Source organism: Melospiza georgiana, chromosome 1 (genome assembly GCF_028018845.1).
Source record: "Melospiza georgiana isolate bMelGeo1 chromosome 1, bMelGeo1.pri, whole genome shotgun sequence".
NCBI classification, from domain to species: domain Eukaryota; kingdom Metazoa; phylum Chordata; class Aves; order Passeriformes; family Passerellidae; genus Melospiza; species Melospiza georgiana.
Window position 1 is genome coordinate 147,732,403 of NC_080430.1, and position 144,179 is coordinate 147,876,581.

Genomic DNA, 144,179 nt, shown 5'->3' on the forward strand with positions numbered 1-144,179 from the left:
GTCAGCTGAAGTTGGAAACACAAACTAATTTGAGTTTGAGCTTCCCCAGGAGACTTTCACTTTCATGAACATTTAATTGAATGATAATTTTTACCTTTGATGCTGCCTCAGGAGATCTTTTTTTTTTTTTTTTTTTTTTTTTTTTTTTTTTTTTTTTTGTGAATTGAGTGTATTGTTGGCAGAGAGGCTATAGATATCTCATCCCTGTAAATCAGCTCATATAAACACTCATCCACTGTAGACCATCTTGGTTTTTCTCAGTGGAACTGGTCATTTAGACATGAAGTATGTTTCCTTCCATTAGCCCTCTAAACCATCCAATTAATTTTTCTTTGAAAAGCAGAATTTTTTGTGCTTTCTTTTGCTGCATAATATTTTATTGATCTAAAACATCACTAATTTTTCTTACCTTTTCCAGTTGTGATAGATCCCAAATACAAAGGGGATACCAGCTCAGTTCTAAAAAATGTTTTTTATTAATGTGTATTTTCATGGACTTTTTTTGGCTGAAAATTACCTTAAGATATTTTTGTTCCCTGATGTTTTTCCTCTCAAGAGGCCTCTTTACCTGCATTGGAAAAAAATGCTGGTGTTTCTGTGCAATAAAGCTTCTTTCTCTGAAGTCACAGCCTCTCTGTCTCAGAGGGTTCTGTGTTATGTCTGGGCTTTTTGTCCAAAGAGTTACCTCTGACATGGGGTGCCAGGGAAGATTTGGTGGTGATTTTTGGAAAGCAAGAGAATAATGAAAAGTAGGCATTTTAGTGCTGTGGTGTAAAGAAATTGACTAGAGAGTTAGAGGGAGAAAATCACATTGTAGGCAGGACCTAGCTCTGAAAAATAAGGGCAAAACAATCTCTAGTTTTTAAAATAGTTTTGTGTGAGGTTTAAGTCATTAGGAATTGATGCTATCTTCTGTCACCATCATATTTTCTGGAAAAACCCTTTGCCAGGATTTTTTCTCCTGGGAAGATGAGAAACTTCAGAGAAAAGTGAAAACAATAATTGTCTGATTTGTTTCTCCTGTGTTTTGCTGTTTTGGCATTTGGTTGGAGATTGTTTATCCAACATGTGAATTGTTTTTACTTAATGACCAATCATGGTTCGGCTGTGTCAGGACTCTGGAAGCAGTCACAAGTTTTTCGTTAGTATCTTCTTAAGCCTTCTGTAAGTATCCTTTCTCTATTCATTAGTATAGCGTTCTTTAATATACTATAATGTCATAAAAAAATAAATAAGCCTTCTAAGAACATGGAGTCAGAGTCATCATTTCCTTCCTGCCATGGAGGACCCTGAAAATACAATCTTCTATGTTGTATTCTTGGTTAGCAGTCGGCACTCACATTTGATTAGAGCAGTGCTTCAGGAGAATAAAAACCAAATTGATGTACCAGATTTCACATTTTAAATGCATTCAGATGCAGAGCTTTGGAAGTAGAAAGCTGGATTTCATGGCGCCAAACAGGGAAGCAGCAGCTGAATTCCTGCATGGATGTACCAACCCACTGGATATCACACCTCAGCACCCAGCTGGGGAGCAGGTTTGGCACATGGAACCATTTCTCTACCATCAAGATACAAAACGAAAAATGAAATTTGCTTTGAAAGGAAAGCAGCTTCCCTTACTTGGAGATGTGACTCTTCCCCTGAGAGTGAAGGTGATTGCTTCAGGGTGGGCACATCATGTGTGTGGCTGCAGCCAAGTGAAATGGATTTTACTTGTTGAGACCATGTAACTCAGAATCCATAAAACACCACAGCAGAATATCTCAGCCATTTTTTTGCAGAGGCACACAGAGCAATGCTGTTTCTTAATTTTCTTCCTTCTGTATGGTTTTGTGGCAGACTATCTTTCTAATCTATCAGTATTTATGAAATGCTCAGTTCTGAGTCCCAAGTAACTCAATTTTCTACAGAATATATAAATTGGAGATTGCTCTTTCTGTATAAATAACACAGGCAGGCATTATTATGTTATCAGAAAGAGCTCAAAGAAATTTACAGGACAGAGTTTTGAAAGCAAGGTAGAGAACATTAGTATATAGCTCACAAACACTTGAAGATTGAAAAGAATCTCTGCCTTAATTGCTTGAAAATAAATTTCCAATTAATTAAGGAAAAAAAAAAGAAGAAGATGAGCTAAATAAGGATTCTCAATTAATAATCCTGAAAACTGAAATTAAATCTCAGTCATTAAACTCATGTAATGTCTCTGCACCTAATTATGATTTCCCCAAAATTCCTCTTAAATTTATATTTCACATTATCTGAACTTAATGGCCCTTTTATAATTGGAGAAGATGTAAACTTGGCCTCAGCCCCGTGCACTGGACCAATCCTCAGTGAGGAAACTACAAATGCATGAGCAGCGTGAGTAATAAAACAACACTGAGCTGAACAGAGTGGGGAGAATGTCAATACCTGGAACACCACTAAAGGTGCAGCTGTGTTTATGTACACATAGGTATGTACAGGACATCCTCTGTAGCTTCCTTTTCAAATACTGTCATTCATGATGGCTACAATACCCTAAGGCAAAAGAAAAAGAAAAAGAAAAAGGAAGGGAAAGAGAAAAGGAAAGAGAAAGCAAGGAATAAAAAGAAAAAGAGGAAAAAGGAGAAAAAAAGAAAAAAAAAAGGAAAAGAAATAGAAAAAGAAAACTAAAAAGAAAAAGAAAAATAAAAAGAAAAAAATTTCTAAGGCTTGTTTTTTTTTTAACTCATTTTATTATTAAAAGAATAGCAGTCTTGCTAATTTTCTCTAACTTTCCCTGACAATTTAATTAAGTAAGCACATTATTCATGAAAATAGGCCTAGAAGGAACCTGTATGTATGTATGCAGCATGCTGGGGACTAAAGTTCTAACCTGCATAAAGCACAGCTGTCAAAGTTTTATCACCTGACCAGCAGAGCTTTTGGATAACCCAAATTCCTGTTTTGTAAGGGGGACCAAATCAGCAGCTAAAGCCAGCACACAGCAATGATTTAATCTCTCATCGGCAAAATTAACTTGGAACTCTGTTCCTTCCTCAGCTCCTCAATGTGTACCTGGTAGGCATTTCGTGGATGTCAGACCCAGTAATATTAAATTTCATTCTCAAACTCATCCTTGAAAATTTATGTCTGACATCCTTCTAGATATATCCATTTAACAATAGCAATTCCTTGGCAAACTTGGGAAACTTGTCATCAGGCTGTATCAGCCTATTAAAAATTTAAAATTACCCTGTGGATTAGGTAAATTCAGGCCCATGTTAATGCCTTGTGTGTCAGTTTAGGGTTGGATGAAAAGGGAGGTCAAGAGACAGAGAGAAACCCCTGGAATATCTAAAGACAGCAAAACAAAGTGCACATGTGAAATCACAAAGGATTTTGTTTACTGTTGAGAGGTTCTAGCAGGATTTGTGGTGCCAATAAGACAGCTGGATGTAGGATAAAGGATCCTAGAGAGACAGCTGGTTTGGGTGAGAAAAAGAAAAAATGGCAGCAAGATAACCACAGTGAAAAAATACACAGCACAGAAAAGCAGAGCCCCAGCTAAGATTTTTAAAGGAGCAAAGTAAAGCAAAAGTTAATTTCCTTTTTGGTTCTGTTGGTGGTGGGACATTAATATGTTAAAAGAGATGCAAAGTAAGAGATAAAAATTATTGTTAGGATCTCTACAAGAGACAGTGAAAATACAATATATACCTATGGGAACAAGCACAGGAAGAGCTTGGTCAAGATGAAAGGACAGGAATCAGTGTCTACAGGGAACTCTGCTGTCCCATTACTGCTGGTGGAGGCTTCAGGCTTCAAACCCTGGTGCTATTTGCCTTCAGTTCAGCTGCTTGGAACTTGAATGGATCATCTAATCTATTGCAGATAGATCCCAGCCCACATTTCATAAACCTTCTTTTCCAGCTCTGGGAGTATTAAATATATGCCCAGATATGTCTGACATCAAGCTAGAGCAAAAAAAAAAAAAAAATTAGAAAAAAAGAAAAGAACTCCACTACTCCCTTTTCTTTCTGATGCAAATGCCCATCATGTAGAATTTTGTTAACAGTGGTAAATTCATATGGAATGATCAATGAGAACAGTTTGTTCTTTCCACATTTCTGAGTCTAAATTTATTGCTACTTGTCCATTTCAGCTGGCTGCTGTGTAGAACTAAAGCAAGAACTAGTACTAGAGAGAAACTGCAAGTTGCATAGAAATGGAAAAGCAGTTTCTGTCTCAACAGAGTGGGAAGATGTTGAGCCATTTAATACATTATTCTGGATTCTAAATATGTTTCTCAAGTGTGGAGCAGTATTTTATGCTTGACAATAACAGAAGTTGCAAAAGGATTTGGGAGGCCTCTAATAAAATCTTTAATCAGCTGACAGAAGAATTTCATTAGCCAGCATTATTAACATGGTTTCTACAATGCCATGCTTTTGCCTGCATCCAGACAAAGCTATGTCTGTATTACTACTTCCACTTTTACTGCTTGGAAAGGCTCAAAGTTGGCCTTTCCATGATTCCCCATGGGTATTCTCACAAGTTTTGGACTTAACACAGCACTTGATTGGTATTACAGCCAATAAATCCAGCACAAGTTACTTCAGTGTTCAGTGGATTGTAATATTTTTGATTGAAGATGGGAAATTATATCCCTCAGGCTGAGGCATGGGTCTGGAATGACATTAGTGGCTCATCATTTTCTTACACAAATCAGGAAGGATGTGGGTGAGACTCACAAATTTGAGATGGAGAAGTTTGTAAGATGTCAAGAGCTCCTCAGTAAATCAGTGGGTGGAGTTTGATGAAGCGTGGTGACGGATGGATGGATGGATGGATGGATGGATGGATGGATGGATGGATGGATGGCTGAAAAGCCTTTGTAGATGCGGGTGATCTTTCCTACAGAACAGGATCCTTTCACAGAGCTCAATTCAATAAACTGAAGATGCAGTTTGGGTTAATTACAGACTTGAAATGTTTAGTTCCAGCATCTTAAGCCTTTCTTTGCAGACATCAGAGTCTACCCACGGCTATTTAATGCACACCATGGCCGGGGAAGGGAATAGGATGAGAGGACATATCAGAAGCAAATGATACTGTACAGTGTTAACTACTCACCAGAATCTTCATTCCAGAACTAAACCACAGGCTCCTGGTTAAAGCCTTTGTCCTGGTTAGAGCAAAATTTGGAATTTGTTTACGTTTTTGCATTTTCAAACAGAGGCCTCTTTCATGGTTTAGGAGCAGAAGAGTTTTGTCAGATGGCTGATCTGATTCTACAACTTTCTGTAGATCTTCAAGGGAGTGCAGAGGGACTGCACTCCTCGTGGAGGTGGCGCAGTCAAACTCTCAGCATAAGACAGGATGATTTAGGGTCACAGTGAATTTGGTAGATCTCACAGCAAGGCTTTCTTTTGACTCTCAGCTGCCTGGCAGAAAGGCTTGCTGATGAAAGCAGAGGTCAGAACTTCACAGATGGATATGAGTGAAGATCAATTCTTCTTCTTTCAAACACTTATCTTTAAACACAAACAGAGTTTTTGAGTGTCATAAGATCAGCTTAACTACAGTCCATATAACCACAGGTAGAGTGCACTGTGTTTCTCACCCTTTTTTCTCATTTCTTTAAATTCCTGCAGTGTAACAGAATATTTATCCTAAAGCAGTTGTAAATTGTTTACTTCTAGATGTGGATTTCTGCAGTTTCTGGCTGTGTTTTAATTTGGAAACCATTTCTAATTGCATGCTTGCAGAGAAAATTCTTGATGAGTAATTTCTTTCTGTTTTACTCAATATAATGCAGTATATTTACATATTGTGAAGCAGAAGATAGCTGTCTGTGGCTTTCTAACTACACTCAAGAAAAATCTCTCAGCAAAATGGGTATAATTTCCTGTGTTTAAAAATTTTGTTTGGTTGCTTGGGTTTTTTTTTTTTTTTTTGTTTGTTTGTTTTGGATTTTGTTTGTTTTGGATTTGTGTTTTGGTTTTTTTCTTTTTTGGCATTTTTTGTTTTGTTTTGTTTTTTGTTTTTTGGTTTTTTTTTTTTTTTTTTTTTTGGTTTTTTTTTTTTTTTTGTTAGCTGGTGGAGCCCTGAGACCTGCTTTTGTAGGTGGGAAGCCTGGAGCATTGATCCTGGAGTACCTGGACAGGGAGAGGGGAAAACAGTAGGTTTGAAAGATTGTGCAGAACATGTGAAATATGCCATACAAAAAACTCTCTTTCTGTTGCATAGTGCAAATTTCTCAACTGGGTTCAGCCACTGTTTGCACTACTGAAGATATCCATTGACAGAAATTCATGTTTCGTACACAGAGATTGACTTGCTATGGTAAAGGAAGCCTGCTGAAATCCATAAAAACACTAGAACCTGTAACAGGGTGCAGAGCTTAGTCTTTTCAACACTCTTGTGCTTTCCAGACTGACTAGATATCAACATCTACTGTAAGAATAAAACCTGTTTTCTCCTTAATTTACCTGCTTCCATCCAACAAAGGATACCATATTTTCAGCAAGAGCCAGAGATAAACTACACTCCCTTTCCCTTTCCAAAACTTCTCATATAATCATAGAATTCTTTGGACTGGAAGGGACCTTAAAGATCATCTGATCATCATTCAAAACCCCCTGCCTTGGGCAGGGACACCTTCCCCCAGACCAGGTTTCTCAGGATCCCATCCAACTTGGCCTTGAGAGTTTACAGGGATGGAGCAGCCCCAGCTTCTCTGGGCAACGTGTATCAGGGCCTCACAGTGAAGAATTCCTTCCTAATATCTAATCTAAAACTATTCTCTTTCAGTTTGAAGCCATTCTCCTTTGTTCTACATTCTCTTGTAAATAGTCTCTCTCCAATCTCAGGGGACTGATTGCTGTTCCAGAAGTCTGACTGCAGCAAAGAGTTGAATCCCTAAATCTGTATCAGTACGTATGTTAGACACAGGGGAAGAGAAAGCTTTATTTTTAATTTTTTTTTTTTTTTTTTTTTTTGCAGTGGCAGCATGTTTGTAACTCATGAATTTTGTTTCATAGAATTGCTTTAATAATTTAACCTTGCCAAAAGTGGCTGCGCCTCTCAGTAGTTTTTCATTATGAAAGATCCTCTGTGTCTCTCCTAGATAGTCTCAGGCCAATAAAAAGAAACTGATTATTACATATTTTTTTTTGTCAAATGGAAGAAAAAATACCCAATGTGCTATAATAATAATGGCAATAATAAAAGATACTGACAATACTTAGAGATGAGTTGAATAAGCCCATGGACTGCACTATTTTTGGGAGTGTATTTTCATGTCCCTTCTCGAAGACACTGTTGGAGTGTAATGTATTCTGCCTTCCAGATGACACACTACTTTTAACTTTCATGTACAATATAAGCTAATAACATCTCATGGCTTCTCAAGTGGAAGTTGTTCTTCGATAAACTGACAGTGATATGAGCACTCCTGCAAGATATTATTTTTGGAACAATGGAGAGAGAATTGAAAATTCTACGATTAGTGACAAATTTTCAGTGGCAATCACTGTATATTGCCAGCACTGAAATCAATAGCAGAATTCTAGAAATAATGTTCTACTCTGTGTGTGAAAAGAATGTGACCTATCATTAACACCTTCAGGCAAATAAGTGATGATTTAGGGCACTTAACAGAAGCTCATTTGTCTCTTAGGGTTTTGAAAATGAGGACAGGAACTGTAATAGCAACAATGGGGAAATTTTTGAGCACATGAGAGATTTGAGATTGAAATTTCCTGTTGGAGTATTTTTTTACTGTACTGTTGCACTTAAGTTGTACTTTGAAGTTACATCAAGGGCATCCAGAGTGTGCAGATAACCAGTCTCTGTTATGTCCTAATACTAAAAAATGAATCACAGAAATATGCTGTTACTTAGAACAGATGTTTTTATATTACCATTATAAACTTATAGAATTAGAGCCACTCAAATTAATAAATGTCAAAAAAATGCCACTGAGATCATGAACTTCAGCATAAAAATGAAATACACAGATAAACACTCTCCAGTTGTATTCTAGCCATTACTCACACTGTTAATCAGAGTGTGAGCCATTTAACATCCTTCCCTTCTGATAAAAATGAGTCCAGTGTCCAAAAAGGAGGAATGACAGATCCAAACATTTAGCCTATCCATTCCTTCCAAGTGGCCAATAAAGTTAATTTAGGACATTTTGGTGTCATAGACATCCAATCCTTCACATCTTCTAACAAAAGGCAAACTTCCATGCCAATATTTTGACCAGATAAATCTCTCCATGTTCCTTCCACCAGTCTCTAAAGAGGGAATGTCCTTGTCAACCAGGTGTCTCCATCAGTTTGGGATGTGTTCCAACAGCACTCTATTTCATGCAGGCTTTTAAATTCTGCTGTGTGGATGTTCAGCACTACAGATATCCTGTCAATACCTCTGAATGAGTTTCTCTGTTTCAACTCCTCCATTTCGTCCCCATAAATTGCATCTCATATTATCCTGTTTTTCTCTTACAAGAGGCTGGATAGAATGTGTATTGAGCCATTAGGTAATTTCCAAGGTACATTAATCATCTTACCAGAGTGTAAGAACAAGCTCACAAGTGCCAATATTCAAAGCTAAGTGTTGTTCTTGGAGGTGTCCCAGTGCTCTTTAGGAAGGACGAATAACATATAATAATGTAAATGACAATTCTTTCACTAAACAATTATTCTCCATAATGTCCCACAAAAGGAACACAGAAATAGATACACTGGGTCCAAAGATGATTTTTGAAGCAGACACACCAATCTCTTCAGCAAATACAAGTGAAGTCCCTTTAGAGTTACCCTTCAAACACTAGCTTTTATAATAAATGGATTTGAAATCAGACTCAAGTCAGAGCTAAGGCTCTCTTCAGAGTCAAGAAAAGAAAATTCCATCAGTTTACACCAAACTCACAGCATGAAGCTTCTGGTGATCTCAGTGGTGGGGCCTTTAAAATTCTTATGTACTAAATCTGGAGTCACATTTCCCCTCTGTGATCTGGTTGCCCCAGTCTGTGCTCTGCCAGCACAGCTGCAGAGGACTCCTTTCTCTCTTGAGGTGCAAACCCCAGTGTTAATCAGGCCAGCACAGGGTGCAAAACATCAGCTCCCCCCAAATACTGCTCAGCAGTGGGAGAATTCCCTTCCTAAGGAAGCTTCTTCGGACTGGGATGCATGTAGGAGCCCTAACTCATCTCTCCTTATTCCCTGGATGAAAAATGCTGCAGGTATCTCTGAAGTTCTCTTCTGGCCAGAATTTTCTCTCATCTAGGGCCCAGTGAAAGTTCTGCACAAAGACACAAACGTTCTTCTTTTTTTTTTTGCCTTCAGGCATATTTCAGCTTTTTTTCTTTTATTTTAAGGGCTCATCCATCAAAACACAGACAATTGTAGACGTGACTATCTTGGCAAGTCTGTGTGATCATTACAAAAGGGGAGTGGGAGATGATGATGACAGCTGTGTTTTTTGGAGAGAGAGGCAGGAATTTTAGGTCTCATTTGATTCCTCACTTTTACTGGCTTTTGCAAATGGCAGGAAGATTGCAACATCTTCATTCCCAGAACAATATCAAATCTGTAAAGCCTCAAATATCACAGAATTACTTTTAAACTCAGATATCATTCCCAGTCACTGTACAAAGGATATTAATGCTGGGATTAAACTACAGAATGACATCAACCAAATTAATTTTCTCCCCTTGTACACCCATGTTCACCACGTCCTGTATCTTGTCTGAAGTATGAATGAAAATTAATTTCCTATGGAGGGGGAATGGCTGTGAGAAATATTGAAGCAATTAATTACTGTAGATTTTGTTCTTCTTGACCAAGGCATTTCTATTTTCTTAGCACTTAATTGATGATGAGTTTTTAAGTAATGGAATAAGGAGAAGGTGAAGTGATTTTATGTAGAATTGGGTTATGCTTCCCTTCTTCCTCCACATCATCTGGGATGCTTGATGACATTTTAAAAGGGAGTTTCACAAGGTTAAAACTTATGGAGTATAATATGTAGGTTCTTGAGAAATAGGTGCTGGTTTTCCTCAAATATCAAGAAAAGATGGAGCATGCTGAAAACAACAAATGCATTTTAAAAGTGCAATAAATAATGGTTGAAAATTATGATTGACTTTTAAATTATAGCCAAAAAATATTAGATCTTCAAAGGGTCATTATGTACTTTCCTTTGTTACCAATTACATATTGAAATTAGAATGTAAGGTTTCAATATATCCTTCCCAACTCTGTCTTCATGTCAAAATAAATTCACCTTATGCAATTTTCTTGCAAAGTTGATTTTCCCTTTTATCACATGACCATCAGAAGAGCAGAGTGAATACTCATTTGTAGGAGTATGTACTTGAATTTGTACATATCTGGATTTTTCATGCTGTAATGAACAGCAACACCTCTGCTCTTATCCAAGCATTACAAACCACTGTGGGGGGCTGTCAGCCAGTGGTGTTATAGCCCTTGGTTTAATGGCTGACTGACCCTTCATGTTTGGTGAAGCAGAAATCTGTATTCAAACCCACCCAAACGTGGGGATGAGCAGCTACTCTCAGTACCTCACTTCACGGGACACCATGGAATTGCTATAAAGGGACCATATCCTCTGCAGAGAGGATAAGCAAACCCATTGTCAGTTCTTTTCTCCCAGCAAGAAAGACTCCCAATTTAGAGCAGCTAATCAATAGTTAACTGTAATCTCTAGAGCTGTGTATTTTGAGGATAATAAACCCTAAGCCTGGATAAATCTCTGTGGGAAGCACAACAAGATCAGCCATCACCTGTATCTTGTCACACAGGTATGAAACCCAAGTCTGGGACTATTCACAACTTGTGGTCCCTTGTTAACCAGTTCTGAACCCACAGAACTGCTCCAGCACTGGTTGGGTGAGTCTGGCTGCAGTGACTGCTCAAAGCAGTGAAAAACCAAGTTTCAGGCAATCATTCCTTTTGAGACACTTTCCAAGTTTCTAATCCCTGATTTTGCTACCAAAAATTTCTTGGTGTTTCTGTTGACACGTACAGGTTGTAGCAAGAAGCAGAGCATCACAGAGCTTCCTTTGCAATCGCATCAGTATTACTAACCATGGTCCACAGGCAGAAAGCTCAATATCAGCTGAGCAAAGCTACATTTTCAAAAAGGGTCCTACATTTTGAGCACTATGTTGAAGCCCCCCAACCATGTTTAGAGCTGGCATCACTCAGGAATGATTGACTGATTGACTGATTGATATGAAAAACTGGCACACAGTAACAGGCACCAAAAAACAAAAATTACTTGCAAAATGTCTACTCAGTAAGACCAGCTTTAAAGTCAGGTAAGAAGTGCTTGGAAGACTTAAAATGCAAGGTTAATATGAGTGCTCATTGCCATGCTTAATGCACAGAGTGCTATTTCCAGTGGTGGTCTTTCCTTTCCCCTAAAGAATTATTGAAAGCGACATTCCAATCTGACAGATGTTTAATTACATATAAAACTTTGCTGAAGTCAAAGGCAGATTGAGTGTTTCTGCAGATAAACAGAAATACACCAATTTAATTCTAACAGCAGCAGCAACATATTTCAATATTGGAAGGGTGCAAAGAGAATACCTAATAAAAAGTTAAGGATTTAGAAGAAAATTCACTGATGGGTTTATACACTATGATTTTTCCTTATCTGAATCATTTATAGAAATTGACACTGCTCTTATAGATGTCTGAAATTTTATCTACATTTACTGCAGGTCTTGCATTCAGTTTCTGTCTATGTAGTTTCAAGCCCAAGATTCCTCTTTGAATTCTGGTGATAAAGTTCAAAGTAATTCCAATCTAACTTTCCAGGTATCAGTTAAACTTATAATGAAGTCATAATTTTTGTTTTGATGAGTTTAAAAATAAATTTTGTGACCACACACTGTCTTCTCAGCTCTCTATTTCCACTGCTGCATAAATGTCTCCTGTCTTGATCTTGCCACACTTAGGTCTTGATCTCATTGCCTGGAGGTGAGATCTCCTGCCGTGGTTCCCAAACCTCCACATGAGGCTGGCAGGTACCACACAGACCTCTGGCAGACCTCGGTGCTTTTAGAACAGGAGCTGGAAGACTTTTCTGATGATGCCTGACTACCCTGTTCAGACAATCAAATTTCACTCTTCTTTGTGAAATGGGGCAGAATAAATAAACTCACCCACACACATAAGATTCACGTCCGAGTACTTAATTTTGGTTAAACCATGAGGGGTTTCTGCCTAGGCACTGCTGGTGAGACATTAGTGAAAGCAAATCACCACAGCCATCATTCAGAATTTATGTTCTGATCCAATAAAAATGAGAGAATTTTGCTGTTGAAGGCTCCTTTTCTCTGGACCCATACTGTGATTTACCAGGTATGATATATAGAAGCTGAACCATTTATACCAGAGCACAGAAATGATGTTACTGCTGCAAATATCTCATTAAACCATGCACACACTCTGATGAAAAATAGCTTTTGCAAAATCACATACACAGGCCACTCGGTCAGGATCATGGATAATCCTTGGAACACTCAATAATCACTGGCAGGACTTTGCTTTATAATATACAAATATCCCCTTGGGAATTTTAGCTCTATCATGCAATGGCTCTACTTCAGGAAGGGTCACAAGGTGTTTGTGACATTGCTCACAATCCTTCTTGCCTCTGTGAATTTAAAAATGAAAGAGCTGAAGAAATAAACCAGATTCAAAGCTAAAACAATCACATGGGACCTTTCCTGAAATCTCCCCTCCCATGGTCCACACCAGAGCTTGTCTAATGTCATTTTTGATATGTAAATGAAGTAGCAACAGCGCATTAAATATATAGATATTGATAATTTTGTGTTTTCCAAGGAAACACCTGGAAGCAGATATTATGTTCAGTCCCAAAAAGGGGTTCCCAACATTTCAGTGAAAGGAAGATCAGCAATCTCCAGGCAATGCCACCAACAGGGCCCAGTTGTTTGTTTGATGTTGGTGTTATAAACATGCATTCACCCTTTTTTTTAAAGGCAATTACTTTTTAGTTTCAAGGGGAGCTTTGGTTTCATTTCCTTATTTGGTACATATGGAAGAGCTGCCTAAAGCACTAGGCAGGAACTTCTGACATTTCTATAAAAACCCAAGTGCAATCAATAGCTAGATATTGAGGTCAGGAAAGTAGCTACTGAAAAAGTTCAGTTAGTTACTGTAGTTTGCACAAAGAAACCACTTTTCATTTAAACCCACAGACTAAGGATAGAAGCTAGTGAAGGGCTATAGGGATGACATGATGTCAAAATAAAAATAAATTGTCAGTATAAATCCAGGGAGATACTGTCACAATATCAGCTTGAAACAAAATGACACCAATGCAAATTTTATAAGAAACAACTTTAAGATGTCAAGACACTGGTAAATTGATGTCAGTTCAGGTCTGCAGGGAGACTGTTAGGATTAAAAAAGAAAACCTAAACAAACTAAAAAGCATTCCCAGAGTAATGGCTATAATAGGCATTTCTAATTTTGTCAGTTGAACTTACTTGTAGCAACACAAACATGCAGATACCATGATTAAAATGTCAGCAAAAAAACCCCAAAATCACACACACAAAACCAAAAGAAAATATTGCTAAAAACATAATACACACTTGTTGCACTGTTTGTATAGTTAGACACAGACATTTCCAGTTTAGACTGCTTCTACATTTAAATCCATAATCTCTGATGCTATTTCAGTTGACTAATAAGAAATCTGGAAGCTTCTCTATGCAATACAAACCTCCTGTAGCTTTTTACCCATGCAGTGTGCAACAGAATTTATGGTGAGTTGAACAGATCAAACAGACAGCAGGAGCAGAGCTTGGCTCTTCCAGTCTCTCATTATCAGGCTTTGCTGGATCTCCTTGTCATCGTTTCACATGTCCTGTATTTCAGTATATCCTGCTAAATCTGAGCCTGACCCCACTAGTGGCCAAGAAGGCTCAGAAACACAAACAGATTTATTTTGAAAGTCTTACAGGATTTTCTAGGAGTGTTTTGAAGCACTGTTTTTGAGCAGTGGGATGCTGGGGGCAGTTGTGAGAACACTTAATGCCTGGCATCTCTTGAAGTCATTTACATGCAGGCAAAAGTGGGTGGAAATTCTGCCATGTGAAAGCGACATTTGCGAATGTGCAAATGCCTGCACAGCGCTTTTGGAGCAGTCAGAGCCAGGGCCCTGCTCAGCACTGTGGTGCTGCCATGTGCAGCATTAACCTTTACCATGTTCTGCTTTCCCTGCACACAACAACAGCAGATCCTTGTCAGGGGGTGGTTGCACAAGATGGTGCATATGCTTCCAGGCTCCCAGTCCCAGATCAAAAATACACGGCATGTAGCACAGAACTATCTATACTCATTCCCCATTCTAAATTGATTTGAAATACTTTAGGGTGTACATCTGCCTCTGAAGACTTTTTGGCATAAATCCTGCATTTTAGGCCCTGGCTACTTTAAAATAGAAACGATTATGCCGCTAGGACCAAAGTGGATCAGGTTCCAACTGCCTGAAGATCTGATCGACCACAGGTGCTCTATTTATCATCAAGTGAGTCCTGTTGAAATTAAACACATTCTGCAACCCCATTTTGGTGTATGTTCAGTCATGCAAACCTGAATAATAACAAAACCCATAGGCAATAATAATAATGACACCTTTGAAATCATTAATTCCTGTGTTTAGAAGCTGACTGAAAATATCACAAGGCCAGATTTCAACACCTTCCATGCTGGAGCTTATCTGAAGTGAAACCACTGACGTCAGTGGAACCATTCCAGATTTATAGCTGCCAAGTTATGCACATCTCTGTGTGTGTCACTTTATGTTAGTTATTTCATGCATTGATTTGCATACCATAAGCAATTTGCATAGAACCAAAATTTGCATAGCACAGCGTGGAGCCACACCAACATGCCTGAAGAGGTGAGGGGAGTAAAGCATCTGGAATGTGGGGTGAAGGTGTCAGAGGCTGTGTGCAGTGAGAGATGAGGGTCTCGGGCTGAATTGGGGGGCTGATGCTGTGAGTACATCCATTAAACTGTGAGATACTGTGCCTTTCACCTGACCTCCTCGGGCACAGCAGTTGTGCCTAAAGGTGCCACTGCATTTCCTACCCAGGGCACAGCTGCTGGGAGTGGGGACTGAAGGCTGATGCAGCAGGAGGAGAGGAGTCAGGAAGGAGGAGGGATGCTGGCCATGTTTTCTGGTGAAAACATCACTTGGTGGCTAACACTCGCACTGCCAAGTTAAATTTGCAGCCAGATGAGAGCAGGCTCGTGTGAAATACACATGTGAAAGATATAATGAAAAATACATGGACTTGCTAAGCCCACAGATGTACTCTAGGGTAAATGGAATGAGAATTTAGCTAAAATTGACATGAATCATTGACATAAAGGAAACTGTCATCAGGAAACTCTGGGATTATCAACAAAATCTTATCTACTCCCTGCTCAAAGCACAAATCTCAGGTACTGATCCTTTGACCACTTTCTAAAAATTGCAAATCTAGTCTGGAGGAACTATAAGAATTTTACTTTGAAGGGTTACCTAGAAACTCAGTTTACATCATTAATATCCCTAGTCTTCCAGGATGAAAGTAATGTTTTCCTCCTCAGAAATCTCCCTGAGATTAATTGCCAACTGGCATTTTCCATGCATACACATCCACTCAGCACCATCTGGGGTCCTTGAAGGGCAAACTGGGGAAAAATGCAACCCTGCCATGTTCTCTGGCTCCCTGGGTGCTCAAGGCCTGCTAATATCTACATCTTTAGCAAGAAATTCCTGCTTCTGTGCAAATCTAAATTGGTGGCTCTTAGCAGCTTGGATTCTACAGCACTCAATCAGACCCATTCTCCCCTCTAAATGTCCTCAGTGGCTTTGAGGATGCTGTTGGAGATGCAGCCCTGCAGCCACATTCATTTCAAGCCCCAGTTAAGGTAGTTTGATCATTGTGAGGAGCAGAAGAGCAGTCCTGGAATCATGCTTCAACCTTGAGAGATTCAATCCCATCTGCTTTTCCATAGACTTTTGGTGTTGCTTTCTTTGCTGGCACCCAGAAGAGTTTTTGTTTTTTTCCCAGAATGCAGAGATGCTGCCTGTTTCAAAGGCTGAGTAACCAGATAATTTCTGTCAGGAGACCTGGGGTTTCTGCAGTACAACCTCACAGAAAAATAAAACCTCACACAAAGAAGTTAGCTTGGTGGAACTGTGGGATCCTAGCTTACTTTTCTCTAAATATATAAAGTTTGTATAATGAAAAGATGGTGTGTCCTTAGACTCTGTCTTCCTTGACAAATGTGTGGTCTTCACTCATTTTAACTAGCAGAAATTAGTTCACTTGCAGCAAAAGCTGGGAAGGCAACAGTTTAATTTGCAGTTTTAACCAAGGCTAAGGGCTCATCCGTGAAGAAGCCCAGTGGCAGAGGTGCAGTCACATCATCCCTGCTGCAGGTCCCCTGCTCAGGCCAGACCTGTCTGCCATTGATTTAGTGGACTGAACTAAATTCAGTAGGCTCCAGATTTTAGCTAGACTTTCTAGTCTTTGCTAGAAACATTTATTACCTTCATTTCTCTTTTGGCCTACTTTTAGACAATCTGCAGTTGTTTGGGGGGACAAAAAAGACACTTTTTCTAGCTGAAGGCAGAGCCTTTCAGAGCAACCCCCTTCCAGCAATGGTTAAAGGGGAAAATCCAGATTTTGCAAACTGCTCCTGGAGCAATATGTTACCCATTATTATTATTCTTCATTATGAATAAACTGAGGTTATTTAGGTTTATAAATAGAAGTGGAGCTCAGCTGTGGCTTTCAGTATCTGTCATGAGAGAATTGTGATGATGATGGACAGATTTCAAATGGTCAGTTCTGTTTCTCCCACTGAGATCTAGATCAGTTAGTCAGCTTGTTAGTGATAATCATTCCTAAGCAAACAAACCTCAAACAAAGCCCACACACAATTTTTGCATCAGAACCTATATTTAACTTTAAATGGGTGGTTGGCTGTATTTTCTGCTCTTTCTCTATTGTTCTGCTTCTCTGTGTTTGTCTCCATCTATCGTGTGTTGTTGCATTTATTAGAATTCCATTCTTATGAAAATGTTTTTAATCACAAAATAACTCCCAGTGTAGCAAATTAAATTAAAGCCACTCACAATACTTCAGGTAGTAAAGTGGTAGTGGTTCTCATAAACCCTCTCTTTTTGGTTTGGTCACAGTTCTGCTCCAGGGCACCTGGAATACCATTTCAATACTTCTAAAGATAAATAGAGTTCTGTCAATAAACTGAAAATTGCTGACCTGGTCTTGTTCATCAATTTAGGCATCGAAAAAATTCTGCCTCTGGGATTGGCAAAGCTTTTCCATCTGAACTGAAAAGTGCTAAGCCTGCCATATTTAATGACAGGCCCAGGAGGGTTAATGAAAGAGCAGAAGTGGCATTTCACCTTGACTTGCAGCTGCCCTATAACATTGCCTAAGGGTCCAGCTAAGTGTTAGCTCCATCTGAGCAGCACAAGGCAGGAGCAAAGACCTACAGAGAATTCTAACAGGATATCCTCAATTGCCCTTCTTCTTGCCCTGCTTGCCTTTGTGTGTGTGTGTTTGTGTGAAACCTGTAACCAATGAAGCCTCAGGGATTTCTGTCTTCGTTGGTAACAAACGCTCTGGAAATGCTGAAAAACTGAGCAAGAAAGAAATGCTGCAATGAATGACTAAATCATCTTCTAGCTTATGCCTGGACTCTGCCAGCATTTCAGAATTTGCTTTTGCTATTGATAGCTTCATTTTTATTAGCTAAACATTAATGATTAGTCTAGACTGGTAATTAGCAGCGATCCTTTTACACAGAGGCTTGGATTAAGAGCTTTTGTGATTTTGGTGGACTCCAGTTTGTGTGAATGTCAATTTGATCCTTTTAACATGTTCATGCTAAGTATCAATAGGCTCCTGGGAATCCTGGAAGTGCAGCGCTGAACCTCTCAGACGCTGAGCAACAGCTGGGGTGCCGCTTCCATTTGAAAGGCTTTCTTCTCTTCTCACTAATGGAGGATCAAAAGTCATCCCTTCAATTAAAAACTAAAGAAAGAATCTCATTCTTCGGCATTTTATGTCTAATTAAGGATTTTAGTGGGAAATGTACAGCAGCGCTCACTGATTAATTTATCAAACGCAAAAAATCCCCCTCTCCTCTACCAGTCCAATTAGCCAGGCATTTTATATGGCTGAGGGATTGAAACACTGTTACTACATGGAAACCAGAGGCTCTTTGCATTTGAAATTGTGTGGTAAAGAGACTGGAAAATTTCTTGTCTAATACCGTGCATACTTAGGGCCTGATCATGTGAATTATTGAAAATCCCTGCTAAAAAATGCATGGTCTTCTGAAGGTCCATTCCAGTATGATATTCAATATCCTGAATACACAGGAGCATCAGGGAAAAGCAGAGGATGCTGAATGCTTTGGAAAATAGAGCATTTACTGTATAAAATGCCCAAAGGGAAGCATAGCTGCTGCTCAGATCATCTCAAGCACTGTGGAGCATAATTCACAGTGTTAGCTGCTGCCTTCTTACCTTGTGCTGAGATCTCTGTGCATTTCAGAGCAAGGGATTGATCTCTCCTTCCACAAGCCACCTGTCAGAAGCAATGTGGAAATATATTATCAATCATTTGTCACTCCCCTCTAACACAAGGATCATGAATCACACTGTTTGTCAGCTCATGTCCCTTGCCTATACATCAGACAGGGGTTATTATCATCTCACTTTCCTCTGCTGCGAGCAGGCATGCGAGCCACAGCATCCAGACCATTCGCCCTGTGGCATGAGTTTCTCCCAGGAATACACTGGGAAGCACATTACCTTTCATGTGTTCTTTATTTGCTTATCATCTCTCTCAGGGTAGTGTTTGGTGAATGGCTTTGTGTTGTTGTATACTTTTTGGGGTTTTTTCTTTTTTTTTCCATTTTAGTCTGATATTTGATGATTTTGTTGTTGTTGCTACTGTCTTGTTTAATTTATTTTGAAGAACTATGTTGCATTTTTGTTATGGAAGGTAAGATTAAGGGAACATGCTTAGTTTTTCAAATTGATTGGAACAGCTCTGGGGCATGGGGATGCTCAATAGACCTAGCCTTGAGTAAGGAATTAGTGCTAAACTGCACAGCCCTGGTCAGAGCAGCTGGGAGGTGCTGTGGCTGCACTTGGGTGGGTGGATGAGGTCATATCCAAACAACTTGGAGTGCAAGATGGAGTGCAAGACCTTAGCAGGTTTACATCAAGGGTGTGTCATTGGAGCAAATCTCCTCATTCTTTCCACTTAGTGCCCTTTGGTTTGCATTGGGCACAGCTCTGAGGCCATGACTTGGGTTCCTTTCAAGAGATATTAAATTGGAGGAAGTGTGTCCTGGTTCTGAGGGTGCTCCCAGGACATGCTGGGCCTGACCTGCCCCACCTGGCTCCTCTCATGTCCCTTCCTGTGGGTGCCAAACCCCATTTTGGTCCAGTCTGAAGAGAACAGTTTGTTCCCCAGGGTTCTTCCCAGCCATCCCAGGCTCTGTCTGACATGATTTCCACTCCCTAGGCCTCATCCTGACCCCTGTGGTAGTTAACCCTGTCTAAGGGGCTAAGGGTTCCCTCAATGCCCTTATCCCTTGGAACAGGACAGGAAAGATGAGGATGAGAAATCTCAGCAAAGATGGGATGGGGGCTGTGCTCAGCCCCTGTCAGCCCCTCTGGGCTGCTCCTCCCTGTGCCCCCAGATTGGCTGAAGGGCTCAGCAGTGCCTTACCTTAGTACCACCCTGCTCTTTGCCTGGCACACACCAGTGCCAGGGACACTCTGCCACAGCATGGCACTGCCTTTCTCTGCCAGGCCCACATCTCAGTAGCACTTGTGTGACCCACAGAAAGGGTCTTGTGGCACCTCTTTAGGTTGGCAGATGAGTCACAGAAAGTGTGATAAAGGTCTGTAAAGCCATGAGTGGCAGGAGAAGATAAATTATGTTCACTGTGCCTTCCAGGGAACAGTGTAGGAAATATTAAAAGGAACTCAAAGATTAAAGAAAGAACATAAAGCAATCTGCATGTTCCTGTAGTTTGGGAGCTCCTCACTGAAGTGTTGATCATAAAAGTTAACAATTTCAGTAAACCATTGAAAAAATTAACAGGAGTGGAAAAGAAACCAACTAAAATCAAGGATTATGAAATGCAAGTAAGCTGGCTCAGGCAGTCTGAGACAAAAGGACTAGAGATGGTGAAATTCTCCTGGGGCATCGTGGTGTGCTGTGCCTGCATGTCCCTGTGTTTCTTGGATGCTGTTGGACAGAGAATTTTGGACCAGACACACCTTTAGTCTGACCTGTTATAGCCATTCCTACACTTTCATTTCATTCTCGCTCTTAACACCATGAAAGGGGAACATCAAACTCTGATCTCTCTGTGTTCAAAGCTCGTGTGCTGCCCTTTGCAGAGAGACTTCCATGGCCTCATCTCTCACTGGGGGAAGTTCAGTTCTTGTCATTGCAGAGTCTGAGCTTTGGATGGAGTGCAGGGTGCCCAGAGAGACCTCAATTGTTCTTTTCCTAATACAGTCACCTGCATATCTCAGGGCAAAAGGGAGCCAAAATTAAGTAGGGGGGGGTTGGGTGATTTTCCAAATATGCTGTGATTCATGAAGAAATACTAAAAATATAAATTTTCTGCCTTGATGAAGATGTTACAAAGAGCTAGAGTGATTTGGATACTGTGAAGAATTTGTTGACAGGAAATACAAGAATTAGATGGGAGAGACTACCAAGGAAGACAAAATTATGTTTCTGGAGGATGAGATCATTGAAGAGGAAGAAGATTAAGGCTTTATGAGGAGAGGAAAACCAGTTCACATTTATTGGCAATTTTATTAACTTCATTACTTGCCCAGACAGTTATGGGGGACGTCTACAGACTGAATTAAAAGCTCTAGATAACCATGCTGGGGTAAAACTGGAAGCCATATCAACACCATTATTCCCCCTCTTCACCTTGCATTCTACCAGCTTGCACTAAGGACATGGCTTTGATAACTGTATGACCCTTTATTTCATAGGTGATGCCTCTGATTTTCCTCTGTTCGTGATCTTTTATACTCTTTACAAGTGGTTGGCACTGAATATCTGAATTACCAAGAAAAAGCAGAATTGCAGTCATGTAGAATTTGTGCAAACACACACAAACATAAGATAAAGTAAGGAACACTTTGATGCCTTGGAGTGACTACCTAGAACAAGGATAGACAAGATTAACAGAATAAATTGGATATTTATTAAAGGCTTTCAATAGATACACCTTGGGCAGTCAAAAGCCTCCAAGAGGGGCTACACCCAAGGTGATGGAGACCATGAGTTTTTCAGACAGATATAAGTTTTGTCTATTAGCATATCAGTTAATCCTCCAATTACAGCTTCAGGTAATGAAGTCAGGTACCCCCAGTTTGCTTCTCCTGCACCAATTTCACTTTCGTTTATGCTTTTCAGGGCCTGAGGCAGACGATGTCCTTGGATCTCAGGCCTGGAGGGATTGTTTTGTCTGACCAAGATGTGAAGACAGGTAACCAACACTTTATATGGAATTTAGAGTTATGCATTAATGGATCACTATGGGATTTGAAAAATATAAGCCATCAGCTTCTACATACAGCTCTGGTACTAGGAAAGCAAATTTGTAACTAATATGGAGATAAATTCAGGCTAGATTTGTGTCTTATTTAGCTGCACTTAATCTCTGACTTCTGGAATTCTAAACTTTAAAGTTCTGGTGACATGGAAGGGAGAAGTGCAAGGATAACTCATCTTGCAGCAGCATTTGGAAAGTTAAGAGTACCTGTGTCCTGCTCCCACAGCAACAGGAAAGAATTCTTGATAAAAATTATTCTGCCTGGTCAGGTAGCAGATGCAAAAAGAGGATCTGTTATCCTTAACCTGGCAAATGTCTCAGTTTTCTGTTGTGGTTTTGTTCATTCTGATATACAGATGAGCTGCTTTGGATGATGCCTTTAGTGCAGAAATATCTTTGCTCTGCAGTAACCACTGAAGGGTACTTTTTCTTGCCTCTGTACATGTGCCAAACATACCTCATTTTCAATGGAAGTCCAACTGGAACATGGGAGAAAGTCTTCATGCTAATAGTTTGCACAGATTAATCTCTTTGTATGACAGGAAAATGATTTTGACAGGTAGAAATAAACATACGGATATAAAAGAAGAAATTTTACACCCTTTGACAGCTAAAGAGCAAGACTGGCTCATCTGGATTTTTTATACAGTCCACACTCTTCAAAACTGTCCACAGCTTTGGAGATTTCTGTTTGCAGTGAGAGAGCCTCAAGCTTCAGCTGAATATTTTCGGGAAACTCGGAGTGTTCCAAAGCACGTACGTGCTCCCTATTTTCAAAGGCTAAACAGGCATGACTGCAAACACTATCACTGCAATAGCAAAAAGGTGCTGAACCACACTATAAGAGACAGTAATCCATGATGGAGAATACTCTGTTATCCATGAGGGAGATTGGTCTTTGTGCAGTGTGAGGGAAAGATAAGCATATTGACATGGCTTCTTTTGAAGTGTCCATCCACTCTGCCGCAGCCTCCTCCTTTCTGCCCGCTTGCTATTGATTATGTCTGCACTAAGGTTCAGCTGACCATTTATATTTCAAGTGAGAAGGAGGGAGAACTGGAGATTTAAAACCATTTAAACACCTCTTGCTAGAGTTAATGCTTTCATGTCACCAGCAGTTGTCAGGACTCAGGCAATGAAATTCCTGAGGGTGGTTCATAATGATTCAATTTGTCAGCATTTCAAGCATTTCAAGCAGAAACATGCAGGTCTGATATTCCAGTCCAGGGGGTATAAGAACAGCCAGAAGAGTGTGGCTCTGTGTTACTCACCAGTAAGCAGATGATAACACAGAGCTGGTGGCACAACTTTAACTGCACTGCAGGATAAATTGGGGGTGCAGGCACAGAGGCTGCTGAAATACCTGTCTGTGAGAGCTTTCTTTATCTGCTGTGTGAGTCCCTCTGGTAAATACACACAAAGGTACAGCAGTGCGTGCACATGAATGAGGGATGCTCTGAAAATCTTGTGTAAAGATGTAGGTGGTCTTTCACATTCATATTTATGTACCTGACCCATGCTTGTCATATATGTATTTTAGGCTTTGAAAGGTCTTCAGTAAAATCTGTAGTGAACTTCTGCAGGTTTTTGTAATCCTATTTTCTTATTCTTTAGCAATGCTTAGAGATCTGCACAGACAAGAGGGGAAATTAAACAGCCAGAAGATACAGGGCACAGCCTATTCATAATTCTGTTTTGCCATTTTTTCTGTTGCCTGCTTTGTCTTTCTAGACCACATACCTGGTATAATTTGTGTTGTACCTGTGCTAAATCTGGGGCAGAATTTATTTTTTTTTCCTTTTCTGTTCAGCACAGTAGGTGATAGATTGGCGACCTGATTTGCCCCCACAGTGCAAACACATGGTGAAGTGTTGTTAAAAGTGCAAAGCAAACAGGATAACAGGAAGGATATCTTGCTTGTCTCCTTGTATAAGGTCAGATTTAAGGGGAAGTCTGGACAGGAGAGCAGGATGAAAAAAAACCCAACAACATTAACAAAAAATCCCAAACAAAAAACCCGTTAAATAATAATAAAAAAAGCCATTACTAACTTTTTTTTCATAAGTGCTAATGGCTTTATTTCAAGCAAATACAAACTACTCTCTGGGTTAGATGAGCCTTTTTATTAGACTATATCTGCACACAGGGTTTAAACTTGTTATCCGAGAAACCTGGTGGTTTGATGGGCTACTCCTAAACAGCTGTCATGAAAGGTGACTGAGAGAAGTCAACACGTGGTTTACAAGTTCAAAGTCCCTCTTAAGGACCTGTTTTCTCCAGTGGGAAGCATGGCTGTTTTCCTGACATGGAAAAAGTTTGAATAGTTACCAGTTAGGAAAACTGAAAGAGTAAGCTGGAAACTAACCACATAAACTGTCTTTATCCCAAACTTACTCTCCTGTTTACACAGCTTTTATGCTGAAAATAATTAAGCATAGATTATACATATGTGAAAAGTAGTATTTTATCTCCATTGGATTTTAATGGAGTATTTTATCTCCCTTTTATTTTAGTTATCCATGAGAATGTTCTATGTCATTTAATGTAATGCGCTTGTCTGTGGTACCTTTTTAGCAAAGATTCAATATGCTGCTTCTGATAGAGGTTATTCAAATAACTGATTAATAAAGCTGCACAAAAAAGTAGGAGCTGATTTTCTTTCACTATGGTAGGATGACTCTCTTAGTGTAGAACCTTTATGCAGCTTCCATTTCCCATACACTTCTCTCTTTTTAATGATTTATTTAAAATGCCCACATTAAAAATAAATTTAACGCAAAACACTCATAAAGCTTGAATTCTCCTGTGACTGTGGAGCTGATTCTAGAGTAATTTCATAGGGCAGTTTCATTAAGGGGCAATTTTGTCAGCTGCTTCAGGCTGGTTTTTCAGCAGGTCTGGAATAAATAGTCCATGAGGAAGGACAAAGTGAACCAGTATTGTTACATCTTTACACGACTGAGGGGAAGGTTAATTGCAATGTAAGAATCTAAAAGACAAAAGATGTGATTAGAAACAGTGAGCTTGAAGTACTGGAAGGAAAAAAATACATCGGACAGAAGGGAAAAAATCAGCAATATTCAAAGGATACAGAATTAATATAAAATAATATTATAAAATAAGTAAAAGTATTTGTCATTGTCTTTAAGCAAAACAGGGCATAATAAAAACAGACAGAATTTAGGCTCTGAAATGGGTAAAAGTAGATATTTATTGTCTAAAAATGTCTATTTATTGTCTAGATGTACAATGGAGTAAAAAGAAGATTTTATAAAAATAGGTTCAAGGCACAAGAAAAAGATTGAAGAATTTTAGTGCCTGATTCTATCAAATACTAAAACACTATGTCATCTTTGATTAAGTTCTTCAAAACCAAATGCTTAAATAAGGCTTTTCCTCTCTGTTTATTTTTCTTTGGAATTCACTGTTAGAAATTCCAGAACTGGATGTTGCCAAGAACCTCTATCACAGAGGTCAATCATCTCAGAAAATAGATATTCCCATCTATTGAACCCAGTAAATTTTAACTTGCTGTCATGGATAGATATTATAATATCTTCTCCTTGTGCTGCAACAATTAAGGAGGAGATGACATTTCCATTAAAAAGATCATATAACTCAGTGGGGAAAAACTAAATGATCCAGCTGAGCTGAAGCTGTGCTTTGGACATATCTGCCTTGAAGAGAATGTTTCCATCAGATTCAGATTTTAAATTGAGACGTGTCTAAATAAAATCATGGAAATATTTTTTAGGCACCAGTGTATCTGTCAAATGCTGTGTAGAGAAAAGCATTCTGAGGCAGTGCCGCCCTTGGCATGGGATTTGCTCTGGAAAGACCAAACTTCTCAGGCTTGGATAGAAATTCTTCTCCTGAACTGGATGAACAATTCCACAGTGAACTTATTGGGAATAAAGCATTTTAATTGAGGTGGTCACTGTTCTCAGTAGTTTTGGGCCTTAAATGGATGAAAAAAATAATTGATATTAGAAAAGGAGATCCTGCACAGCTCTCCAGATAGGCCCTGATGTTCCCAAAATTCCCTCTCCCTGCCTCCCTTCACACTCAAGCCAGGCCATGACTTCCTCAGGAGACTACAGCAACTTCTCCTCTGGCAATGTTTAACCCATTTCCCTCTCTTCCTGACCTCCCCTCTCCCAGCATCCCTCTGCTGGCAGCCTGAGGAGGGGACACAGGAAGGGACTGTTTTTAAGGAGTAGCAAGACTCAGGTAGGTGTAGAGGACAAAGCAGAGAAATTCTTCAGCCCTCCTGGAGCCTCACAGATAAAGCATCCAGCACACCTCTAGAGCAGAGGAAGCCTGAGCCCCAAACACCCAGGTTTCCTTTTGCAATTGTCTCCTAAAGGGGTTGTTTAGGAGCAGGAAAGCAAAATGCAATCAGAATCCATCCAGACACATTCACAGGGGAGAATAAATGTTAGAGTACCTGGGATAACAAGGCCAGGCTTGCAGTGACCCCATCACACCTTCCCTTAAGGGGGATGTAATTTGGCTCTAACTCTGTCCTAAGGATCAGCCTGGGCACATGAGTGTCTGTGATTTGTGACATAAGGGCTGAGACTAAACTGTGTGTCCCTCGGCATCAGGCTGGGACATGGACTCATCATCTTGCTGACTGTTCTCACAACAGCACAAGGTCTTCCATTATCCCAGACCTTCATCTTTTAGCAGACAACTTGTTATACACTATTTACTTGAAGAGCAAAGCAGCCAGAAAGTTTCTCTAATGAGTACAATAGATTCTGATCTCTGCTCAGCTCTCATTTATGTCAAATCCATGTTCCAAAGTCAGTGTTGAGTGCAAGTGAGGGAAGAAAATGAGGCATAAGGGTTAGCTAAGAGAGACCAAACTGCAAAGACAAGAGGCCAATAGCACATATGACAACTACAAATATAGAAAAACAAGGTTAGAACTTATGTGAGAGGATCTAATGTGGTCAAATTAAAGCAATCCAGAGCAATGTTTAGTGCTTTACTCACACCCTGTTTTTATTTGAGTACAAGCTGGATGGAATATCAGTCAGGGCAGTGTGGCCATTCACCAAGCTCTGCCCTGGACACTGGAACAGCTTCAGTGTAGCCTGGCCCTGGTCCTGGTGGCAGGGACAAATTTGTGACCAGTGCCAAGAGCCAAGGGAATGGAATAAAGCTGCATCAGGGGGGATTTAGTTCAGGTATTGGGAAAAGGCTCTTCACTCAGAGGGTGTTTGGTCACTGGAACAGGATCCCTAAAGAAGTCATCACAGCTCCAAGCCTGAGAGAGCTCAGGAGGTGTCTGGACAATGCTCTCAGGCACAGGATGATATTCTTGGGGTGTCCTAGGCCAGGAGCTGGGTTCTATAGTTCTTGTGGATCCATTTTAACTTAGTATATTCTATAACTGTGCATATCTAAAGTACTTTATAAATTCAAGCCTTGTCTGAGCTTTGTATGGTTTTTGTCCTCTTAAATGTTTCAGTATCTATATAGAAAGAACCTTTTCACATCATGACTTTTACTTTAATTCAGAATTATCAGTGCAACCTAGAAAACTTTTCCTTTTGATACAGAAACTCAGCTGTTGCTTTGTGGCTGTCTCATAACAGTCTAAAATTTTCCTTCCCAGCTCAGCATAGAATTAGCCCTAATGGATATCTACTTTAGAACACATTTCTTCATTTGGCATTTTTTTTTCTTTTCACATATTTCTTTGTACTTTCTTCCTCCAATATTTCTCCCTGAATCATTACCCAATCACAGTATATTGTCAAGCTTCTCAGATAAAAGTGCAGAAGTGGAGATTAAATGTCACTTGTTCTGTTTGCACAATTCTCTGTTTTCCTCTGAGCCCATCAGGATGGGACCTGAGTGGTTTCTGTCTGAAATGCAGGCATGCTCACTGGATGAGAGCACCAGGACAGACTGTCAGGAGGGTGTTTGAGGCAGATCAAGGCAGCTCTGCCACAGCAGAGACCCCTGGAACACAGCCCTGTGCAGCACCATGTGGAAGGAGGGACGTTCTACTTGGACTGTTACCATCTGTGCTGGGTTTGAATGGGGTAAAGTTAATTTTATCCATAGTATTCAGTATTAGGCTGTGTTGCTGCTGAACACCTGGCTACCCATGGGAAGCAGTGAATGAATATTTTGGTTCTTCTTCTATGCATGGTTTTTACTTTCCCTATTAAATTGTTGGTATCCCAGCCCACAGATTTGCTCATTTTTACCTTCCTGATTCTCTTCCCTATCCCTCCCAGTGGGGAGTGAGTGAGCTGTTTTGTGGGGCTTAGTTCCCAGCTGGATTTAAATCACACCATCAGATGCAGAAACTTCTCCTGCTTTTTTTTTTTTTTTTTTTTTTCCTGTGGCATTTAACAGTAAGAAAATCCCTTTGCTGTTGCAGAGTTAACATGATAACCAATCTGGGGAAATGTAGATCCTCTCCTAAAATGTTATATGGGTCTGGATCTTCTCCTGCCCCTCAGAAGTTATCAGGACCTTTAGGCATCTTTGGCTGGAATGGGGCCCAGGAACTCAGTATTTCAGACCAGTTGCTGTGAAGCAGTAAGTGTGCTGGCAGCCTGGGGAAGAGAAACGTGTGCTTTGCCTCCCTCTCCTGCACTAATGTTTTTTATTATATCTACACTCATCCCAGCTTTTAGCTGCAGCCAGAACTCTCATTAATCACCACCTGGGAACACCATCCCAGAGCTTTTGTGAGGAAAAGCAGAGAGAGGAAAGCTGTGTGTTGTGTGGAGGTGTGAGTGATGATTTTGGGGTGCAGAGCGAGAGACTGAAGTGAGGCAGAAGTAGAGCAAGGAAGGAAGAGGAAAGGACACTGCAAGAGCTGTTTGGGGAGATAGAAAGAAAGGGAAAACACAGAGGGGGAAAAAAAGACAACCTTATTTCAAATAAATTGGGCAAAAGGGAGAAGAATGCACTACTACAATATTCCATTTAGACTGCTCTTTGCCACAATTGCTACGAGAAAAAAAATGTAATTAGGTCAAGACCATTTGCCTATAGCAAAGATGAGGCCAGGAGGAACCCTCCCCCTCCAGTTTCTGGTATAGTTCTTCCCTCCCTGTGAAGACTTTCATCTAGATCTCATTAGGAACAATTTTCTTTTTGGTCATAATTTGTGCTAAGAATGGCACAGAAAGTACCCCAGGGCCAGTAGCTCTCCCATTTCCTGTAAGGTTTTACTCTGATCTTTGGTAATTGGTGGACTGCTAAAAAGGTTATTATTATTTATTATGTTTATTACAGTCTTGCCTAATAGCCAATAAATGATATGGTTTCCTTATGTTAAGCACTCTACAAACATGCAGTGGTAGGAGATCTTTGCCCTACAGAACTTAAAGTTCAAACAGAGACATGGGTGAGGCTAAGAGCTTTATGCAGAGGAATGAGGGGAGTGCTGGCAGCACAGGCAGCCCTGCAGCACGTGGCAATAGCTCCATGCTTTTATTTCATTGACATGATGAGAGGAGTAACTACAGAAAAGAAAACCTGGAGTATGGAGAGAAGAAAATCAAGACACATGATGTGCTGTCAAGGAGTTCTAAGAGTACAAAACTGGCCCACTGGGAGCTCCAGATATGTCTGATATTCAATAATGCCCTGGTTTGGACTGTTCTGTAACCCATTGCTTGGTGTCTTTTAATGATGCTTCTCCACAGGTTATTTCCTTTTTCTTTTCTTCTTTTCTTTTTCTTTTCTTGGGGAAAAACAGTTGCTCACAATACAGAAGACATAGTCCAGCACCATTTTAGGCACAAGATGTTCAACTTATGTGCTGCAGATGAAAAACAATGCTCTTACAAAGCCATTTTTCACTGCTCAGTCATTTTGTCACTGTTTTCCAAAGAACATATAGCAATGTCACTGGAACAATACACAAGGAATGGAAAAGTCTCTAGTTTTTTTACTGATTTGCAGATAAGAAATATTTTCTTCTGAAAATATAGGGAATTTTTGTTTTCTCTAAATTGAAAACACTGGGCACAAAGTTTCCTTAATTCAGAGATATTGTCTGAGACATTCAAGGCCTGTGATATGGCCCTGCACAACATCCTTCACTTTGTGTTGTGGAAATTTGGTGGGTGGGCTGTTTGGTGGGGAGGGACAGAGGTTTGGTGGGTGGACTGTTTGGGGGCTCATGAACTGGTTGGGGGTCACATCCAGAGGGTGGTGGTCAGTGGCTCACTGTCCAGATGGAGGCTGGTGACAAGTGGTGTCCCTCAGGGGTCCCCACTGGGACCAGTGCTAATTAATGTTTTCATCAATGACAGACAAGGTGATTGAGTGCACCCTCAGCAAATCTGCCGACAACATTAGGCTGAGTGGTGCTGTTGACACACCTGAAGGACAGGATGCCATCCAGAAGGATCTGGACGAGCTTGAGAAGTGGCCCACAAGAATCTCATGAGGTTCAACAAGACTAAGGGCAAGGTGCTGCACCTGGATTGAAGAAATTCATTTTCTGTCCAGGCTGGGGGATGAAGGGATTGGGAGCAGCCCTTCCCAGAAGGACCTGGTGGATGAGAGGCTGGACATGTCCCAGCAATGAGCTCTCACACCCCAGAAATCCCCCCTGTCCTGGGCAGCAGGTGAGTGAGGAGATTCTGCTCTGGTGAGACCTCACCTGCAGTGCCACATCCAGCTCTGGGATCCCCAACACAAGAGAGACTTGAATCTCTTGGAGCAAGTCCAGATGAGGGGAACAAAAATGATCAGAGAACAACTTGTCCTATGGAAAAAAGCTGAGCTAGTTGGGCTTGTTCAGCCTGGAGAAGAGGAGGCTCTGGGGACACCTCACTGCAGTCCTTCAATACTAAAGGAGGCCAACAAGAGACAGGGTGTGCTGCCGTAGGACAAGAGGCAGATTATTTCAAACTAAAAGAGGGTACATTTAAATTAAAGATAAGGAACAAATTTGTATGCTGAGGGTGGAGAAACACTGAAAGAGGTGGCCCAGAGAGGTGGTGGATGCCCTGTCCCTGGAAACATGTAGATACCATTGAATTGTGATACAGAACCATGTGTGCAATTCCTCTCTCTATGGACAGAAAGGCTACACATGTACTGATAGAGAAGGGCTTGTTTTTTGGCTGAGTGGGCAGACAGCATGGCACAGGTCATACCTGTCTGGGTAAAGCCCTTCTCTTTCTTCCCTCAAATAGGATGACTGTACTGAGTAACAAGAAGAGACCATGACTGATGCTAATACCAAGCTGAACAGGGAAAATCTGCCAGCTGGCACAGGAATACTACAACATTAAAAAGTGTGGATGAGCATGGACCAGCTTTGTTTCCATGTCTCTGCCATGGGTAGTCTATAGTATAGACAAAACTGAAAGAACCAACACTGTAAACCTCTCATGATGAAGCCAGACAATTTCTTTTCAGTGCAGTGCTTTTATTTCAGACTCTCTTTGGTGACTGTGCCATGACAGAATAGATTTTTTTTTTCAAAGGTGATGAATTTGTAACTTATTTTAGAGTTTCATTTTTGGGACCTTTGCCTGAACCAAGGCATGCAAGATGAATGGCCTTTGCTGAGAATAGTAGCTCCACAATCTGGTGCTGGAACACTTTGATCCTAGATCCTTCTCCTTTTCTTCTATTTTGATCCAAACGACAAAATCAGTCTAAATCATTTCTGTGCCTGAAGCTGCTCAGATGCTTGCTGGATCAGTATGCAAGCTGCATTCTTTGACAACAGGGAATGTCAGACGAGTGTGACATGTTGTGTTTCCTTTTAGGTAAAGCTGGCAGTGTCTCAGCTTTGGTGATTGTGGCAGTTTCTGTCTGATTCCTTCAGCAGATGGCTTCGATATGCTGGAGCTCAGTCCTTTCCTTTGAAAGACAAAATCCTTGGCTAATTTTATGATGCAGAGCAACACTGTGGGACACAAAAATTATATACCTTTTATAACAAGTGGCATTACACATTTGATGATATGATGCCAATTATGCATTTCAGGATGTCTTAAAAAATCAGCATGTGACAAAGTTTTAATTTGAAGGGAAAACTTAGAGATAAATTATTACCTTCTCACTTTCAGATGTTTCTATGTTGAATGTTCCATACCAGTAATGAGATTTGTGCATATATATCATCATTTTCTTTTGAGTTTCACTGTCTAATTTCATTGCTCATTAAGATTTCTTATACATAGCAGTGCTTTTTTTTATAATTGGAGATCATCTTTAGTTAGCCTTAGGGCCATCCTAATCAGTGTGATATCTTAAAGGTAGCATATTTTCTTATGCTTTTAACTGTTCTAATATCTACATCATCTGCAGCTAATTCTACTTGTCAGATTTTCACCATCTATATTCAGGAATCAAATGTTGCCATTCAGTTGTTTTTTGGGGTGGAAGAACCGACACAAATTCTGAAAAAATAGATTTAAGATTTGTTTTTCTGTACATACAGTCTTTAATGCACACTTTTCAGCGTCTTTAATACTGTGCTAAAATGTCAAAGAAAGTTTTACAGCAAAGAGAAATTGCTGGTTTATGCTGCTGAATAATTCTTCTTAAAGCAATGATGTAGATATGGAAATGAAAGAGAGAAGAAAACAATGTAGGAGATACAGAAACTCAGTCGTGACTTGAAACCACGAGCCAATTATTGCCCTGTAATTTGGAAAACAGAGTAGGACTGTTCTATACAATGCTCATTTTGAGTCTGACAAGGAAAATTCACAATTGCTTTAATCACAAAGTTGTGAGGTACATGTGAATCACTTGTAGTGGTATTTCCTAAGTCAGAAATTATATCTGTTTAATGCTTATGAACTTAAAAAGACCCATAATTAAAATTCAGGAGGGAGAGTGCCAGATGTTTATCAGGGAAACGGTAGAAATGAAAGATCTTTGCATTTTTCCAAGTAGGATGGTTAGTTTCACCTTTCCTTGTAGGCACCTAGAAGAAGCATGTAGGAGCATAAATCTAGATAATGGTCCCTGCAGAAAACATCTCTTGGTGATTTGGTTTTAGATCCCAAAAGAAAGCTTCCACTGTGAAAGGCAGAAAGAAAGCAAATACCTGACTTTCATATTATCTTCACCTAAGGAGGAAGTAGGGCATCCAGGACTGCAGATGTAATTGGACGGGGATTTTGCTTGAAATGATAAATATGGGAAAATAATGGTAAAAACATTAGAGGAAAAATAATGCTTAAAACAGAAGACATATTTGTAAAGTTTGTGCCCCAAAGTAAAAATATATAGGGAAAGTATTTGCCATTTATATATAAGCATTTATCTTTCATAATATTTTATTTTAGTACCTCTTTGTGAGTAAATAATCTTATTGTGACAGAATGAGAAATATTCATCCACTGCTAAATCCAATAAAATAATATTTGATTTTCTCCCAACCCTTTATAGGCAAACTTGTTAAAATTTAGTGCAAGATTTGTGTATGGGAGGACCTGAGAATTTAGCTTATTTCAGAGACTAATTCATTTAGTAACATGTTCATTTGGCCTTTCATCCTCTAAGCAGATTCTTTGGTCCTTTACATATGAAATATATAAAATTAATTTGATTTCTGCATGCATTATGCGCAAGTATGGTGCAAAAATTCTGAAACTCTGTATTTCATTATTTGTTGCTCCTAAATTTTGCATGGGGATAGGGGGACCTGAAATAAGTCAGAGCTTTGAGGTGGACTTGGAGCACACCACAAACACCAAGCATGCTCTCCATCATCTCAGATATGCTTATGGAAACATAAGAAAGAAGTAACTTTGAAAGTGAAATTGTAAAATGATACTTCAGATTTGAGATCCTTCAGGTAAAAATAGAAATTAAAGGATTTGAAATCAGATTCCTCTGTTATTCTTTCTTAAAATGTTGGCCTCAGCCCAGTAGTTTTCAGAACCTTTCTGGGCTGTAACAAACTCTACATGAGTAAGTTGAATTTGGTTCTTGGAAATATTTTCACTCGTTCTCTACAAGTTTACCAGTCTCAGTCTTTGTTACAGATTTACTGCTGCCCTCTCCATTCTCTGCGCTTTAACTGCTTCACTCAGGCTGTGCTCAGGAAGGGCACAAATTACAAACTCCCCTCAACCCAGAGAGCAGCACTTCATGCAGGCAATATCTGTCAGCCTGGGCAGCTGAGCAGCTTTCCTCCCTGCACCCCTTCTCAGCAGAACAGTACATGCAACAAAATAGATCAGACTGCAAGGAAGGAGATTAAGGAGTAGTTCAATCCACCACTATGTCCTTCCTTAACACTGTCTCCCTAGTCAGACCTCTTGGAATTCCCTGCCACAATTTCTTATATTTATTTCTTTGCTTTGCTGGAAATGAGATTTTGAATTTTTATGAGAGTAGACCTTATTTTCTGGCAAGTCAGAACAACTCCTTTCAGAATGGGCACCAGTTTTCTTTCACTCCCTTGACCACTATCATAACAGAATATAAATTATAATGTTGATATGCCTGGGTGGAATACCGAAATATTCCTTCAACAGTGCTTCCATCTCTTTCCTGCTTTGTGTTTCTGAGAGCTGCTTGGTTATGGCTTGAAGCAGATTGTGCTGTGTTTATGTTAAAGTGCAAACAGAGGGGAGATAAAAGAATTCTTGTTGAAAAACTGGCCACTGTACTCATGGGTCAATGTGCAATATTCATTTGCTAAATTTTCAATTTCCAGTAAGCTGCCCAATACATCTCTGTTTCAGTGCCTATTGTATGTGTGTCATCATCTACTGTCAAACTAATAAGAGTAATTTCATTAGTCTGGACATTCAGAAAAGCAAAACTTTTGTCTGAAATTAATAACTCCCACAGATTAATCAAAGGTAATTATATTAGGAGAAGTTATGTCTTCTTGTATCCTGAGTCATAAAATGAAATTCTCATTAAAATTGTATTACATTCATTACCCAGATTCCCAGAGATATACATTATATAAGAATCTCCATTTCAATATTGCTTGCAAACCTCATTTTGATTCAGGGCCAGGGTTTCAGCACAAGAGTGTTAGGTCTAAGGAAATCATACAATTCCTCCACACACAACTTAGATTGTTCTGCTGTGAATAAAAGATGTTGCATTCAACTTAGCAAAGACCATTTATGGTCACTTTGCCCAGTTGTGAGCTCCAACGGATTTGTGACTATAACTATCAATCCTAAACCTAAAATCACTGAGGTTTTATTACATGTTGTTTTTTGTGCCATGAGGCAGCACAACAATTTGGGCAGAACCCAAGCTTAAAGCTCATGTGATGAGCACTCTCTAGCATTTGTTTTGAATGCACTCCCATTCTGTCCTCTAACTTTTATCACTGCTTTCTTCTGAGCTTTGAGCAGCAGCTTGCTCCTTCCATGAATCTGTGTAATGCAGCCTTGACCTTGGCTGGGACACTGCAGTGCTGTGAACAAGAAAAATGTTAATTAACTGCTATGTCACGGCCAAAATATTTGTCCTTCAAAGGTGCATAAGGGTTTTGCTCTTCCTATTGGTTGCAATAAGGACTGCCAACTATGTGCTTTTGTGGTGAAAAGCTCCAGAGATATACAGTGTTAGCTTTTTTCAAGGCAAGATATCTACTAGCAAGGTTGCTCTGAGTGAGAGATAAGGTTGTGCAATTCTTTTTTGAGGCCAATAATATATTAATTACTTGGACAGTGAAAAAATCCTCAAGGAGGGGTATTCCTTTTTTAACTTCTCTCACCATCACTTAATGATGTATTTTTCTACCTTATCTCAGAAAATCCTGTAGCTGCTGCTTTCTTTTGACTCACTTGAGCTCCTGCAACTTTCTCCTGAAGTCCATTTTGTCATTTGAAATATCATGATAAAGGCTAAGGAAATTGTCTGATTGAGAGCAGTATGGAAATAACTCGTAAAAATGAATCTGGGGTTTGGAAATATCATCTGATTCCTAAAATCACCCTGGTTAATCTTGAGAACTGCCATTATCACACAGCACTGCTGCCTTTCTGGCATCACCTCTAGGATGAAGTAAATCGAAGAGCAGAGTTTTTGTTATCAAAATTTTGCTAATGAAATTAGTACCAGGTTAAAAATAAGGCAAAAAAACCCAAAGCTAAAACAATGTTTGGGAAAACATCAGAACCACATATTAAATGGGATTTGTAGTGCTTTATGGAAAATGAAACGGTCATTTGAATTTCCGCTTGACCCTTTTTGATCAGATTTATGGCTTGGACCATACCTAAGCACACTCTCTATCCTTCATGAGGCAGATCTGGCTCTGGAGCTCTGGTTTTGGTGCATTAGATGAGGCACCTTACCTGGGAGCCCTGGCACAGGGGTTTATCAGGGCAAAGGAGCTGCCAGAAATGTTCTTTACACACTAGAGGAAGCATGATAGGAAACACAAGCCTAGAGGTAAGTCACAAATAGCAAGCTACTGAAAGAACCTGAAACCAAACAAGAACAAGCCAACCTGTTCTTATGATACAGATAGGGAGAGTTTTCATAAAATGAATTTTGGTGGATTTTGTCTACAGATGCAAGGAAACTTATGAAATGGAGCTAGGAGGAAGAGAATGGGAGATGAGGCCATGTTGGGTGCCTGATTACATCACGGCCATCCCAGCAATAACACTTGCAATTCCAAGGTGAGGTAGCAGGAAAACTGCTCCTGGGATGGAGTTAAAGGTAATTGTGTGCTTCTGACTTGGGTACCATGTGATCTGTTTCTCTGGAATGCAATGAGGGTATATTGACATGCTTTCAAGTTACTACCATGCCAGGATGCAGGGTCCTCTGCACAGATTAAAGGAGACAGGAAATAGAGCACTTTAACCTTAATAGCCATTCCTTTCTTGGCAGGTCACCCCATGGAGTAACTCCCAGAGAAGAGAAATTTATGAATGACAGCTGCTTTTGTGCTCTAAGACCTAATATGGTCAATGGAACCTGGTTGTCATAGAGGTCTTCAAATGGAGTAGAAACATTTAATTTCAGTGCTTGGCACAGGACACTTGCAGAAACCTTTCTGACACAAGCACAGGGAAGGAGCAGCTTTGTAAGGAGCTCCTGAGCAGCAGCGGTGGCAGCACACCCGTGACTGACCTGTAACACATCATGCAGGGAAACTTTCCAGGATGCCTCCTGTGGAAACAGGCAAGAACTGCACAGAATCCACAAAACCTGCAGCCTGCAAACACCTCAGCAGCAGCAGGTGTGAGGCCGTCATGTGAACAAGTGAGTATTTCTGGACTGGCCACCAGGCAGAGTTATACAACAGAGCCCTTCTAGGGGCAGAGTTTTGTTCTCATCAGCATGAGACACGTTGGTGACAAGTCTGGTCACACCTCTCTCACTTACACCCTCCTTCTTTCTGGTGACCTTGAGATGATTTCTCTCAGCTCCTCATGTGTTGGAACTCATCCCAAGTAAATTCTGCAGAATTTGGCAAAAGTAGCTCATGCAAATTATGGCTTGATGTCAACTGGGCTTATTTTTATTCATAGGGAAGCTCAAGGAAGGTGTTCTCAAAAAAGGTGTGGACAGAAGGATCACTTCTATAAATCTGAGAAACTGAAAATGTGACAAAACTAGATAAAAATGGAGATTACAAAACTGGGCACAAGTCAGTATTATTGCTAGAAGACCTTTACAAAACACCAGTTGACAACAGCAAAAAATCAAGGGATAATGAAATGGGAATCTTCCTCCTTTTTAAAGTAACTCCAGTATATCAAGACCTTGTGGGAACTATCTGTTACACTTCTAATTTGTTCCCCAAAACATTATCATGTGTCAAGAAAAGTCCTTTTCTTTAATTCACTTCTGCCTCCTGAGAACAGATTAATTCCATCTAGGAGTAACTTCAGCTGTGTAACAGAGAAGATGAAACTTAGCTAAGTTCAACTGTGCTGTGAAAACTATGTCTGCCTTAATGGATATATATATATATATAGTCCAATTCTAATCTACTCTAAATTTATTTAATACTTGTATTTAACCAAAACAGCAGATCATCTAATAACTTTCTTTAAAGGAGAGTGGCATTTCTACTAAGGTAGGCTTATTTTTTACCCCCAAGACCCATAAATCAACTTTTCAGAGAGCATGGCCCCTTATGTGAGCCAGTTCAATTTTCAACCACAAGACCATTTCACACTAAAGCAAATGATACCTATCTGGCATATCTTAGTCTACAATCTTTCACTTCTTTTCCCTGGCTTACACCTAGAATACATTGCTGGAAACTGCTTTAACCTTTTTGTAAAGCCCATAAACCCCTGACTTTTTGTCTCATTTAGTTTGGCAGCACTTGTTCTTCTAAGGAAACATTTGCATGATAGTACCAAAGAAAAAATTGTAATTAAGCAAGGATTCTTCCAGCAATTTTATGTGCTAGATGGAATAATTTTCCAGTAATAAAAGCTTTATTTGCTCTCTGTAGCTTGATTTAATCATGTTACTAAAAGGACAATGTAATCTAGACAGCCTTATGTTCACTCTCAAGTATCTAGTCTGTAACACTATGAAGTTTTCAGGCTTTGTAGCCTTGAAAATAAAAGCATGCTATCACATATGAATTAGTCGTTGATTTTTTTTGCCTAATCATCAGCTTGGTGTTTACTTTCTTTCCATTTCATTGGTTGATAGCAAATAGAATTTTTTCCAAAACTCATTTCATTTCCAGAATTTTTTGTTGTTGACAATTTCATGCTGCTGCCTAAATCAAAATAATTTTCCCTGATAGAGCATTATGATAATTATTAACAGTAGCAGTAATTGTCAACTGCAACAATAATTATTATTTTCTTGCTTAATTGCCAGGAAAGCAGAAATCTCCAGAATGAGCATTTCACCCAAATGCAGCTTTGGCTTAGTGGAAGAATTCATTAAAGAATTAGGATACTAAAAAATATGTTTGTCATCTGTTTTCTACTCTGGATTAAAAAGCGTGGGTTAATATGTTTCCATCTGAAAAAAAATTTTGTAAATCAAGTATGGTCCTTATTCTAATTTGTATCATCTTTTAATTATGTAGAAATAATTCAAGTTCACAAAAAATGTCTTTGCCATTTTTCCTGATATTTTGAAAACCTCTGACAGGCAATTGATGTGCTGGAGAGGAGCACAGTGCACACTACAGGAGCACACCATGTCCTCAGCCCATATTCTGCTTTCTTGCTCCTGATTGCTCACCACAAGTGGCTCAGGAGTACATCAAGTGACCTGACCAGCTCCTGACATTCAGAGTTTGCCCTTTCTGCTCTCCCCAGCAGTGAGTGAGGGGCCTTTTTGAGAAGCCCTTGTTCATTGTTTCAGTGCCCCTGTTCTGTGTGCTTGTGCTAGTGATAGTGTGGACATGGCAGCTCCAGCAAGAGCAGGAGTGAGATTTGGGAGGGTTTTTTCTCAAGACCATTGTCCCTACAAGGTCATTTCTATGAATCTCTGTGGTTGAGATGACCCTGAGGTGTTAGAAAGTCTCTTTTTCCCGGCCCTGAGATTGAAGAAGGAGTCAGGATTCCTCAGCTGTGGTTTTCAAGGTTGTTTATTTTCTGTTATCTGTTGTCAGGACACATCCCTCTGACTGTCCTGAGCAGCCAAGACCCCTGCCAGGGGGCTCAGAGACCCTGGCACAGAGCCCAAAATGCCTGTGGTTTTGATTATGACCTGTGGAGAAAGTTACCAACCTTAGATGAAGATCTGCAAGCCATGACAAATTAAGCAGAATGACAATGAATTTATAACAAGGTGAAAAAGTAGATTTTTGGGGTTTTTAGAATGGGGATTCAATGGGGTAAGATGGAGGGATCTGGGCGTTTCCAGCCTTCCTTCTTCTTCTTCTTGGGCTGCATCTTCTGCTGTGATGTTGGCATTTTTGGATTGGTTTAGAGTAGAAGCTCACTCTCTAACATAGGTGATAGGTATCGGAAATTAATTGTAAACATTGTATAGGTAATTTTTAGTATAAAGACATAACACTGCCCTGGGGGCAGGCACAGTGCCTGGAACTGTCCTGCTGGATGGACCTCGGCAGGACAGGAGAAAGAATTTTACAGATAAGATACAATAAACAACCTTGAGACCGAGAAACTAAGAGCTCTGACTCCTTCTTCAAGCATCTGGCTGGGAAAAGAGACTTTTGACATCTCTTGGGGTCACTCTGACCAGCAGAGATCCCAACAATCTGTAACATTCTTTTTCTGACCTGCTGAGATCTGTCCAGCAGGTCGGTTTGTGGCACACTGACCGCCCTCAGGGCAGCGTTATCTTTTTATACTAAAAATTATGTGTACTTTATTTACAATAATTTTACAATACTTATCACCTGTGTTAGACAGTTTCTACACTAAAGCAATCCAAAAGTGCCAACATCACTGCAGAAGATGGAGGCTAAGAAGAAGAAAGAAGGACAAGGCATGCCCAAATCCCTTTATCTTGGCTTCTGAACCCACATTCTAAAAACCCCCAAAATTCTACTTTTCCATCCTGTGACATACTAACTATCATTCTACTTAAACTCTCATGGCTTGTAAATCTTCACATAAGGTTGGTAATTTTCTCCATGGGTTAAAATCAAAAGCACAAGTGTCTTTGGCTTCGTGCCAAGGTCTGTGAGGCCCCTGGCAGGGGCTGGAGCCATCCAGGGCAGCCAGAGGGATGTCCTGGGTTCCAACAGCCCTTTAGACACGAAGTTAATCCCATTTAACTCCCTGAGTAATGCTGGGCTCTGTTGGGTGCTGGGACCAGCTGGGAGTCCACACACCAGTTGTGTTCATCCTGTCTGGTGCAGTAAAAGATGAGTTTGACCAAGAGCCCTGTGATATGTCTGTCCTTCCTGAGAATCCAGGTGGCATCCTTGGTGGCACTAGCCAACAGGCTACGGTTCAATAACAGTGTGTCAGCATTGCAGTACAGACTAAATAATCTGAAACAAATGCTCAAAAATCAAATATTATTTGGTTTGTTAAGATGGTAATGCAGAGAGAGTTTTGATATTGACAGTGTGGAAAGGGTTAAACTGATAATATTCTCATATGATCAGCTGTCCTCAGTGGCAAAGACCAGCTTGAGAACTCTGCCAGCTGTTGATGATTTTCTGCCCACACTTTTTATATTGATTGGCATTAGTTTTGTCTCTTATTGATCAGGGACACCTGTTTCTATCCCATGCCTGGTGGATCTGGGTATCGTGCAAGTATTTAATGTCTGTTGTGAGAGATCTGAATTGCCCTTAGTCCATTTATTTTCCATTTTAATTTTCAACAGCCACAGACAGCTCTCTGCCATGCTGCTTGGTGCTTGATTTTGTTATTTCTTTGTTGTTGTGTTATCCCTTTGTTCCAATAAAGAGGTTATTTAAAATATTTTAATTAAATTACATCTTGTAAATTCATATAATTAGCATCTTTATGCTTGGTGACACTAATAAGACCATAACAGACCTAAGAAATTATAAGAAAGCAAATCTAGACAGAGGTTCCTTTCTCTTGTTTCAGGGGCTAAAGTATTCTGATGAGGTCCAGCTAAGGAAGCTGAATTTGAAAACTTTACAACAGTTTCCCTTGACCAAGATCCTTCCATGACTCCTCCTAAATTACTGTAGTTGCATCAGGGTAGAATTCAGATCTTTATGTGGAATAGAGCACAATTTGTGTCATGAAAAAACAAGAGTTTACAACATCCCTTCCTACAAGAAGAAAAGGTGTGGAGGTCATGGTGATGATATGACTGTCTCTGCTGCACAGCAGTCACTGCCCCTTGCAAACACCCATGCAGTTGAATAATTCTCCCCAGATGGTTCTGTTGCAGTGCATGTCATCCATGCAGCAGAGTAAGAGGCAGAGGACCCAGCCCTCAGTCTTGCTTATCAGGGCTGACCAGCTAAACTCCTCCAAGGGAGCTTCATCTGAACACTTTCTGTGCCCAAGGAGCCAAGTCAGAACATGAGATTTCAGTGCAGGCTGCTTCCAGAATGACACCATTTCCTCATTAACAAAATGACAGATTATACAGGATCTTCACCATGCCAGCAGCAGGTAGTTACAGAAGTGAAATGAGAACAATGTGGCATGGTACCCTTTTCATATGTACAGCTTTAATTAAGTTAGTGGCACAACTCATGCTACTAAAGAAGAGTAAAGAAAAGATTAATAGAAGCAATATCTAGATCACAGGCAATTATAATGGCTCCAGTCATCTAATTAAGAAATTCAGCTCTTGAAGTGGCTTTGTTTTTTGTATGCCAGCCACATGGTTTTATAATTGAAACACCCACAGTGCATAAAACTCTTGTGAAGAGCATGTGGATACACAGCTGTTTTGGAAATGACAATAAATAAATTAGTGTCTTAATTCTTTCTACCTGTAAATATGCAAAGAGGTCAGAGCTGCAGTGACAATTTATAGAACAACAAGGAACATATCTGAAATTAATAAGAGTGAGAGTCCATTTTCTTAGGCTCAGGAAAAAGTCATAGAAACTTACCAGTCAATATATTCTTTTACTGCGCTGAGTAAACAGTAAAAAGAAAATGTAATTTGCTCACAGGCTATTTCATTGTGGAGAAAATTGTGGGAATGGCATCTTTTTATTAACTTATAAATATATGTGCATATATAGGACAATTTAAAAACTGGTTTCAAATACTGATGGATGCCATATATATATTACAATGAAATGAATAAATTTTGGAGAGGATGAAAAGTTAACTTACACAATTCTAACAGCTGCAGCCCAACTTTTAATATAAATACAGGATTAATGAGAAAGGGCATTAGGCAGTTGGTGCTAAGGGTGCCAGGTAGCAAATGTGAAACGTGTAATTTTTAAGGAGAGAAGTGTCTTTCACCCAGACCCAGGTTTACGCCCTGTGTGGATGTTCCTGCAAAGTGATGGAGATTTCAGATGTTTAGAAGTCCAGTCTCCAGATATTGCTGGAAAGCCCTGTCCTCTCAACCTAGATCCATTTCACGGGGCTTTTGCTGACTCATTGGAAGTTTTGAAAAAGGTCCATGGTATCCTGGATCATTGGTAATGCTTGTCTCCTGAAAGTCATGTGCACAACCTTAGCTTTTGATAAGCTAGTGATGAACACTGAATTGTGTTCACAGCATTTCTGTATTGGAGTTTCACTTTAGGGCATGGAGAAAAGTATGGGTGAACAGGGAGACGTAGGGCTCTCCTTGGGCAAAATAAAGTCTAATAGTAGAGGAATCAATGCTGGTTCACCTAGAGCAGCTGGCTGAACAGGTTCATCTGTACTGGTGGGTAGCTCCTTGTCAGCAGTGCCAGAGCTGCCAAGCACCTTCCCCAGCTGTAACACTGCACAGAACTCTTCTGCCTCACTGGATGCCTCCTTGTGTGAAATCACAGAGCTACCCAATTGTAAGACTGTGAAGAGAACAGGAGGGACAAATATTCTGATGTTAAATATTGCAACACCTGACTTTCAGGGTGGCCAATCATGGGAACAACCAGCATTCAGGTGAGGAGAATGCATTAGGAGAACTACATATTTCCTGGGAAGACTCAGACACCTAATGGGAGAAAAAGGCGGCGTTGTACTCTTTCCTCATCCAATAACTCAAGAGTTGGGGAGGACATTTAGCTAAAGTGAGATTTGACACCACCTGAAGGGACTTGGAGACACATTCTCTATTATATAAAGCAGACACCTATACAGGACATTTAAATCGTACAACACAAAACAGGGTAAATTTAGGGCCAGACAGGTGATCATAGCTCAGAATTTGTGAGAAAAATGGCATTTCTATAGAGGGATAAATATTATTGTTTTCTGCCCTACTCGCTGCTGAAATGTCTTAACTTTTTATTTACTTGAAGGCATGATCTGAGTATGGTAAACCTAGCCATCTCTTTTTTCTACTTTCAAAACCACTGTCCCAGTTTCCATCCACCATAAATATAAATAACTTGGTTAGGAAAGGTGGCAAGGATGAGGAGAGGAACTTATTATCCTCTTCCCCACCAGCAATTTTCAATACCAGCTGCCACAGTGACATTGACACAGTGGGATCAAATATGATGAACCACAAGGTGCCACTTTAACTGTCACTTCAAATTCCTGGAGTCTTCATATATTTAGTCATGTTTATTTATAAGATAAATTTCCTGTTTCTATATTGGCACTGATTTTAAACTGTCTGAAACTAAACATTTGCCTGACAGAATGTGTCTCTGTCTTACTAAGTATGTATCATGGTGAATATCATATTCATAACCCAGAAAATTATTTGTTCCAGTCTATGGAACTAAACATCTATTGTAGTCTCATTTACTCTCCAGCCCAATCAACACACCATATTTTTGTCTCCTTTCAATCTAGCAAATATTCCTTCATGTTGCTGTGAGCTAATTTTGAGATTTCCTTGAGTGATTTTCAAATCACCTGACCATCTGTTTTAAATTTAAGCATCCCCAGATGCAGTCAATCCAAATATGGGAGTTATGTTGTAAATTACATTACGAGCTACCCTTTAAATTATCTGGAGTTCTGTTTGTTGATATTAACTGTTCCATGTGTAGGGCTATAATTGACTTTAAAACTTGTAAGCACTTTATTATCAAGAAGAAAGAACTCAGTGTTGAAATAATGTTGATGAAGGCAACAAACAAATCAATGCCTGAATCAGACTCCCAAACAGAGCAAGTTCAGAGGGATCAATTAATAGCAGCTCACTTGGAATGGGTGAGGTTGGTAACTGTGAAAACCCTGCTAGAGCTGTCCCAGGGTAGATGACAACAAATCATTTCCATCAGTTCAAAAGAATGAATAAATCTTGAGCTGGGCTTTGTGAGTAGGTTTCTGATAGGCATGCTATATGGGAATTAGGATTGGTGAGATGATTGTACATCTCTTCTAGAATTCCCTGTCTCAGAAATTGTAGATCTAGGACACTAAGGTCCTCGATTATCAGCAGCCATTATTTTCTAATGAATATTGAGTTGTTTTCATATAAAATGCACAAATTAATCTTGGATTTAAATTATCAAGTTTCAACACAACAAAAATCAGAGCAAGTGTTCCTTCTGCCACAGAAGGGCAGTGTGGATGGACTGGGCCACAGAAAGTAGGAGAAAAAGACAAACTTTCACTGCAGAAGAAACTATTGCAAGAAAATTTGTTTTGCTGACTCAATAGTCCTCTGTCAGGAGGATGAAGACACATCTGTTAAAGAATGAACATCACAGCTGTTAATATGGGGCCTTGCACCAAATCTAAAATTCACTTCCTATAGCTAAGAGAACATCAGATCTATTTAAGGCTACTGCTGAATGTCTCTTGGCTACAGAGAGGACTTAGCTAATGAAGTGTCAGACCAAAGTAGGACGATTTCAAATTATTTTTATTTTTCTTTGAAGACTGAGTTCTGCTGCATAGAACTGTTTGTGTGGAGGTCTGATGAATAATAGTTGCAGTTATGGATCCATGGGGATCCAAGGAAAGTCAATTCAGCAGAGGAAAATTTGAGGAGTGTATTTACTCTGTAACCACAATTGAGAAAATACAGCTGGGTGAGGTGCCAATCAAAACCAGAAATTACTTCCTCTAACAATTTGGAAGATGGTTTTAAGATGAATGAAATAACAGAATCATAGAATGGCTTGAGATGATCTTGTTCCAACACCCCTGCCATGGGCAGGGACATTTTCCACTAGACCAGGTTGCTCCAAGCCCCCATCCAACCTGGCCTTGAACACTTCCAGGGATGGGGCAACCACAACTGTTCTGGGCAACATGTTCCAGTGCCTCACCACCCTCACAGTATAGAATTTCTTCCTAATAACTAACCTAAACCTACTCTTCCAGTTTGAAGCCACTCCCCCTAGTCCTGTCACCACTTGTTAAAGTCCCTCTCCAGCTCTTCAATAACTCATCTGGGTCCTGGAAGATGCTCTAAGGTCATCCTGGAGCCTTCTTTTCCTAAGGCCAAACTATTCCAACACTCTCAGCCTGTATTCACAGGAGAGACATTCCAACCCTCTGATTATCTTTGTGACCTCCTCTGGACTCATCCCAACAGGTCCAGTTCTTCCTTTGCTGTGGACCCCAGAGCTGGATGCAGCACTGCAGGTGGGATCTCACCAGAGCAGAGCAGAGCAGAGCAGAGGGGCAGAATCCCCTCCCTCACCTGCTCCCAGGGGCTTTGGATGCAGCCCAGGACAGGTTTGGCTTTCTGGGCTGCAAGGGCACCTCGCTGGGACATGGTGAGCTTCTTATCCGTCAGCACCCTCAAGTCTTTCAATGCCTCTATCCCCCAGCCTGTATTTGTGCTTGGGATTGTCCCAACCCAGGTGCAGGACATTGTTATTTCTAGTAGAGAAGAAGGAACTTTAGACAGACAGCTGGATAGACAGAGATCAAGAAATTGTGATCCTTGGGCAAGGGAACAAAAAAAAATTAGATTAGTTTTACTGTTTATAAAATGTCCCTTAGCAAGAATTGTATTTTTTGATGTTTTTCATTTGTTAATAGTAATACCAGCCAGGAAGACATTCCAGGAGTTCATGGATGGATGGAGATTTCAATATACTCTGCATGGGCTGAATGAAGCAGAACAGAAATTGGCAAAACAGGGTTATTATCTTTGTTATTTAATATTCATAATAGAGTGATCCTCAGACAAGTCTAACCAACTTTATACTGCAGTAGTTTTTCTGCTTAGTCTTTTTCAGCAAATTTAAGCTCTGCAGTCCTGATCTTACTGTCTAAACAACGTGCTGAAAAGTCTGATTTAAAAAAAGTTTAAGGCAAGAAATGAAGACTAAATAAGGTACACAGCCTTCAGCAAGTCTGGGTTTCATTCTGAGCTTTCCAGGTGTGAGGACACAGACAAATCATCACATGAATGAACACAACTTTGACATTGGTGGGAGGACACTGACAGTAAGTTCAAAACCAGTCTTCCAAGGGTCTTAGAGAGGAGCAGAAGGAGACAAATACGCAGGAAATATTTTTGGGAATATTTCCAGTTCTCTAAAGCAAGAGAAGAGAGAAGGTGACACATTGTGGGAGTTGGTTACATGCCAGAGGAGAATGGTTCTGTTCTGTAGGACACCCAGTGTCTGCTTTGAGTAGCTGCCCTGGATCTACCTATGCTGGGATGCCAAGTTAGTTTTAATAGCTAAAACAGCTTTAAATATCCCATAAAGGGTACACTTCCCTGCAAACTGTCATGCAAGGAGTATAATTTCAGTTTTTTTATAATATTTAGGAACTTAAAGAGAAATAGAGGCTTATACAGGTCATTGGAGAGCAAGTCCAAGCCAGCAATCTTTGTTACTTTTTCTCTAATCCCATTGCTTGAAGATCTCTTCCAAAAAAATCAAATTTTCTAGCACAAGGATTTTTAAGATACGTCTTCGTTAGGCACCTTCCTAATTACAACTGCTTGACCATATTGATGCTTCCTGAAAAATTTATGTATAATTTTTACAAGTGGTGTAGCCTTGATTCTGGCATATTTCTGAAGACACTTCTGTTCTGAAAAGTTTCAGAGTTGAGTTACAGTTTAGAGGAGGAATGTTCTGCAGCAAGAAAAACAGCAACTTCAAAGTAATGTTTTGTTTATATTCAGTCCTTTCTTCATGAGATTCACTTGAGCTTGTTTAACTTTCATGTAGATTCAGTTTCAAAGAACAACGCTGGCTTCAAAATTAGAGCAAATTCAAAAGGGTGGTGGAGAGGTGGAGAAGAGATTTGGGCTGAGGAAAAAGTTTTGCCTTCTTGACTTTTTAACTCAGTAAATTGATCTTCTATTGTTTTTTGTCATCTTTCAAATGAAATGGGAGCTGCTGAGTATTTATTTCAGCCAAGGAATAAACCACACAGCATTGATGCTTAAAAATGTTTCTGCTCTACTTTGAAGCACTTGTTGCTTTTTATTTTCCTACAGGAGAGCAGATGAAACACTTGGTGCTGACATTCCATGTGTGCATTCTGTTTTGAACGTCTGCCATTCCATTTGGATGATCCATAATATTTTAAGCATACACAGACTTTTCTTTCTAGACTAGACTCCTTTCTACACAGTACACTCCATTGTCTCATTTTTTTAAACTTTATGCAAGAGCTGTTCCATATGAGAAGTTGTTTTGGGAAATGCTTAAAAAGGACACACAGAGCTGTCAGAGTGACATTTTCTCATCTTAATTGTAATATTTTCAAGACTTATTTATTTATTTATTTATTCATTTATTTATTTATTTTTAAATTCATGTCCTCTGCATAAAATTTGACAGCCAGGATAGACTGAGGTCAGAATACAGTTGCTAAGATTAATGCATCTGCAATCAATCTCCATTAAAAGCAAATGGAACTACTTTCTGGTATTCTGGCCTGCTGCAGATTTTGTTAATTTGGTTCTTTCTTGTGAAATTTAGCTTGAGGTGTAAAGACCCTACTGACTACTCTCCCAAGTAGGTGTGGTTCTGTTAACACTGCCATTTTTGTTAGCACTGCCTCCCATCTTTGGGCAGGAGTAAATCTCTGTCAAGGATGAAATTTTTCTCAGTTACAGCGTTTGAGGAGTTCCACCATCCCCTACTTGTAGTATGCATTTATTTCCACCAGCATGTCTTGCATCCCAGTAAGGCCAAATGAGCTTTAGTCTCAAATATCCATTAAAGGAGTGCTCCTTTTGACCACTTTTTTATTTTTTTATTTTTTTTTTAAATACCCATTTCTAAAAGCTTTACAGCTCAGGCTACTTGAAATTGAAATAGCAACAAAAATATTCTCAGAAATTAAAATGAGAAATTAGGTTTTTAAGACCTACTAGTATGCCCAGTTTTTATTTTATGATGAGAATGTTCTTCTTTTTTTTATTTCATCTATGAAATTGGCTTTGATAGTGTGTCAGCTTTTGATACTTGAAGTTATACTAAAATACTTTCATTCATTCAAAACCAGGAACTTTCAAATTAAAAAAATAAAACATGTTGGCATAAAAATAAAAGTCGATTTTCTTTGGAAAGTCACATTTATTATTAGACAGCTTGAAAGGGAAAAATAAGCCATCAGTTATTCTTAAATTAATCTCTTCAGAAACACAAATATCAGATTGTCTATTCCTGTCCTCATCAGTTTGTAGTTGTTCATGTAAAAACTAAGACCATGTATTAAAACATTGCAGTATGTAGCGCACCAAACCTAAATCATTCCTTAAAGGTGCAAGAGGGATTTCAGGAATGAGGAAAAGGGTGTGCAGAGGGTCAAACAACCCACCCAGAGGCACACAGGAGCTCTCTGTCACTGCCCTCCACCAGGCCTGGTTCTGAATGTCGATTGTGTCCTTCCCTCACAGTGCTTTGAGTCTGCATTTACACCAGCCATTCCACATTCAAATAAATGCAATGTGGAGTCAGATATATATTTATATATATATATATATATATATATATATATATATATATATATATTTGGTTCTCACATTGCAAATTCAGAGGAACACACGTTTATTATTAATGTTGATAATGAGATAATGAGCTGTCACTGGGGATTGTGATGAGCAGCATCAAGGCAAGTCTATTGCTAGCATCCACAGTGGAATTTCTGCCAAGGAAATGTAATGAGGAAGACTGGGGGGGCGGGGGGGGGGAAAGAAGCAACAGCACCTGGTAGTGTGAGGGGTGTGTGGGCTGGAAACACTATCTTGGGAGATCTGCAGTTCTGCTTGTAGAGATGCAGTTTAGCCTGTCATTTAGCTTTTTCTGGTAGTTTTCCTTTTGAAATGAATATTATGCTCATTACAGGTGCCAAACTGACAGCCCTTAAGCTTGAAGCTTCTTCTTACAAAATCAAGTGTAGTAAGCAGCAGTAAGAGAAGCTTTTTCAGAAATGCCTGTCAATAAGTCTCCACCTTGGCCAGGCAAAACTGAAAATAGCTAAAATTCATCTTTGGTCTTTGTACTTTACCTGGTAGCAAAGGGATTTTTAATGCTGCTTGTGCTGTTTCCACTTTCACTTTGGAAATTAATTGGTATCAACATATTTGTCTTTTGTCCTTAACAAACCCTAAAGAGGAGTACCCTTTGATTGCCTTTATCTCACCTTGTTATTGATAAGTGATCCCAGCTTTAACACTGATTATGTACCACCATCATTAAGTTGGTAGTAATTAAGTTTTGAAGGGTCTTAAATGACACTTAAGAAAACATCTAATGGAAAAAGCTGAAAAACTTATTATAGGCCAAGACAGCAGTGGTTATATCACAATGTGTGTAGCTTTGTGATCCCCTAATGCTCTTGTTTACTCTTCTTAAAATATTGGCTTCCACAAATTCCACAATGCTCTCTGCTAAGGTCCTGCTGGTTTGCCTTTCTTTGGAGCAGCTGAGTTGTCTGATTTTCAGGTATGGTTTGTTGAGTTCATAATAAAAAACAAGACAGAAGGAAAACCTCCAGAATGCACCTATTTATTCCCTCTGCTCTGTGGAAGTATCAATTCTGTCTAGTCCACTCCTGAGGGGCATTTTTCAAAAATGACCTCAAAACATTTCAAAGAATGGAGTGTCTTTATAGCAAGAATGACCTTCTGAAAACACTGTAATATTTACTTTGGTGTGAGTACTATCAAATAATTTCCTGACTTGTCTATACAGGGTTATTTAAAATAGCTCCTCCCTTTTCAGTGACCCTGGGATTGTCAGTCCCCTAGGAAAATTACGTCCCAACTTTCAGTTATGTTTTATTGGGCTTTTATGTCTATGAGTATATAGACATAGTATATGGACATGATATAAGTGTATCTACCTATACACTCATTTAAGTCTTTACTTGTCTGACACAGACCCAGAGACACAGCAGCGTGTGATGACAGAGGCTGAGATTAAGTTTGGGTCAGACCCAGCAAAGAAGCAGGAAGGAGCATGGTGATGACCTTCTTAATAATCCAGTTAACAGCTGTAAAATGGGAGCAAGATATTGATGTTCATAAACTCTGCCTCATCCATCAAGTGTGTTGTGACCTATGAAGAAACTTAGATGCACCAAACTTAGCACTGAAAGGAACTTCTGGGCACAGTGGGGCTCAAACCCCTCTGTTTCATTGGAACTGGAGATCATTGGATGTATTGAAAGCAGTTGTGAAAGGCCAGATGAAATCTGATTTACCTGACCACTGTTCTTTACCCTGTGCTAGTGGATCTTCAATTTTGTGTCCACCTAGAGGAGAAATCCCAAAGGAAGAACAGCACATAGGCTTTCATCAATCATTAATCTCTTTGAAGACACAGTCTCTTCCACTGCTTCAATAAATTAAAGCAACAACCTCTGTTACCAGTTCTTATCCGGAAACCAACACTAACAGAAATTGGAATTTCATTAAGAAATCCACAGAATACAAATCTGGGGAACAAGAACATTCCTGAAAGGGGGCCAGACCACAGTGCAATAAACACCAAAAATCAGAGCTGGCTGTCTCTGTAGAAAATCTATTTCTTCATACAAGTTTTACCCCAAAGTGGATGAAGTCACTGACAGTCTCTTGATGGCCACCAAAGAGAACCTCTGTCAGGTAATGGATGGTGGAAGGAGAGGGTCAGAGCTGAGGGGCTCTGTGGGCAATGTTAAATATTCCTTCTGATCATGACACTGTAAATGTGATCAAATTGGAACTGGTAGTTAGTATGGGAACAGGTACTCAACAGCCACTCTGCCCTTCAGTTCTTTAGGCTATTTTTTTTAGAGAAAATGCCCAATTTATGTTTTGAAATGTACACAGAGATTTCTCTGGAATAAATATTATGGACTTTTAGGTTACATTTTCAAGTAAAACAAAAAGGAAGTAAAACACAAAATTGTCAACCTCAAAAACTCTGCCTAAACTCTCATTGTGATGTATTGCCCTGAGAAAGCCTGCCAGGCTGTTTAACACCTTTATTGCTTGATCCTGGGAGCTCAATTTATTATTTACTGATCCTTCTCCTGTCATTGGTCATGACTACATATCTGGTTATATTATTCCTAGCAGGTTTTTCAGCACACATTGGTTCAAAAATCAATCACTTCCTAGATCCATCATTTCTGTCCCTCTTTTGGGCTACATGTCTCAAGTGCTAATCTGCCAGTGGCAGTCTAATACTGTTTACAGCAGCACCTGCTTTTGCCACATGAGGAAAGAAACACTTGCCTCTTGTTTCTTCAGCCAAAGCTCTGTAATAAATAGATGGCATGGACAAATAAATACATTTATCTCTCTAACAGTACAGGAGTTCCCTGTTGTACATTTATTTATGTTCGGCAAATTTTCACATGTTTTCACCATTCCTCTGGGAAGATGGTTCTTCAAAATATCAAATCATCAGTATTTGTTTGAATTACTGTCATTTTATACTACCTTGAGCTTACTTTCATCCTATTACTTATCCTCTTAAGTGATATTCTAAATCATTCTCATCCTCTTGTTGCTTATTCCTCTCTGTATTGCATCCCAATATATGAATTTCTAATTTTATTCATCATTCTTACTGTTCATTTATTACTTAAGGATTTTAACATATGCTTTTGGATAAATCTTTTGATGGCATTTTTTTCACACTTAAATGCAAGGTATGGAGAAGGATGTTTATGATAACACTGGCTTATTTTTCTGCCATATCTCTTTGCAAGCAACCACACAATTTCTGTTGTCTTTTTTAGAATTGGCCTTTCTGAGTTGTTTTTCTCTCATGCAGTACTGATAGTTATCTTATTGATTTTGTGAATTTGCAGATCCTATTTTGTTCTCTTTTGATAGAATCATAGAATCATTACGCTGAAAAAAAGCCCCTAAGATCATCAAATCTGAGCATTTACCCAGCACTTCAGCCCAACTGAGCAACCCCACGTTCACCATTAAACCATGTTCCTTTAGCACTACAATTACACCTCTTTTAAATATCTCCAGCAATGGGGACTCCACCACTTCCCTAAGAAGCCTGTTCCAATGCTTTACAACCCTTTTGATGAATAAATGTTTTTCTAAATATCCAATTTTTTGGCCAATTCCTCTTGTCCTGTCACTTGTTACTTGGGAAAAGGGATTGACCCCCACCTGTCTGCTGCCTCTTTTCAGGGAGTTGTAGAGGGTGATAAGGTTCTTCCTGAGCCTTCTTTTTTCCAGACTGAACATCCCCAGCTCCTCCTCATCAGCCCTGTGCTCCAGACCCTTCCCCAGCTCCATTTCCCTTCCCTGGACAGGTTCCAGCCCCTCAATGTCTTTATTGGAGCGAGTGGCACAGAACTGGACTCAGCACTTGAGGCATGGTCTCACCAGTATCCAATCCTATCCTTGTTTTCAAAGTCTCATAAGTTATTATAATCCATTTTCACATTTTCTCTGATGTTCTCATCTTATTTACTGCTTTGCCAGGCTACCACTGTGCTAAGTTTTGCACAAGGGCCTTTCCTTAAAGAAGATACATTGTGGATTCATCACAAATGTGGTTGGTTTACCTTGGCTGGATACAAGATGTGCAGCAAAGCTGCTCTGTCACTCCTCTCCCCAACTGGACAGGTGAGAGAAAACATAAAGGCTCGTGGAGTGAGATAAGGACAGGAGATCACTCACCAGTTATGGACTTCACTCGCGGAAATTACCTTAATTTATTACCAAACAAAGCAGAGCAGGATAACAACAAATACAACCCAAATCTAACTACACTTTTCCTCTAGCCCTCACTTCTTCCCAGGCTCAACTCCACTCTCAAATTCTCTCCCTTCTCCCCATCAGAGGTACTGGGGGACTGGGAATGGAGGCAACAGTTCATTGTATGTTGCCTTTGTTCCTCCTCCCTCCTTGGGAACAGGACTCCTCACTCTTCTGCTCCAGTGGTGTCCCTCTCATGGGAGATCATCCCCTGCAGCAGGCTGACCCTGTCTGGACACCAGGCACCCACCAAAGACTCTCTATCATTCCCTTCCACAGTTGGACAGGGGAGAGAAAGTAAAATGAACAGTTCATGGGTTGAGATAAGGGCCAGGACAGATCACTCTCCAAACACCATCACCCGAAAAACAGGCTCATCTTAAGGATGTTAACTGTATTTATTGCTAACAAAATCAGAGCAAAAACACCTTCTCCCCACCCCTCACTTCTTCCCAGCCCTTCCTCCTCCCCAGCATGCAGGGAGACAGGAATGAAGGTTATGGTCAGTTCATCACACGTTGTTCCTACCCCTGCTCAGGGAGAGGAGTCATTCCCCTGCTGCACAGTGGGGTCCCTCCCACAGGAGACAGCGCTCCAAGAAATATTCCAAATGGAGTCCATTTCATGGGAAATCACTCCTCCCCAAACTGCTGCAATGTGGTTTGTAGCCTGCCCTGCCGTCACAGGAGCTGGACGAATGCCGGCTAGCTGGTCCCGGTGTGTGGCCGGAGGAGACCACGAGGTCTGCCACTCCCAAGCTCTTCGCAAGAACCCCGGGTAGCGGTGCTGTCTGCGGCATGGTGGCGCAGGGGAGAGCATGGCTAAAAAGTTCTGGGGTGAAGGAAGGAGAGCAGACACTCGCATGGATGCCAAGGAGCTTTATTGTATGCGGCCAAACCAGGGATGGTGTCAGGGAAAGACCCTTGGGAAGGCACTGATAAAGGCAATGAGCATGACATGAGGAGACACGAGGGAACCAATAAACGAAGCCCAGAGGTGGAGCGAGAGGCACAACTGAACCAATAAGGATTGCACAGGGGAGGGAAAAGGCTCAGGGGGCAAATCATGTCTCAAATAAGGGATAACTGACACAGAAAGTTCTCGAAATAAGGGGGAGGGGGTGGTTACAATGACAGGGGAACTGGGCAGCAGCAGGAGGGAGGAGATAAACTTACAAGGACATAAAAGGAAGGACTAGGGGATCAGTCACCTTGATGGACAGGCCACTGGCGGGAAAACAAGGGACAAACAGCTCCAGGACAAACCATTGTGAGGGAGGAACATGGGGGGAACCGAGGATCAAACCATAATTTCAACTTATAAAATATAACCAACTTTACAACAAAACTTATATCTTAAAACACGCAGTGCCACAGAGAGTATAACACCATCTCCACAGGCTCTGTCTTAGGCTGCTCCAGCCTGGGCTCTTCTCTCCACTGGTCCCTGCCAGGACTGTGCTCTAGCACAGGCCCACATCCTCCCACAGGATCACAGCCTCAGTAGGCATCTCCGTGCTCTGGTGTTGCAGCGGGATCACTGCTCCCCATGGACCCCCAGGGGCTGCAGGGGGATCTCTGCTCCTCAGGGACCCGCAGGGGCTGCAGGGGGATCTCTGCTCCCCATGGACCCCCAGGGGCTGCAGGGGGATCTCTGCTCCCCAGGGACCCCAAGGGGCTGCAGGGGCACAGCTGCCTCACCAAGGGCTGCCCCAGGGGCTGCAGGGCAATCTCTGCTGCAGTGCCTTGAGCATCTCCTGCCCCACCTTCCCCACTGATGTTGGTGCCTGCAGAGATGCTCCTCTCACATGTTCTCACTCTGCTCTTCCCTAGCTGTAGTTGCAAACTGTACAATAACTTTTTTTCCTTTTTAGACATGTTATCACAGAGGCATTATGATCATTCCTGATGGGCTCGCCCTTGGCCAGGGCCAGATCCATCTTGAAGACATTTGACATTGGTTCTGTTGGACATGGGGGAAAACTTCTGGCAGCTTCTCACCCTGTGCCTCCCATGAAATCTTGTCGCACAAACCAAATGCAACGAGATAAATAATTCAGAAGATAAATACTCAAAGAGAGAAAGAAAAATTGTCAGTGAAGACAGTTGTGTGTAGATCATACATCTTGCTATTTAGATGTATTCCTGATATCACATTCTCGTTTTTAGAGCTTTCTGTTTAGAGACACAAAGGTGTGTGATGCATTAGACTGTAAGGTTGGCTGCACACTATTTTAGATACTCCACAGGAATATTCAGTTCTTAAGAGATATAAATTTTCATGTTGTCTCATTGAGGACCCTCTGATGTGATCAAAATCACAGCATAGGCTGTGACTATAGGAGGTTGTGAGGCCTTAAAATGGGGAATGGGGCTCACAGAGAACTTCAGGGAAGAGTTAAAATATCATGAGCAGCCAAGAAAGCCAAAAGAAGGGCGAAAGGGAAGAAGAAAACTTTCCTTGTCTAAAACAACCTTCTGGGACTGTTTAAACTTAATTTAAACCTCTCTAATTTTTCTATAAACCCAGATCAGGAATATTGAAATGGATTAATAATGTTTTCTGTTCACTTTTACAGCAACTAAACTTTTTTAAGGACTTGAAAAAATAGTAGCTAACATTTTGAGGATAAGTGTCTTTATTTCTTTTTAAGGAATGCTTATATTTGAATCTGTTAAACACAACATAAAGTCTGCTATTTTTCTTTCAAAGTTACACTCTATGCCAGAGCATATCTTTCAACAAAATAGAAGTTTTCCTTAACTGACCTCTGCTGGAGCAGTTTTGTTTTTGTCCTAAAAGAGATTCTGGCAAGGACACTGAAGGTTCCAGATTTGCTCTGTGACTCTTGCTCATTCTGTGGCTCTCAATGGGCTATGCATTATTTACTGAAGCACAACATGTGCCTTGATGACCCTGAAAAATGGGCAGTCTACAAAGCAAAGCAGGATCTCTGCTCGGAGGATTTTACAGTCTTCTGAAGTATTTTTGGAAGCTATAGAAAGCAGCAGAGTTCTCACCATTACCACTGCACTGAGTCCAGCAGCTCTTGGGGTAAGGTGTATTTTTCAGAGCTGCTGCACTCCCAGAACAGTTTCTCTGGATGACGAGCCACATTCTACAGGAAAACTGGAAAACAGCTACTACAGTCTTTGCTACTTTGGTATCACACAGTTGCTGATGTTGGAAGTGACCTCTAGCCTATATCCTGCTCAAATCAGGGTTAGCTAAACCAGGTTGTTCAGGGATATGCCCAGTTGGGTTTTGAATATATCCAGGGACTGAGACTCCACATCTCTGGGCATAACAGTTTCAGTTATGCCCAGAGATGTGGAGTCTCAGTCCCTGGATATTCAGTTCTTAGTCATCCTCACACTTAAAATGTTTGTTTCTTCCCTGTGTGTCAACATGTGCCTATTGGCTCTTGTGCTTTCAGTGAGTAGTAGAGCTGAGGAGAGCCTGACTCCCTCTTCACTGCAGCCCCACACTCCCCAGCCAACTCCTTGTACACATGGATAAGATTCCCTCTGAATCTCCTCTTCTCTGGTTCCCTCTGAGCCATCCCTTCTCTTACAACTTCTTCTTATCTGTCAGATGCTACAGTCCCTTTAAACATCTTTGTAATCCCCCACTGGACTTGCTTCAGGACAAACAAAATTCTCTTGCCTGGGGAGCTCAGCACTGGACACAGCACTCTCAATTTGCAGCATCAATACTGAGCAGAGTGGAAGGATCCTGCATCCATCCCTTAAAACTGTACCTAAAAAAAAGTGGAAAGCTTTCTTGGGAGCACAGTGAAGGCCACATCAAAGTTTTGAGCTGCCTGGAGGGGTATCCAACTTTTGTCTCTATGCTGCATTGCCTCCTGTGCTGCTTTCAGAGTATACAAGGGCTCATGTATCAGTAAGAAGGCTCTGTCTTTGTGTGTTGTTTACTCCTGATCTAGATCAGTCTTGAGGAAGACTGCGTGTGATTGAAATTGGATGCCCAGGGACTCTTTGCCCCAGAGAGGTTTCTGAGCATTTTAAGTGCAGCATTGGGGTGTGCCCTGGTATGCAATGAAGCGACGAAGGCTATGTGATATGCTTCCTTTGAAAGACAGCTCTTATGAAAAATTCAAGAGGAAATGCTTTCCTTTTGTTCACTGCCAGTTCATCTAGCTTGCAGCTACAGAAGGAGAGATTATTATTTTGGGGTACTTTAATGTGTGGGAGCTTTTAAGTGGATATAGATTTGTTCTGTTTGTTGTCAAGGTGCCAGAAGTTTTTGAAGCCTGATAATGCTCTTTCTATGTTTTATTCAGGTTGTCATCACTAATGAAATATAATTTAATTTTACCTTCCTATTATGTTTTTCTCATCTCACTATCAAAAAAGAAAGTGTGCAGAATAGTTTTTATCACTGCTTACAAATAAGGGAGCTTTACAAACAAATGTATGCAAAAAATTAATGGTTTTGTAGAAAGGCTTTAATTTATTATTTAGCTCTATTTCTCCAGTGATAGTAAAAACATGCTTTTTATGAACATCACAGTACCCTTAATTCTTGAAGACAATTTACACATTAAAAATAAATTGCAAAATCCCAGTAGGTTTCAGCATGTTGACACATTTTAGATTAAGGATGGTAATTTTGATGGTTGCTAACTTTTAAATAAGTAAGTTAGATGGCTAAAAATGATTAGTGAGTGCTGGGGTTTTTTTAAAAAAAGGAGGAAAGCCCACATTCCTGAAGACTAGACTGATTGCCTTTCTTCTTCAAGATGGAATCTCAACACTTTTTCCTTTCGTCTAAGAGTTCAAAAAGAAAAATGAACAAATAACCTAACGATGGCAGGCTGCAGTCTGGGGAGGACCTGGAACTGCATCTTCTGAGAGATCCCCAGGGTATGGATGTTTGTTCCTGCCCTCATTCCAGTGGGAGCTGCTCAATCTCTCATTGCCTAGTCAGGGATTGTTTCTACTCTTTAATGCAGCCTTTGTGTCAACTCAATGTCCATCCAGGAAGGCAAAGGGGGAATTGCTGAAGTGGTTCCTTGTGGTCACAACTGGTAAAATTACCAGACAGAGATTTTAAACTTCCTTAAACCCACGTCCTGTCCTACTCACCGTGAGCATTGACTCCATCATCACCTCACTGCTGTCCTCAGTGTGGAGGATCCTCCCTTCTGCCCACCCTATCTCATGGATTTATTTTGTGTTCTCACTGCTTCTGCAGCATCGCCTCCTGCAGCCCTGGCACCCATTTCCTGACAAAAATCTCACTCATTCATTTCCCCTTAATCTTCCTCATCACACTCCCATAAATCCTCTTGTGGTCCCAGAATTGCACTTGCTTGAAACACATCTTAAAGAGAAGCAGCCCTTTGGCTACCAGGTATATTTTCTGTCCTTTTGCAGATTTTTATTTAAATCCTATTTCTTTTTGCATTCCTTCATTAGGTTGCTGTCAAACCTCTGTGCATATTTGCCTCAGGATAATAGACTACATATGCATAATACATAGTTTGGATGCCAATAGATTTTATTACAGTTTAGGATAGTGGTTCTGCTTAATTTCTTGCTATCCACAAACTAGGTGGTAAATTGTTGTCTCTGACAGGAAGGTTATACGACAGGCTAAATTTTACCCTGAGTTACATTCAAGCATCTTTCTATCAAATTCGAATTTGGTCTATAATGCATTTGGAATTGAAACAGAGAAGTTCTGGCCTCCTTATCAGACCTGACATACAATCCTGTTACATTACAGATGCACTTCCTTGATATAAAGAAAGTGAAAAATCCCCAGTTCATGGTGAATTTTTGTGGTTAATAGTATCTGATAAAATACAAGTGAATGAACAGCACCTTGAGGGAAGGTTGGATGGGTGAGGGAGACAAGGCATCCAGGCAAGCATTGTTACATTTCTAGCAGAAGGGCAAAAGCAAAGATAAATGTAGGTCACTGGAAAAGCCAGAAGCAACAGTAAAATACCAGAGAAAATTCCAGAAGGAGCAAGACAAAGTGACTGCAACAGTGCTTAATCCTCATCACCTCTCAGGACATACTCAAAGCAGATGTAAAAGCCAGAAATCAGCAAAGCTACATCAGTCCTTTCCCCCTCCTTCAGTAGGGCATGAGAAACAAAATTGTCATTTTGCAAACTCACTTCTTTATGTCCGCAAGGTCTCAAGTTTCTGAAAAAAATCCTCATTTTGGAATTTCACTAACAGTTCACTGAAGAACAAACCCAAGCAAGACACTGCTCTGGCCTCACTGTGTGAATGGAAAGTGTTCCAGAAACAGCTGGATGTGACACTTGGTGCTATGGTTTGGCTGATGTGGTGTTTGCCAAAGGCTGGATTTGATGATCTTGGAGGTTTTTCCAACCTCAGTGATTCCATGGTTCTGTGATTCCATGGAATGCCCTTGCACACCCCTACAGAAGGATGGCAAGTCCCTCACCTGCCTTCCCATGCTTGGCTGTTGTTTCCTGGACCCCAGAGTTCAGCAGTACCAAACTCTCCCATGCAAGGAGGGTGATGGCACAGCTTGTGTGTACCCTGGGTCAAAACCAGGCTCCAGTTTGCTCCAGCTTGTCAGCTGCCCTTTCCCTTTCCCATGTTTGTAATCTGGATACAAAGCAGTTGTGCTTTTGGCATGTGCAATAAATAAAACAAGGAGTGGGAAAAGGTATACAAGCATTAGGACCACATGCAAAATTAGAATATTCTGAAAAAATATTAAAATCTGGCTGGCCTCCTGCATCTCTCTCCCTCCCAGATTGCTTTTCTCCCTTCCCAGATTTATTTTCTAATAATCTGTCCCATCTGTCAGACACAAGATCACTGGGGCATTTTCAGGGTTGATTCATCCAAACATAAGAGATCCCACCCACAAGGATGCATCTTTTCTGTACAGAACTGACTATATGGAAGATAATTGGAAGCAATTAATCACACCAAAGACAAACAAACTTGGACATAAATCATTAAGCTAACAAGAACATGATCTGCTTCGCTACCCCCTTCCATCTCCTCATCTGCCTTCACACAGCTTGGAAGAAAGGCCTTGGCTTGCAGAAGAGATGTTGCCAGTGCATTTTATGGCTTATAAAGATAGCAGGAGGGCTTGCTTTATTTTTCGCTTTGTATTTTTTTTCCCTTGTATGACTGTAATGTGAGTAAGTGTCTGTAGATCTTCCATACTGAGACCTCCAACCATGGATAAAGAGAGCACAGTCTATCCAACCACCATTAAGCATCTTTTTTCAGCCTTGTACTATTTCACCAGTGCACTGTCCATTCAGCAAGTTTTCATGCCTGAAATATCCACACTGACCCTTGAGATGTGTCAGCTAGTTTGTGTAACAAACTCTTTCTGATAACACTGTGGCTTTTATGGCCACTGTCTGCAGCCTCTCAGCTCTCATTCACATTCATCCTGCTGCACAGGAGCCTTGCATCTCTGACCTTATTCCCCACGACCTACTTGTAATACTTTAGATTTAATGGTCTTATTGTTGAGCTGCCCTTGGAGGGATCCTTATGCTTTTCCTACCAAAGTCTCCTTCAGAGAGGTGTCTTATCAGAGCATTTGCACTTCAAAGTGCTCCAGGAGGGCCCGAGTCAGCAGCCATCTCACCAAACACAGCTTCTAGCTGGAAGAGAAGCTGGATTGTGTCCTTCACAAAGGGCAGGTGCTTTAGGAAATGAGAATCAACTACAAAAGGACAGCTAACCGATCCTGATCTCTGCTTTGCTACTACATATTCTTTTAGCAGACATGTCCAGAAAAGCCCCTAAACCAGCGGGTGCAGGAAACACCCTCCAGTTGCCAGGTGATGTGAATCCTTGAAATGGAGAAGTCACACAGCTGATTATATTCTTATCATTTGTAATGTGAAATAATGACAGTTGTGATACAGACAATACCCAGAAAAGACTAACTGGAGAAACCAGCTAGCCAAAACAGAAGCCTTGGAATTTGACTGGTGTAGACTTGAAGACGCAGGGGCAGAAGTGAGCACAGGTACATGTATGACAAGAGAACCTTAAGTGTGCAAATGAAATATCCAACTGCAAGAAAAGAATATTCAGCCAAAGAGGAGACAAGAACTAATAATGTGTAAATTTTGTCTACACAAATGGCTATCTAGGCTACTGGATGCCTCAGCCCCCTGGAAAGGTATTCAGTCAGACACATGCAGTTCTCTCCCACAGGGTGCAATCTCTGTATAAAAGAAAACTTGAATTGTTTCTGTTTATGTTTAACTAGAGAGGAAGATCTAAGCTTCCTTTTCATAGCTGATATATTAGATTATATATATATATATATAAAATAGATTAGATTAGGCAAATATATTAGATTTATAAGTAAGCTACATGACCCAAATGATGACAGTCTACCCACAACTCAGGAAACATATCTAAAATATAGCTAATGTGCCAGTGATAAGAGCCAAGTCCACCCCTATTTAAAATCCTTTTGGGGACACCACTTTCACCCACCTTTATGCATTGCCATGATTGTACACCTCTGTCTGAACTAGCTCCAAGCACAGTCATGGAAGGAAAATAAGTGCAGGGGGGACTGAATCATCTGGTCTATTTTAGCTCTCTACCTTAGGGGATGAATCACCTCTTGCCTGCTTCTCTCTGGCTACACAGGAAGTCTGATTGCTTGTTCAAATGCAGATTATTATCTTGTAGATGTTTCTGTTGGAAAAGATGAGCATTATCTTTCAGAACTCTTTGATATATTGAATTGTTGTGTGAAGAACTGAACCTATGTTTAGTTTGTGAGAGTGAAGAGGATTAACTGAGTAATGACAAGAAATTGCTGCAATGGTTGGTGAAAGAAAGATTAATCCATCCTCAGTTCCCTTGTAGAGCCCAAAATGTGAAGAAGGAGTCTCTCCATGCCTGGCAAAATGAATGTCACTTGCTGTGTCACCTGCCATTCCTGTGTGGGAGGGCAAGCACAAGGTAAGTGAGGTGATGCCACCCACTGTACTCTGCATTTTCACTTCTCCTATGCCAAAACTGTTCCTGCTTATTGTGAAGACTTGCCTAGGGGCTTGGGGCTGATGAATGAGCAGAATGAAGCAGTCAGCCTCTTCCTCAGGGTATTTTACAGCTCTCTGTAATAGGTCACCAGTGTAAGTCCTGTCTGTGGTGGGGAAAAGGGCTTAGAGGAGAGGAAATTTTTGTGAATAAGATCAATATCATTTAGAATAAATGGGCTGCTTGGTATATCCTGGCAAAAAAAAAACAAAAAAACCCCAAAACCAAAACAAAAAAAAACACACATAAAAATCCAAACACACACAAAACCTCAAACAAACAAACAAACCCACAACCAAAACCCAAGAACTATTACTAGCATTTTGAAAACAAAATTTGAAGTAAAAAGTGAATCACAGAGAAAGGACTTAATTATGTGTGCAAAACCTATTCAGTATTCAAACAATCCTGAACATCAAAAAGAGCCACCTCTCCATGGTCTAAAAGGAAAAAAGAGGGAAAATAATTAATATCAAAAATATTGTGCATGAGCAAGGGAATCTGTTGTTTAAAAACAAAACAAAACAACCAACTAATCAAACCAAAAGCAATAATGGTAATCTACAAAGAGAGGACTGATAATTTCAAAAGGTTCCCAAATGCCTACCAGATAAATACAGCACCATGGCAATTTACTCACTATCTGAGGAGTATCCCCCAAATATATTAGACACTCCATGGAAGACCAAGAGGAGTGATAATTTGACAAAAGACAGATGAGAAAAACTGCTGTTCCTGGAGAACAGACCTGATCCTTCTATCTGATCCACAAAACAAAAATTGATAAATTCCATGGACATGAACTTATCTACTCTGAAGTGTGGAAGGAGCAATCCAGGACACAGACATGTGATGCCTTGGGCTGAGGCATTCCAAAATGTGCACATCTGGCAGCCTCCCCAAAGATGCAAGGTAAGAGAAATTAGGATAACATATATCACTTCACCTCTGAGGCTTTATCAATGTCCTAGGCCTACTTTTCTGATAATCAGTTACCGGGCTTGCTTTTGTTTTCATTAAAGTGCTTATCTCAAAAAGTAACAAAAATGAAGTGATTAGACTTTTAAGAATAGTTAATATCCAAACCTAGGTCTCTTTTTCTTCTCTTTGCATTGATTTACAAAGACAAAAGAGCAGATATTTCTTGCAGTTGCTACTAAGATCCATAAGTGTCTGAGGGGTTTTTCATGGAATTAGTTAAAAAGGCAAGAAGTCACCTTCAGTAAAATAAATATTGTAACAAAATTTTGCAAAGTTGACAAGAATGTTGGCTCCTGCCCCTGCCCCCCATGTTATCTGTCTCTGAAGACACAGCACAAAGGAAATACAGTCAAAAAGATCAATGACCTTTGAAGAAGAAAGTCTCTGAGAACAAAGTTGTGTTGTTTTCCTGTCAGTAAATTTAGCATTCCCTTCGTGAAACACAATTTAGTCAAACTATTAAATGCAACCATAGATCTTATTAATGAAAAACTGCTAATTTAGTTTTTATCCAATTATAGTGTAAGGTTTGGTGTAGAAGGAAAAAAAAAAAGCTTCTGATTTCTCCAGTCTTTCCATTGTCTGTAGTGGAAAAACAAAATGAAAAAGTTTTCTTCAGGCAAGAGAACAAGAAAACAATTATCTCCTTCTTCCCTTTTTAAATTCCCTTTTCCCTGTCTACCTTGCCATCTCCCTTAACAGAGGGATTATTATCAGAAATAATAAAATCTATTCCCTAAGGATAAAGGATGAGTAAACCTTATGGAAGGTGAGATTTCCTGAACCATTCATTTGAAAAGTCATTTAGTATTCATAACCCTTTCATTCTAATTTAAATCTGTATGGTTTGAGCCAGTTTTCTCTTGGACCAGTTTTACACCTGAACAACTGTGGGAAGTTTCTCCCCTGCATTGCATTTTGCACAGTGAATTATTCCTGAAAGAAATGAGTGCTAGATGCTACAGCCCTGCTCTGGGACAATTCTTCATGCACCTTGCAGGGTAGGAGATGATTATCTGCAAGACATAAAGCAGCAGAGATCCTGGGCCCTTTGCCATTTGTGGGGTTACTTCAGACTTTCAGTAGCAGCAAAACCAAGGAACTTTGTAGGGATTATTCAGATGTGCAATAGAAGAATCTCCTATGAAAGAGGAAAGAATGCATATGAGCTCTACTCCTTTGTCCTCTCCTCTCCCTCGAGGCAGCCACACACAATACCTGGGGCAATCCTGTGTTCTACCCAGTCAAATATCTCCTGCTTTGAGAAGACAAAGTCTTTCAGCAGGACATGGTGCTTGGCCATAGCATCACACTACAGGGGCTGACTGGGTCCTCAAACTATCCTTCTTCAGAGAACATTTTAATTTTTTGTCTAATAAGGAGTGAAGCCTCAAGTTGAAAGGGCTTCTTGCAGCCCATGTACACATGAGAAGGCTGCCAATTCTCCTAGAACAAATACCCCAGTTTACTGTTTCCTTGTGTTGAAGGGAAGATACTGGGAAAAGGACATAATTGCCTCTGAATTCTGAAAAAGAAAAGAAAAAAAGTAAGCAAAGTGTCCACTGATTATAAATTTTTCTGGGAAACTATTTCTGAATGCAGAGGTCTGAAATCAGAGTGAGAATATTCTAAGACTGTTCCATGTATCATCCACCCAGGAGTCAGGAATACATCATGGCCTGTGAGACTGCAGGTTTGGGAACAGCCTGTTCACCATGGGCATGCTCAGAGGCCTCTTAGCCTGGTCACTGGTGGCTTGATGTGCAACACAACATCAGTTCCTCAGTCACTGTGGGCCTGAAAATTTAATGTGTTAATCTTCACAAGCCCTTTGGATCATAGATAAAAGTTATATCCATTACCCAGGGAAAGAGCCTGCAGCAATGAGGGAACTGCAGGAAAACTACAATAAAGTGGCCTAAGATAATGTCAGCTTTGTGCCTCAATGTTGTTTCCGAGTTTCTACCCCCCAAGACAGGCAAGCTGGCCTGTTGAGTGATGGGTTCTCCTCCCTGTTTGATCAATTAATTCCAAATTCTTCCCCTTCCCTAACAGAAGACCTGGTCACTTCTTCCTCCACCTCCTTGGTGCCTTTTGCACTAAGTGCTGGCAATCAGCAATGGAATTGTGAGTGACTGGTCTTCAACCTTTGTGGAATTTCCCATTCACTCCTGTGGATTGGGGCTTTTCTGGCCCAAATCTAGATGCAAAATGTCCATAATGTAAAATTTCACAAGCAGATGCAGAACCTCGGGAGCAGTGTCTAATTTTAAAGTAGTCAAGACAGTTTATTTGGATTCTGTTTGTCATGTAAGGAAAGGGGAATGTTTCAGGGCCAGATTCCAAGTATTTAGTAAAGGAAAATTATTCCAGACTCAACAGGAAATATACTTGCCTGACACCTTCTAGGATATTCATTCTTGGCACCATGTGAGATACATGAGAACCTAAATCTTTGAATTTTTTTCCCTTGTAATTTTAGCTGCTTGGCATACTTATTCACACATTCCCCAGCTGGACTGCACTTAACCCAATTAAAAACACAGAATGGAAGAAATTTTGACCTTGTGTTCATTCCCATATTGACAGTGTAATACCTCATTATGTAAAAAAGCACCATTGAGAAGTTTTACACAGTGTAATATTAGAAATTGTGTTTATGAGCACTTTGCTTCAATGTGAATATAACCCAAGTAGAGTGTGTGCTGCTTGCCTCCTGCACAGCCCTTAACCCTCCTATAGTCTTCTGGTGAGCAGGGGCACAGAAAATCCAAACCCCACAATCAATAAGCAAAACAATTACAGGAGGTGCCTTGATAGACAGCCAAAGCACTTGTCAAACCTGGTGCCTGTAATTACCTAAACAAGGAAATGGAAGTGGAAATACATCTCGCAAAGGAGAATTAGCACAGTGAAAACTTCCAAAAGATAAAGCAGCACTTCCAAGAAGCTTTTTGACAGTTCTGCTGGAGAGGAACTGCAGGAGAAAAGTGTAAGGCTGCCATTGTGGCCAGAAGTTGCTGATAAGATTGAACACCCTTGTTCTTGGAGGGCTGCTCACACCAGCAGGAAGGCTCAGGTCAGCTGAGGTGCTGTGTTCAGCCAGTCAGCTGGCAGCCTCACAGATAAGGCTGGCTGAAAGCAAGAACAAAATTTTGTGAAAATGATCAGCTTTTGACATTTCTCTTTTGCATTCTAGAGAAGGCTTCCCAGAGTTTTTTAGTAAAAATATACACCAAGAGAATTACCAAGTGCCTAGAACTGGAGGGGACTAACAGGGTTAAATGGCCCTGATGGGTGGTTTTAAGAATCCACAGCAAGAATAATGGCTCAAATGCCTTCTCTGAATGACTTGGATTTGATCTCCCAGATGACAGCTCATCTCCAAGCTTTGTTGTCTGGGAGGCAAGCAGGCAATGTCCTGGTTTGAGTTGTCTCACATTATATAAAAATGAAATATCAAAGCAGGACCACAAAGGGGCTAATTATGTTTCCTGGAGAACATCTTCTTCCAGATAGATGTCCCTGAAACAAACTCCTGCCTGGTCTAAGGGATTTTTATACTGTCTTTGTTGTCCTGAGTCACTCTCTAACTTTGATCATGAATTGTGTCCTATACCTGTTCATGCCTCCTGATGGTTACAGAGAGTGAAGGCTCAATTTCCACAAACCAATGACTGAATCAGATGATGACAAACACAAGGAGTATTTATTGAGTTACATGATCGTTTACTACATAGAACAATGTTCCAGCCATTATCTGTAATCTCATTATGACTTATTATATAACCTTGTAACAACATAAATAGTATCCCACAAAACGTGCATACCATGAGAACGTGCACAGCTCCAGCACAAGCCCTGCTGGCACACCTGCACACCAGCTGCTCTGCGATGACAGAAACACCACTATCCCTCAGCCTCCTGGTGTGGCAACACACGGGAAGTCATGTTCCCAGCAACTAGAGAGGTTATCTGGGCTGATGCTCTTCCCTTCTGTCTTGGTTTGGAAAGACAGGTGTCTGCTAAGGAAGGCAGGAGCCTCCCCCTTAAACCCTTCCCAACCCTCTGAATTGCTATACATTTTAAATTAAAGGGCTCTCAGGCAAAAAAATATGGGAACAGGAAATAACAGTTCTTTAATAGAGAATAAAATAGAAGGATAAAATAAACAATGGAGTTCACTAGAACAACACTGATAGAGTTAGAACTCAACCTGGCACCCTGTGGGTCAGGGTGTTGGTAGCAGTCCAATTGGAATTGTGGCTGCAGCCCTCCTGGAGGGACAGGCGTGGTTCTGCTGGAGCAGGGATCCTGTAGAAGGATGTATTCTTCCTCTGAAGATCCAGGGGAAGAAGAGGCAGCTCCTGTTCCTCTGGGAAATCCAGTGGAGAAGCTGTGCTGGTATTCCTAAATCTCCAGATTATATCCAGGTAGCAATGCTTGACTCCTCCCTCTGGGCAGAGCATCTCACAGTGGGATGTTATAGTTCTTATCAGTCATGCAGTGACGTTCAATGGCCTGTTATCAGCAAATGTCCCCTCCAGAGGGAGGAGTGATTGTGGAAGAGATGAGGAAAATTTCCCACTTGACAAAAGACAACTGCCATACAGATGGCAAATAGAATACACCTTCCCTTCCCTTCCCTTCCCTTCCCTTCCCTTCCCTTCCCTTCCCTTCCCTTCCCTTCCCTTCCCTTCCCTTCCCTTCCCTTCCCTTCCCTTCCCTTCCCTTCCCTTCCCTTCCCTTCCCTTCCCTTCCCTTCCCTTCCCTTCCCTTCCCTTCCCTTCCCTTCCCTTCCCTTCCCTTCCCTTCCCTTCCCTTCCCTTCCCCCAAGTGTCTTGCTGGGTTGCCTTGGGGTTTTGTCCCATATTTCTTTTTGTCCAGAAAAACTGATCAACTGTCATTCCTGTTTATGGCAATGATTTCCTGCCTCGGTGTCACATGGATCACCAGGCAGGTATTTGCATGTTCATCTTCCCACAATGTTATCTAAGTTGACATCAGTCTAAAGCAAGCTATTTAATTTTTTCTGTTAGTTTCAACCAAGCTCTATTAAGCTTCAGGTGATTTCTCTTTTGTGTATCTGCTGACTTGCAGTTACAGTTTACATGTTATTCCATGTTTGGCAGATTTCAAGCAATAAGGGAAGGTCTTGCATACTCCTTCAAGCTGATGAACTAATATATTTCTGACCAAAAATAAAAATTAAAAAATAAAAAAGTTGTTGAACATTTCCCAGTAAACATTTTTGTGGCATTTCTATTACAACTGGAATATAAGACTCCTCATAATTTCTTGTATAAGTACACTCAGTACCAAATCAATCCCAGCTGGTTTCAGGATTTCAAGACAGACACTGCACTACCTAGGCCTCATAGAAGGTTTTCCACTTTCTTACACCATGGTCACTGTCGTAAGGTCCACTATGGACAAAGCCAAGCAAGGCTTAGCAGCACAACCTTCCCAGCTCTGCCACCAATCAGCAGAGCTTGAAGGCTCAGTATTTGACTACCATTATCCAGACACCCTCCAGCTTCCACCTGAGGACAGTCTGAATGAATCAAAGGGCCAAAGTAAAAGCCAGATGAGCAATGAACTAAAATCAGTGCATCCCGGGGCAGGATCTCAGGTGGTTGCAGTCAGCTGGGCTTCCCTGACAGAAGCCAAAGCTTTGAGAGGCTGGAGTTAACATCCTATTTAAACCTCTCAGCAGGGACAGGGACAGAACTCATGATCAACCTAGTTGGCTCAGAGTGAGTAATGACTCTACCATTTATCTTGCTCACTGAATTTCTCCTCCACTGTCCCCTCTTTATCCACATTTCTTAGTCCTATTAAGCTTCTCACATACCTTCTGTTACATTATTTGAGCCAAACATTCCAGATAGTTTCCCCTCGTGTCTTGCCTGACAAAACCTTGGAAATGAAACTTTCATAAATCTATGAAGCATAAGCATGGATTCAGTGTGGAGGTATTTTTCCTCCTATAGCAGAAGTGGACTATCTGGGCATGTAATAGATGTATTTTAAATGTTTGTGCTACTGTTAAGTGCAGCTTTTTCCCAAAAAAGACAAATCAGATGTCTCCTTCAAAATTGCCATGGTACTTCTAAGGTATTTCCCAAAAAGCTTTTGATAATTTAATGGGATTTTTAAAAACATCTAGCTATTTTCAATAGTATTCATCAAATAAAAGATAGATATGTTTATCTGATTAAGTACATTTGTAACCAGTATGATCAATTTCTTACCAGCATACATACCTACTTTACATCTTGATACTTCAAAAGGTGAGCAGTCAGCTCCACTGATCAAACATGAGGATGAACCCCAGCCTTTTTACTTATCTTGTTTTCTTACTCAACCAGGCACAGCATAAGAGCTTCTGATCATTGCCCTGCTCTCATCTCCCAGTTCAGGCTGCTGATGTGACAGACAGATGTTTGGACTGCTCAGTTTGGATGCAGAAGTTGAAAGCAAAGATTCAGACAGGAGCTGTTAGTCCAAGGGATTTACATCTCAGTGAGATGTGAAGAACCATCTGCTTTTGGAGCAGAGATTTGCATGATATCTCCAGCTGCTCCCCAACATCTGAGCTCTTCCCTGGCACTGTGTGCTGCTGCCTTTGTAAGCAGGTCAGTCCTTAGAATCCATGTGCACTGCCATGAAGTTACACTGGCCAAAGCACAGAATAATGGCAGCTTTGAAAAGTAAGACACCTGTGTATAGGGCATAAAGAAATAATTACATATGTGTGGTATTTTTGGGGTCCCAGGTGACAGGAAGGAGGAAGGAAGGAATCTGACTCCATGTTCTTAGAAGGCTATTATATTATATTATATTATATTATATTATATTATATTATATTATATTATATTATATTATGCCACACTAAACTATACTAAAGAATAGAGAAAGGGTACAGACAGAAGGCTAAAAGATAACACTGAAAAACTTGTGATTCTCTCTTCAGAGTCTGACGCAGCTTGACAGTGATTGGTCTTTAAGCTAAAACAATTCACATGTTGGATAAACAATCTCCAACCACATTCCAAAGCAGCAAAACACAGGAGAAGCAAATGAGAGAATATTGTTTTCCTTTTTCTCTGAGGCTTCTAAGCTTCCCAGGAGAAGAAATCCTGGCAAAGGGATTTTTCAGAAAATACGATGGCGACACATAGGCAAGAGGTAGAAAGAAAAAAATATAAGAAATTGATTTAGAGACAATTTTTAGATTTAAAAACATCAGGCAAATGCTCAAAGATAGGAGCTGTATCCACAACATAGTCTCCAACTTCTTCACAGGAGCTAGACTATGTACTTCCTCTCTAAAAGTCTTTGGGAACTTCCTGGTTTTAGATCTACTTTTCCACAATGAAATCAGATTAAATCACCTTACAAAAAAATACAGAATGGTTAATTTCTGAGAAGGTTGTGAAATGCCAAAAGGTTTTGTGCTATAGGTAGCGTGGATTTTCATGTTCTTTCTCTAGTTGTCTAGGTGAATTTCATTTTGCTTTTTCCTGTGGAGCTGGATTGTGACGTCCTTTAGGTCTAATAGGAGGTTTTTGATAGAAGTATCTTTGTCAGATTTCTTTGTCCAGACCATTTGCTTTGTTATTCAGCTGGATTTTCTTTTCTTTTTTTCCCTGCCCCGTTTTAATTAATATGAAGCCCACTGCAACAAGAAAAGAAAACTGATCTATTTTTCCTCCCCAACTGACACAGATCCAACAGGATTATTCCCTTGCAAATCCTCCTTCCATACCATGTTTTATTCACAATTTTACCAGTTCTCATTCCTTAATAGGCCCAGTTCTGTGTTTTTCTATTTGATCATATTGTGATGAAAACCAAAAAACCCTCCAGCATCTGTTTCCTCTTGCTTCCTCATCATCTTCCTTCATCAGCTACTTCATCCCATAGCGTAGTTTTCCTACCACCATTTTTTCCTGCCTTTTAGGTTTTTTCTTTGTCTCACTTAATGTGTTGATTTGGACCTGCTGACAGGTAATGGTGTGGTTGCTATGCCACTGTGTCTTATAACTATGGCTGATTAACTGAACATTTCCCAGCTTGCTCCTGCATGGCCTTTCTGTAAATGGAAATTAAATTATTCTTTAATTATGACCAGCATTTCATGCTACAAAGCACCAGGCACCCTTTCTCTCTCTTTGCAACAATCCAAATTACATGCCACTGTTGAGGTACTGGGATCCTGAGTGCACAGGGACACACTGTTTAGGTATTTCCAGTTTGGAGTGAAGAGTCCTGCTTGCTAATGTTAAGTACATGCCATGAGCAGTATATGAAACAACACAAACATGAGCCGATGAGGAAATAATGCTTTAATGTGACTGATCATTAAGTACAAAAAAAGCACTGAAAATGGCTCACAGTACAGGACACAAAATGAAAACCTACAGCAGTGAAGCTTCTCAGAGTTTTGCCCACTCCCCTGCTCCTCCATTCTTCTATGAAAGTGCTGCCATTGAAAATGTTTCCACCCAGGCAATTGCTCTTGGTTTTAGAGGTTGTACTGCATGGTGTCAGAGCAGTCAGAGACCTGGACTCAGAGTGTCAGAATTTGATTCTACACTCTTTTAGTTTAAAACCATTACCCCTTGTCCTACTGCTACAAGTCCCAAGTGCTGCTAAAGCAATCCTTGGGAAGGGGATGGAGAAAATCCTCCTGGTAATTATATCCAAACATATGAAGCACATCGTCATCGTGAGTAGTCAGCATGGATTTTTGAAGTCATGTATAATCAAGTTAATGTCTTTCTCTAATGAGATGGCTGGTTCAGTGAATGAGGGGAGAGCAGTGGATGTTGTTTACTTTGATTTTAGCAAATGCTGTCTTTTGTAATATCCTCATAGACAAAACTGATCAAGTAAGGAGGAGATAAATAGGGAAGGTGACTGAACTCTGGCTGGACTGCTGTGTGCAAAGTGCTGTGGCCAGTGGCACAAAAAGAAGCTGGAGGCCAGACACTACTGAAGTAGTCTGAGGAACTTATACAGAGGCCAGTAGAGTTCAACATCTTTATTAATTACCTGGATGATGGGACAGAATGCACCCTTCGCAAATCTGGAGCTGGTACAAATCTGGGAAGAGAGGATGATAGCCCAGAGGGCTTCATTGCCTTCAGATGCATCCAGTGAGGGTGAAGATACAGCCAGGAACCTCATCAAGTACAACAAAGGGAAATATGAAGTGTTTCAATCCAAGCAAGGCAAGGGGGGTGATTCTTCCCCTCTACTCAGCCCATCAGGAATGCTGTGTGCAGTGCTAGGCTGCCTAGCAGAGGACAGATATGGAAACACTGGAGCAGGTCCAGAGGATGTCCATCAGGATGGTTTTAGGAGCATATGACATACAAGGAGAGGCTGGGAAAGAAGGCTCAGGGGGGGAAATTATCCATGTGTGTAAATATGTGCAATCCAGATCCTTTTCAGTAGTGCCCAGTGATGAGGCAAGAGGCAATGGGCACAAACTGAAATGTGTGGTTATTAATTGTTGTGGTGTTGTTGTGGGTCCCAGGACCAGGTGAGAGATGAGAATTGAGTCCAAGTTTTCAGAAGGCTTATATTATATTATATTATATTATATTATATTATATTATATTATATTATATTATATTATATTATATTATATTAATCATATTATATCAATAATATCTATAATGTCATATTATATTAAAATGATATACTAAAACTATACTAAAGAAAGATAAAAGGAGACATTAGAGGGCTAGAAAAGAATGATAATAAAAAACCCATGACTGACCAGAGTCTCAACACAGCTGGACTGGGATTGGTCATTAAGTAAAAACAATTCACATGGAACCAATCAAAGATGCACCTGTTGGTAAGCAACCTCCAAACCACATTCCAAGCAATTAGATAATTATTGTTTACATTTAGTTTTTGAGGTTTCACAGTTTCTCAGGAGAAAAATCCTGGCAAAGGGATTTTTCATAAAATATGACAGTAACATTAATGAAATACAGGAAATATCATTTAAACATGAAAAAGAAAACATTTTTTCATTGTGAGGGTGATCACACACTGCAACAGGTTTCCCAGAGTGGTTATGGAGCCTGCACCCTTGGAGACACTTGAAGCACTTCTGGACATAGGCCCAAGCCAGCCTGTGAGTACTGACTCTGGTTAGAGAAAGGTGAGGTTGAGCTACATGATGTTTACAGGTCCCTTTCAATCTCAGCAATTCTGTGGAAATTCCCTCTCTTATCCTATGCTATAAAGCATTTTCTTTACAGAGTGTGAAGGAGTTATGACTTCCTTAAAAACCTCTCTAAGCCATTGTCTCTGTAAGAAAAGTAAGTTCCAGTCTAACTACCTTCAGGCAGCCCAGCCTACAGACAGGAGCAAGTATCCAGGTGCCTGCTGTTTTCTGGGCAAAGAGTCAGAATAAGGGTCTGCTACCTTAGGAATAAAACAGAGAAAAAAACTACACTGACTAATATCTCTTAGTGGAGAAGGCCTTAGGGCTGTTGTTTGCTGGCCTGTGAGGCTATTAAACTTTGTTGATTTCTTGAGGCTTGCACTGGAATGGTCATGATTGTAAATGTCCAAAGCTACCATGAAGGTGAGATTATCTGCCTGCTTGTCTTCTGGCTTTTTTTTAAAAAAGCCATGTCTTCATGGCTAGGTTTCAGACAAGAGTGCCAACACAGAGAACATGGTATGAGATCTTCTCCAAGATCCCTGGAGAAGGTGCTCCTGCTCTCTTTTGAGGTTCCTCTCTTATGGTTTGTGTGGACACTTTTAATTTGTTTCCCTCTCTGCCAGTTCTCTGCACTCAGCTCCTGAATCTTTTGACTTTTTCCACTTAAATTAGAAAGAATGGGAGTGTTCCTCCCGGGAGGAAAAAGCTGAAAACTCTTGAGAATCCCCTTTTCTGTCTTTATTAAGTTGTAGTGAAAGCTTTTAAACACAACTTGTGAAAAACTTTTTTTTTTATTATTTTTTTCTTTTTTGTCAATTGCTTCATACTGAAGGGATTTCTCTATTAAAGAAGAGGCTGGGGAACTAAACCCTGTGAGGAAGCCACAGACCACTCACTGCTGCTCCAAAGCAACAGATGCTAGGAGAGGGGAGCATCCTCCAGCACCTGGTCTCACTATGATAAGGTAAAAATGTTTGAGGAAACACTCAATGTGAGCTTTAGCAAGGAAAATTTCAGGAGAAGGAGAGGAGATAAATTAAAAATGTATAAAACCTGTGAACCCAAAATATTTGGGTTACGGTTTACTGTCATTAAGATGTGTACTATTTACAGCCTATATTCTCACATCCAGGCATTTGTTTGATTACACTTACAGCCTTAACAATTTTTCTGTGCAGAAATTGTTCAGGCTATTCTATAATAATGATTTCATAATGCTACTGATTTTAAATTATCTCAAAGAATCTTGTTCATGCTTTTCTGTAAGGTAGACCCAGTAAGAGCCATAAACATTTTACTGACTCAAAAAAGCAGGGAGAGTGAAATGCAACAGTAAATTCAAGGTGATGGAACATGTTTGCAGCAGAGTAAGTAATTTGACTTTTCTGTTTACTCTGTGAGGATGTATGTACTTCCAAAACTCAAATTATAGCTAGAAAAAGTCTATGAGATTTATTGTATTGCACCTGACCAGGGTTCATCCAGCTGCATGTGGTGCCTTCTAATTTGATGTATGAAATTAATGAAACAGAAACAAGGTCATTTCAAATCAAACAGACTCATCTTCTCTGCACAGAAAAGAATGCTACATCTAATCTAAAAAGCAGAATTGCTAGTAAGGGGCTGGAGCCTGAGAGTATGTGTAGGCAAGGAAGAGACTTCAATTAGCTGAAGGGGAAAGCAGTAATAAAAAAATAAAAAGGCAAACCCAACTTTTTTAATGCTTTCAAATGATTACTATAACAATCTGGAAATGATCAGCATGATGTTTGCACCATTAACAAAACACATAATTCCAGTTCTGTAACATTAAACATAGTGCCAAGAAGAAAATTTTGTGCCAAACTTTCTATAACACCTGGTGTTAGGAAAATATGCTTTCTATTTCTCTGCTCTTTTATTAAAAGAAGATATTGCTGGTCTCATTCTCCTGAAAGTATGCCATCCTTTCAGCTCTGCATGGGCATTGCATCCCTTTAGGAAGAAATGCTCAGTACATATCGCCAAACTCCATCACTAATCATGTGCTTCCTCTAAACTAGAGATGACCTCAAGGTGATTCCCATTCCACTGGCTGTGAAAATCAGCTCACTCGTGTCAGGATGTGTGACCTTGGGTCCTGCTGAGGTGTAATTACTCATGCACAGTTAGTTTGGTTTGGTTCAACTCGTCTCACTGGACAAGGGCATTGACACCCATGTGAAACAGGCCCTGATCTAACTGCTGGCCTAAATTTAGCACTCAGAAACAGGAAAGCTCAGAACAACACCTCTTCATTTATTCATGTATCCTCATCATTCTGCTCTCAGCCAGAACCAAAACCTGTGCTCTTAAGGAGCTAATATCCTTAGTATCCTATTTTTACATAACCATTTCCAGCAGCATACCTTCAAACACTACCTAAAGTAGTTCAGGTCTACCAGGACCTCTTCTACATGCAGAAATACAGATCTGTGGGCAGGAAATTATGTGCATAAAATCTCACAGTTACAGAATCTTGTGCAAGCCACTACTCTCTAAGCAGAGATCTCTATAATACTATACCATAACACAGTTGTGGTAGGCTGCTGCCAGCTGCCCACCCAGACACTCTCTCACTCCCCCTCCTCAACAGACCAGATGAAGAAAATAGGATGGAAAAAGTCTTGGGTGGAGATAAAGACAGGGATATCCCTCAGCAGTTACAATCATGGGCAGAACAGACATGACTTGGGGAAAACAAATTTATTCTACAGCAAATTAAAATAATGTTTGACAGTGAGAAACACAAGCCCCTGCTCAATTTTAATTCTTCACTCCTGACTCCTCTCCTGTGAAGGGGAGACAGACCTGTACTTTATGTTACTGTTGTCCGACACTCACTGTGTTTTGGCTGAGGAAGCCCTGAGGCACAAACAGCCCTGTCTGCTTCAGGGTCAGACCCAGACGTCTTAACACAGGCTCTTCCCTACTGAAAACTACTTTTGAAATAAAGGCTGATGGTATTACTTCTTGTTGGGGTAACAGCAACCTTTGCACTCTGGATTTGTCTTGTGATGGGAATGCCACAGCTGTTGGACTGAGGGATCCAGGGATCTCTGACTTGGCCATCCATAGGTGAGGCTGCTGCCATTGCAGCCTGTAGGTCCAGGAAGTAACAAGGATGAGCAGGGGCCAAAGATGTCAACCTACACTGAGCAGATAAGAAGTAAAGCATGATAACAGAGAGCAGGATTTTAGCCTATGTCCACACAGAAACCAACACCACTCACACAGGCATGGGAAACACAGAAGTCTCTATTCTGCTTCCCCTTTTCAGATGACCAAGTCTGTGACAGTGTTCACAAGGGTTCTTGGATGAGGGAAGAGACGAGGATCTGACTCCATGTTTCAGAAGGCTTGATTTATTATTTTATGATATATATTACATTAAAACTATACTAAAAGAATGGAAGAAAAGGTTTCATCAGAAGGCTAGCTAAGCTAAGATTAGAAAGGAATGATAACAAAGGCATGTAGCTCGGGCTCTGTGTCCAAGCCAGCTGGGATGTGATTGGCCGTTAATTACAAACAACTCTATGAGACCAACCAAAGATCCACCTGCTGCATTCCACAGCAGCAGATAATCATTGTTTACATTTTGTTCCTGAGGCCTCTCAGCTTCTCAGAAGGAAAAATCCTAAGGAAAGGATTTTTCATAAAAAGATGTCTGTGACACAAGCCTGAGGTTCACTAACAGACACACGCGCATTTAAATCTCTAGTACCTCATTGCAAACCCCAGGTTCCTTGCTCAGCCACCAGCTGTACCCTTGGGTCCTTTCAGCTGTGAGCTGCCCAGTTCAGCTTGAAGTTCATGTGTGAGTCACACGGAAAGTGAGTTCACACCTCAGTAAATTTGAAGATGCCACCAAGCTGTCAGGTGCCATTGACACACCTGAGGGATAGGATGCCATCCAGAGGGACCTGGACAAGCTGGAATGTCGCCCTGTTCTAAGTTCTTCAAAGCCTTCTGGTGTCTGCATTTTTGTAATGGAGTTTCTCACGCACTTTTCATGTAAATAATGATTGTTTTGCATTCCTTTCTGAAGGAGGAGAGAATTGATAGACTGTTAGTTTTACCAATGTAGTTAGAGAGGTAGCAATTTCATCCTCCAATCCATGGTCACTTTTAAAAGTCTGTAAATATTAGAGTTCAGAAATAAACTACCCTCTTTTTACCTTAGACATTTCAGTGTGTATGTGTCATACATTTCATGTCCTATTGCAACAATTAGAAGAAATTTTTTACAAAGAGGTTGTTAAAACACTAGATCAGGTTGCCAAGAGACTTATCCCTAGAAACATTCAGGGCCAGGTCTAACAGGGATTTTAGCAGCACTATTGGAAAGTGTGCCAGTCTGTGGCAGTAGGGTTGGACTAGCTGATTTTTACAGGTCTCTTCCAACCCAAACTATTCTGTGACTGTATGAAAATGGGAATAGGATTTAATGAGAAGAAAGCACAGACTGCAGTTCTCAATTTGCCATGCTGATTTCACCCCAATCTACTTTGATCCTTCCCTTTCTCACATTTAGCCCTTCCTCTAAATATGCCATAATAATTTTCATGTGTCCTCAAGATTCCCTCAAAGCATTCTATAAGCAGCTTTACACAGCCCTACAAGTTTCACCAGCTATCCCATAATCAGTTTTATTTTTCCTCCCTTCTTGATCTGCCACAAAATTCTGGTTGAGCCCTCTAAAGGCTTTAGTCATCTGCTCAGTGGCCCCTCAGCTGAAGACCTGGAGGCTCAGGATTTTGCTGGTGTCCATTATCTTGTTTTCCTTAGGGCTTGTGTATCTAGGTGTTTAATTTATTCTTTTTCCTGTCTCTTATCTGTGTCTGTTATCTTTGTCTCTTATGCTGATAACTGTTAACCAGATGTCCTTAGATTCTATGTATCTTTGCATCAGTCAGGGCTTGGATTAAAGAGTTGGAATTAAAAACGCAGAAAGGGCAGAGCAGACCTGAGCATGCTAAAGGCTTCTGCTCCAGGGGCTCGGTTCAACATCTGAATCCCAAATTTCAGTTTACAAGAGGTGTCAAACCTCCTTCCTATCTGTGCTTACCAGTTATTTATAAACATCACGGCAAAGACCAAGGCTATGTGGAAATGAATGTGCTGTGAATTTGGTCTGCTATGAGCTGTAGAAATTTTAGTAAGAGCTAGTCCTGATCTCATGGCATTGACAACAAAATTACACAATAACAAAATAATAGTGTTTCTGCTTTATGGCTAAGGGTCTGGGACACAGATCCTAAATGGGTAATCCTAAATCACACAGGAATTCTATGACAGATTGAGAATTGGACCTTTCTTCTTTCCTCAAGTCTCAATCTATTAATGGAGACACATCAAAAAATCACAAAATTCACCTTTGGAACTTTTAGCAAATACATAGGTACCAAGCTAAAAGATGAAATCAGCGCTCTTTCCAAGATGCTCATCAGCTTCCCTTAAGGCTTACCAAGATTTTGTTATTCTTAGAGTCCAAAACGGTCTTCAAAACTTCCACTCATGGGCAAATCCTTCTCCTTGTTCCTACAACAGATTTAGGAGCACTTTTGCATGACTTTATGCTCCAGTGAGAAGGTCTCACCCAACCCTAATTCAGTAAAACAGACAGAAAACGTCAGAGGAAAGAAATAAAGAGCACAACTGGAAAAATCCTAATGTAGATTGCACAGCACAATTGTGTGTTCCTGTGTCCTTAGATTCAGCTCACAGCAATACAAAAACTGTGTGTAAGAAACCAAATTCTAGTGGAAAAACAAACTGCTTGGGAAGTCACTGCTAATAGTTGTGATGCAATCCACACAATCCAAGGTGATTTTTTCAGAGATTTCCATCCTATCAATGATTCCACATGAACTTTGTGTGAAATAGAAATGTTGCTGCTAATCTGTATTTTTGTTTTGTTGATTGTAAAACATTAAAAAAACCACAACAAAAATTGGTTACAGCACATTAAAAAAGATGTTGAAAAATGTCGGAACAGTGTTGCTCTGTTGCCAAGTTATTATTCCTGAACAGATGTTGGCAAAGCCAATGCAAGCAGCAACCCCAGAGTTGGTCTGAGTTTCTAAAATCCTCACTTCTTTACAAAAAGTGATTTTCTTGTTGAAGAACATTTGTATAGAAACTTTTAATTTTAATGGTGCCTGGACTGTAGGTTTCTGAATTAGAAGTTGTTTTACCTGAAGAAGGGGAAGTGAGTCAGAAGAAAGGAGCAGCAGAGATAATTTGTGATGAACAGACTGTAACCTCCATTCCCTGTTGCCCTGCTCTTCTTAGGGTGAAGAAGAAATCTTTGGGAATCTATTTTACGCAAACACCAGAAATACTGGAACACTAGAGATATTCTTATGCTCTGACAATGTAGTCATTTTCATCTCTCTTTTAAATTTTTTTTTTGTATTATCCTATTTTTTAAATTATCCATATATCCACACTTTTTTTGGTGATGTTTCTAAAATCTGTATAATCATAATATTTGGCACAATATATTTAAAGACAGGTGCATGCTCACTTATATGTGCAGGAAGTTTTCCCTTTCAAAGTCCACAATAAAAATCCAAAATTTAACTGTAGTTTATCAGGAAAAAAACATTTAAATTGGAAATAACCTTTCCACAAAATTTAAAAAATAATAAAAATATAATTTCTTAAGTTAATCAGTTGATCCTAAAATTTCAGTATGATACTCTTGAACAAAGTAAAAACCACACAAAAAATGAAAAAAATTAGTTTGTAATGAAGGAATAGACATCTTGGTGGAAATATTTGATTATTGTTTCATGCCCTAACTGCTGTTCTCATTTTTTGCAGGTGCAGGTGCTGCTGTTATCAGTTAGTAGTTGGTTTATGGCTAAAATGCTTTAGTTTATCCCATTAGGCATGGATAAGAACTGTCATCAACTCAGAGGCAAACCCTAACTCAAATTTCAGGCATCTACCTGTAGTTATCTGTAGTGGGTGACTAAGCTGCAGGCATCAAAAAATGAAAATGGAATCAATACCTCTAGAATGAAACCAGCTGGGAGATACTTTAACCTGGTTTGATCAATGTGTGTTCCAAAACCAGCCTTGTTTTTTGAATGAAATGTTCCTTTTTGACTGTAAAGGAAGCTGAATCGAGTCTCCCATTCTGTTTCTAGACCAGAGCAGAGACCCTTCTCTTCAGACAGATCTTCTGAGTGCATTTAGAGATCTGCAACAGAGTGGGGTGATTGCACTTGATTACATTTCCATACTTTAAAATCAAACTTGGAGCGTGCCCTGGTTTGAGACATCACTCCTTCAAAATAATTGTATCCAGGACATTTATATACTGCCCTGAGAATGTAAGTTATTCCCTTTCCTGTCCTTTTTATTTCTCCTAGTGACAAATGACAAGGAACCAGGGCCAACACCTGCTTTTGCAGAATTTAGGACATGCTCATCCTTTCTGCTCTGTTCCTCTCTGTTGTGGTGCAAACAAACCATGAGCAGCACCAGCTTTCATCCAGGAAAAGCTTTCATCCTTTTACTCATTAACCCTGGGGTAAATAAATGTATTCATGCTGACAAGGGTAGGGAAAAATGAGGTCTTTCTTCATATTAAATCTTTAGTTTTCAGCTTGAAAATGTTTTCTTTACCTGTTGACACCTCATAGTTTTTCAGTTACTCAAGGTAAAAGTAAAATAAAGAATAAAAAATGCCATTTTTTGTTGCTTGGGGAAATTTAAAACCCAGCTTAATTCTGGAGCTGTGGTTCATGTCCAGAGCTCTTTGATAATAGAGTCTATAACCGAGGGAATTGCTTAATTCTGTTCAGTTTGCTCATCTCCACTCACACTCATAATGAGTTCCTGAATAAATTAAATGATAATTAATTGTGTGACATTTCAGACCACGTGTTGTGGATTTTAGAGTTGAGATTTCCTGATGGAATCCAATCCATGGGTTTAGTTTCTCCTTGTTTACTATAACAGTTTTCCAAGCTTTTTCATACTGAAGAGCTTGCACTGTGGTTTCATGCATAATAATCAGATCAGGGTAAGGTTACATAACAAGAAAGAACTTCACTTTCATCCTCTCTTGGTAATAGATGAGCAAGTCAGACAGGAAATCAGTCTGCTTTCAAACAGGGTATATTAAAAAATTTATGATGCAATGATATCTTGTACTCCCTGGGTTTAGAGGAAAAAACATGGTTTGATAAAGAGGCATCCTATACCCAAAGCAAAATGGTAACACAATTGCAAGTGTACAACATGAAAAAGAACCAGTGACAATAGCAACACTGCCATTAATCATTCTGTTGAGGACAGCTATTTATCAAGAGATGAATCTCTCAGCAGCTATGGCTCACATAGCTTGAACTTAAAGAACCCTGGATGATCCTTGAAGGATGAAGGAAATGTTAAATTTTCACACAAGTAACACAGCCTTTGCTTTCCTGGGTCAGGAGAAAAATATGTAATCACCATTCAGGCCAAACCACAGAAGAAGCAGCAGGACAATAAAGAAGAAAGGTCTCTCTCAGCTTCCCTTCCAATTCTCTAAAATACAAATGTCCCAAGGAGGAATGACCCTTCATGGAGAAGAGGACCTGACTGCAGCCCTTCTAACAGTGATCTTGTGCTGGTTTTTTCAGGGATAGAGATTGTTTTCTGTGACAACCCAGACCATAGGGCACCATGTTCAGCACATAAAGCTGGGGGAAGAAGGAAAGGGGGATGTTCACAGTGATGGTGTTTGTCTTCCCCAGCCCTGGTTGGGTGTAATGGATCCCTGCTGAACAACTGCCTGCCCTTGGAAGGGATGAATTCATTCCTTGTGTTGCTTTGTTTGTGTGCACAGACTTTAGTTTACCTTTTGAACTTAGCCCATTAATTTTCTCACTTTTATTCCTCTGATTCTCTCCCTATCCCTCTCCAGGCAGGGAGTGTCTGTGTAGGGCTGGGCTGCACTGGAGTTAAACCACAGTGGGCATTCTTCACACAGGGCCCTTGCAGAGCAGTTCTAAGGCAAAGAAGAGACATTCCCAGGACATTCACCCCTTCCCAGGTGGGCAGGAGTTGGATTAACAGGCATGGAGCCCAACTCGTCTCAGAACCAGCCCTAATTTCCTACAAATCAGGAGCATCAAAGGAGAGCTACAGAGGTTGCTGCCTGAGAAAACCTTCCTGGCAGAGGTGGCAGCTCAAAGTCAGCACCAGCCCTGAGGGCTGGAGCTTCCTCTGCTGCTGATATTACTGAGGGGAGACTCTCCTGTGTGGGTAATTGTGTGGGCACAGTTTCCCACTGAGGAGGGGCAGTAGGGAAATGTTTGTGGTGCCAGCATATCCATTTCTGCATCTGGTATTCAGGACACTGATTCCCCTGGCTTCAGTGAGGGAAAGAAGACACACTGTGTGCTGAGGGAAGTTTGCCCTGCTGGCATTGTAGCTTTCCATCTGTTCAGCAGGCAGACTGAAAACTTCGATGTCAAGAGCAGTGACATTAACAAAAAAGTGTACTTTTTCCTCTCTTTTTTTCAGAAAAAAACCCCATAAAATTAAGAGAATCAGAAAGAAGTGGATAAAAGTGCATAACTTTCCACAGGCACTTCTCCTCTGAAGAGAGAAAACAGTCTGGGAGGATGCTGAGTTGAAAGAATTCAAGAGTGAACATGTCAGTTAACAGTGATTTGGCTTGAATGATGCCTTCCCAGAGGAAGGAGGTAACTCATGAAACTTTCCTTCTGGAAGCTCTCAGATTCCAGCTAATTAATTGCACTGAGGTATCTTTTAAACTAGAGGTGTGCCAAGGCAGATCCAGTTGCTTCTGAATCACTGTTGCCAAGACTTTTTATTATTACTTTAAAGACCATCTCCAACATATATCAATGCAAAAATCCTTGGCAGTATAAAGATAACACAGAAATGCAGCAGTTTATTTATAAGAAATGGTATCTCAATAAAGATAAAATGGGGGGGAAGTACAGAAAACCACAGCTTGTTATGAAGCTTTTGAACTTGACCACCTTGGATAAAGGTTTGTGGTGCCCTGCAGGCTCAGGGGCTGGTGAGCACTGCAGCTGCTTTGCCAGGTGAACAGTTTGGGGAGAATTTTTGGTGAACACATCCTTCCCCTCTTTAAATCTATCCCTGTACACTGTTCAGGGCCGTCCTCCCTACCACCACACTGACCTGGCTAGGAGAATGTTGTTTTTTCCTGCACCTTATTTCCCTGACATGACACCCCACGTGCTGGGATTTGTCCTCTAGTGAATGTTCTTGCTTTTTTTGTGCACTTCTGGGGTTTGCAATGCAGCCTGGGCACAAGAGTGCATTGACTGAGCAGGAGGGAGCTCTGTGGGCTCCAGGAGTCACACTGGGGCTGGGAGATGCTGCTCCAAAGATCATTGGAGTCTCTTTCCATGCAAAATGCAAACTGATGTGTTTGACTTTGCTCTCTCATGGCAATTCCTCCAAATGCCCCAGCTGACTTGTGCTTATTGCAAAGTAAATAAATAAATTCTCCACAATAACCTTCAGCTTTATTCCTGGTCACAAACCTGGCAGAGGTGGGACACACTGTTATCCTAAACTAATAAAAAAGATAATCTCATTACAGTTTATTAATGCCAGTTAAGAAAGGTGCATAGACAAGGACATTCCCTTTTTAACTAGCAATAGCATGGGATGACAAAACCCTCACAGACAATCCTGCCAAAGCAAACAAAAGTCCATATTGCTGTTTGTTTCTTTTTGTTTCTCATTGCTATTTTAACCTGTGATAAGACCGCAGCTTTTCTCATGACCTAGATTAACCCTTTCCAGATTTCTGGATCATATAGAGGATGTTCAAATACAAGACTGACAGCTAACCTCAGAAAAACCTCGATGAACACCTTGTTATTCATCTGCAATACTGAGAGATGAACAGGAAAGACTGAGGTCTGTGGCAAACAATTTTGTTTTGACACTGTATTCCTCTCCAAAACAAGGAAAACTAAGGGGGAAAAACAAGTGCACAATGACCTAAATAAGCTGTATTTTGTTATGCTTAAACATGAAAAGTAAAGTGGAATGTCCATGTTTATATCTCTGAGCCCCACAGTGCCACAGATGGAGGTTGCCACTTTGAATTTTTAAATGAACCTTGTTCCCGAAAAAGTGCAGAGGAATAATAGGTAGCAGAAAACTTGCTCAACTATTAATGGTGCCACTCTGTTAGAAAGATGTAGAAAAAAAGAGATAATAATGATTATCACAAAGTGGGAGAATGAGGTGGAAAAATAAACTACAATTTCAAAGCCATAAAAGCACTTGGGAGGCAGTTTTTCATCCACCTTTTCCTGTGTCTGACTTTTGCACATAAGAGCAGACAGCTCTCAATAGAAAGACAGTTTGAAAAGATTGATGAGAGCTAACAGGGCCTGAATCTTCTTTTACAAATGACTGTGCATTTTGATTTAATATTCAGGCTTATTAAATGCAAAAAGTGTAAAACTCACAGTTCTGATTCAAGACAGAGACCAGAAAAATGGCACTGCAAGGGGTCTGAGGCAGGGACTGTACAGCTGGGGGTGGTTACTCACCATGACCTTCCACACTCACACTCTTTCCTGAGGTAGGTGCCTTCTTGGGGGACAGCTAAAGGGGCTGCCTCACCTGCTTAATTTCCAGAGTTCACAGAGTAATCAGAGTCCTGATTTACATTAAAACACCAATGTATAATCTGCAGAGGTTTGGCAGCTGTTGCAAGAGCAGACGATGCAATTCTGCAGATTTATTTTAAAAAGGGAATCAAAATGACAACTGGGGTAAGGAAATACCACTAGTGTCCAGAGTTAAGCTGAATTCGTTCATAAAAAAAGGACAGAAATTTGCCCTTGTTCAAGGCACCTAAATGAGTGCTTGCATTAAAGATGTGCTTAAACTCCATTGATTATAATAGTGTTTAAAAGTATATTTAAATATTAGCATAAGTGTATGTGACTTCACAGAAATTTGCAGTCTTGACTCAGAGTCCAAGCTAACTCAGATAATCAGCTCATCCTGATTTCACAGAAGTCAAAAATACATTTTTATTGTTACTAATAAAGAGAACCAAATTTGTATGATGTAAATGCTGCATAAGCTGTCCCAAAAGTTCATTCCTCCTATGGGATATGCATTTTTTGATAAAGGATGAAGTCTGATATCTTGCATGATCTGTCTACAATCATGATAACACGATGCTTTTCAAATGAACCAAGTGCTTAAGATTTTACTTAATTAGCAAGTTCTGAGTTTGAATCTTGTCTCAGGGATCCCATGATCAGTGAATTATATTGTGGTGGTAAATTTACAGTAGATCTTTAGAGGTTTAAGCCACAGCACATGACAACAGCAAGTTCAGGCCCTGACCAGGTGTGTCTGTGCACAGCTGGGCCCACAGGCACATTTGTAAACAGAACCAGATCCAGCCAGCTCCTGTTCAACATTCTGGAACTTCAGGGCAAAGGAGAGCCCTAAGCCCTCAAGCACCAGCCCAAGTGACTTCTTTTTGCAACATGTTCAATAAATATGCAGCATCACCTTGCAGAACTACTGCACAAAGGCTTTCAACAGGAGACTCTGCAGAATGTTGTGACAGCAGCATCTGTTTACTGGGGCTGCTTAAGTGAGAGTAGCATAGCTGTGTGCTTCTCTTTCTTCCACCTTGGGGCATGTCCAGTTTGTTATCTGAATGAATTTAGACCCATTTTCTGACAAATCCATGGAGTTTTAGCTAGTCCCTAAATTTTCCAATCATTTCTATTTGCTTCTTATTTTTACATCTCAGTGATTCCTTGGTTCCCTCTGACTCTGAAGTGCTCATACTGAGCTCTCTCCTTTAATCTATTTTCCTGGGAGTTATTTATATCTATATTAGGGTTTATAACCCTGCAGGCAGTCTCTTCAGTCTGCCTAGTAGAATTGCCATAGCAAATCTTGAGAGCATCTCACCAATATCGATAGCAAATTCTCTTTGTGAGTCTTCTGAAATCAAAGCTCTAGCTGAGGGTCAAAAGGAGGTGTGCTTTCTGATCTTTGCTCAAATTCCCGCTAGGCTCAGGAATCTGAGGGTGGTCATCCACAGTGTGGCACTTATAAACTGAAAATCTTATGAGATTTGCTCTTTAGGCACAACTGACCAGAGATTGTATTTTAATTTACAAAGCTGAGAATTTTTAGCACATTTACTAAGCCTTGGCTTCAGGCCTTGATCATCTGCATGATGCCAGTGAAGTTCTATCCTTGTCAGAGGGATGTGTGCCTTGAAGGCTGATCTGAGTGGGGTGGGAGTTCTTGACCGGTTTAAGAGTTAGATCTGATCATCCAGGCTTTGACTTTGTACAGACTGAAAGTAATAAGGAAGTTACCCCTGAGAATGACTTTCTTGTGGATACCTAAACTACAGGAAGACAAATGGTTGCATTCTTATACCAGTGAGAAATGGTCCTTCTATTTTCCCTCCAGAAAGTGAAGGCAGTCATAGTAACAAGCACTTGGATCAGGGCTGCCAGCAATCTCCTTGTCCTTTCCAGGTCCACGTGCCTGGCCTGATGGGCTGGGCTTTGTACACAGTCATCATCCTATTATGCATGAAAGCAGGTGTGGATTTTGCAGTGCTAAAGGGTTTGAGGTCCAGAGCTCATCTGTTAGATCAGGAAAAATCGCGGTGTAGTCTCTGAGTCCCCAGCAGACATGGGGCTGCAGTGTTTGACAAGCATCTTTTGTGCACCACAGCGATTTCCTCGTGATTTTCTCACTTGAATTCCCAGCCTATTGTAACAGCTGCCTTAGAGGAGGAATGGCTCGGCCCTGAGGTCTCCTGTGACCACTCCTCCTCACATTGCACTTCTGCTCCCCCGCTTTGGGAAGGGAGTTACACTGGCTGCAGCTTTTATCTTCATTCCTATTCAGGCTTTAGCAGCTCCCCTTTGATGCTCCCTGCCATCTCTCTCTTTCTTGCTGTGCTTTGACGGCTCTCTACTGCAGGCACAAGTGAGATCATGCTGTGATGATCTCCCTCAAAGCAGAGCCTTGCTGGTGGCAGGTGCCTGTGCAGTGGAGGCTGGCGGGGTTCTGCTGCAGGGAGACAAAAGCTCCTCTCTGCCTTTTCACATTCATCCCCTCCTGGGACTCACAAGGGCACCCCTCTTGACCAGAAATGTCAAACCACAGTTTGAAGCTGGCAGCAGATAAACTCTGACAGGGTTCAAATCTACAAGCCCTAAGAGCAGTGGCTTGCATTGATGTGCTTCCTAAAGGTCTGCATCTGCATCAGGAGTGCTGCTGATCTTTTGCTTAAAGGTTTGGTTTTTAAAAAGGTACCATGGTGAAACACAGGGAGGGAGCATTATCCCATTTCTGAGATCCTGAAATTCTTAATGCCTAAATGGATTATCTCTTTTCCTAAGAGATGAAACATTTTTTAAAAATAATGGAGCTTCTACAATTATATGCAGAAAAACAAAATAATTGAGAAGAAATGTATATCACTTAAAAAAATTAAGATTGATGAGCTGAAATGGTTTCAAGTGCAAGACGCGACTGGGTCTCAGAGTGAACAGAAAGAACAACACTCAAAATACACTAGATATGAGAAAAAATTCTGCTTACTCTCAGGAAAATGTAGTTCCACATTTAAACTCAGCAAACACCATGAGCTGTGAAAGAATGAAGCATTATTCTGCTCTCTGTGGCTGAGCAATGTCAAAATAAAATGGCTACAGGGTTGAGGAATAGCCAGAAAAGGTCCATTGTCAGCTCATGAACTTGAGGGCACTCCTGAGTTACATCTTTAGCCCAGGCTTGAGGAGGAAAAAAATGAGTAACATCCCTCTTTCACTGTATACAAAGTAAATGGATGAAGTAAAGAAACTCCCTCCTCCATGCCCCAGGCTTTACCAATCAAAAAAAAAAAAAATCCCCAAAAAAATAAAAAGAAGAAAGAGCAGAACAATCAACTAAATACAAGCAGCACAGTGGGACAGCTGAGCATCTCACAGTCTTTGTACATGTATAAAACTGAAAAGACAACTGCTTTAGAGGTTGGGCTTAAAAATTTTGGGAGTTTCTGAGTAGACTGAATCAACAAAAGTCTTAAAGTTTGTTCTGGTGGTTATCTTTCAGCCAGGCTTCTGCCCAGACTGCCAAGGAAGGTGTAGAACCCTTATCCTGGCTTTGAAGAACAAAATACAGAGAGCTGTCTGTTGGAAAAGGCACAGGTAGGGTCAGTGATTTTTATTTCATTAAGAGAGTAGGACATAGGAGGATGGATTTTATTTTTGCCACAATATATTAATTTCGAGAGAAAAGTGGCTATCAGAGGAAGAACTGGAGTAGGCCTGAGTCAAATGCAAATCCAAATTCATTAGTGTTTAATATTTTTAAACATCCTCTATGGGTAGAGGCTACATCCTGGCATCCTTTTGGTGAAGATGCTTGCACATGAGTGCTTGCCCATCTCACCTGGAGAGCCAGGATCCAACCTTCAGTGCCTCATAATAAGAAAGTTATAGTGAAAAATGATTTCAACATAGAATTCTGCCTCTGTTTAAGAAACTAGAGGAAGTATGCATGAAGCATTTATCTGACAATGTAAGCTGTACAAAGGAACATATCAGAGAATGAAAACTCCTGAGAAGAAGTAAAAAAGAAAAACCCACCCCACCCCCTGAACTTTAGACAACGAAGAGTTTTGAGATTGTTTTGGCTGCTTCTTGTTAAATTATGCCTACATACATATGATCAGAGCTAAAAAAATAAAATTGTTCTGCTCTGACACCTACCAAGTCTCACTTTCAGTAATCAGTTCACGATATTGGCATCCATACGGCTGCGGGAGGGACTGGGGGAGAATATTTCACTTCAGCCCAGCCTGCTGCTGTGAGATCCCTTTAAAAACACCTTCCTGAAGAGCAGAGAGCTGCTACTTGAGACCAAACCACACCACTGCTAAAATGATACGTGCATTGTAATTAGATGTCCTTGCAGACAAGATTGCTTTTTAGTGTATAAGTTTTTAACATAGAAATTCTTTGTTTCATGTCCTTAAATCTTCCTTAAGTTCCTTTGCAAAGGAGTATTTTAAACTCAAGTGGAGCCAGGAGCTGCTTGCACTCCAGCAACCTATTGCAGCAGATACAGATAATTTTCCTTTGCACTCTGAACTACCACAATTTTGCTGTAACTATTCAAGTCCCTTACAAAAGAATTATATTTCATGCAAAACAAAGAAAATACTCAAAGAGCTAGTGCAGCATCCTTCTGCTTCCTTTCCACATCTCTCTTTCCTTTAAGCTGTTTTTTGTTTCTAGTTTTTAAGTCTGGCTGAAGAACAGACAGTGCAGTAAAGGTGTGTCCTTTCTTTCTACACAAAATAATGAGCTTGATGTGCTACTTTATATAAAAGTTCCAGATGTAACCTGTTCTTAATATTTATAAGAATTTTAAACCTGATGCTAATACAGCTCTGCTTTCCTTAAGGATGTAACAAAGCACAGTCCTCGAGGCAAAAACTATGAAATAAATATTTTTTGAGATAGCACTCTTCTTCACTTAGCATAAATTTAACACCCTGCTCTCTGTACAATATGTGTTCTTTTTCCTAACTCCCCACAGACAGAAATAGCTCTGGTGAGATGTCATGAAAGTAGCAGAAGCTTTGGAAAACACCACACATTAAGGATGCTGAATTTAATTTTCTGCCTTTGTTTTGGATGGCCTACTTACTCTTCAAAAGCCTTGCCATGTCATGATGCAGACTGGGGATGAAGGAACTATTAGACTAAATTTAGCCACATACTAAACCTCAGCTATAAACATCCAACAGAAAATATTCATGTGAGCCTTGAGCTGTCTATAAACAAAAATAATGGGATGGAGCAGTCACCTCTATTCAGAAGAAGAGTTTGTACCAGTGGTCCTGCCTGCAGGTTATTGGGCTGAGATTGCTGTTTTACAGGCTGGTAAGTACAGAGGAAAGAGGTGCCTGCAGAGACCTGCCTGGAACAGCTGTTCTGCAGAGGTCACCTCGTGCACTTACCTGAAACTCTCCTTTGTTTTTTGAGGGCGTTACATATTTCTAATGTAAAATGCATTCATAAATTGGGCACATGATAAATGTTTTATCCAGATGGAAATGCAAAATGTACAGGAGTAATAATCCTGGGCAAAATTTTAAAATTACACATTATTGGCCAAATTTTTTTTGAAGTTCATGCTCTCAGTGTGGGTTACCAACCATTCCTGATAGTCTCCCTTTCTTCACTTTGCATCTCTAAATGATATTCTGCCACAGATTCATGAGTCATAGAGGATTCACCTCTCAGAGTTCAGTGTCTTCCCACATTACCTTGGATTATTCTCTTAGCTGGTCACTTGCTGACCTATCCCTAAAGCAACTAAAATTTGGGAGTCCTTTGGACTGGCAGAGTGGGCCCAGCCATTGCAGCAGTTCAGGTGCTCTGTGGAACCACCAAACCTCTTCCAGTGACTGCAGTCCAGGTTTCTGCTCCTTCCATGGCTGTTGGGTCTCATTTGGAAACTGAAGGCTTTCCTTGCCTTTCCATGGCTGGGCTCAATGTACTATGCGTCCAAACTCAGTGAAGGAGAGGAGATTCCCAACATATTATTTGTTAATCCATGATCTCTCCTTGATTCAATCATCTGCACATTTTTTCAGCCCTTTTCCCAAATCCTGCAACTTTCTTGTCATTCTCTTTCCCTTCATGAGAAAGGAGCACAAAAGCAGCATCCTCTGCTGCTCCCACAAACAGCTATTTTTCTCTAATTTCTAGTTAACAATGCATTGCTAATGATTAGCAATATTTTATTTAGACTAGATAAGAACAAAGAATGTTCTCATCTCTCAGAAAACTAAGGAAACTGCGGAAACTCTAAAGGTTTGAGGGTTTAACAGTGAACATAGAGCAGCAGGACAATGTGTTCTCTCCATTTCAGTTTGTGTCCACATTGCTAAAGGCCTTAAGAATGATTGCAATGTTCTTTTAGATAAACAGTTTGTCATTTAGTATGACAAATTATTGCTCCCAAATCTCACTATCCCTTCATTGAACCATAAAGAGTCTGTACAGATGCAGGTGCATCTGTAGCTCCAGGGTAGGAAACATGAAAATGATCAGAGGCTGAATTCTTGACTTGTAGGTAAGAAAAGCTGTACCAATGTCACAGTTTGAGCCACTGTCCCTAAACTGACTGATCCATAAATCTGGTGTCTGATTGCATGGCCTTAGTTCATAATTGGTCTACATTTTGATAAAATTAAACTGAAATATACTATTATTCAATGCCATTAATACATTGGGGATGATTTGAGACAGATGTTTATGTGACATCCAGTTTCACTTTGCCTGGTGAAAGTTTGGCATTCAGATTTCAGTTCCCTGACTTCAGTGGTCACATCACCCTTCACTGTGGATGGGTAAATTTCCCAGTGAAGCTCATTTCCCAGTGTTTCCCTGGGCATGATGCTTCAAACAAACTTCTGGGAATGCAGGAAGAGAGAGGGAAATGTTACAGTTAGTGAGAAATGTCACAACACAGACGTCCTAACTTTAGTATCACTGATAAATTTCTGGATTATGAAGCTTGTAACTTTAAATAGACCATTCCAGACTGTATAATCAAGTTACATTTGATTAAATATTTTCTACTTTGAATCAGCCTTATCATCAGTTTTCTTAGTTCACAAAAAAGTGGAGATTCAACTCACCTGTACGGAAGGAAACTGAATTTGGGCTGTTAGAATGAAACTTCTTGATTTGATTTCTCTTAAAAATAACAGAAATGCTCAAGAAAAAATCCAGACTTCATAGGCTGATGATCCAGGGTTACTAAGTGTAGCTGGCAAAAGTGACTTAAGACATTTTTGAAAACTTTCCCTTGATGAATTAAGCAAAAAACCTTATTAATCCTGAAAATTCCTGCTGAAATATGACATGAAACCACTCAAGTTTCTCAGCATAGAACTGCACAGATCTAAATTATTTGAGACCAGATACTAATGAGCAAAGCCAGCAGTATTCCTCTGTATTGAAAATTTTTTAATCATCTGGTCTGGAAAAATAGGCTGTGGGGGAGAATTGTCATTTGTGGAATAAATATAACTTTTTAGAGTTTATTTAATGAAATTTACATAAAAGAAATATTTTTCCTTATTTTGGCATATCATTTTTTTAATGGTAACACATCTGTATAGATTTTTTAATTCCTTGTCTTTTTTATTTGGCTAAAACTGTTAAAAAATTGCACTACAAGTTTAGAAATAAGTACTCTTAAATCCAGTTTTCAGTGATTTATGAATTAATAACAGAGTTGAAACAGTAGGTATGGAGCTGGATGAAGTATATTATTTATAGTTTGATGTTGAATTTAATAATTGTAAAAAGTAATTTGAGTCAAAATGAAAAATAAATGTGATCATCTTGGGTCTTGGAAAAACAAAAGTGGTATAAAAATAATTTTCTTTAAATTTAAAACTATATATATACCAGTTATTATATGCTGCACAATGTTTTTTTTCTAGATGTACTATTTGGTAAAACAAAAGATTTATTCTTTATAAGATTTTACTGCTTATCTCCTTAAATCATTATTGCTAGAAAAAATATGGAAGGGAAAGAAAACTTAGCAGTTTACAATGTAGCACACTTTAAAAGAAACCAGTATGAAATTCAACAAGCATTTGTGAATTATTTTATCTCTCTCTGTCACCAAAACCTCAATTTTCCAGCAAATTGCTGCTTCTTTTCTCTGTTCATCAGCATTAACAAGTGCAAATCTTCATGCTCCAGTGAGAGATGCACTTCTGGCTGTGCTCAAGGAGAATTTCCCCCAGTGCAGGAGCCACTGTTGGCGCTGCCAGGATCCAGCATCCCTCCCACTCCTCCTGAGCCTGCTGCTTCCCACCAGGGCCCACAGAAACACCTCCCAGCTCCCATCCTTTCAGGCAGATTATAATTACAGCCTGAGTAAACTGACTTTACAAGTCATGACAACATTTAATTCAGCCCATTAATCCACCCCTAACTGTTTCACAGTTCTACAGAAAAGCTCACAGATGTCTCCAATGTTTGCAGCAGGATCAGTTGGAAGGTGACTGCATCCAATTCCCGGGAGAAGTTTCTTCTCAAAATCCTTCACATTAGAGAGGTGCAAAGCTACTCTCATTCTCACATATTCCTGGGCAAGCAACAGGTAAATCTGTCTGCTCAGCCCTTCACACATTAATGGGATTTTCAGCATTAAAAAGATTCTAAGAAACTCTTGCCAAAGGCACAAAATCATCCAGTTCCACTGAAAACAGCAGTCAACACAAGGTGGATAAATCCTGCATAAGCTACCTCTGTGGACCAGAGGTTTCCTTCAAATTATCCCAATCAAATAAAAGTGGGGTTTATGCATATTTTTGAACACAAGAGTTCTTGGTGGCAGAAAGTGCCAGCCTGAGATATAAGAGGGTTTGATGTAAACTTCACAGATTATTGCTTGGAGCCCTCACCATGACACAGGGCCAAAAAATCCCCGCTCCACATTCCCTGCTTCCTGATTCCCTTCCCATGGGTACATTTCTCAATAACACAAGGAGAATTTTTAGTTTTAGAGAGAGGGCAGCAGATAGTGATTCTGGGGACAAAGAACTAAGGTTGAATAACAGTACATGCATAGAAAGCCTAAGAAAAATATTTCTCCCCACAATGTCACCCATGGCAGCTACATGTCCCCAATTCGTCATCACTCTGGGATCCTTGAGTGAGAAAATGTCCTCTTACATTCTGCTTTCAGTTATCTACTCTCCTCACAGAGTTTGTTAACTCTGCTTTTAAAGTGATTTCAGCCCCTGCACATCCCATGGAAAGGGAATTCCTTCTGTCTCACAGCCTTAATGCAACCTACACATATTTTCTCTCATTATAGTCTCACTTCCCAATGTGCTTCTGGGTCTTGGACCATCCCACTGCATCTCTGTGACCCCAAAAAGAGCTGATGAACCACCCTGCAAGCTTGGGTTTGGCATCTTGTTCCTCAGTTTTCCTCTTAACATGAAGGATATGAGATCAGGATATCTGGAATATGCCAGGACCCATCATTACAGAACCTGGCTGGAAAGATCTGTGAAGCCCTCTCACAGCTGGGATTTACCTCAAGAGAGGTAAATCTGCTGTGTGCAGTCCCAAGCGAGTCAATTTGCAGTTCTGCACACTTGGGTGTGTGGCATCTTTGGCCACTGAGAGAAACTTGCATGGAGGTACTTTGCACGTTGAAAAACTCAAAATGAAAAACCATTATGTTCATAAAATTCCTGCCAATTAACAGCCAGTTTTCTCTGCAAGGGGTTTACCTGATTGTACAGAGACAAGAGATGAAATCATAAAGTTAAATGTTAAATTTTTGATTTTTTTAATGTAATATCACTTATCTTCACCTATCTTTCAGACAAGCTGCTGTTCTGCTAAGAAGAACATAGAGACACATCAGGGAATCTGGGAATCCAGAATTTATTAGTCCAGACTATATTTTCCAGACCATATTTATTATTTGTATTTTGTCTGTGTATGTGCATGTATATAGGCTTCAATGTCCATAACTCTGTGGTCCTTAGATTAGGAACAAGCCTTCATCTCCCCTGTGAGCCTTTGCTGGCACTGCTTAGGTATAGAAAAGGCTCCCCCTTCAAGGACCTTCCTCTCCAGCCTCGTGGGCTATCACAGCTGTGAAGAAGAAAAGAGCATTGTGTTGGTCCAGTTTGTGCTGAAGGAGTTGCAGCCTGTGTCAAATTACAGAGAATTCTCTTCCTTCAAGAGAGGCTCTGCTGAGCCACAGTTCTGGCAGGTGGCCTCAAGGATCACAATCCTTTAGAGAAAAAGACAGTTTCACTTTTTAGGGCTTGGAAGTTTTTTTTTTCCTTTTTTCTGCAATGATGTATAAAAATTTTAATGAAGGGAGGAGAACAAAAGAGTAACTAAAACAAATAAGGAACTCCAAGGAGGCTTTTCAACAAGCTAAAAATTCTGTTGCCTTTATCAGAACTCCCCATATTGACTAATATGTTTGCATCCTGGTTGCAAAGATTTCACACAGACCTGTAGTATTAGAAAATGGCAATCATTCTTTATCAGCACATTAATTGCTGCTGGACATTTACATGCAGATCATTCAGTGCAATTCATCACAGACCAGAGAGGGCCAACATATGGAGAGAGACTATTTACAAGAGCATGTACTGACAGGACAAGGGGGAATGGCTTTAAACAGAAAGAGAATAGGTTTAAATTAGGTATTAGGAAGAAATGTTTTACTATGAGGGTGGTGAGGCCCTGGTACAGAGAAGTTGTGGATGCCCCATCCCTGGCAGTGTTCAAGACCAGGCTGGATGGGGCTTGGAGCAACCTGGGATAGTGGAAAATGTCCCTGACCATGGCAGGGAGTTGGGATGGGATGATCTTCAAGGTCCCTTTGAACCCAAACCATTCTGTGATTCTACATGGGGAAGAATGAGTTAAACAAAATCAGGATTTTAAGCAGCAGACTGCCACGGGGCTGACTAGCAAAAGCTTGCAGTCATTTCTACCAGGACAAGACTGATAAAGTAGATTTTTATTGGATCAACAATTACTGTAAAAGGCATTAAAGGTCAAAATGGATAAATATCAGGTCATACAAAGCCCATCTTTAGCTAACAGCAATTTGGAAGGTTGTGCTGTTTTAATAACAATTCATTGTACAAAAGCAGCTGAAAATGTATCACTGAGTTCCTATGGAAATCCTGTGTTGAAACTGCATCTTCCTAGCTATTAATAATACTACAACAAGCATCATCCTGTATCATATCAGTGGTTTTAAACTGTTCTTCATAAATATTTCTGGAGCTGGTTGAATTAGACTTCAATGATTTCTCCATTAAATGTGGTCTGATCAATTTTTATGGCATCGCCTGAGGAATGAAATCAAACAAATGTCATGCTGGACTCACATTTCCTCTATGGATTTTTGAGGCATTCCTTTAAAATTATATTTTTGTTTGACAGCAGAGACATCGATTTGACAACTTGCTTTATAAAATTAGAGTAGCTTTCAAGTAAGGTAGTTATGCTGGGTGATCTGAGTGCTGCTTCTGTGTTGTTTGAGGCTTCAGCTCACATCCCAGTCACACGGGGCAATTTGTCATTATCTCTGCTAATGACTGTGTGAATCTGGATCAAACAGAGGAGCTGGTAAGTAAACATGTTGATTTCTGGAATCAAAGAGCTTGGTTTTAATATTTGTCATTAAAAAAGTGACACAGCTTCCTAAATGCTACATGGCACTGTGAAAGATGAGACATATCACTTATCAAAGGTATAATTTTAAAGCTAATTTGAGAGCAAAGGACTTGTGAGCTACCATGAGACAGGCTAAAGGGCTTCAGTCCAGTATTGTGATCCTTAACCTGGCAAGCTGCTCCTGCTTAGAGAAGGGCAACAGCCACTGCTGAAGCTGATTGGAATAGCTGAATATTATACATTCAACTATTAACGAGATATCAAGGGTCATTCTAGCTGAAAAATGAAGGGACTTTTTAAGCTATATTGTAAAAAATTCAGGAAATGTAGGGCTGAGATGAAGAGGAAAAATACATTGAACTTAGCTAAAAGCACCTCATTAAACCCCTGTTTCATTAGCACAGCTTGTTAAGTCACTCAAGGCTTAACGAAGGTCTATCCACTGCAGCAGCTGTGGTCCTGCAGGGTTCTAGGTGGAACATCAATTGAATTATCCTGACAAACAGCTGAGAAGGGCCTGACAGCTTCCTCTTTCAGTAACAGGTACTTTTGCTGGTACAGCTGAACAGAGAGCTGGGTGTGCAGGAAACCTTTTTCAAATCTTGCAAAACCACTGAAAATGGTCAGCTTTCAGAACACCTGAACAATAGCTGTGATTAATTATGATCTATTTTGAAATAAAACTAATGGGTTAACTACCTCGTAATGGGAGCCTGTGGTGAGCCTGCAGAAGATTTATCCTTTCCTCTCTTTTGAAATAGGTTTCCTTGTGTTCAATAAAATATATTAAACCCCCTTTTGATTTTATATTATCGTCGGGAGTAAGGCTGAGTAATATCAGTTTTCTGTAGATTCATGGAATAAGAAGTTAGAGGAGATAATTTAAAACTTTGTATCTTATCCCACCTGAGCTCTTGAACTACTCCCCAAACTTTCTGTTGGTTGAAATCATATTGCTAAAGAATAATTTATGTTTTATTTTAAGGGCAGTAAAGATGAAAAGTCAGTGATATCAGCTGTGTGTTTCGTAGCACAACTATGTGATACTTGAGCACTTTTAAAAAGGGGTAAATTCTTTGTAAAAAAAAAATAAATAAAGTGTGGCCCATTGAAGAACATGGACTGCATCTATTTGTAAGCTTGTGAAACACAATATTTTATTACCACCAGCTTTAAACACGATTACTTCAGTGTAAGAGAAGTGTGACTTCAGTGACTGAACCATTTGACACAGAGGTAGAACTAACCCCAAACTGGTACAACATGAGGCTGTAGAAAATGTGTCCAAAGTGAGACAGCTTTAACACTGCACCTGGAACTGACATTGCTTTCACCAGGCAAGGAGCCAATTGTTTGAAAGGATCCAAAGAGTTGTGAACTGAGCCCTGTCCCCCACCATCCTCCTGTATGTACCAAAAATCGTGAGGAAAGGGTTAGAGTGAGCCATGCCACCCGCACTAAACACACAATTAACTCCAGGCTTTAGGGAACTGCACACCTGAACCAGACTGTCCTGAGAAACTCAGAGTCACCTTCTTCTTCTCCATGGCTAAACAATCCCCAGCCTCACAGATGATCCAGCCTCACGTGCCTATTCCATCTGTGGACATTCATTCCCTTGTTTGCCATAAAATCCCATGATTTGTGAGAAAGCACCTGAAGGGGAGCCCTGGAGCCTGGAGGAAGAAAGCTGTAAAGTTTTCCCATTTAAGCTTTTCCACTTTGGCCAGATTCCCTGAATATTCATTAGACCACCAAGAGATAAAACTCATGAGAAGTATTCTGCAAACACAGAGGCTGAGTCACCAGTCAGGAAGAGAAAGACACTGAATACTAATGGTTGCTGAAATTAATAGATACTGTTACTACTACTACTACTACTACTCAACTATTACTTAACTTTTCCTTAAAAAGGGAATGAGCTCCAGCAGAATATATGGAAATTGTAAAGATTTCCTCCAAATACAATTTCTTCCTGTTGTGGTCCACATTCTTTCCTAAGAGTTAGAGATCTCAGGCAGAGGGCAGAGGTGACACTAAAATCTTGCAAGTCTGGAATTTATTCTAATCAATAGACTACAGGGTAAAATGTTCTGTACAAATCTCCTTGTCCTCTAAAATGTCTTTGCAGATGGGCCTCAGGGGTAACAGGGTGGATGGTATAACAATGTCCTCATTGTGAATTTAAACAAGGAACAATGGTGAGATAGAGACTGATTGTTCACAGTGGATACATGATGGTTGACCTTGGGCACTACTGAAAATGTCAAAAAAAAATGGTATTTTCTGTTCCTTCTGAATTTGGTTACCAACTGAGGAGCTGCTTAGCCTAAGATCTATGATTGCAATTTTGGAGCAGTTAGGCCTCTAATCCTTTCCATGGAATGAGCTCTAAAGTGCTAAAAAATCATAACAAAAAAAGCCCCAAAAAACTACCAAACAAAAAACTACACACAATCAAGAAACCCAAACAATCAATCAAACAAACAAACTAAAACCACCAGAAAAAAACCACACCTCAAGAAAGCCCCAAAGAACCCCAAAGAAACCAACAGGTGAGACCTCTCACTCACTTGGATGTCACTGAGATTTTTATCCCTGAAATTTGAGTTCAGTGAGCCCTAATCTCAGAGAATTTCATGTGCTATGTGCACTCTCGTTTATTCTCAAGATTTTCCTGTATTGCTAGAATAAATGACCAAACCTCACCATTAGTCTACATTTGTTCCAAGGTCTGACGTTTCCCACATTCTATTGTTATAAATCTGATTTTTCACAAATATACACAATCCTGGACTCCACTGTGCTTTGTTACAGACCTAAACTGGAGTTACCTGCAGTGACAGGCATAGAAATAAGTTACAAAACCTCCTCAAAACCAAACAACAAACCAGTCCCAACAGTGGCATGAAGAGTTAAATTATTTAACACGAGATTCACTCAGCTCAAAAAGTCAGCATTCCCAAATCTCTGCCATTCTTTTACATACTTCATAGCCAGACTGGGTCTCCATATGTTTGGAATAATCCAACTCATGGTGAGACTAATCTCCTGAAAACGAACTAATTAAATTAATGTCAGTGATTTTACATGCCTGACTTGTGCAAACAACTCATGGGAGAATGGCAGGTCCTGTGTGCTGTAGTGCCCTACCACCACTGCCATTGAACTGACCCTCATGGATAGTTTGAACTCCAGTGCTGAATATTGGGGGACTTAATTTCAGGTTTACTGGAATCTGAGAGCAATGTGCATGTATCTGCCCTGTCAGGACAGCTTTTGCGGATGCTCATTGGCAGAGGATGCTGTCAGAAGAGAAATCTTTTGGCCAGGCTTCTATTTCCACAAGCTATCTTATCATTAGAGTATTCAGCAGTCAAATAGATCATCCCTCAAATAAGTGATTGCAACAGCAGAAGCATTTGGAGGTTGGAAAGGATGTGATATCAAACACAGGCCAATCCTGCAAGGCTGCCACAAAAACAAAATCCTGCATCAGGTTGAACTAATGGATGAGCAAAATATTAAAGATGTTAAGTGTTTTTATCACTGTCCTTAGCTTGGACTAAGGTTCAGTGGCAGTGGTTTACTGCTTTTAGTTCTGGTGTTACTGATTAAATTAGTTGCTGGTGTTATGACATTGATTTACTATTTGCAGTGTTTTAGAAATAGGCGCCACTCTCATGATCCATGTCCCTCTTGTTCCACAGGCTTTGCCACCAGGAGGCAAAGTTGTGTTTGGTGCTGGGAGAGCTCCCAGTGGGAAGCAAGGGATGCAGACAGATGGGAGAGCAGGAGGAGCCAGAGCATGGACACCAGGCTCTGCACAACTGCAGCCCAGCAGCACCGAGCTTGTCATGCACACCAGAGGAATTTAAGGTGGGATTTGAAGGAGGGAAATGAAGTGGCTTTGGGAATTTTTAGAGGGAGACACTCCAAAATAAACAGTGGGCTTGGACAGCTCAGATCCAGGCTCAAATCAAGAACTGTCATCTTGATATAGCATGGTCAAAGTCTGGGCTCTGAAGGAGCTTGGAAGTACAGACAGAAGCAGTACTTGATGCCATGGAGAGGGGGGAGCTCAAATGTGGAGGGAAATCAGAAGGGCCACAAAAGGAAATTAATTTTTACAGCGGTGTTTTGAATTGGTACAGGAGAAGGTGAACAGGCAAGAGCACAGACATGACAAAAATGTATGGGAATGCCATGTAAAGAATATTTCTGGCAATACAGAAAGGAAAAAATGGGCAGTTCCTCTCTTTTGTTCAGTTTTGGCTGTCATAGAGGAGTTTTTCTCCAATATTAGGTAAAACTCTTTATCTGACTATAACTCAGCTCCTTCCCTATAGATGGGTAATAATGTTTGTTCTTGTTGTTAGGAGATATTCCCTTTTGGCAGAGAATTTTCTGGCCACAAGTTTGGCCTTTTACCAAACCTAGATTTAAACTGAAGTAATAAAAAAATAATAACTTTTAAAAGCTATTGACAAATGTAAAGCAGTTTGAAAAAAACAGAAGATGTGAAGCAGAGAAAACAGGAAGAAAACACATTGAGAATAGAACTTTATCCCCAAGTTTTTGTGTGAGAAAGACTGCATTGGCACAACCCCAGTACCAGCACAGTATTGCCATCACATGAGGGCAATACATCACTTTATTTTTAATGTGGCTGTTTGAGCAGCAAAACACAAGGACCCACGTGGATGCTGTCTGCTAGGACTTCTCCAATGCCTGAAATGCATCCTTAATCTTTACTTGGTTTATCAGTGTGAGGTTTTTTTGATTTTCACAATGCATTCAGGAGGAAAGGGTTTGCTGAATTCCCTCCTGGCAGGATAACACAGACAATGTACTAATGGCAAGCCAAAATGGCCAAGGAGGGAAAATTCAGAGAACTAGACATGTTTATGAATATAATAAAAAATATTCTATTTCATTATCTCTTTCTTCTCTTTGATTCATTAACTTACATTGTTTAGTTAAGAAAAATACACCTTCTGCTGGTCTGAACTAGCATACAGAGATCCACACTGTTTCCAGCAGATTTTTTGGGATTTTTTGATTTTTGATTTTTTTTTTTTTCAATTCCTATTAAGTATTTTGTTTGGGTTTATGGAAAAGTTGTAATTAGCCTTGTTGAAACACTCCCTTTGCCAAATGCATAGTATCTAGGTAAATTTGACTTAAATTGTTAGCACGTGCCCTCTGGTAGAGGGCAGCTCTGGCCTTTCTTTGGGAGGTGAAGTATTGAACTTGATCCACACAAAAGTAAAATCTGTGCTAGCCACAACAAACCTAAAAGACCTTTAGGTGTACATACTTAAGGATTTAAAAACTCTTACTGGAACAGGACATTCTCTTCCTTCTTTTCTCCTTCAATGAAAGTATCAGTGTAATGAGGGGAGAGAGAACACATTGGTACCTTGAAAACCGAGGCTTCATGTAAGAAAAAAATCAATCTCTCTGTAAAAGTACTTCTAAAAACTCCATGCAGGGAGACATTCTGGTAACAAACTAAAGGAAAAAAATCAATCTGGAAACAAAGCTTGTTTTTATTACTGTGATGAGAACAAGATTTGTGTTGAGAAATTAAATTCCAGTGAAGAGTCCATGTTACATCTTCTCACTCCGGTGTAAGCATTGAGAAACAGAATGTACAGCCAAGTCACAAGAGACAGCCACTTCAAGAAAAGATGCCCAGGAAGATAATAATACAATTTTTGAAAATAATTATGAATATTTGTATATGTTTCAGCTGTAGCACATCCTATTGTTGTCTCAGAGGAAATCTTCACAAATTAAATTACCACAGCAAAGGCTGTGGGTAACGTTTGCATAGTATAAAGCCCATTTTTTTCTGAAGGTATGTGATTAATGTGCTTTATGTCATAAATCTGGTCAGCTGGTAGGATGATTAATCGGACTCTTTGGTCCCCTCTCTCAGATCATTGCTGGTTTATCGATTATCGCACGGCATTTTCTCTTCCCTACAGTTAGAGCTCACTAGTTTTCACTTAAAATGATCAGATTAGACCTGAAATGTTTGCTGTGCGTGAGCTAATTCCAGTCACTTGAAACTTCACCTAGCATATATTCTGTGTAAATCTGATTAGAATGGACAATTGGCTTCTGATCTGTGCTCACTGCAAGGGACAGCGCAGCAGCCCCAGTGCGCAATTAGAGCGAGCACACGGCGTGCCCTGCACGGGGGAGGCAGCAGCTCCTGGCCACTCTGCCACTTACCATTACCCAAACCAACAGAGGATGTCACTGAAACAGGAGCTGAAGTCAAAAGGCAGAGAGAGACTGAAAGTGCCCGGTCTCTGCTGCAAATGACCTTGAGATATCTCCTGTAAACGCTGGGGAGTCTGGCTCTATTGTCAGGCAAGAACCCACAGTGATGCTTTTCTCAGTCATGAAATACTGGTTTTGAAATGCCATTCTTGTACTTTAAGACTCCACAGGATAAATAAAATGTGTGGTAGGCAGATCTATTTGTGTTTACAGGAGGCGTTGAGCTCTCTCTGGATTCTAGACAGTTTACAGTTGTCCATGGCTCCTTCTTTCTGCTCTGCTGTTTTAGGACTGCAGAGCTGTTAGTCACAATAAACCCCAAGTGTTTATTTTCTACTCATCTGCCACGACCCCTCAGACACTTCACACAGGAACTTTATTTCTTAAAATCAGGCTTTTTCTGCTCTCTGTAAACAAGTATCCTGTAACCCCAGTTTCGTCTTTCCCCTTTTCTACTCACGCTTTTATTCTTTTCATTTCTTAAATTCTACAATTTTGCTTTACTATCTTCTCACTTCTGTGAAGTCCTCAGAAGCTCAGCCTCTGCACTGTCCATTATTTTACTCAACCACTTTTGACTAGATCCTGAAAACACACTTCTCAACCCTGGGCATGTCCCTTCCACCAACCTTTGTCTGTGGTGCTTCTCCCCGTGCTAACAGCTAAATGTAGCTGCCACAAAATGGGTCACTTTGGCCTCTTATCCAAGCCATCCTTCCCACATGCAATGCAGAAAGAATGATTGGATTTCACCCCTGGCTTCCTGATTGCTGCCCTGCTCTTAAATCTGTTCTCTGATATGCTATTAGCTTTTTATAGGCACTACACCTATTTTCTTGAGTCCCTTCACAATTCCTCTGTGAGTCACTGACATCAGATGGAGGTTACCTCTGCATCTTTACCTGTACAAAAATAGTTGCACTTGCCCTTGTACATTTTCATGACCTCCCTCTTCCCAGGTCTCTCCTGTTCACACAACTCTTTTATAGCATCCCTTATGTGCTTTTCAACAAGATTCTTTAAGTCTAACCTACAACGCAGGAATAAATTCTAAGGTCCATCCCTCTTTAAAGTCCCTCTTTAAAGTCCCTTCAAGAATGCCCTCCCACCTGTGCTTCCTGTGACAAATTACCAGGCCTGGCCAGAACACCAAGACCTTCAGCTATTTGTGGGTGCCTCATTGTATGCATCTGACGTTAATTTACATCTCTACAAAGTGTAAAGATGTTCAGTCTGAACATGCAGCCTTCCTCCTGCTCCAGTGTTGACCTTTTACCTGGGCTTTTCTAATGCCTGGGACACCAGGTTGTATTTTTCATAGATAAGGCATAGCTAATGAGGAAAATGTACTGCACCTTTCACTGAGAAATGATCCTCACTGGAGGGTCTCAGCTCTCTTGCAACATAACCAGTAGTAAAAAACATAATAAATGCACTATGAATAAAAAGTCTTTTTTAAAAAACAAAGCAAAAAACCCCTGGCTTTATGGATACATCCCTATACATGCGAGCCCTGAAAAGAGCTGATATTCACATTACAAAAGACAGATAAGGATTTAACAGAGCTAACTCACAACAGCAGGATCAGACAAAAGAAAATATTTCAGAAAGACAAAAAGACGGAGGAAGTGACCACTTCTATCAATGTAAGGAAATGAACTGACCTTGCAGTTTCACCAAGAAGAGATTATTTTTATTATTTCTTTTGTGACAGAACTGAATTCCTTTTCTCTTGCTTTTATCAAACAGTAGGAATACAATATCTCCTTTCACAAGAGAACTAGAGTCTATTTTCTAGCCTCAAAATAACAACAAATCTTGAAAGTGCTTTAAAAATGGATCAGTACATAGAGGCGAGAATAGATGTAAATTTCTAATTTAGGGCAGCATTTTCTTACACCATTTCAGAGTAATTTTGGTGTTTTATGTAGTATTTAAAGTCCTACAACTATAACTTTTAAGGGGAAAAAAAGAATCCAGTAAACCCTACAACAATTCTTTGCCCTATCAGCTGTGATTATTTTTAGGCCTGCTATTAGGTTTTCAAGGAAAAAAATAAGATCATGAAGTAAATTTAATCAAAATAATTGCAAGAAACAAAAGTGAGAAAGCTAGAGAGAAACAATCAAGACAAAAATAAGTTTCTTAACTATAATATGAAACCTCCTATCACCGTGCCTCTCTTCTAACTTGTAGAGGTAATAATCAGAAAATGGCCTGGTTATTTTGTCATTAAAATTCTTTTTAAATTGGGTAGTCAGCAGCAAGAATGAAGCTCAAAGAAGAGCTCTACATCAATGGTCAGGACACATCAATTGTGTCCTCTCCTTCATTGCTCCTTCCCTGCCACACACACATTTGGTTCACAAAGAACTGAGACCTGCAGTCCACAGGCACAAGGGCGGCTCATTGGTGATCCTAAAGAAATGGGGAACCAATTCTTCATCCATGGCTTCCAGCACTGAGGAGTGTGTTTGGGAGGGAGAAAAAAGAGAGAGGAGAAAAAAAACCACTAAGCGCCTCAAACCGACATGGAAATACCATGTCTCATTTGGGTATAGACATACCTTACCCAGATGTGTCCATATGCACAACTCACCAGGGGCTCCCATACTAATCAAAGAAGGTTAGACCATAGTCTGTTGGCTTTTATAACTGGTGTTGACATTTGGTTGATTGAATCATGCTCTAAATGTCACTGACTATCCAATGGGTCTCCACTGAACAGGCAACAAGCTTCAGCATGGATGTTGGCATCACTGACACCTGAACCCAGGGAGGTGCATCCCACTGGAGGAATGGGATTCTGTTGCTGAAACAAAGGTGCTGATAGAACTTTGAGAAGTGTGAGACCCTCTCAGACACCTCACTCAGGTACCAGGTATAGGAAAGGACTCCTGGGAAATCCAGGTCTTTTGGATTGTCAGACAGAGGTCAGGCACAATGTCCTAGAGGACTGAAAATCCTCAATAACTGGAGTCCAACACATGGACTGTATTTTGTATCCTGGTATTGGAAACTCAATATATTTAAATATGTGAGGAGATACAGAACTTCTAGGAATTTTAAAGAGCATAAATACAAATACAAATACAATTTTTCACAGCAGTCATTTTTACATGTGTGAAAGAACTTGAGGATGTTTAAGATCACAGGTTGTTCTGAATGCAAAGGCGATACAGATGCCCTAAACACCAGGACTAGCACATGGCTCTGACACTAGAGGGATGTCATGGTGTAACCCCAGCCAGCAGCCAAGCCCCAGGCAGCCTCTTGCTCACCCTCCACCAGCAGGATCAGGGACAGAATGAGAAGAGTAAAAGCTGGAATACTCATGGGTGGACATGTAGACAGTTGAATAGGAAAGTAAAAGCTGTTTTCAGAAGCAAAACAAAGCAAGGAATTAAGTCCCTGCTTCCCATGGGCAGGCAGGAGTTCTGCCATCTCCAGGAGAGCAGGGCCCCATCACAGGTAATGGTCACTTGGGAAGACAAACACCATCACTGCAAACGTCCCTCCCTTCCTTCCCTCACTTTGTACACTGAGCTTGATGTCACGTGGTCTGGAATTCCCCTTTGGTCAGTCTGGGTCTCCTGTTCTGGCTGTGTGTCTTCCCAACACCCAAATTTCCTCCCCAACGTGGCTGTACAAAAAGCAGAAAATGCCTTGGCTCTGTGTGGGCCCTGCTCAGCAATAACAAAAACATCTCTGTATTATCAGCACAAATCCAAAACAGACCCCCATTCCAGCCACCATGAAGAAAATTAACCCCATCCCAGCCAAAACCAGCACAGGGGTGAGAAAGTAGAAACAGCACATTTATAGGAAGTGCTAATATTTTGCAGCAATTGTTCATATTTTTTGCTTGCTATTGACCTCTGGTGATTTTTCTCTGCTTTGAGACTTTTGTGCCTAGCTCTAAGTGTTCATTTTATGGTTGTTTGTGGATTAAGTGCTTTTTATTTGCTTGTTTATAAGCCAAATACCCTGTTTTAAAGAGCAATATTTTGTTTTGCTTACATATAGAAGACATTTTCTCAGTGAAATTTCCCTGAAAATCGATGGGCTTTATATGAAGGAAAATAACAGTTCTATGGTGCTTTAACCAAGATTGTATATTATGATTCTGTAAGAGAAAACAGAAATTATAGAACTTATAATAAAGATATCATATGATTTTTCCTTTATAATGAAAAGTTCATCTCTTTCTTTGTTGCCATGGTAATCTTTTGTGACTTTATTTATAAGAGCTTTATGTAGAATTCATGGTCTTTTTCTTAGATTGGATTTTTTTTCAGTCCCTGTGTATTGCCAGAGTCTCCTCCTGTACACAAATTCCAAGTTCAGGCATCATTGAAAAAACTCACATTGGAGATTTTTGGAATTATCTATAGTAAGTAGCAACTCATGTTTTATAAAAAAAAATTCTTTCTTCAGCTGTTGCATGTAGCATAGGCCTTTTAAACTCTCCAGAAAGTCAGTGAAAGATCTTATTGGATTCCTCAAGAGGAAGATACCAAAGTTCTCCATATAGTATCCAGGCATTTTTCTGTCTTTCATCTTTTTTGACTTACCAAAAAAGCCAAAGCTTTCATGGCCCAGGAAAAAAAAAAAATCCCCTATCTTCATACAAATAAATAGATTACTAAACTGCACTCTAAAAATACTCATTCCACAAAGTTTGAGATGACACCAAAACAAAAGATATGAAATTAGCACCAAAGCACTGAGTGGCCTTGCCTGGAGCAGGGGTTCAAAAACTTCTGAAGAATGAAAGGCTGAATGCACACCTCCTGCATGATAAATCAGAGCCATGCCCACACTAGAAAGGAGGCACTGGCTGGGCTCCAGGTGCTTCTCCTGTAATATCTCAGCTGTGCCCAGAAGAAAAAACATTTGAAAATCCTACTTTAGGTTTCCCTCTGCAGCTAAGGACCTGGGATGTGAATATCAAAATGCAGAACTGGAGGCCTTGGGGATTACACAAGAACTGAACTTGCTTCTGGATGCTTGAAAAGGTGGGCAGGTGCTCCAAGGCCACCAAGGCTCTGTGGTTGGTAGGGCTGGCATGGTTTAGTGTGGGGAAACCAGCAAAGGAATGGTGAGATTAACAATGATTCCAGGAAAAATTGAAAAATTGCTTCCCTGGAGGGACTCACAGGCAGTGGCAGGCTGAAACCAAGGAGAGGCTTCTGCTTTTTGAGTTTGCAGTTGTGTGAGGGCATCAGAGGAGCTTGCTATTGCATCTATGGCTGCAGAGAAAGCTCCAAGGATCTGCTCTTCCTCAGCTGCCAGGAGACAGAAAGTGTCAGGAACATACAGGATCTTACTCCTCAAGGTGATCCATTTAGGGTTTGCAGCAGATTGTCTGAAAACTGTAAATCTGAAGTTGGTGACTGTTGTGACCAGCTGTGGCAAAGCCTCAGGGTGTAAGTAAAGGGACATTCCACCCTCCTCCTCCCAGGCAGCCTCTCCTACCAGATGTCAGAGTTCAGCAAAGCTCACTGTAGTCTGCAGACAGTCTGTTACCAAGATTCAGGTAAGATCCTCACACAGGCTTTTACAGGCTGGAGCCATCCGTTTTCCTTGATTTGAGGGTGGCTATAGCAGTTTTGTGTGGTGATCACAACTATCACTTGTGTGGCCATGGACACTGTCTCCATGAGACACCCACCAGCCCTCGAGCAGCACTTTGCACTTTCACTCCCTGTTTGCTCAGCCACAGCAAGGTTTGAATTGTGAGTCTCCTTTCCTTCCTGCACAGCCCGTGCTGCTAAATTTGTGATGTCTTTTTCTGGGATGCTGAAAGAACACTCTGCCTTTCTCTAACTGTTCCTGTTATGTTTTGATTCTTTCTTCGAACAGAGATGCTCTCAGGTATTACTGTTCTCTGCTTGGCAAAGAAAGGAAACACAGCAGGTTCTGAGTGCTGCTTTCACATGTTTATAAGGGACATTGTACAAATCTTTCTAGCTGGCTTAACTGCTCCTGTGATCTTGTAGGATTGTTGTCATACCTCTTGCTTTTCTCCAGAGTAATTCACACTGAAGCTACAATTCATCTTGTCTTCTTGTATGCTAAGGACATCATCCATGGCAGAATCTTTGTCACTGTGTCTCTGCTGAGAAAACCACTAATTTATCTGCTTTATTATTGTTTTTCAACTTTTTTTTGTTAAACAGATGCAATAATCATACTGACAGTGCAGTGACAGGATTACACAAGTTTGATTAGTACATAATGAAAATTGCCTGTAACGTAAGTATTTTGCAATTATGTAAAAAGCACAATGCCATCTGCCTCCTGCTCGTATTTCTCTTTTTTTCCTAATAAATGACAACTAACAATAAAATTTTACTCTGTAGTAAAATGTGAATTGCAGCAACAAGAAATTATTAAAAACGTTTTGTGTTTTCTTCTTAGCATTTTAAGGCTTAGAAATGAGACCAGCAAGTGTTTTGCCTGCTGAGTAGTCTTTACTCACAAAGAAAGCCATTGACTTTAATAGTGTGACCTATCTGGTTAAAGATTATTTTCAAGAGCCAAATGTTTCCAGGTTTCCTAGAGAATGGGGAGAGATTGATTCAGGCTCCTGCAGAGTAATCATTTCCCATCTTTCTTTCATTCACCTGACCCATGAAAGCATAGCAAATTGCAGTGCTCCAGCCCACAGTGTGTACATCACTTCTATTATTGCTGTTATTCAGTGCATGTGTCCACCCAGGGTTTCTGGACAGTGCATCCCACAGTGGCCATAAGCTGGCAACAAGGACCTGGCATCCTCTTGGTTTTTTGACCTCATAGTAACATTTCTTTGGAGCACTCAAATTGAGTCCTTCAGATTGAGACATTCAGAAACCAGTGTAAGCAACTGGCCTGTCAAAGACCCTTTAAAAGGCTGAGATAAATAACCTGGGAAGAATCCCAGCATAAGCCAATGAGGGAACTGGGATTACCAGACAGGGTTAACTGCATCTCAAACTTTTGCTGCATCCCCTGCAAGAAAAAGAAGTTTATCCAACTCCTTGTTAAAACAGTGGTGGGTAAGAAGAGGAAGGTAATTATCCTTCTATAAATGTTGAAAATTAGATAAGAACTTCTGGTACAAGGGTCTGCTGGATTTGGGCTTTTATCTCTGCAGAACAGTATTCCTTAGGCACCAAAATACATAGCTAGGAAAGTTCTTGCAAGATTCATGATTCCATGCATGTATAATGAATTCAAACAAGAATTATATAAACCTCCACAAACTACTTTCATCTAAGTCTGGGAAGTCCTCTGTGTTTTTGCAGTCAAAATGCTGTTTGAGATTACTTTAGCTGGATGTAAAGAATGGCCTGTTTACATAAAGAAAAATAGCTCAGCGTTCCTCTACAGTGGCAGGGAGAGCTGTAAAGAACTTCCACTCCTGGTAAACACCAGATAAAGCATTTCTCTGAGGTGCTCATGGCTCTTGGGAATGGAATGTCTTCATTTTCTGCTGGGAAGATGGCACCAAGCACAGGGTAAAGGGATGATGAGAGGTAGTGGAAAAGGAAAGTTCCATGTTTGATGAAAGGAGTAAAATGGACAGGCTGGGCTGTCCTCTTCTCAGACTCCATAAGTTCTGTCAGGTGAATGTGCTAAATGACAAAGAAGAGTTTATCTCAGTGTACCTGAGAACAGTTTAAGTGAGGGAGAAAGGAAATTATTGGAATAAAATACAGTCCCAAAGCTTTGGCTTCAACACTCAATGGGTTTAAAAAAAATTTTAAAAAGAGGAATGTTAGTTATGTGAGGTAAACAGAAATGAGATAAAATGCTAAATAGTTCACCAAGATCAGATAATGCTCAAATAATCATATATCTCCCTTTGATAGCAGAACTGATTACACAGACAAAGGAAATGCAGCAGATGAAATCTGTCTGCATTTAGCTAGGGCATTAGACATGGTATCACATGGGGAGACACCAGAGAGGAGAAAAATGGAGAATCAGTGTAACATCTGTAAAGTGGGGAGGGATTTAGATAAGGTCTGATAGCTACTGCACTCAGCAGGGAGGTGTCACTCTGAAGAGAAGCTGTTAGGGAAGTCCTCCAGAGTTCCTCCAGACTTACCTCTAATATTTCAATTACTGAACATGGCATGAAATATCTATTGAAATTCTCCATTGAACTGAAGTTGTGAGAAGCACAGATCAAAACTCTGTGGATCCAGAGGAGCTGTGGTTTGTCTGAGTCCTGCCACACTAGAAATGGGCGACACTCACAGGACTGAACACAGGGTTGTGTGCTGCTGATTAAGAACAATCAGATGGACATCCTGGGAAGATGTGAATGCAAAGTTTTTTCAGCTGTTCTACTCATCAGATCCTCTTGGAGAAATGCTCTCAGGATGTAAATGAAAGGAGGAGTAGGAAGACATGTAGGTATTTCCTCCTTAGGCTTTTCCAATGAGGGCAGAGTTGGAAGTCAAGGAATGGAACTCAGGTTATCTGCAACTTCCATTGCTGCTGTCAGCAGCGGCATCATGGAGAGGAGAGAAATGAATTCTGTAAATGGGGGCAACAGACACCAGCAGAAAACTCTTCCAGCCTTCAAGATTCCCTTTTCCCTGTACTGGGAGAGGTTCTTTGCCATCATTTGCTCTCCAGTGGGACTCCTCTGCAGCACTTGCAGCTGCTGGTGCCCATCTTCCAGTTTGATCCCTTAGTGAGAATCCCTGGTTTGATGTCTCAGACCCTCACTGCCACTTGAACTGCTTTGAAAAGCAAAGGCAGAACATTTGCTCATTTTCCAACTGCATCAAAATGGCTTTTGGGCTGCTTTTTGATGAAAACCTTTACTGAAAGACACAAAGAAATCTTTCATTTAAATACTTGTGAGACAAGAGTTGTGTTTATGAAAAAAGACATAGTCACACAAAGTGATGTTAAAAGCAGCACTAGCTATTGCCAAAACAAATTGCAGAAGTTACAAAACCCCCCTACATTTGTCTCTTGTTGAATTTCAGGGGACATTTTAATAATAAATTAAGATGTGTAACCTGTTCTTCTTAATTAATCTGAACTGACTCAATGAATTATGTAATTCTGGGACTATTTCCAGTCTGAAAATTGTTTTAAGTCCATAGTAGTTTATGATAATTCTTGTGTATGAAATGTATTAATCCTGTGGAAAACAAAATGCTAGCATTTGTTTAATGAAATCATTATCACTAAACACTTATCATCTGTTTAATGAAATTCAGAAATTCACAGATGGTTGTTCTCTTATACAGCAAATGCATGCTTAACAGAAACAATGTTGAGAAGTAAACACAGTAATCAGTATTACAAATGTCCCTCTTCTGCAATAAAACTGAAACAATTTTTTTCAAACATGGATATGGACTATCAGCCCACAGTAAGATTACTGATCTCTTCTGAAGAGTCCTCTTTGAAATTAAAATAGGAAATAATCTGCTTTTTGTAACAGTAGATTAAAACAAACCAAAAAATGCAAAATGCTACCCTGATCCAGAGGCTCACAACTCTCCAGACTTTTCAAATCCCCAGCCACCACATGCATAATAAACTTTAGTGAGGTTGATAATTATACTGAGGAATTATCCAGGATTACAATGGCAATAATTGTTATCTCCTACCTAAAGCTGGTATAAGTTTAGCCAGCACTCATCACAAGCACATTTCTTTTGTTATGCAGAATATACAGCTCTGCAATTTCCTTTCTTCCGTAGATTTGGCCTGCCTGTAGGCATTTACCCCTCACTGCCTGATTTTGTTCTCTCTGCTTTAGATGTTCTCAGTTATTTAACTGCTCCCATATGAAATTCTGGGTCTGCCTCAAGTCATGTCATGTTGAACTGCAGCTGAGATGTTAAAGTATGTGATTTAGCCATACAGCACAGCCTCACTCCTCTCCCACATCCACAGAGGTTCTGGGGATAGAGCTTGACAAAGTGTCTACAAAATCAAATTGCTTCTCAACATTTTGTCCTTGGATTTGTTCTTCCCATATACAAGGACAGCAGGCAGGAGAATAACTAATACAGGGAAGGAAGCTGTAAGGGAGCATTTACTTATGGGGATTAACATGATACAGCACAGTGACTTTGCAATCTGCACTGTAAAGTACCAGATGTCCCATCACAGTAAGTCCCATAACTTAAAAGGAGTACATGTACAATTTCTCTTTCCTCTAAATAAATTCTGTGCTGCTGTCCCACTGAAAAGACCAAACTTTCCTGTCTGTTTTCAGTTTGCTGACAATCTCAGCACGAAAACACATAGATCTCAAGCACAGCTTTATTCAAGAGATAAATGTCAGGTGAAAGCAACTCTTTCATTGAAAACTTGACAAGAGCTGGTTGCATTAGATACAGAATTGCTTACAGTGGGTGAAATTTTAATTCATTAAATATAGATTTCATCTTTTTCCACCTCACCACTTTGTGAAACGGCTAGAAGGGTCACATGTCAGAATAATCTTCCAAGCAAGCTACATGTGAATAATTTCATAAACACATTTAATGCATCCAGGTTGGAAATTGGCCAGACTCCAGAGATAACAGCCTGGAATTGCTCCCACCTTTCCCAATCAGGTGGAAGAGCAGGTTTCTGGTTTTCTATTGCCACTCTTTCATGGTTCAGGTCTATGGCTAAATCTGCTCTCAGTTCAAGGCAAGGCTCATGGGATGAAAAAGGAAATCTGAGCAGAGAGGAGAGAGGGGAGATGATCTCCAAAGGAGCCATCAGCCCTCAGCCCTGGGGAAAATGGGGGATATTATTAGAGCAGCCAGATTTTCTATTGCTTCACTGTGGTGACTGTCAGTGTCTGTGGAGACCTGATGGAGCATAATTCCAGCTGCAGGACTGCCAGAGAGCAGGTGGGAGAAGTGAGAAGCCCTGGGGTCCAGACAAAAACCTGACACCGAATAGCACCTGACACTGCCCTTTTCCTGCAGAGGTGCTGAGGGAAATAGGGCAGGAGCATGGACCACTTCTTCCACTCTACAGGGCAAACCCACTCTCTGAAAAGAAAAAAAAAAAAGTTACTGAAGCTGTCAGAAATACTGTGATCAGTGGAAAAATAATTTGATCCCTTTGGATTTCCCTTCTTTGGGACTTTCTTCAGGAGAAATCCAAGCCAAGGCAGTGTCAGGGATAGTTTCTCTATCTGGTTAAGTGTAGCATAATTAAGAAATCACAGACAATAGTGGCTGACACACTGGGATCTCTAATATTTAGGGATAATTTTCACAAGAGTGAAACTGGAGAATTTGGCCCTGCAAAAAATTCCCCATGGAACCTCAAAGCCAAGGTAATTACTGTGCATTTTCTTTCCAACTGCTTCTCTGCCACTTTGTGTTTCTCAGACTTGTATTATTGAAAAGAAAAAACTGAAGGGCATTTTCTTGCCTCTACCGCATGGTTAAATCTTTGAAAGCTTTCTATTTTCATCCAGCACAGATCCTTCCCTGACTTATTGCTGCCCACCCTCCAAGCAACAGCAAATCCAGATTATGTGTTAAAAACAAAAAGCATTCAGAGCATATGCACACTATATTTTAAAAAACCTACAAAAAAACCAAAACCAAACAACTCTTTCCTAATTTCTTCCTTCAAATTTTGTCTTATTTTCCCCCTCTGGGAAACCAGTCTATACATTTCCCCTTTTTTTTTTCCATGTTCTGAAGGCCCTTAACTCTGCCCTCCTAGCACTGTCATGCATTTAATTTAGTTAAGCAAATTTAGTTTGTATCAGTGTGTTTGCTGTTCCTGCCAGTGCTCTGAGCCTTCTGTGTTAGCACAGGGGCTGCAGGAGCAGTCAGAGGTTTCCATCTGAGGGACAGTCAATAGAGGAATTTAGAGCACTGGCAGACCCCTGTGTTTGTGCTGGACTGGGAGCCATCAATCATTTACAGAGGCTCTGCCAAGAAGGTGAATGGCCAGATGTCTTATTCTGGTGAGTTTATAATTCTTTCTAAACAGGGAAATAAGGTTTCTGCAGCAGACATGAATCTCCTCCAGGAGCACCACCTCCACTCATGAAGCCCCACATAAGACAGAGCATTGGCTTTCAAAATACCCACTGAGCTCAAGTGTCCCACATTCAGCAGACTCCAAATGCAAGATTTAGCTAATGAGCACATTTATAGACTGACATTTACTCTTTTTTTTCTCTCTTAATTTTGATTTGAATCAAAAGTCCAAGTGTTTCCTTATGGAAATGTCTGCATTTTGCAGTAGATTTACATCAAAAATCCCAATAGCTTCAATTTCCAAAGCATCAGTTAGTTTCACTGCAACAGAAAAATGGAAACACTTCTTCTGTTCAATATCTTTCAGTAAGTCTTGGGTCCACTGAAGATTTCATAACCCCACCACCACCCCAGGAAAGTAGCTTAGTCAATTCTAAGCCACTAGCATAAGTGTGGTTGGGGTTTTTTCCTCTCATTTATTTTAAAATAACAACACAATAAAGACAACACAATCCCCCCCATAATAAAATTGAAAATTTCAAACTTATTTCTCAAAGTAGTTTTCTCAAAATTAAAATCACAATATTGTAATTCCAATATATTTTCCCTATGAGTTCTTTTTTTGACACAATTTCAGAAAAACTCCTTCAACCTCTTTTGCAACAACAATAAGGGGGGAAGAAAAAGAACCTTTTCCAATCACTTTATCCTGCAACAAAATATGCATTGAGCTTCCTCACTGGTCTTATTACATCTGTCTGAATGAATGGAACAATTTGATTCAGACACATGTTCCAGCAGAAGAAAAAGACAACTTCACTGCCCCTAAATCTTGTAATCTTTATACTGATTATTCTTACATGTTTTCACAAGTAGCTACCGTTGTCCACAAGCAAAGCAATTTGTTCAACAGAGCTGAGCTGAGCCTTTAGGCTCGTTTGAATTTGCTCTCACACACCCCTGAATGGAAAAGAGATGGAAACCCATCTGCTGTAACTGGGAGCAAGATGATGCAGCAAAAGGAGTAAATATTTTCCCCCACTTTGTGGGTGAAGTTCTGACATCTCATAAATGCCAGGAGGAAAAAATGGTAGTCAAGGGATGAGAAATAATATAAAAAGCAGTTCTGCTGAAAAAACAGTCTCAAACCTGTGGTCTGGATTCAAAGAAAAAATTAGTGCTAATTTTTCTCATGTATTTTTCTCATTATATAAAAGTCAAGTAATAACACAGTATTGGCATCATTTGGTGAGTGATTTGATCAAGGATCAGTGAGGCAATGAAGACTGGAATTCATTCCTTGAGCTGTTCTGTAGATTTACTGACAAATCCAGCAGCAACACCAAAATCCTAATGAAAGAGGAGAAGAAATGGTTAACTATTGTGCATTCTTGAGGTAGAGTTTAGATAGAGAGAAATTAAAGTCCTTGAAGATTTTTGACAGTTTCCACTGAACAACAAACCTCTGGATGTAGAGCTTCTAAATTCCCACTCATGTCACAGTTACTGGCTCACACCATCTTTTATAACAACAACTCTATGTTAGAAAAAAGATTTTGAGGATTTCTGCATCCTGTGTACTCCACAGAACAGCTTGAAAGGAAGATGATTCATAGGCAACCAGTTGGCACCTTAGTCTCCTGTTTACTGAAGTGCATAGTTGAAAAGGGAAAATGCAACAAATATAAGATATAAAATTAGTATAATCCTTTAATAACTGGAACTGCAAAACATCCGGAGTGTGAAGTTTTAACAAAGCATGTTTTTTGGTCAATTGCCATTCTCTTCATTGAGTAAAACCAAAATGATGATTGAGGAACACTCATTGGGCACTGATGAAGCTTCTGGACACAAAGTTCCAAAATAATGGATCCCTTTTCATGGATGCAAAAGCTGTTAATAGTTTGTCAGCCATTTCAAACAGGAACAAAACCCTACAAAATTATGTTGTGTGTTCAGGGCTGGGTTCATCAGTTTGTACAGGCATGCCCACTCTTACAATTTGCTGTATATACAATTATATCACTGTACACTCCCAAGTGGTTTCACATTTAGGTACCAATGGTGGATGGTATTGGATCACACTCAAATCTTTCTTTGTTTCTCTTCTAATTAGCAAATTGGGCTGTGCCATAAAAACTGTGGAAGGAAAATACTGTTCTACTAAAAATCTAAATTCCCTATGCTTATTCTTTAGCATGTCTTGTATAAGTTTCCTTTCCCTTCCTCAACAATATTGAAATCCAAATGAAATGAATCTTCCAAATGAAATCTGAGGCATGATAGGGTTTGGTCTTATGTTCTGGCCTTATTTGATGAGAGTTTTACCAGGATTCCTGTGATAGGAATTACATGGCCTTTGTATAGTGTAAAAGTCACAAGAAGGGAGGAATTGTGAAAATAACAAAGAGCTTTTAACTGCAAGCTGAAAATAGAAACCACAGCACTTGACAATCTTTTGAGCAGAAGGGCTTTTTGAAAAAGAGCAGTTTGTAAAGGGAGAAACAGAGGTCAAGCGACAAAGAACAGGTCTGTGTTACAGGGAAAGAGCTGAAAAGTGAAGGTACTAAACTGCACAGCAAACAGCAAAGGAATTTACTGACTTTACAAATCATGCAGAAGCCCTGCAGAGAAGTTACACTATTTTCCTTTTTTCTTTAGGTTTTTTTGGTTTTTTTTTTTTTTTTGTTTTATTTTGAGGGGGGAAAGGAGCATATACATTTCACAGCAGTGCATTATGCTGGTAGCCACATTCCACTATTTAAAATTATTCTTTATACCCCTCACTTATTTAACTTATCATGATTCAAGAGGGTGCTTAAATATGCAATGAATCCTTTCCCAATCAACTGAATGACATGCTTAAATTTTGGCAACTATTAAAGCACCTAAGTGAAATGAGGCCTTAAATGAGATTTTGTATGTGACTGAGATAGGCCTTACATAGATATGCAGAAATGATATGTAATGGTCACATCAATTTCTGAAATATTAATGTACCTCCAGGGATTTCAAAGTCACAGTGATTTATGCTGCTAAAGACTTGTCTCACTGTATATATCATATATAAAACTGTGGGTTTGGGTTGTTAAATAAATATCACTTTTCAGATGAATGAAACACTATGTCAGACAGTATAAAAGCAAAACTCTTCAAAGAATATTCTATGACAAGGTCCAGAACAGAAGTTTTGGAGTAAGCTAATTTTTAAATTATTAATAAGGAAATTTACACTTTCCCTTGATTTTTGAAGGGCTAGACACCATCCTTGTCACATGCTGTTGAAACTGAAACATGTCATAATTGAGAAATTCAATATTCCATCAAAGTATAAGAGAAACTGAATAGGGTCAGGAAATAAAGTCAATCAAAGTAACTGTCTACAATGCTGAATTTGTGTTGTTTTCTGCTTAGCACAGATCCATTCTTAATTGGTCTTATCACTAAAATGTATGAATAATAATTACTTAAAATTTTAGAAACGTGAGTAAAGACCTTGGGATGCCTCCAGCCCAGTTTCCAGCAGTGTCAGTTATGTGGTCAGTCCAGGTTGCTTTGGGATTTATCCAATTGTGTCCTAAAAGCCTCCAAGGATGGAGATGGCAAAGCCTCTCTGACTGGGCAGAAGCTCCAGATGGATCATCCCAGTGGCCAATGCCTCCTGCCTTGCTGCCCTTCTTGCACTGGACTGTGGAAAACTGGACATGCACTGTCCTAAACTCTTCACAGCTGCCTCTGGTATCTAACTTATAAAAGCTGAATATTTGTCGTAGACATCTTTTTTTTTTTGAAAATCCTTTCTTAGGATTTTTTTCCCTTCTGAGAAGCTGAGGCCTCAGAAACAAAATGTAAACAATGGTTATCTGCTGCTGTGGAATGCATCAGGTGGATCTGTGATTGGCCCATCTTGGATGTTTATAATTAATGACCAATCAAGGCCGAGCTATCTCAGACAGAGTCCAAGAGAGCTGCCTTTTGTTATCATTCTTTTCTATTCTATTCTTAACTAGCCTTCTGAGATGAACCTTTTCCTTCTATTTCTTTTTAGTATAGTTATAAATATATATATCATAAAATAATAGATCAAGCCTTCTGAACATGGATTCAACATTCTCATCTCTTCCCTCATCCAAGAACCCCTGTGACCACTGTCACAAATATTGGGGTTTTTTTTAACCACTGACAGTTAAGGTGCCATGGGGTGACAGGTTCACCCAAGCAGCAGGGACCAGCGTGGGCTGCCCCACAGGAAGGGCAGGGCAGGGCCTCACAAGGCAGATCCTGCCCCACAGCCCCAGGCAAGAGCATCAGAGGTGTCTGTGGGGCTGGGGATGGGGATGGGGAAGTGTGACGGTGTTCACAGGGGTCTTAGGATGAGGGAAGAGATGAAGATCTGACTCCATGTTTCAGAAGGCTTGATTTATTATTTTATAATATATATTACATTAAAACTATAATAAAAGAGTAGAAGAAAGGATTTCATTAGAAGGCTAGCTAAGAATAGAATAGGAAAGAATGATAACAAAGGCTTGTGTCTTGGCCTCTCTGTATGAGCCAGCTGACTGTGATTGGCCATTAATTACAAACAACCAACATGGGCCAATCACAGACCCGCCTGTTGCATTCCACAGCAGCAGATAATCATTGTTTACATTTTGTTCCTGAGGCCTCTCAGATTCTCAGGAGGAAAAATCCTAAGGAAAGGTTTTTCCATAAAAGATGTCTGTGACAGGGAAGGACAAGGCCAGGCCAGGCCAGGCCATTCCCTGGGCTCAGGGACGGAGCCTGCCCCAGCAGCAGCCTCAGCCAGGCCATGCAGGGCCTCAGTGCAGAACAACCCCAGCTGGGCAGGGGCTGAGGAGCAGAGCTGTGGGGCGCAGCCACTCCCTGGGCCAGAAGTCAGCCCAAAACCAGCTCTGCCCATGGTGATCCCAGCAGGTTCTCCCCAGGGTCACCCAAGGGAAGGGGCTGCCAAGGGAAAGGGCCACTCTTGGCTCCTCTGGTGCTGAACTGGTCCCAGTCCTGGCACTTAAGGACTCATAGGTTGGGTTTTATCAAAAAAGAAACTAATTTTCCTGCTTAGAAGGATGTCTTTGAAATAAAATCTACATAAAACAAGGTATTGATTTCTTTCAAGTAGGAATCCTCAGACACGAGAGACAAGGTCCCATGAGAAGGTGAAACAGACTTCTACTCATTCAGTTCTCCAATCTGGTGGAGAGACTACACCCAGAGAAAGACATTTCAGCTTTATGAAACCCAAGGCATCATGCTTACTCTGGACTCTGTACTACTGACCACTTGTGAAATGGTGAAGCTCAGAGCATACACCATCACTATTTTGGTTGTTTTTCCAGCAGAATGAGATCATTCTTTCTTATTCTTGAAGTGTAGGATCTGTCCATATCAACATACCACTACAGTATTTTTCACATGACGATGCCACTCCACAGATGATGACTCTCCACAGTGCACCCCTTGATATTTTTATCTGCAGGTAGTGAGATAGTGACATAAGTCCAGTGATACAATTGTAGAAAAAACAAGTGTAGAAGCAATAACAAACCCTCTAGGTCACTCCTCCTGGGAAAGACACACCAGTAAGTCTGGCTTCCATCTCTCACAAGATGGTTGAAGCTTTAACAGAGTGAGATCACTTTGTTCATGGATAAACACAATGTGTTGGATAAAAGTTGTCAAGGGAAATCCTGTTTTACCAATCCAGTCACAGTTTCAAGGAGATTCAGTAAGTGTGTGGCTAATGGATGTGCAGAATACACTTCTAAAAGATTTTTCATAAGATACCATAACATTATTCAGGAAACCAAGTTGTCAAGTGGCACTAATTCAAGTTTTTGGACTGAAGCTGCTGAAATGGTAAGAAGTCACACATTGCAGGACTTAGCAGCAGGGGGCTGTTGGATCCTTAAGTCAGTAATTCTTAAAAATAAACAGAACATTTTGGGGGTGAAATAAGACAGAAAGAGACAGTAAATAACTAAACTTGGAAAAGTGTATTGATACACAATAATTAAGACAATTCCATTTTTCCTTGCCAGGTATGAGGAACTATCATGACCCTTACAGCTGTGAAGATATTATGAGTTAACTGACCACTTCTCCCTCCTGTACCCCTTCTCACAGTTGGTTGTTCAGGTTTGGAGACAGCATTTTGGACACATCTCTCTGCTTCTCTTCAGAAAATTGCAGCTGAAGTGTTCTATGTCCTTCAGGTTTGGTCATAAACAGGCCCCACAGTGGACTCCTTCAATTAGGCTGCAAGTGTCAAAACTCGAGTAATCTGAGGCCCTTTCCACTCACGGGGAAATACCCTCCTCACTGTCTCAGCTTCCCAGAAAAAAATCAATGTTTTAAAGAATCACATTGATGTTTTGTCCACAAATAAGCCCTTGGAGCAGAAAAATGCTTGTTTCTAGCTAAACTAGACAAATTGGTGTTCAAGGTTACTCACCTCCTCCCCAGACCCTGAATCCCCAGATGTGATTCATTTGCCATTTCCTCTCTAGACTGCAATAACAGCTTCTTTACTATTAAACACAAATATCTCAAAATTAACAACACAGTCACAGACCATCAGTAAGTTTCTCTTGTCCCACAAATGTTTCCTTTTGCTTGAGTTATTGGATTATTATCTGGATTTCTCATAAGCATTTCTATTCATCTACCAATTCCCCCTTAATTCTCTGAAGATTTAAACTCCACATTTCTCACCTCACAACTTCAGGTAAATTTTGAGGGAAAATGCAATCTGCACAGCACAGTCTGGATGTGTAAATGTTACAAATCAATATGAAATAGTCATATTTAAATAAACAGAATTAAAAGCTCAAATGAAACTACACCATCACAATCAGTAACACATTTAGATTAGAATTTATATTATGTTCAATATGAAATATGGGTATCATAACAGCTGAGCCATCTCCAGATGTCTTTCAGGCTGATAAGTAATAACATGCTATTCAGAGACACAGATTCAACCCCTTCAGCCCTCCTAACAATGTGAGAACAAATTTTTCTTTGTTCAGCATCTCATTATACCTATTTTGCTGTAGATAATTTTAGCCCTAAAAATTCTCTGTGATTGCTGTTTATGTTGTGCTCCTGCACCTCAAAGTAACTGTGGAGCTCCATAAGCATTGCATGCCACTGATGTTCATATCAAAGAAGCTCAGTTTAAAATGAGTTTTTTTTCTTTCACTACTTCCAGCTGTACAAAGCCAAGCCAGAGCCCATCCTGTGATAACCAGAGCTGGGGTTTTCCACAGTTAGAGCCACACAGATGAGCCCACCAAGGGTCTGGAGGATGTGTGTCAGGGCAGTGTTTCCTCCAGTGTTTGCTTAAACACCCAGTGTTTCTGACTCCCAGAATCATCTCCCCAAGAGCCAGCTCTCCCATCTGAACCCACTGTACACACACAGCTCAGGTGTTTGGGTTTTTTTTCCTGTGTCACTATTGGCAATAAAGGTGATGTCCCATTTTTATCCATATTGTCTTCCGGTTATGTTCCAGCATCTCCACATGATGTCAATCTTCACCCCTACAAGGACATTTTCTGTAGAGAAGTTTTTCCTTGGTATAACTTCGGGGATGAGCAAATGGCAATAGGGTTATGGAGGTGTTATTGAATTGTTACTGCTGGCAATAAAGTGCCAGCAGAGCACAGCACAGTGTGACTGCCATATCCCAAACTGAGTTACCAGCACTGACAGCTATGAGCACAAAGCTTTTTTGCTGATAAAGTGATCACACTTGACTCAAAGGCCCTGGAACACTGTGTGTTTGGGATGATGTGTTACAGCCTTTATAGCCACTAATCACAGGAGAAACGTGATTTGCTGTAACTTCTTTTAATGCAGACATCTGGATGATACAAGCTAACTGCACCCAGAAAATCTTACAGAAACTTAAATTCTGATCCAAAGTTTTGCAATAACCATGCATACCTACAGTAATAGCTCCAGCTCCCTAATCTTTGTTGCATGTGTAGTGCACCACTGTGCTAGAATAGTATACTTTATACTCATTTGTTTTTCAGCACTGAAAATTTAAATAATGTTAATCTCCCTTTAGATTTGATGTAAATTTAACTTGCTTATATAGCAAACTCCAATCTTCCCCTGGATAGATTCTGCATTCCTCTTTTGTCTTGACCTTTGAAAATCTTTCCCATGACTACCAGTCAAAACACTCTAAACATCAGAAATTCCTTCAGATCTCACTGGAAGATTAATCATTCTGTATTCCAAAATATTCAGTTGAGAGCCTTTTAGTTAGTTAATTTCCTCAAATCTCACTCGAATAGAATCTAACTACTAAAAAATTGACAGGAATGATTAGTGGCAGTACCCTGCAATTGCCATTGAAATGGATGTGAATACTTCCTAACAATAGATGTTAATTCTCTGAAGTGTATTTTTGCTTCCTAAGCTAGCTCTAATATGAGACTCCTATGCCTGGAAGCCAATATATGTATGATATTTAGAATCTGATTCTCCCTTAGCAAAATACAGAGTTCTTCTCTGTGTGTCTGAACTCTGGGTATGAGACACAGAGAATCACAAGCTACAGAATGAGACCAGGGGCAGCAACTGCGCTGAGCAGAAAGCTGACAGGAGCATTTATGCCTCCCCCCAAAAAAGGGATAACTCTGGATATAGCTTTAAAACAATTTAAAACACCTCTGCTCTGGTTCCCTACACAGACTAGTTTAATTTGAGCAATACTGAGATGTACAGATAATCCAAGTATAGGAGCAGACAGGTTTAAGAAAGAGCTGTCAAGCTGCATCCAGCAGCTCTCCCAAAGCACACTGGCAATTACACAGACACTCTCCAAACAACTTGCCAAAGACAAGACTTGCCATACCCACAAATATGGGATGAGAGTGTGTGTGTGTTTGCAGGGAGCGTTCATGCTGACATTAATCCCTGTTCCTTCATCTGTTTGATGGAAGGTAGAAAAGTAATTAGATAAGAAATACCCAAAAAGGGGGAATACTCTGGGATTTGCTGTGCCAACATGACACACCCACTCACACAGGGGCACACAGTCCCAAGAGGTCACTATTCCCACAGCTCTAATTTCTCATTTCTACTGCACTGGAAACACACATGTCCAAGGGTAAGCTCTGAATTTAGAGCACAGGGAGACAAGTCTTCAACTGCAGGTTCATGTAAGTGTTCATCCCCCCCAACACTGAACTTTTCCCTAGAAATTTATTTTATTTTTAACTCCCTTGAATATCATAAAATCACGTCTGTTATAATTCCTCCTTGGAAAGTACCTGCAGGGTCATTCAAGATGAGAGACACTTTAGAAAAACATTAATTATCATGGTGATATCAGAATTTATCTTTTGCAAAGTGTATAAGTAATGTCTTAGTAGCTTTCCCTAACTTTATGTTTTTGCTTCCAGTAATTGATATCTCTCTTGGGATTCGTCACCACCAGATGGGTGACCATATGGATAGGGACACTTGTTTATAAACCCCGTTATTTATGCACCCACAAGGCTACCTAGGGAAAATAAACTTCCTCTAGATTTTATTAGGAAGACAGACATTAAAGTATTGTCATTCCATAGTGGTAGAAATTACATTTTTCTTGTCCCTTTTCAATAGGAGTTAGAGAAAAACTCAGGCTTTGGTTGGTTTTTGGTGTTGGTTTTTTTTTTCTTTTTTCAAATAACTTCTGAAAGAAAGTGAGGATTTAAATTAAGATAAAAAGTTACCTGTGCAACTGCATCACTTTTTCTTCTCCAAAGAAAGAGCACACAGAATGGTGAAAGGAAAAAAATAGTGTTTTACAAGAAGGCTGAGTCTAATAAAGAACAATGTGTTTGACTATAAGTGAGTGCACCAGAAATGCCAGCTGGAAAACCAGCAAAGGAAACCTGCCTTTGAAATCCCACCAAGAAGAAAAAGGGGGATCTATTCCATTAGAAAATGTTAAGAAAAAGTTTAGTAGCTCTAGGTGAACAGCTCTCTGCATTCACACCAGTGTAATGGAGATCAGTCCCTGCCCTGGAAACTAGTAAAACTAATAATGTTAGAATAACATTTTAGGCTAATGATAATTTACATTACTTAATTTGCCATTTACCTAAAGCTGTTTAATCCACCAGAAAAAATTAATTTGCTGTTAAAAGACCTCTTATATCCCATTGACTTCAATGGACATTGGATGAACCTTTGTAAGTTCACAGCAGTTTTCAAAAGGCAATGATGAGAGGTGGTAGGACAGTTTAACACTGGTGAACTGAGATAGTACAAACATTGGAACAGGCTGACCAGGGCAGCTGTGGAGCCACCATCCCTGGAGGTATTTCAGAGATGTGTAGATGTGGCACCTGGGGACAGGGTTTAGTCTGAACTTGATGATCTCAGAGGTCTTTTCCAACCTGCATGAGTCTAAGTGAGGAACACTATGAATTATTTTACACAAAATAATTTTTATATAATTCCTGTGAGCCAACAGACTTTTCTCCAACATAAATACTTAAATACATAATACTTAAATACATAAATAATTACATTACTAACACATACAACAAACGCTATTGCACAGGGCCATACACTGAAAAGAAATGTAACAAATGCTGTGTGTGACATTGACTCTGTATGGACACACCAGACGAGGAAACCTTGTAAAACCACCAACCCAAGTAACAAAACATCTATTTATATTTTTCCTGCAAGCACTAAACAGTCTGATGCCATGGCTGGACTGAAGGACTGAAACATGGCCATGTGGCATATGCAATAAAAGGCAGAGTTATCCCTGCCCTTTCCTAGCAGACCTCCTTTGTTCATCCCCAGGCTTCACTAACAAACCTCAAAGGTCTCATCCAGCTTCTATTGGCCCAGGCCTTCCAGGCTGAACACCTCACTGGGCCCTGCTGGGAACCTGTTTCTCTTCCCAGTTAATAGGTAAAGGGAAAAAAGCCTGTTTCTCTTCCCAGTTAAAAGGTAAAGGGTTTCTGTGCCTCCTCAGTTTTTGTGGCTCTCAATTTTGGACATGAAGTGAAATGTGAGCAGAGCCTGAAAGTTAATACAGAAGTTGGGAACACACAACTCAGATTGTTGAGGTTTTTGTTTAGCTTTGTTTTGTGTTTTCAGATAGAGCTCAAGAAACTGCTTGATTTGTGTTTAGCCTCCACAGCCACTTGAAAGTGAGGTTACAGCAAAGCTGAGCTAACATTTTCAGATTGTTGGTTTCAGCAACACAGCACTGCAGGGAGTTTTCACAAAGCAGCTCACCTTCAAAGCTCAGTGTGCAGGAATGCCTGATTTCCCCTTTGAAGCCCTGGAAAGGAAATAACTAGTTGGTGTGAGACGGGGGAGGAATTCTTATGCACTGCGATTCTCCACTTTATTTGTCTGAAATTCTGCTTTGCTTTGATATCAGTTGAGTTAACTCAGCTGTGAGGTTAAATTTAGGTAGAAGGTTTGCATTGGCACTCCTCCCTCTTTGGATAATCCTCCAGTAATGCTCACAGCAAACGAGCAGCAGGCTGGGTACCCAAGTACTGATTTCTCACAACTGTCTGAAAGAGACACACTTTCAATGACAGAGCAGCTCACAAAGTGTTTTCTAGGTCAAAGGTTTCTTCCTGTTTACCTAATAGCCACATTAATGTAGCTTTCCTGTAGAATTTATGGCTGTGTCTACACAGTACATTAAACATTGCCAGGAAACATCCCCAGACATAGATATTAGATTACGCTGTTAAATCACTCAGATGGTCCTTGGTGCTGCTCTGGTCCATGCCAGCAGTCCCCAAAATGTTTTGGGAGTTAGCACAGGCCAGGGATCACTCCTAAGAGGAATTCTGGATGTAGTCACTCTGGTTTGGAAGCCACAGAGTTTCAGCAAGCTAATTGCTTTAGGGGCAGACAATGGTCTTGGTTCCTTTTGACTTTTTAGTACAGCAGTAGTCTTTGATTTTGTTGTATGAAAATGTTCATGCCAAGAAAGATGCTTAGAAAAGGGTGAAATTTATAGCCATCACAGACCATAAAAATCACATTCCTGTTGTAGCAGGCAGCAGTGCATGTTATTAAGGCAGTTTATAAAAATAATGATAGGATATAGGGGATGAATTCCAGGCAAGATGAATCCAAAAGGAAAAATATACTGTGAGGGTGACCGAGCACTGGCACAGGTTGCTGAGGGAGGTTTCCTCCATCCTTGGAGATATTCAAAACACATCTGGATGTGGTCCTGGGCAAATGACTCTAGATGGCCCTGCTTGACCTTCAGAGGCCCCTTCCAGCCTCAACCATTCACTGATTCTGTGATTCAAATGAAGAAAAATAATTTTAATTTCTTCTAATCTAATTATGTCAATGGCCACAAAGAAGATGAAGGAAAATATCCCTTTTTTTCTGGACTATATGGCAGTAGAATTGGATGTTTTACTGTGACTGCATGAGGCTTGGGCAGCAGTGAGTTTGACTCATGGAAATCCTCTCCTCCTGGGTGTGCTATGTTATATTGTGCAGGAAAAGGGGAAAAGAGACTGGTGGCCAGGTGAGCTAAGAGAGTAGAACAGAGGAAAAACAGCTTTGCCACTTTTCCCTTCTATTGATAAAACATCAAACATCAGTACTGACTAACTCCAGCTGGAATGTGACATTTCCCTTTAAAGGCAGAATGTATTACATTACAAAAGGGTAATGAATTGTTCAGCTTCTGCCTGGAATGGGAAAAGAACAAGAAACGAAAAAAGAAAACTTCTTTGTCATGAATTGACAAGCATGTTATTAAAGCTATTTATTCTGCAAACATGCCTGCAGAAGTAAGCTGTCATGCTGTCATCTGCAAGGACTGCAGGGGCCAATGAGCAGGGTGGACATCTGACCACTAGAAACAGGGCTGAGATCACTGCACTCACTTCTGACCACAGGTTGTAGTATAAAAGCTCTCACATCAAATAATTCATCAGGTTTATAAAGCCAGAAACATCTGGCCACATTTGTGGTCCTATTTACTGAATATACTTGAGCATCAAAGTACCGCTAAATCAACTTTTAGCAAAATCTGCAAGAGAAACATTTCAGATGTGTCTTAATATTTCACAGCTGGAAGAGGATTATTTGCCTCTTACCTCTCATATCTCAGAGGGCTAAGAGTTTGAAAGACATGTCTATACCACCTTCTTCTCATATCAACTGCATCACATGTTATTCCCTCTAAATAACCTACATTTTGGACCAGATACATCAAATTTTTTTTGTTGAAATATATTGACCTTGGACAATGCAGCAATTGAAGGTACTAGGGAGAGAAACAGCTTGTGAAATGACTGGTGTCAGAGAAATTTGAGCCAGATCATGGTGGAGGGGGGGGGAAAGGTGTTGGCAAGTGAAACAGAAGTGGAAGGAGTAAATCCAAATAGGGCTCAGCTCAGCTGGTGCCCACCACTGAGGCGCCTCAGGTAAAGCAGGTTTCTCCTCCTGGCCTTGAATTCACTGTGCATGCCTAGAATTGCCCTGAAAAATAAGATAGATCCATATCTCTTTCTTTCTACCTGGGCTGGAAGATAAAATGAGTAAGAAAGAAGTTTTACGGTGTCTTGATGACCCCATCCAGTCTGTTCAGAGCCTCATGATCATCATACCAAGCACTGTCTGGAAGCTGCAGATTACATTTATATTTGCAGTGATACCTGATAGCACTACCAACATTTTCTATAAAACACATCATCCATTGGATTCCTCTCAGGCAGCAGACTGCACTAGCAGAGAAGAGGATTTCCATCCCCATTGGTGACACAGACAATGCTTGAACAGAGAGCTGCAGCTTCTTTAAAACCCCAGTGCCTGAGAAAGGCCTTGGACCAGGGTCACATTTTGTGAGTAAGTTTCCAACCACTTGTACTGAAGGTGAAGTGCAGCTTCTCCTGCATCTTTAAAAAGACAAGAGTGAATCATCATCATCACATGAGCCCTTTGACAGACTGCAGGGGCTTTTCCTAAAGAGGACTTTGGGCTCCAGCTTCCAAATAGAAATTCTCTGAAAGAGCTTTATTAGGACTGCTCATCTCTGGATGACAGTGAAGGCTGGAAAAGCATCCAGGTGCTTGGCAAATTTAACAGACTGCATAGAGAGAGCCCTGAGCTCTGCAAGGGTTGAGCTGATCTAAAGCCTCATGATAATTAGGAGTGACCTGCCTATGGTTTTATGCTCTCATTGCATCTTACATCCAGAGAGAACTTGCACATCACTAATCCAGGAGTAAAATGCTGAGTTATCTACCTCAGACTTTTTTTTCAAACATAACAGAGGGAAAAAAGAGAGAGGAGGAGGAAGAAAGCTGTAGCTGTTGCCGAAATGAGACACCATCCATCCTCTGAGTGCACATTCCTAACTTGCTTTCTTTGCCTAAATCTCCCTTTACACCACATGAAAAGTGAAACTCTGAGGTCTGGATGCAGTCCCAGGCACCAGGGAACTCCACTTGTAGGTACTTAAGTTGTACACTGAATTAATTCAACAAGAGTCAATAGTGCAAAAAATCTCAATGCCCAATAACCACAGGTCAAACCACAGTAAACAGATCTGAGCTCTGCTGCACTTTCCTAATGACCCTCTGGCTAAGCTAAATTTTCCTCTTCATTGCTCAAAGCTGGTGAGTAATGCAGAGAAAGTGATATATCCTGGCATGTGGAAAACACTTTGGAAATCCCCCAGAAATGGGTATTTCATTGTGTAAGTGAAAACCATTCTAACCACCTTTGAAAAATAGGCCTTCATGTCAATCTGACTGATCTCATGAAAACAGGTGTTACAAATAGATTATTTAACTTTTTAGTATCTCAGTTATTTTTATTCTTGTTATTAATAATGTTGAGATCACTGTTAATCCAGGATATTACTTACTTTTGTGCCATTAGGATTATGGCAGACTGGAATTCCTTTTTTTTTTAAATGTGCTAAATGGTAGTTGTTGCTCTCAGACAAATCCTAATGGACAAGCCATAAGGGGTGAGTGCCAGTGCCCTCACCAGTGCAATTATTAATGGAAAAGATTGGAGAGCTGAATGGGATCAAGAAGTAGTGTGTGAAAGTGGAAGAGAGGATTTTGAAAACAACACATTATTTCAGCATTAGTCATCAATATGCATAATTTAGAGCTAATCAATAGTGGTAATTACAACTCCTTACTGATCTAACCATTATCAGATGGTAATGTTATATAAATATCCATGTTATTGGAATGGATTGCCATTATTATTCACAGCTGTATTAATTTTTATACTGACATAATGGTCAAAATCCTTTTCATCCATGTGTGGCATATTAAAATTTTAGTTTTGATACAAAGAGATCTGCTCCATCCATGTTAACATAATTCATCTGCTGATGAATTTTCTGATTACTTAACCCTAAAGAATTATTCTCCCTAAACTGCCATTTCCTCTCCTCGAGTCACAATCTGCATTCCAGAATAGCAGGACAAGCACTGGGAGGTGTCAAGCATTTATAATTTGACTTCAGTGAAAGTTACAGATGCTCGGTACTTTTCAGGTCATGAACCACCGTCTGCTTCTCCAGCTCCTGGAACACTAATGCTGTCCATTGTAATTTCAGCTCACTTTCAAATCATGGACTTGATTGTCAATTGCTGGAGTTAATGGCTGTCTTGCCATTCATCCCGCATGGGCAAGAGAGAGCTGCATGCAAAGCATATCAGAGATTTATTTTGCATTATTTCACTGAGTATTCTGTAAGAGAACTAAGGAATAGTAGAACAGATTTGATACACAAGTCATAAAATTAATTTGCCAATAGCATGGGGCTGCACTTCATATTCAGCTCCCAGTGACTCAGAAAAACTCATGGTAAGATTTGGTTAAGCTTTGCCCCAAGGTCAAGGATCCAGGTAAACAACAAAGTATTCATTTACCAACAAAACAAAATGAAATGCTTCTGTAAATAATTACTTTGTTGGATTATTCAGTAAAACTATCCATAAAAAATATAAAAAATTGACATAAAAATCAGATTAAAATCTGAAAAGACACAAATACATAAAGAAATTTTTCCAGTGCTCACATATGGTCATGTGTTTCTGTGCCTAGAGACTAGATGGTGTTTTGGAGAGGGTCACATGAATTTCAAATATTTATCTCTAGGGTGTACAGTATTTCTAATAAGTGTTTTTTAGGCAAAAATACAAAGCTGCACTGATGTTTCAGCAAGGGTAAGATCTGATGCACCACTGTTTCCCAGCTGATCTATGCAAACATAGATCACACAGCAGCTCTGAAACTTCCCAAGTGGGCTGACCATACAAGGAGTGGAGCCTCTGAGTCCCCCTGTGAATGAAGAGCCACTGAACACATTGTGGCTGCACAGAATTGCACAAAATCTTCTAACTCCACTGAAACTGAAGTTTCATGCAAAAAAAAAGATGTGACACAGAAAATGCTGACATCTGGTAGCCATAAACCACTGTGCTCTGCAAAGCAGAGATATGAAGCAGAAGGAGAAAGGTAAATTAAATGTCTTGCATATGTTACAAATGAAAAATAGTTCCATTAAAAGTTGAGCATTAAAGAAATCTCAGCACTGAGGTGACAGTGTACTACTGTCAAAGCCACTGCAAGTTCACAGCTCTCTATTTATTGTATTTTTGGAAGGATTTTGATCTTGAGAGATCTTCATCACTTATAAATGAACTAGTCATTAGTAGCCTTTTATGTATCTCCAGAGAGCTATCACAGCTCTCATTAACCGCTGTATCTAAACAACTGAAATCTCCTGTTGCAGTGGCACGTGTTCTCAAGTCTGAATCCTTACCCACTACCATGTCCTATCTCACAGAAGCAGAATAAAGCCTGAATAAATTAGGGTAAACCACAAAACTTTCAGCTCTTCCTCAGTGAGTGTTTGGGATGTATACAAGATATATTGAATTTAACCATTCAGACTCAAAGACTCCTTCAAGAAAATAAAGCAAAAAGTAAAAGACTAACACAAATTTTTCTTCTGAACTGACAGAACTGGGTTTTTTTTCACCAATTGTTGGTGGTCTAGTTTATATCAGTCATTTGCTAGCTATGAATGTGATCATTTAGGGCAGAAAAGAGAATACAATAAGAAAAGTTTTATACAAAACCAGTGTGGACAACTATGGAATTCTATCAAAAAAATCAGCTGTGTTTCTTGTTTTCTCTTTGCCATGGTTTCCTAGATGAAAAAAAAAAATAATCCAGAAATGAGTTTTCACCTGATTCTCAGTTCCCACATTGCATGATTCTTTATCCTAGAGTGTATGAAAACACTACATATACTTAGTAAATGAAATAATATTTCTTCTCTCAGTCTTACTATTATCTTTTATTTTAGTTAGAAATTTAAACCATATCCATACTGAGTTAGAGCACAGATCCAGCCTGCTGGGTCCTGTCTGCCACAGTGGCCAGTAGCTGCTGTTTATAGAGGGGTATAAAATCAGACTAAGATCCAACAGTGTTTTCCCTCACACACATTCACAGTTTCCAGAAAAAATATAATGTGTTGCTTCATACTCATCTTTTTGCCCAATTTCTTCCCTTCCTGCTAACTTGAAGGATTTTATGAAGCACTATAACTGCACAATCACTGTCCTCTTTTATGGGCACAGACAACATTTCCCCCCACCCCCCTCTTTTATTACATTTATAGTCTTTGCCTGCCAAGATACTTTTATGGCGGTGGAAATGATTGCCTCACTCTTGATAAAGCCTGGAGTATCCCTTGGTGCTCCATATAACTTGTCACAGTGCTCTCAACAACAGCTCCTGGTGTGCTCCTGAGCCACTGACACTTGTCCCAGCTCCCCTGATGTGCTGCCTGACATGGCAGAGAATATTCTGCTTTACAGCATCTCCCACACAGGGCTCTGCACTGCTCTTGCTTTCCTCACTTGTCTCAACTCCTGGGCTTTTGCCTTTGGAGACAATGAAAATTTATAGCTTTGCTTTGCACAGTAACTGCACAAACAATTTAAAGGAAAACATTTCCTTTGCTGCCTCACATTTCTGTTGAGAGTGTTGTGAGCAGGGTATATCCCCAACCCTTTTATTTAATGTAGCTGGAAACCAGGCAAGTTCACCTCACAGTATCTTGTACAGAGCAGCCTGCATTGTTGCAAACTCTTGCCTTTCCATTCAGCACAGCCTTGTTGCCTGGTTCATCTGCATTTCCAGCTCACAGAGGATTACAAGTGTACTTTCTGTACTGAAATGTGGGACCTAAAGGCAATAAAAGACCAGGGAATGGTATAAAATTGATTCTTCTTCAGAGATCTAAATGGGAAAGAATTATTGAAGATACTTTTAGGGCCCCTTGCTGAATCATCAAACTATTTTGCAGTGGTAATTGAGACAGCATATAAATACTGCATAGATATCTCTTCAGGCCCTCTTCATGGAGCAGTTGTATTGCATTAAAGTGCTTTTCTTGTACAGGTTAATCTCTCAAAATAAAAGTGGAAAATACAGCAACAAAACAAGATGATATTTTCACTACTCAATAAACCTCTCTTCCCTTGTCTGTAAATAAATGATTCCCAGAGGCACCCTCTCCAGGGCTCCTGAAAACTCAAAAGGGCAAGGAAAGGAATTAAAAAATATCACACACTGCTGCTCATAGTGTTTATTAAAACAAACAAACAAACAAACAAACAAACAAACAAACCAGCACATCAAAGGCTGTCTTGCTTTATCCTGTATTTACATGGTATGAAAGTTAAATCAGATTTGGATCCAATCTGCCTGTGGGAGAGAACTCCTTGTACCCCCATTGACTGACATAAAGGTGAAAACAAACTCCCCACTGATGTGAAGCAGGAAAGCTGAGGGTTTTTTGAAAATGAGAATGACAAATCAGGCTTAATGATCAGGACAAATCCTAAGTGTGAAGAAGGCATAGAATAAGTTCATTATCACCCATTGTAAGTTTTTGCACATCCCTAATTTTCCTTTTTTCTTGTACTGTGATTTTTTTTCCCAGTTCCAGAACTATATCTACAGCAACTGAACAGCATCTGATTTATTTTGGATACTAAGACAGTGTAACTACCAGTGACAAAAATACATTCTCATTGCAGCTGCACACATAGGAAAGTATTTCAACACCCAGAGTTGGATTGATTTTATATTATATGTAAAATTATAAACATCTCTCCCAAAGGAAGTGAAATCCTGAAGTTTAATGGCTAGATTCCAGTAACTGGGTGCTTAGACAAATTGCTTTTATTCATAATATATCTAACTATATATACTATCTGTCATTCTGTTTTGACATCTTTGTCCCTCTCTTCCTGTCCCAAACTGGTGTACTGCATATTTTTCCAGACAACTGTTTCCTGCTCAAGAAGTTCTTCATGGGCCTTGTATTTCCTCTCAAAAACGGTGTTTGAAGGAGTTCATAAAATGCTTTGGGATATTTGAGGGATGAGAGGAACTATATAAATCTTAGTTCTTATTAAAAGAGCACTGAATGAGTTGTCTAGAGTATGTGGTTTGGATCTTTATTGTAAATCATAGAAACCTGCATTACTGGTCTGCTTTACTGTAGATGAAACAAGTGTTGGATGACACCTTGTATTTCACCAGCTGCTTTCCTGCAATTTTTCAAAGAAAGTAACACAATATATGGTCCACCTGCTGTGAGAACATCTGAAATACCACAGACAGTAAAAAGCCTCTGAGTAAAGCTCTTCCAGAGAGTGTTTTGTTGATATGCTTTATGGCATATACATATACCTTGCATATAACATATACATAACATATACCTTACTCAGTTTTCAGACAGTATGTCTAGTTTCCCATGAAAAAGAACTATGCTTATAACACTATTAAATTTTTTATGTGAATGAGAATTTAATGACTATTATTTTTAAATGTTGTTTTCCTTTTGTTTTAAGCTTCTGCATTTTTTAAAATTTTCATTTAAGTTTCCACAAAGGATCAATCAGACCATTATGAACTCATTGCTATCAAATACAAATTTATGTCCTGAAAGAGTCCTAACAAAGGACTAATTTTTTATCCTTCACCTATGTAAATAAATTGTCAGATGTTGGTGGAACTAATTACAAGAGCATTTTTTTCTGCTTTCATCAGAACTTCAAGGCCTGATTGAAGCATGGTCAATACACACCACTGTCTTCCAATAATATTCTTATTTCAGATCTTGATTTTAAAAGTTGTGTTCTCTTTGAAGAGTGTGAAGGAACTTTATAGGAATTAATTCCTGTAGTGACCTGGAAGGGGGCTGCAGCCAGTTGCAGCAAGGCTTGGTGACTCATCTGATAGATCCTCCTCAGCCACATTTTCATAACCCACACAATTCTCATCATTAAATTCAGCTCAATTCCCTACAAGCACTCTGTGCCTTTGATTTATACCCACAAAGCAGACACTAATTGTGCTGTATGTACACAGTGGAATGGGACTTTAAGGGATAGGTTTTTAGTAACTCTTATGACACCTTTCTAGTTAGTGCAGTGTAGCAGGATCCTTTTTAAGATTGCTTTGTTTAATTATTTAAGAGCCATTATGGTAACTGGATATACTCTAACTGTAATTTATTAACTCATACACTTGAATTATCCAAGTCTCTACATCCACTTCACAGAATTACAGAGGAACTAGAATAAGATAATGGTATTGAAATGCTACAGAATATTCCCTCTGCTGAGAAGTAGAGAAGCTCTCTTATCTTTCATAGCAAAGGGGTTCATAAGCTTTTTCAAACTATGCACTACGAGTACAAGGATCATTTTATACTAGCAGCAGATGTTCATATAGACACTATTAAGAAAATGTGTGCATTTTCTATAAATGCATGTGTATGTTTAAGTAAATACACACATGAACATATACATAGATAAGTCTTCAATCTAGTACTGTGATTTGCTTCCCTTTTTTGTGTAAAGATGATAGTATATAAATCTGTTCATTCTCCTTTCTCTGCTCTTCTGAATATGCTTCTTCATGCTCAGATCCTTGTATCTTTCTACCTTTTGCTTTCTTCTTGTCTCCTCATTTTATCTAAGTTTGGATGTTGTGATAGAAGTTTCCTTACTCACTGTAAGGTGAGTGGAGTCACCATCCCTGGATGTGTTGAAAAAAAGAAATTGGTGCCATGGTTTAGTTGAGGTGTTTGGGCATGGGTTGGACTCGATGATCTTTGAGGTCTCTTCCAACATAGTCATTCTGTGAATTCTGTGAGTTCTGTGAATTCTGTGTAAACACTGCCCATCCACCTGCATCCTCCTCACCACTATCCTCTGTGCACACTGCTTGTCTGCCTTCTGCCTGCCTGTGTGGGACATTTTCCTTTTCCTCTGGAAAATGACAGCTCTGGGAGCAGCACCTTGAGAGTACTCCCATAGAGTGTCTGCTCTTGCTATCAGCAGCTGCATTTTCTTCTTGCCATTTGGGCACTTTTCAGCAAAGCAGTCATTTGCAAAAAGAATGAGCACATGGAGCAGCAGCACAAGGAAAATCATCTAGACTAAACCATGTGATCAGCCAGCCCTCTGAAAGCCAAAGCAGCTACTCGCAGACCAGCTCAGTGTCATAAATTAATTGGGAACTGCTTAGAAAGGAAAATTTTCAGCACTCTGGATTCTTATTTACATCAGTCTCTTCAACAGAATATTGCTTTAGTTTCAGCATGAATCTTTCCTAAGCTGAGATGCTTCCCACAATTCTGCTGTGCTCCAGACAACAGGTCATAAACATCTGGAACGTGAAGCAGAGCAATTATTAGCCCTGTATGCTGCAGCAGCCCTGCTGCTCAAATATACTGGCATAGGACAGAAAACTGATAACAGTAATTCTGCAGAGCTTTTGAGCCAGAAGAAGAGGAGGATTGCGAACAATTACTGCCTTGGAGGCTCAGATATTCAAAAGCAAAAAGGGGGAAAACTTTTGTTTTAAGCTTCTGAATTTTTTACCTGGACTGACCACTTTTGCAATAAAAAAGTAATTCTCTCTAAATTAAGAGCCTGTCAAAACAGAAAAGTTAAGATAGGCATGCCTGAGAAAGATGATTAACAGGTACAGAATGCTTTCCTGTGTAATCACTAATGCACAGTATCCCTCTTACACTTAACCTTTATGTGCTACCAAAGGACAGCACCAAGATTGTCCTTCCAGCACATGCCTGTTACTGAAAGCTTTTAATATCCTACTTCCATCTCCATCAAAGCCAAGATATCAGGCACACAGAAAGATTTAACCACTTATTAAACAGAGATACCATGTCAGGCAATATGTTCTTTTCTACAGGGCACTACTGAATTGAATGTGCAAGAGAGACAAAGTGTCTAACAAAGAGAAAGCAGCTGCAGGACAAAAATTGTGTCTCCTCTCCCAACAAACTCAGCTAGCAAGGAAATCTCAGAGAGTACAAACCAGAGCAAGCCAATGACAGCAGATGAGGCAATGGAAAAATCACAGAAATAAAGGTCTGGAAAGAGACTTGCGGACATTAACCATTTTGTTTTGGTTTGGGTTTTTTCTTTGTTTGGTGATTTTTGTTTGTTTGTTTAGTTGCATTTTTTTAGGGTTTTTTTTTGTTTTGTTTTCTTTTGTAGTTTTTTAATATTGCATCAATAGCAAATGAAAACTTCAAAGAATCCTAGCTTCATAGAACAGTTTGGGTTGGAAGAGACCTTAAAGATCATCCACTTCCAACCCCTCTCCCATGGGTAGGGATGCCACACACTAAATCAGGTTGCTTAGGGCTCCATCCAAACAGGATTGAACCGCATACGAAGTTGCTTGTTGGATCCAACTTGGGATTTAATTGCTTTGATTACCTGGCCCAAAATGAATTTGACTCTCTCTTCCTCTTTTTCAAAGTGGACTTGGAAACCCAGGTCTCACTGTCATGTTCCACACAACCATTGTCCAAACATGGTGCACACCAGACCAGGTACAGAACACAGCTGGAAACCAGGCCTGAGAGAGTCACTGCTATCACAAAACCACAGAATATCCTGGGCTGGAGGAGACCAACAAGGATTATTGAGTCCAACTCCTGGCCTTGCACAGGACACCCCAAGAGTCACCCACATGCCTGAGAGCATTTTCCAAGTACTCATTGAGCTCTGTCAGGTTGGTGCTGTGACAACTTCCCTGGAGAGCCTGTTCAGTGCCCAACCACCCTCTGGGGGAAGAGCCTCTTCCTAATATCCAACCTAAACCTCCCCTGGCACAGCTTCAGGCCATTCCCATTCCCTATCACTGTTCACCTGAGAGAAGAGATCCGTCTCTGCCCTTCTTTTTGCCCTTGTGAGGAAGCTGTGACTGCAATGAGGTCTCCCCTCAGTCTCCTCAAGGCTGAACAAACCAAGTGACCTCAGTCAGCGCTTGTATGGATTCCCCTCAAGGCAAACCATCTTTGCAGACCTCCTCTGGACACTCTCCAACACCTTTATGTCCTTATATGCTTACGAACATGAAATAATATCATTATATAACAACAGGTATTTAACACTGAGGGGAAGCTGCCATCAGGGATGGTTCCAGTGAAAGAAAACACAACAAAGAGCTCTCCCCTGGCATTATTCACACATCTTTACTGCACAGCATAGATGCATCACACATACTGACACAGAGAGGTCAGAATGAGCCTGTATCCAGCTTAACTACCCCATAGTTCAGCATATTGCCACCTGCACAATCTGGGGACACCAAACAGTGCAAACAGTTCAGGACTCCTACATTCCTATGCTGAAAATCTCTGAAACTGCTGCTGGTACAGATTCACACTACCTCGCATTTGTTTCCTGTCTTTAAAGCTGTGGCTAAATCCATAATTACCAGTTGATGCATAGTCATGAGTCATACAGACAAAAGGCACTAGCAATTCCAGGCTCTTCAGGTTCTGAAACCAACCTGACATATGCTTCAACCTACAACATCTCACCTCTGCAAACCTCTGCTAATTGGAGGACACAGGGGTTTGGCCATATTTTTGGACAGAATTCGACCCAGAAAAAATAAAAAAACAGTCAAAAATATATGGGTTCATGGCAGCCATGAGTTTTAGACTTCCATGTTCAAAACGATACCTGAAATATCTCCCTGAACTTTTATAGGGCCTGGAGCATTGAGAGGCACTTTCTCATGGTCATATGAGATCTCAGGTGCAGTACTAAGGTGAAAAAGAAAACATCAAAGAAACCACCAAAGCTACACCCCCAAAGTGAAATACACTTTCATTTCAATGGAAAACTAAAATATTAATATAAAAAATCAGAATAAATTATCTTGTTTATTTCACTTTCAAAAAAAGGGAATTTTTTTAAGTCAGCAAAAGAGCCATTTAATTAGGCTTTGCAATTCACATACAATTGAATAAAATCATGTAATAAAGGGCATAACTGCCTCAACTCATTATACACTATTGTTTGAATGAATGCAGCTTGCCCTCATAGCCTCTTCACAGTGACTTTCCACGAATCATCTCTCTCAGGGCTGAGGGACTGAGTGGGCTTTATGCAGACAGGTCAAGTGGACCTTTGTGCTCTTGGAGAGTCATAAACAACACAAAAATCTAGTGCATGTAATTAAGCTGAAGGATACAGACTCATTAAATCATTTCCACCAAATGATGAGAAGTTTCCAGCAATCAGATTGCTCAGGATGCTGCTAAAGGAATTGCTCTGGATGCAAATTTGACTTGAGGAATAGAATGCTTTGTGCATCTTCCTTCAGAATCTTGCCAAGGCAGAATGAGAAGAAAAACAGTGCATTGAAGTTTCCAGTCTGAGCCTCAATTACTGCAACTGTAGCAAAATAATCCTGTGAAAAATTCAGAAAAAAGCATCCTGCAAACGCAGGTAGGGAGGTGCCTGCAGCTTGCTGAACACAATAAAAGGAGGGCACTTGCGTGCATTTTGCATTCAAAATACAAAAGAAACAATACGATTTATAGCCGAAAATCGGCTGTAAAATGTGAGGGCGTCGGGGATGAATGAGAGAGGGAGCCACCGGGAGGCACTATTGCCTCTCAGCAAGGGCGCGATCGGAGCGCTCCTGCTGCCTCGGCCGCAGCGGAACAGCCCCGTGTGCCAGTCAAAATACACTTATTTACAGGTGCATTTGTACCTGCCTTCAATGGTGCTGACAGTCTTTGCAATGAAAATGATGTGCGACTTCTGCTAGTTACCAGAGTGTGGGTTTTTTAGGTTCGTTTGTTTTATTTTACAGCATAATCCAACTTAATCCTGAATAAAAAAGAGGGCTGTTATAAACAAACTGTAACCTTAAAGGATTATGAATGAACTTCCTTATAAATTAGAAATCTAGAAATGTCTGCAGAATGAATACTTACCTTTCAAAACTGCAAATTGCTATGCAAAAAAGGAAAATGAAAGCAATGATAATATGACTCTCCTTTCAGCTGGAAAAAACCCTTTAATTTTGCATTTTATTAATTTTATTCTGTATCAGCCACTTTGATTTTAATCTCAGAAGAAAAAAACAAAGCAGAGTAGTGTACAGATGAAAAATCAGAAGCCACAGAAGCCTGAGACATCCTGCTCTTATACTGACATTCATCAGAATAAAAGTCCACAAAATCCAACTTATTTTTCCTTCCAGCTACAACTAAATAAAATCTTGTTTTTCATGTAATTAACAATTCTTTGGCAATTTGAAGAATATTGTACATTTTTTAAAACTCTGCATTCAAATATTTTGAAGTAACTTCATAAAAAGATTTGACTTTCACTTATGAAGTATCATAGTCAGAGAATAGTTTACCTAGTATTCTTCTTATGCATTTACTGTCTTTTTAAATGTTTCCATAGAAAAATACAGTTTCTTTAGGATTTTTGTAATTTTATCATGAAAATAGCACATGAAAAATTCAATTAAAAACAATACTTTATGATGTCTATTGACTCATATGTGCAAGAGCTTAATTCCTGAAGCAGATCACACATATAACATTTTCCCTTTCTGCTGTTGTCCACAATATTTCAGATGCAAGATATTTCCCCATTTTCATCTCAAGGAAGAAACACAACTTTAATTATTGATAAATATCAGCTGCCTTGACTGCCCAACAACAATTAACACAGAAAGATTAGCTGATAGCATTAAGTATAGAAATACAATGCAAAGAACCCAAAGTGAACAATTTTAAGGCACATTATACTTTGAATTATTTCATTCACCACACAGAACTCATTCAGAGAAACACAACGCACATCTCAATTGAAACTCCTCCTTAGTGCAGAGATTTAATGTCAAAGTGAGTCTGGTAGGTTAATCCATGCAATTTCAGGTCTTGTCTGGCAAATTTGCCTCTGCCAAGAGTGTGTGCTCAGGCTGCTGGAAACAGCTGGCTTAAATTCACTTCTACTCAAAGCTAGAAGAATAAAAATCAGCTCCAGGTTTGATAGCCATGCTTCTTCAAGAGTTTCACCTGTGATGATGGTTATAAGCAGAAACTGGAGTCAATGACTCTAAATAGTTTTGATTTTATGGCACAGCCACACACCTGGCTTGTGCTCTGCTGAGTGACAACACAGCAGAGTTAGCCCAGGTCAGATAATGATGGGCACCAGAGGAAGGTGGTTTGCTCCATGGGTGCCAACTGAAAGCTCATTGCTGCTCTGTCATAGCTTACCTTTGGACAATTTTCTGTGCCTTGGGTCTTCATCTCCAAAAGATTAATTCTCTCATTATCACAGTATTGTACAGATAATTCAATTTATGACTGCCATGCTCTTCAATACTGTTGTAATGAGGCTCATATAAAAAACTTCGGAGAGGTCCTCAGAGCTATCCTCTGTATAAGCTGGACAAGCAGAAATTGCATGCCTCAGGCACAAGATAACCAGCAGCTTCAAGAAGAGCTAAAATATCTGCTTATTTCAGGTACTTATTTAGTTCTTATTGCTGGACAAAGGAAACAAAGAGTAATAATTTAGTTCTACTCCAGAGAGAGAGAAAGAAATTGCTCAGTTCAACAATGTATTCACTGAAGAATGGTCAGGCATTGGAACAGGCTGCCCAGAGAAATGGTGGAATCATCATCCCTGGAAGTGCTAAGAAAACATTTAGATGTGGCACTTGGGGACATGGTTTAGTGCTGGACCTGGCAGTGCTGGGTTAATTGTTGAACTTGATGCTCTCAGAGGACTTTTCCAACCTTCAGAATTCTGTAAATTTAGGGTAATATTCTGCCTGTTTTCTTCTACCTTTATCAAAAAAATTGTCAAATTATAGTGAAATTAAATGTGGGATTCAGATCCACTTATCCTTATGGGAGATTTCAACTTCCCAGACAAAAACCGGGAATATCATCCTGCTGTGACAAACTGACAGATCTTGAAAATTCTTGAAGTTTGTAGGAGATAACTTCTTGTCTCATGTACTCAGTGAGCCAGCCAGGAATGATGCCCTCCTAGATCTGCTGTTTGTGAAAAAAGAAGGATTCATGTGGGATGTGATGGTAAGTGGCTGCCTTGGCCACAGAGGCAACATGGTTGTGTTTAAAATTTTCAATGCAATGAGAAAAAGGCACAGGAGGGTCGCTACCCTGGACTTCAGGAGAGCAAACTTAAAGCTCTTCATGAGCTATTTATCCTGGGAATCTGCTTTTGAGGACTTGGAAACCCTCAAGAACTGATCAGTCTTTAAGAAAACCTTTTGGAAGCAGAGGATCCAGCAATTTAACTGTGTCTTAAGTGGGAAAGAAATCCAGCTTGGCTGAACAGGGGACTCCTCATGGGGCTCAGGAGAGAAAATAAACTTCATGATCTGGTAAGTGAGCTCAGGCTTTTTAGGAAGAATACAGAGTTTTGGATACTGTCCATCACAACATCTTCTGGAGAAGTTGTCCAGCTATGGAAAGATCAGATACAAGGAACACTGGGTGAAGAATTGGCTGAAGGACAGAGCTCCAAAGGTTCTCACCAATGGTGTTCCTCTGGGGTTGTTTCTAGGGCCAGTCATGTTCAATATATTTATCAACAATCTGGATGCAGGAGTAGGATGCACCATTAGCAAGTTTGCTGAGGATACCAAACTGGGAGGTGTGGTTTGCTTTTTTGAGACACAAAAGGTCTTACAGAGGGAACTAGGCAGATAGGGTAATAGGGTAATGATTAACTGGATGAAATTTAAAAGATGAAACTCTGGATTCTGCACCTAGGGTGGAGTAATGCCCAGAAAAAGTCTAAATAGGGAGAGCAGTGGCTGTAGATCAGCCCTGCAGACAAGGATCAGCTCTCCAGGAGCCAAGAGTGGCCCTGGCAGCCCAGAGGATAAATCCCATCCCAATGGTTTAATGATTAAACCATTAAACACAGAATGAGCAGCAGGGAAAATAGAGGATTATCCTGCTGTGCTCAGGGCTGGGATCACCAGGTGAGGATGTGAAGGTTCATGACTGTGTCCAGAGAGTGACAAGGATGGTGATGGGGCTGGAAGTGATGTCCTGTGAGCAGCACCTGAGGGCTCTGGGCTTGTCTGGTTTGGAGGAGGCTCAGGGGTGACCTCATTGCTCTCTGACAGCTTCCTGAGGGGTAAAGGGGAGAGGGAGCTGCTGAGCTCTTCTCCTTGGGATCCAGTGATGGAACATGTTGGAATGCTTCAAAACTGTACCTGGGAGGCTAAGACGGGACATTAGGAAGAATTTCTTTACTGAGAGGGTGGTCAAACAGTGGAAAAGTCTTCTTAGATGTAGTCGTTGCTCCAGGCTTGTCAGTGTTTAAGGGGTATTTGGGCAATGCCCTTAAAACACTTTAACTTTTGGTCATCTCTGAACTGGTCAGGCAGTTGGATTAGAGGGTCTTGTAAGTCCCCTCCAACTGAAATAGTCCATTTTGGTTAGTTCTATTTTTGTGATTCACAGATGATTAAAAATCAGCCCTGTCCCCTCACTGTGCTGAGAGTTTGCTCAGGAACCTGTGATGACCTCTGTGTGTGTTTTCATCCCTGTGCTAATGAGAGTTAACAATATTGCAGAATCCATTTTAAAAGCTGCCATTTCCAACGCTGATATCAGAGGTAACCTGCAGGTAGGAAATAGTTTAATTTGT